Source organism: Haliotis rubra, unplaced genomic scaffold (assembly GCF_003918875.1).
Source record: "Haliotis rubra isolate DU_JTF1 unplaced genomic scaffold, ASM391887v1 Scf742, whole genome shotgun sequence".
Lineage (NCBI taxonomy): Eukaryota > Metazoa > Mollusca > Gastropoda > Lepetellida > Haliotidae > Haliotis > Haliotis rubra.
This window is the reverse complement of record NW_025767460.1, coordinates 148,648-291,545: the sequence shown is the minus strand read 5'-3', so window position 1 is coordinate 291,545 and position 142,898 is coordinate 148,648. Positions and strand designations below refer to the sequence as shown.

At 44.5% G+C, this 142,898-nt stretch overlaps 2 protein-coding genes across 2 annotated transcripts; one reads left to right on the top strand and one right to left on the bottom strand.

The window, feature by feature from the left end:
• Nucleotides 1-33,029: 33,029 nt before the first annotated feature.
• On the bottom strand, nucleotides 33,030-94,940 carry LOC124259923 (fibrinogen-like protein 1). Its single transcript, XM_046694150.1, is given in 5 exon segments — nucleotides 33,030-35,316; nucleotides 35,318-35,544; nucleotides 45,572-45,709; nucleotides 47,145-47,264; nucleotides 94,449-94,940. Coding segments are annotated over 5 exon segments (1,155 nt in total). The 5' UTR covers nucleotides 94,906-94,940; the 3' UTR covers nucleotides 33,030-35,103.
• Nucleotides 36,759-40,944, top strand: LOC124259924 (leucine-rich repeat extensin-like protein 1). Its single transcript, XM_046694151.1, has 2 exons — nucleotides 36,759-37,961; nucleotides 40,769-40,944. Exons 1-2 carry the CDS (start codon nucleotides 37,079-37,081, stop codon nucleotides 40,846-40,848), a joined length of 963 nt encoding a protein of 320 aa, XP_046550107.1. The 5' UTR covers nucleotides 36,759-37,078; the 3' UTR covers nucleotides 40,849-40,944.
• Nucleotides 94,941-142,898: the final 47,958 nt, after the last annotated feature.

Below are 142,898 nucleotides of genomic sequence, written 5' to 3'. Positions count from 1 at the left end.
TAATGCTGCAGGCTACCGCGACCAGGTGCTAGGCCCCGAACGTATTCCATTCATGGCAGCACATGGTCCAGATCTGCACTTTCAACATGACAATGTCATACCCCATACAGCCATGTTGACCAGGAATTACCTGCAGAACGCAGGAATCAACGTTCTTGACTGGTTGTCAAGATCACCTGATCTCAATCGAGCACATCTGGGATGCTCTTGGTAGACGTCTGCGTACTCTCAAGAACCAACCCAAGAATTTGCAGGATCCTGGTGCTGCTTTGCAGGAACAATGGCGCCGACTCCCCAATAATGTGTTTACACGCATCAGAGAGTCCATGAGGAGGTGTGGCTTGGCAGATGTGAACGCACGGGGAGGGTATACACGCTACTGAACGTTTAAAACGTCAGATTTAATTTCTTGTGACTTGACACTTTGTTTACGCTTTTTATTGATAAGTTCTGTAACCGCATGGAATTGATTTTTGACGTTGTGATTATACTCAGTTCTTCCTATCGACCTTAAGAAATAAATGATAACCTCTATGCCACATACTTGTGTCCTTTCTGTTATACGTTATTTTTATATATGATTGTGAAGTTTCTAGTTTGACGCTGTATATACATATATACTGAACCACAAAAGCAACGTCGCTTTGCAAAACCAAATGCAAAATTTTGTTCTTGCAAGTTGGTGTTTTTATTATGTTTGTACCGTTTTCTTAACTTAACATGTTTTTTAATCCAAATTTACAGTTATTACCAACATCAGTGTGTTTTCTGATGAAAACGCATATCGACCAAGCGCACCGAAAAAGGCAGACATGGTAAAGGTTCCGTATGACATTCGTGAAAATGAGAATGCACGTGCATCCCGTGACAACCCTACCAATGAAAGCGGGTCCCAAGCTCGCCTGAAATCATCCTTTTGTTTTGACACAACCACCATGCCACGTCTTACGAGAGATCAGAGGAACCAAGTCATGGGACGGTTGCAAGTTGTCCAGACTGCTCGGAGGGTAGCCAATCATATTAATGTTCATGTTAGGACAGCAGGGGGTGGTATGAGGTCACTAAGAGCATTCAAGACCGTCTACGCAGTGGGCGATCTTCAGTAACATCACAACGTCAAGAATGACAGGCTGTGCGCAACCATCTGCAGGATCGCTTCCCCAAAGCGACGGAAACAGAACGCCAGACCATTTCTGACTTAAAACAGATCGATACAGTGCGTCGACGTTTGCGCGGAAGAAACCTCTGCTGTCACAGATCACATCGTAGTCCTGTCCTCACCGCTCATCACCGCCAAAACCGACCAAACCAAATGGGCAACTCAACATCGAAATTGTGGTTATCGACAATGGAGAACTGTGCTGTTATCTCATGAAAGCCGACATTGTGGTTCGACAGTCGATGGCAGAGTGAGAGTATGGCGAGGGCATGGTGAAATGTTTTCCAATTATTGTATTGTTGAAAGAGATCCGTGGGGTGGTCCAAGCATCATAGTGTGGGGTGCAATCGGTCTGAACAGTTAGTTGACACCGTGGTGTTTCAGAATCTTGGTCCAGGATAAGGAAATGACATGACAGCTGCTCGCTATATTGATTAAATCATAAGACCCCACGTTGTACCACATTTTGGATGTTACAGAAATCACATCTTCCAGCAAGACAACGGCCGTGCCCACATTGCCAGAGTAACATTGGACTTCCTAAGATAGCATGGCATCCAAACGTTACAATAGCTTGCACTCAGTCCGAAATTAAGTCCGGTAGAACACGTACCTTTGGGACAAGATTCAAAGAAGACTGAAAGGCCTCCAGCCAAGGCCGACAACTACGGCTGGCCTCAATCAGGCATTTCGCAGAATATGGACCCAAGTGCCTATGGCCTTCATCGACCGGCTAATTCATTCCACGTACAGACGATGCAACGATTTCATCGATGCCCTTAGAGGCCACACACGATACTGACTTTGGGGTATCTTAATGTTTGTGTGAACTCTAAATGTGATTCCCGAAAATGTGTTAACCATAATTGTCAAGTTTGCCAAATTGCCTATTTGATTGTTAATTAGAGTGGATTAAAGTGTGTGCTTTAAGAAACCCCTATCAGTGCGACATTTCTTTTGTGGTTCAATATATAAATATTTGAGTCTGCTACATACCCATCTCTTCCATTTACCGTAATTTATAGTATATTTGATAAACAATGCCTATATTATCATACGGAATATCCGTCCGATACTTGGACTATCTTTACGGTCACGTATATGCTTTCTCCGTTTGCCACATTGTTACTCTGCAGTAACCAGGTTATTTTCTCAGCACTTGCAAGTAACATTGTTATGTTTTGTATGCATAACAGAAACAATTCGAGAAGACTGTGGCATACACAGGGTAAATGGCATATGTTTATGCATATTGTCGGATCATATGTAGGTTTCCGACTTCTGACGGCAGTGCCTACTAGGGCTACAAGGAAGGGTGTTGAGTCACACGTTCACGTGATTAGAAATGTTTCTGAAAGTGTAAAAAAATCAACAATAGGAGGATATGTACAAGTAAAATGTCCTCATCATTGTAACCTACCTAAAAAATTATCCTCACTAGAGATACAATATCCTGAAAATCGTCACTGCTCTCAGTCTCCTCAACTCCTCGAATTGCTTGGCGTTCTGTGGAGACGAGCTTCTGCGCGAGTTTCTGCATTTTGGAACCGGAAGTATTTACGAACATGTGGACGGAAGTAGCCTGTCTTCCACATGCACTAGGCTGTTATGTTTGGGCGTTTGATTCAAACATGGTGCTGGTGTGTTTCAGCACCCTTGTTTTTCGTTGTTTTTAACAATGTTTCATTTCACTCAAACTCAACGAATATTAAATCAGTTGCTTCACTGCATGTTCCAACATGTCGGTTAAAGTACCCATTAAGCACAAAACAGTTGCATTTACCTTAAAGCATAAATGACCTAACGACGTTTTCAATTCATATATGACTATCAAATTTGAGGGTGTTCCCATATTTTTGTTTGTAGTATATTTGTTGTAAGGCGTACTGTATATGTAAATGCGTAAGATATTATGTCCGAGAGGAGGTTTACACTTGTATAGACGAGTGTATATATTTTATATGATTTAATATCCAAATTCGTTCTTCTGACTCTCAGTTCGTAAGTTGAGATTATTACGGAGTGTGTTTTCGTATCATGAATATCATGTATTAGAATAAAAATTGTATTATGCGAGCCTTTTATTCCTAATATGTGATATTTATGATACGGAAACACACGAGGTTAATAATCTCTTTTATCATATAATGGCATTCTTAAAATTACTCTAAAAAAGCAGCAAATCGTACGTGAATTTATATATGAAGAGAATCGAGCATTCGCGTAAGAATACTTAGCGGTACACCAGAGTGAAGGTGGAGGTTGTGACTAGTCGCTAATACAGTGCAAACATAACTCATGCTTAAAATAATACCTTTCTATTAGGAAAGAACAACAAAATCAGGCAGGGTTTTCTTGGGAGTGTTTCTATTTCATTGCGGGTAATCATCTCATCAATATCAGTTTCTGATACCTGACGGAATCGATTCGTCGTCTGTATTGTGATCGATAGATCGAAATGCTTGGTTGGTACCATTCTTAGGTGACTGCCTTTCAGGCGTGCCTCATAATCCGTGCCTTCAATTTGAACGACGTACTCAGTTTCATGTCAATTGCTGCAGTAACGACTCCAGAACCTCTGTCATCAATTCTTACAGAATCACCAATTTTAAGAATGGGGGCAGCCATGGTTGTTTACAAACAATGTAAACTCGTGACGACGTAATCAATGAAATGTTAACGTTTTAGGATTCGCATGGCGTCTATGCAGTTTTGTGAAAGTAGTTCGTGGATTGACGTAATTTGCAGATTTGGATACCAAGTTTATCAGATAGCTTTATTGAACCGATAACACCTCTATTAGATGATAAAACAGTAATAACAGAGCAAAGAGTGAATATGTCATGACACAATTTGCTCGAATGTATTTATTTCATTATCCACTTTTATTCATGTATATTTGTGCAGTAAAACACTTGCAAGCAAGTGTGACGGCCCTGTTAAGCAAAAGGAGTGAGTGAGTGAATATAGGTTTACGCCGCTTTTAGCAATATTCCATTCCAGCAACATCAATGGCGGGGATACCAAATTCATTTCACACACTGTACCCATCTGGGGAATCGAACACGGCCTTCGGCGTGACGAGCAAACGCTTTAAATCACTAATAGGCTACCCCACCGCCCCTCTGCTAAAAGTGATATGTGCACATACATAACATATGATATATGACACATGCTATAACACCTGCCTCTTATTATATATGGATAATAACGTCTTATCTCACCCAGGCGATATCTCCGGAGAAGGCAAGGTTGAAAGATATTATTCTGCAGAACAAAGAAGCACCCTGTAATTTGGTAACAGTATTTTGATTCCTGAAAAAGGCGATCGGCTGACTCCTTTAGATGTGTATTAGCATACGTACATTAATCACGAAGAGTTTCAAAACGGCATCTTACGGGTTTTGCTTCCGTGAAAATCATCACTACCACGGTTCATTTAATATGTATATCCTTGCATTCTCCAATGACGACGTTCTCTCTTCCTTGTATCACTTTCCCCGTGACAATCCGGGTTAGAATTGGTTTTCAGTAACCATGCTTGTCGTAAGAGGCGACTAACGGGATCAGGTGGTCAGGCTCGCCGACTTGGTTGACAATAAATAATCGCATCCCCAGTTGCGAAGATAGATGCTCATACTGTTGATCACTGGATTATCCGGTCCAGGTCTATTTGCAGACCTGCATATAGCTCAAATATTGCTGAGTGTGGCGTAAAACTAAACTCACTCTTCACATTTGTATCATCACCTGCAAAAATACGAACTGGTATTGCAGGTGCATGATAGTCAGCTGGGGAATCAATAAAATATAATAATTAGGAGCAAATTATTTCTGCTTTAAGGATGGTTTCCATACTTATCGTAGTCTACGGTCCCGTGATCTCTTTTCTCGGCGGGCTGGCTCCCACTCTTTCTGACTCCGCGGATAACAGTATCAGCAAGCGAGGGAGGCATGAAAAACATGCAAGTAGAACGTATAGATGCGACATATCCCAGTCTGGGACACAGACAATCCAGTGGTCACCAGCAAGAGGTATCGATCTACGCGATTGAGATATGACATGTGTCAACCTAGTCAGAGCTCCTGACCAATCTGATCCTGTTAATCGACTTCCATGAGACGCATGGTTTCCATTGAAGATCAATTCTAACCCGGATCTCCTTAAGAATATATCAAAATCTCGAGGGTGTGGAGTGCAAGCCGAGATTATGCCCGATCGGTTGGCGGGGTTGGGTGATATTATAAGTTGTTCACTGGTCACGAGGGGTACGGGCTGATATACCCTCTTTGTTTGTTTATGTTCTCTGAGCTCCGAAGGGTCCCTCGAGGGACGAGGTGAACAACGTCTGTATCTTACCCAACACCTCATTGTTCATTTTGAACTATTTATAGCAAGGGTATCAGAGTTAGGCACTTCAGCCAATACTTCAAGGCAACGGGGACAAGAAAAACAAATTTAGAGTTATCTCCTTCCCATCGATTTGCATTCGAATTCACTAACACGAAGTACCAAAATGAACTTAACCCATGCTTGTCGTAAGAGGCGACTAACGGATCGGGTGGTCAGGGTAGTTGGACTCTGTTGACATTATTACGTCATCGCATCCCAATGGATATCCCATCGTATCCTGAATGGTTTCTGCTGTGCCACCACCTTCAGTTATTCAAAGGACATTTCTGCATTATCGGTTTCTTTATACACTCAAGGCCAAAAGAAAGTGGCCCATTTTATTTTGATATATGAAATTTATTCAAATTGGTGAAATATATCTTCTTTTGTTTCACAATCGCCAAAACACACCAATAATGTTGTCATTAGGAAAAATTGATTTCGAGCTAAAAAATCATGAAATTTGTACAAATGGTGAAATACACGTTTTTGAAGGATAAAAAGCGACACTACGTCAGCCAAACGAGGCATTTAACGACCGTTGGTATAACACAGACGTTATGAAACAGGAAAACACTTTAGGATATGCCTAGACTTACTTCACAGAACAGCGTGAAAGAGCTTATAGGAATGATAAACATGGGAGCTTCCTCATGCCCATGTCGTGCAAGAACGTTTGGTTTTCACAGATATTCTATCAATAGACTTATAAAAACGTTTCCATGAGACTGGCAGGGCTGTTGACCGACCAAGGTCAGGTAGACCAAAGGTCACTACCCCCCAGGAAGATCGATATCTACGAATTCTACATCTGAGGAATCGGTTCCTGATGCCAGTTCTGGAATCGGCATCAACGGCACTCGGCTCGAGTTGTCAGCAGACACACAGCTTAGACGACGACTACAGCACGCCGGAATTCGGTTTCCACAGACCATTCCGTGGAACAATGCTGACATCGTCGTCACCATCGCCTGAATATTGATCTGGGCACGCCGTGCTCGACGATTGCAGGCTTCGTGATTGGCGTAGGGTTCAATTCAGCGATGAGAGGTAGGTCTTGTTTATACCATAACGACGGTAGAGCACGTGCTCTATCGCCGTCGTGGTAAACGTCATGCCCCACGCCAGTGCGTTATGGAGGTTCAGGCTCATGGTGGTGGGAGTGTTATGGTTTGGGAGGTATCTGTGAAGTGAAATGAAGACACAGTTGGTCACAGTTCAAGGCAACCTGACAGACAGCACAACAATACACTTGACTCAGGTTATTCGTCCAGTTGTGAAGCTGTTCGTTAATCAACACCAAGGACATTTATTTTTTAACAAGACAATGCCCCGCACACATAACAGCTGGGATTGTGACAGACTTCATGGGAACCAATAACATCAACGTCTTGCTCTAGGCCGTACGCCGTTCTGACCTCTTCTCACCAATAGAGCATCTCTGGGACTTTCTGGGCAGGAAAATCAGAATGAGACTACACTCTCCAGCAAACCTGAGACAACTGGAACAGGCCATTCATGAGGAATGGAGGAATATCCCAAATGCCTTCATTTAGACGTCTCACAACGTCAATGAGTGACGTCGAGTACTTGCATGTACTCAATGCAGAAGGAGGACTAACTCTAAAAGTAATGCACACAACTAAACGTGGACAAATGTGTTTAATTCAGAGTTCGGCCAGATATTCTTCAAGACAAACTGAAAACATGTAACTTTGCCTTTTGATACACAGTGTCATTACGCCATTAAATGTTGCTTTAAACATTACTTGCATGTTTACATGTAATAACTCCGCATGTTTAGCAAGGTGGCCTTTACTTATCAACATAAATAGATATGAACTCAATTTTTTACTTCAGTTGATTTTATTATTGATTTTTAGCACAGGATTACTTTGGCCTGAGGTATACTCATGCTAATAATGGCTAATAAATTTCTTCAATTTTTTATGTATTGGAGAGGGGGAGGGGGGAGGGGGGAGGGAGGAGGGTGATAAACCATTATTGGTATGAGGCTTAGATAGTATTATCACATTCTCCTCGATATACATGCCTTTAGGAAACGTCGAGTTACTCCTTCAGGGTTACCCCAGAAGCCTATGATCGTGGGTTTTGACCCGGGATTATGTTTCTGTTTGTCAGCCTTGTAGCCCCAAGTGGTAGACGTCGCGTTCAGGCCTGCAGCGCTCCAGAGGTTGTCCTCCTGTACTGGCCGTCAAGCTGATATGACGTCATATTAGCCCACCCTTCTACTCCACAACAACAAATGATGATGGATAGACACGTTCAAGTAAAAAAATCAACAACTTTTATTCCTTTACAGAAAAGAGAACTTATAGAATCTACAATTTCGACAAAATAATATTAGAATATATAAAGTGAGGCACTCTGTCCTAGTAGAATCTTATCAACGATCCACTGAGACAGTACACGACTGACTACACAACAAATGTTCAGGATATTTATGGAAATCAAAGACTGAACTTGTATCAGCTATTTATTCCATCAATCATTTCTGCAACAACGTCGATAGCAGTCTAGTAAATGCACAACTTGTTTCAAAAGCAATGGGTTTTAAATGTGATAGTTAATTAATTCCATGTAAGGAAGATTGCTGAATGCATGTGTACTGGTTTGGTACAAGTTATACATCGTTGTTTCTACTGTTGATGAGCCATTCACTTAAAATGGCAAACATTGTACCTTATTGCATGTGAACACAGAGACTGATAAAACAGTGTAAGTGAAATAGCCACTGGACCGCTAGAAGCCCATGGCGGTAAAATCCAGTCGGGCCAGTAAATCTTCAGAGTCATCAGTCTGATCTGGCTGGTGAATTTTCATGGGGTCATTTTGGTAAATGATATTACTCTCTCCGACTTGTTAGCAGTCAGAAAGCACTTTAAAAATCATGCACGATTTTTGCCTGATAAAATGTTCATCGGTATTAGCAGCTTAATGACGAAACTCCATGCTCTGAGCATCTTGCCAAATTTCTTTGGCCAGCGAAGTTATTACTGTGTAATCTTCTTGGCAGCATATAGTTAGCCCGGACTGGCTAGAAAAATATGAAAACCATTTCCTTTGCACTACTAGTTGAAAATCATGTGTGAAGTAATACGTGAGTCTTGTATTCATGCTTTCTTGGCTTTGTGTTTCATAGCCAGTGTAATCTCTAAGTACATTTAATCACCTCCGTGTCTAGTACATGCGTCACCCTGCAGTAACTACATCAAATCAGCTACACAAAAGATCGTCGTACCAAAGTCGCTGTATTTACAAACTGTAATACTAGCGATGACAAAACCATTTCTAACAAATTTTTCTAAGCATATACCAATGCCGCATTTTGCAAAGTAATCTCAAACGTTTAATAATACAAAAATATAAAATATTAATGTTCATTAGTAAATATGGACTCAAGGTTTCACGTGCCCATCTCTAAAGTTTTGAGCGCAAAGAACATCTACGCTTCCGTTAAGAGCTTGTTTGGATTTGTTCCAAAAATGAAATTAATCATGTCAGCCTACAGAACATAGCACTATTGTCTCCTTCGCAGGCGTGCAAGACGACAATCACAAACAATATCTATCATTGAGATAAGGATAATACTGAGAAAAACATCTTATGTACAAGAAATAACTGTACCCTCGTTCACGGTCGGATCTGTCTCTTAAGTCACAAGCTGTCTGTATTAGACAGACATCCTCTCCTCTGATTGTCTGTCTCTACACGACTTCCGGTAATGCCGCTTATTGAAGTCGGTGAATCTTTGAACTTGAACACATTGCATGTCCGGTTCCACAATGCCCATGAACCGAACGTAGTATTTTGAAAAAGGCACCGCATAATTGCATGCAAAGCTGAAATATGAACAGAATAATATCGAATGATAACAGCTGTTGTATATGATTACACCTTTAGCAACTCTATGCAGAAGGAATCCACAACTCCCGTCATCGTCTAAGGTGCATCCTGTTTCCACACTTGGTTAAACTCACGATCAAAAATCATATTTGACCTTCCATTTAGGACATTTCAGACACCACTTCACATCGAGATGAGAAAATCCACTGTAAAATCCATCAAAAAATTGACTTGAAAAAGTCTTTGTGTTAGTCTTCAGAACAACATACACGAAGGAAATTGCGCAAAATGTATGTATTTGATGTCCGACAAACACTGAAGATATCAAATGGCGACGTGGTTATTGCATCCGGGTACCTCTGTCCCTAACGTCTCAAGTGGCAGTTAAGTAGCATATGCCTACAGTGGACAACAAGCTAGTCACCACCATGTCTTACCACGATCCAAATGTAATATTCCGTCATCTTGCGTCACATATTTTCGTGGATTTCTTTTGATAGAAGAGCCTGTCTGGTGGTGGGTGGTAAGCATAAGGTCTCATACGTCGTTGCTGCTGATCTGGCGGCGGGGCTTTGGTTGTTCTGCTAGTTGGCTTCAGCATCATCTCAACCTGCTTCATGACGAAATACCGATGGATGCTGTTCCACTGAACTTCCATCACGCTGGAAGCAGTTTCTATGGAAACTTTGGTGTAGCATTTGCCGTTGAGGTGGGGAGTCGAAGCAGTTGTTGAACCACCATGCGCCATGGTAGTGGTGTGCACAGCTGTCGTAGTAGCGGCCGTCGTTGTCTTTGTCCTTGGTGCTGAACGCCATGCCAGTCATGCTCTTTCCCAATGCGACGTCGAGTCGCCAGCGTTTCCATGGCAGATTGATTTAGATATGAACTTGGTCTCATTGTCGACACGGAAATGGTCATAGTTACAATATATTTCTTGCCATCCCAGTCCTGCATCTCGACCAGCAGCATTGTGTCACCTGTAAATAATAATACAAAATAAACATATAAAACATACTAGGAGAGAATGTTACTTGTAATATGTAGCGAAAATAATATAGCTATTGAATAAGACCACACATTCAATGGTATTTTGTTGGCATAATTTAATGACGTCAATGCCCATCGGGAGTAATCTCCTCAATGGTAGCCATCTTGTTTCGGGGCCAACATATTTTATTTATCATGCATCCTGTTATCATATACATGCATTCTGTTGCCTGAATGTGATATCATATGTAAATATTTGTCTACTTATAAATGTCATACTGGCAGTTAACTGTGTATGCCCTCGTTCAAACAAAGCGCACATTTTCTGTTTTAAATTCGGTGGTGGTACCCTGTGGAAGATCCTGGGTTAGAACTTGGCTTCAGGCACTCCTATGCTTGTAAAAGGCATCACCCGGGATCGGGTGGTTGTGCCTGCTCACACTTGGTTGACAAATGTAACCGTATCCCAATAGCGTAGATCGATGCTGTTGATCACCAGATTGTCTGTCCAGGCTCGATTATTCGCCATGTTCACCGCCACATAGCTGGAATATTCTGAGTGCGGTATAAAAGTAAACTCACCTTATTCAATGTTTGGGGCATTCCATGCTGGAGTCCACTAACGAAACACTCAGCAACATACATCTGAGGCAGCGTGCGTTGGGCAAGTGGCGTTCACCTTCTCTGTTGCTATCATGGCATCTGGTCGACATTAACCCGTTATAAATAGTTTCCAGGAGTGATAAAGAGAAATTATGTCCCTCCAACAAAGAACCTGCCCCTGAAAACTGACATTGATGTGAACCGTTCATAGCAGGTAATTGATTGCTCCGTATTGAAATAGACAACACAAAGCCTGCTTTTAATAAGCTCTATAAACACACCGTTTCTATGATTAAACGTGCAGCAAGCAGTTTCCTCCTTTGTTGTTTACACTCACAATCTATGAACGAACACGTCACGACTCATGCAAATAATACTCATTATTTGTTGGGTCCAGTCCAATGGTCGGTGTTAACAAAGAGTTACTATGGACAACTTGCGCTGTATAGTAAAGGCACTGTTAGTCGACAATGTTTGTCTGTTTAAACACACGTCTCAACGCTACTACTATATATCACTGCCCCGAATATATCGTAAATGCGCATGCAGGATAATCGGTATTGAAATGAACATTTGAGGCTCGGATACGCTGGTAGGAGTTCAAAGATGTCCTATTACATAACGACTACCAACATTCCACTGGGAGGAATGTAAAACCAGGGCTAAATATCTCAGAGACGTATATAAGATCCCCGTGTATGTGTACTCAAAGAGAATGTGCAGATGTACCCAGGATCGACGCATGGAAACTTCTGGAAAGAAACATTACAGTCTCGGTGATACAGATGTCACAAAGCGACTAATATTTCATCCTAATTTCGAGAAGAGAACATTTCCCGTGGACAAACTGCTGTCAGGCTGCAGTGTGTTATTTGCCCTTCGGGCGTAACGTAATTCCAATCGTCTCCCCAATCATATAGAAGGAACGGCTTCGAGAGCCGGCGGCCGCAGCGGACCGCAGTCTGGAGATGGCGGTCTGGCAGGATCTGATGATATACGGGGCACATGCACATGCCCGCATGACCCCAGTGACCCTTACAGCTGCATCGTGCTACCCTGCCGTCCAGCATCCAGATACCGTCCATGGTGTACGACGAGATCCGCTGCTCCTCACTCCTTGAGTGAAGCACCCACCTCCCAGCCGGGCCTATGGACGGATGCGGTTCTATGGCATCTCATGGACGGTGCGGTGACATATGAGCCTCCAAGGTTTGCCAAAACTCCTCTCAGACCATCGAGCCTTCCACTGGCACATCGATGCCGGCTAAAACCGCCCGCCGTATGTTGGCATGGATGTCAAGAAACCGCAGAGAGTCAAATTCTCCTCCTAACTCAGCGCCTGAAAAGGTCAAGGTCTGAAGCTGAACCTAAATCTCCTTGACCAAAGCCTGATGAGCAAAGGTGGTGACAACGCCGACGTTAACGACTATCGGTGAAGGTCCTGATGACTTCATGGGAGATGAAGGGGAACTACCCATGATCACCCAGTACGACAGCGTCAGCCAGGTCCTCCAGAGACGTTAATTCTCCTATTACCGGAACTCGGGCCCACTCCGCCAGTGTAAGGAAGACCCTGACCCGGCAGTCTATGATGAGGAGGGACCCCGGTGGAGGAGCTCTCTTTGGCGCGGTTGCCCAGACAAGGGAGGTAATCATCGGACCTCCCCACCAGGAAATCAAGTGCGCCTGACTACATGAGAGGTTCGAGTAGCGTGAGTAGCCCCACCCATAGGTACAGGGCAGCCCTGGGAGGAGATCCCACGGCCACTATGGATCCAGTCCTCACCAGGCAGTTCGAGGGACATTACGTGACCCGAGTAAGTGACGTCACGCTGTATTGTGTCAATATTTTTCTGTCTCATGAGTGTGAGTGTGGGTTGGAGGTATGTATTTTATAATAGTGTCATTCGAATGGACCTGTCCTACCACTATAAATCAAAGAGAATGAAAAAAACATAACATATTGGGTAATCCTAATGAAAACTATCAAAAAGGTAAAGTTACACATGCAAGGAATCGTCAGATAAATGTACATGGACGCTATACATTATTAGTAACTCTGAGTGAACCATTCAGCGCCAGGTCAACAAAGCCACGCATAAATGCATATATTACCAATAGTATACTTCATGTTTATGTGGAAATGTAGGTTTGACAACCAACTGTATTCGGCAATGTGGATCGACATATTCCGTGTTAATTAAACCGACTGTTGTAGATAGAGAGGAGGAGGTGTATTGTGGTGTGTAGCACACACAGAGTCTGTACTGTGTATCACCGTGTGTGACCTGGTGTGCCGTCAAGTAGTAATGAGGGTCGGTCACACCAACCACCCGTTACTTGTATGTCAAGTATTCGTCATACAGCAAGAATATTGTTGTATTCAGAGGACCAACTTGATAAGGTCGTGGACCATGTGGTGTAGCATATTTGAATATGTATGACTTTTATTACAACACTAACGATTTTGTATTTGTCTATATCCGTGGTGTAATTTCACAATGTTGGTCATTTGAACAAAACCGCGTCCCCAGGGGCGGGGGTGTCAGAATGGAACATATTGGTCGTTTTCAGTCAAACTCAGCTCGGACAGCTGACAGGAACAGTTATCTGATCAGTACACGTACATCTGACTTCACCAGTAAACGTAGATCTGACTTCGAGAGTAAACGTAGATCGGATCTCACCAGTAAACAAAGATCTGACCTCACCAGTAAACGTAGATCTGACTTCACCAGTACACGTAGATCCTAACCCCACCAGTAAATGTAGATCTGACCCCGCCAGTAAACGTAGATCTGACTTCGCCAGTAAACGTAGATCTGACTTCACCAGACATATGGCTGACTACTCGTGTCCCTTGGCGATCGAACGTTTTGCATCTATCGCTGTTTCAGGCACCAATCCAGCTGGGACATTACTGTGTTCAATGCTACGGGTAGAATGGCTTCCTATCGTTATGGATATACATTTGTGCCAATCAGGATTCACGTTACAATAATAATGTACAGACAGGATTTCGTCAAACCATACCCGTGAAGGTCCGGGTTAGAATGAGCCTTCAGTAATCCATGCTTGTAAGAGGCGACTAATATATCGGGATCGGGTGGTGAGGCTCATGGCTTGGTTGACACATGTCACTGGTTCCCAATTGAATATTGCTGACTGCGGTGTAAAACTAAACTCACTCCTCGCACACTCACTCGTCAAACCACAGTTATATTATCTGTATGTTTGTCATTCCAGGCCTTTGGACGAGGAGTGTTGTACGTGCAGGATGTTAGTCATAGTTAAGGCTTTATGTGCAGTCAGCTTCGAGTTCTATACCGTCAATCTGTAAACCACCCGGTAAACCGGTAACATGATATCACTCACGGTTTATCTACCACACCGCTGAAACAGCATCAACGACATTTAAGGAATCAACGTTGCTCCATTGTTTTGTATAAGCAGGTTCACGTGTAACAGTGAAAATTTGCCACTTCCGGTCATATACTGGGTAAATGCTTGTTCATGCTCATAGGCTTAGGTCAGCGGGTAAATGTTTGTTGGTATATACGTCTTAGGTCATGGATAAATGCTTGTTCATGTCATAGCTTTAGGGTCAGCGGATAAAATGCTTTGGCTGGTATCAAATTCTTTACAGGTCATGGATAAATGCTTGTTCATGTCATAGAAGCTTAGAGTCATGGATACAAATGCTTGTTGGTACGCCATCTCAACGTCTTAGGTCATGGGTAAAGTGCTTATTGATGTCAAAGTCCATTGACTCGTGGGTAAAAGCTTTATTGATGTAAAATCTTAAGGTCATGGGTAACTTTCAGCATTACGTTGATGTCAAATGTCCTTAGGAGTCATAGGCAAATGCTTGGTTGGTACTCAACGTCTTAGGTCATGGGTAAGTTCTTGTTTATGTATGGAAACAGGTCATTGGTAATGCTTGTTGGTGGAGTATCAAGTCTTTAGGTCATGGGTAAATGCTTGTTGATGCCAAAGTCTTAGGTCATGGGTAAAATGCCATGTTGAGTGTATCAAAGTCTTAGGTCATGGTAAATGCTTGTTGATGTCAAAGTCATAGATCATGGGTAAATGCTTGTTGATGTGTCAGTACCTTAGGTCATGGGTAACTGCTTGTTGATGTCAATGCCTTAGGTCATAATGTAAATGCGTGTTGATGTCAAAGTCTTCGGTCATGGGTAACTGCTTGTTGATATCAAAGTCTTCGGTCATGGGTAACCGCTTGTTGATGTCAAAGTCTTCCAGGTCATGGGTAACCGCTTGTTGATTGCAAAGTCTTCGTGCATGCGGGTAACCGTTTGTTGATGCCAAAGTCTTCGGTCAGCGGGTGTAACTTCCGCTGTTGATGTATAAAGAAGTCTTGGAGGTCATGTGTAAATGCTTGTTGGTGTCAACACATGCTATTACCACATATACATAACGGAAAATATCTGCTTGCAGAGGACGGGGAAGGAATTCAAGCATGATCGTCAGATATGGAAAAACGGGACCTTGCAGGGGCAACAGAAGTCTGATCACAGCCCGACCAACTGACCACTGACGATGATTAGTCAACAGCCCGGCAGCATCATCACTTTTCCGGGAGAGAGCTACACACGTTTAGGATGGGCGAGTTAGTAATAGGATAAAGAAGATGGCACATGGCATACCAGCAGGTGGCACTTCCTCCTGTAACACTACAACAGCGTATGGACCCTTCCCGACGGATCCCTGGTGTATGTGACGCTCCCTGGTGTATGTGATGCTCCCCTGCGTATGCGTGACGCCCCCTGGTGTATGCTGACGCCCCCTGGTGTATGTGAGACTCCCTTGGTGGCATGTGACGCTCCCTGGTGTATGTGACGCCCCTGGTGTATGTGACACTTCTTTCTGATGTATGTGAGCACCTGGTGCATGTGATGCTCCTTGGTGTATGTGACACTTCTGCGACACTCCCTGGTGTATGTGACATCCCTGGTGTATGTGACGCTCCCTGGTATGCATGTGACTCCCTGGTGTATGTGACGCCTCCTTTAGCGTATGTGACGCCCCTGGTGTATGTGACGCCCACTGGTGTATGTGATGCTCCCTGGTGTAAGGTGATACTCCCTGGCGTATGGTGACACTCCCCAGACGCTCCCTGGTTGTATGTGATGCTCCCTGGTGTATATGACGCCCCCTGGTGTATGCGACACTCCCAGACACTCCCTGAGGTGTATGTGACGCTCCCAGACGCTCCCTGCGTATGTGACGCTCCCACCAATATGGCTGTGAGGCGCTTCCCCTGGTGTATGCTGACACTCCCCAGACGCTCCCTGGTGTATGTGATGCCCCCTGCGTATGTGATGCTCCCTGGTGTATGTGACACTCCCAGACACCCCTGGTGTATGTGACGCTCCCTGGTGTATGCTTGGTAACTCCCCTGCGTATGTGACAATCTCCAGACACCCCTGAGGTATGCTGACGTTCCCAGACACTCCCCTGGTGTATGCGACAGCCCCCTGGTGCATGTGACGCTCCCTGGTGTATGCGACTCTCCCTGGTGTATGTGACCTCCCTGGTGTATGTGACGCCCCCTGGTGCATGCGGACCTCCTGGTGTATACTGACACTCCCAGACTGCCCCCTGGTGTATGTGACTCTCCCTGCGTAATATGCTGACGCTCCCTGGTGTATGCGTGACGCTCCCTGGTGTATGTGACGCTCCCCTGGTGCATGTGACACCCTTAAAAGCGTGACACTCAGTAAAAGCGTGACGCTCCTGGTGCATGTGACGCTCCCTGGCATGTGACACCTCTGGTGTATGTGACACTCCCTGGTGTATCATGACTCTCCGGTGTATGTGACGCTCCCTGGTGTATGTGACGCTCCCTGTGGTGTATGCTTGACGCTCCCTGAATTGTATGTGATGACTTCCTGGTGTATGACATTCCCTGGTGATATGTGACATTAATTCTCCCTGGTGTATGCGGACGCTCCCAGACGCTCCCTAGCGTATGTGACGCTCCCCTGGTGTATGTGACACTCCCTTGCGTATGCACACCCCATTCTGCGTATGTGACGCTCCCTGCGTATGTGACGCCCCTGGTGGCGACGCCCTGGTGTATGTGACACCGGGTGTATGTGATGCTCCTGCGTATGCGACGCCCCTGGTATGTGACGATCTGCGTATGACACTCCCTGGTGTATGTGATGCTCCTGGTGTATGTGACGCTCCCTGGTGTATGTGACGCCCCTGGTGTATGTGATGCCCTGGTATGTGGACGCCCCTGGTGTATGTGATGCTCCTTATGTATGACGCCCTGCGTATGATGCCCCTGGTGTGGCGTGACGTTCCTGTGTATGTGACGCCCCTGGTGTATGATACCCAGACGCCCCCTGGTGTATGTGACGCTCCCTGCGTATGTGATTCCTGGCGTATGTGACACTCCCTGGTGTATGTGATGCTCCCTGGCGGTGCGGATTGCCTCTGCGTATGTGACGTTCCGGTGTATGTGACACCTAGTATCGCCCCGGTGTATGCGGACACCGGGTGGGTGGATGCCCCTGCGGCGTACGCCCTGGTGTATGTGACGCCCCTGGTGTATGTGTGATTAATCTCCCAGACGCCCCGGTGTATCTGACGCTCCCCTGGTGTATGTGGACGCCCTGGTGTATATGTGACGTTCCCTGGTGCATGTGACACTTCCTGGTGTATGCGCATGCCCCTGGTGTATGTGACGCCCCTGCGTATGTGACTTCCGGTGTATGTGACGCTCCCTGCGCGACGCCCTGCGTGTATATGTGACACTTCCTGGTGTATATGTACGCCTCGGTGGCGTGACGCCCCTGGCAGGTATGTGTGACGCCCCGGTGTATGTGACGCCCTCGGTGTAGCGTAATAATTTGCGTATGCAGATCTGGTGTATGTGACGCCCTGGTGCGTGACGTCTAAACCAGTGCTGTGTTTCGACTTTACTTTGACCAACACATGACTGCACCAGTGTTCATCAACATCCCCATGTGTTCTCACAGCGTGGTCGCTCAAACAATCCGCCAGTTATACGGGGAATCAAGTTCAGCCTATTAGGGCATGCCGCAAAGTATTTAGATAAACATCAAATATCAAAAGTACGCTACATGACGGGCGTAACCGTGAGCCATAAGCCGCCGCAGCGGAGGTTATCACCAAGACTAATGAGGTCAGGAATCAGTACTTTAAGTTTGTCAGACTGGGCCCGTCATAGTGCGCAACCTGGCGGTGTTGGTGCCACTCTTTCCTGAATGAGTACCGAATGAATGCCAAAATACCCGTTCTACCGACGTAATGCGCCAGCTAAGTTGTGAATAACACGATTTGGGTATGGTATGATTTGGGCAATTACATTTCACGGAATCTCCTACATTACTGTGAATGTCAGCTTAGCTTGGTGTAGGTCGTGACGCATCAACAGCAGCGCTGTGCCATCTCTGCCTGGTTCAAGATCAGGTAATCGAAGCCGAAATGGACAAGTACGCAGTAACTCACATAATCCAACAAGTTATATCGCCATCCGCGAGGACAAAGGATTACCAAACTACCTAGTACAGCAAGAAAAACATTTCGCTGCAATAATATAGCAAGCACGAAATTGGCCGTCCCACACTAATCAGTTAGTCACTACATACAATGTGTTTCACTTATACCGTATTTTGTTCATAATGCTGTACATCCATATGTGGCCAAGTGAGGCGCATATGATATCTTCTTAACCGTGTCATATCTTGTCAGCGCATACACAAGTGTGTTATGTCTGCCGGTCTGTCCAAGTAATATCACACACACCGTGTATAATGTACTTTGTCTTAAAATGTATACATATATATGGTAATGTATGTACCTTGTACGCTCTGCAAATGTCATAATAAATTAAACTATATGACAAAGTGCGTGTTCATATTCAGTATAGCGTCAAGCACCAGCTCTTTATCGTTCCACATCCATAACTTTCACATCCACCTAATGAGACAAAACCAGCAACTACGCTGATGAGAAACATTATTGCCGATTTTACACCTTTGCAGTCTCCTAAATCATTCGGCAGCACATACAGAAGTACCCCTATTCAGAATGTTTTGTAATTTTAATTCTATCTGAATCACTACCACACTCTATTGGTTGCTGCAATTGTGCATTTGTAGTTGTTATTAATGGTGCTAGAAGCTGCTGTGCATTGTTGTCGCTGCTGTTCGTGTTAATTATTTGTAGGTGTTGTATGGTAGCCAGTTTGTTGTTGTTATGGGTGCTGTAGCTGTTGTGCGTTGTAGTTGTTGTAGCTTGCTGTGTGGTGTTGTAGCTGTTGTGTGGTGTTGTAGCTGTTGTGTGGTGCTGGTAAATTTGCTGTGTGGTGTTGTAGTTGTTGTGTGGTGGCAGTTGTAGCTGCTGTGTAGTGTTGTGAAGCGCTGTGCGGCGCTGTAGCTGTTCTGGGTAAGTGCTGTAGCCGTTGCGTGGCGCTGCTGTGCGCTGTAGCCGCTGTGCGTGCTGTAGCTGCTGTGTGTGCCGTAGCCGTTGTGTGGTGCTGTAGCTGCTGTGTGGCGTTGCAGTTGTTGCGTTGTGCTGTAGTTGCTGTGTTGTGCTGCTGTGTAGCGTTGTAGCCGTTGCTTGCCGTTGTAGCCGTTGCGTGGCGTTGCAGCTGCTGTGGTGCTGCGCTGCCGTGGTGCGTTGTAGCCGTTGCAGTGTTGCAGTTGCTGTAGCCGTTGTGTGGTGCTGTAGCCGTTGTGTGATGTTGTAGCCGTTGTGTGGTGTTGCAGCTGTTGTGTGGTGTTGGTAGTTGCTGTGTGGTGTTGTAGCCGCTGTGTAGCAGTTGTAGCTGTTGCGTAGTGTTGTACCTGTTGCGTGGCGCTGTGGTATGCTGTGCGGTGCTGTAGTTGCTGTGCGGTGCTGTAGTTGTTGTGCAGTGCTGTATTGCTGTGTGGTGTTGCAGCTGTTGTGTGGTGCTGTGGTTGCCGTGCAGTGCTGGCAGCTGCTGTGCAGTGTTGTAGCTGCTGTGTGTGTTGTATTGCTGTGTGGTGCTGTAGCTGCTTGCGTGGTGTTGTAGTTGTTGTGTAGTGTTGTAGCTGTTGTGGGTGTTGCAGCTGCTGTGCGGTGCTGTATTGTGCGGTGTTGTAGTTAAAAGTTGAAGAGCAGTGGTACAGCTGCTGTGCAGGTTGTAGCTGCTGTGCAGGCGTTGTAGCTGTTGTGCGGTAAGCCAGAAGCTACGTAGTGCAGTCCATACACACCTTTGCAAGCCAGGAGATAATGCAGGCTGTCGCTCCGGAGCCAAAACTCCTTGTGTTTGTCTCCAAACCCGACCTTGTAGTCCGCCCACGACCGGTAGAAGTCCACTGACCATCCCACGCCGCTGGATAACTGTCCACCCTGGAACACACACGTCACCGTGACCAACCACATCGATAAGAATGAAGAGAGCACACGTGTGCTTAACACAAGACTGACACAGGTCAAATAACTCAGCAGGGTGGTCGGCAACCAGGTTACCGCATAGGGTAGTTACCCTGAAATCAGGCTACTGCAGCAGGGTAGTTACCCGGAAATCAGGCTACATTGCAGCAGGTATCGGCCCGGAAATCAGGCTACCGCAGCAGGCGATTACCTGGCAACCAAGCTATCAGCAGGGTGATTACCTGGCAACCAGGCTAATTTCCAGCAGGGTGATTACCCATAACCAAGCCACTTCAGCAGGGTGATTACCATAACCAAGCTACTTCAGCAGTAAGTGATTACCTGGCAACCAAGCTACTTCAGCAGGTGATTACTCCGGCAACCAAGCTATCAGCAGGTAAGGATTACCTGGCAACCAAGCTACTTCAGCAGGGTGATGACCTGGCAACCAAGCTACTTCAGCAGGGTGATTACTCGGCAACCAAGCCACTTCAGCAGGGTGATTACCTGGCAACCAGGCTACCTACAGGGTGATTACCCGGCAACCAGGCTACTTCAGCAGGGTGATTACTCATAACCGCTACTTCAGCAGGGTAAGGGATTACCTGGCAAACTAAGTTCCTTAGTAGGGTGATTACCCGGCAACCAAGCTACTCAGCAGGGTGATTACCCAGCAACCAGGCTACTTCAGCAGGGTGATTATCTCGGCAACCAGGCTACTTCAGCAGCAGGGTGATTACCCGGCAACCAGGCTACTTCAGCAGGCGATTACCCGGCAACCAAGCTACTTCCAGCAGGGTGATTACCTGGCAACTAAGTTACTTCAGCAGGGTGATTACCCGGGGTATCAAGCAACACTTTCTGGGCAATTTCTGCGATTTGATCCGAGATTTCCCGACAGTTCGGCATTCCGAAGTAGCCATTGATGCTGAAGAAAGTGATCAGCGAGTCCATCTCTTTATCATCAAGACTCATTATTTTTTTAAGGAGATGTTGCTCTGCCCTGATACAAATAAAATATCTTCTAAAAGGCATTGTTTGTCCACCTCGGATGCAAAGACAATTGCAATGATAGAGGTTCTCGCGATCATAGGTGGCAGACAACTTGACATTGCCACCGAGTGAGTTTTGATGGAACCGATTGATTCATACTTCCACAACTCCTTCCTAATTCTGTGGACAGGTAGGCTTGGTATGAATCAAATACTCCTGTCCAAAATGCTGTGAACATATCTTAGCTCAACCCTCCAAAATCATCACCCGATTCTCTAGCGAAAGAAACATGGAGTCGTGATTGTAGATGGAAGGATCGTCGGCTAGGCCACATTGGAATGTGAAACTGTCATCTGCCTCTCCCCTTCCAGGTCGAGGAAGGTTTCGAGTGTCTACAATACTGAAAATGCATTTAGGAAAGTTCATTAATACGACTAGAGCTTAGATAGGTTTAGGCCATCTTTCTTATAGATAGATATAAGAGTGATACGTTGTCAAAAGAAGCATCATTAATGAACATTACTTTATAAAAAAAAAAATTCAAAAGTGCGTCTTTTGTAGAATGACACCCAGTGAATGCTACAACTATTCACATATGGCAGCATTCTAGTGAATGCCATAACATTTACATATGGCATAGTGGTACTTCTAGTGAATGTTATCACTATACATAAGGCAGATATATAATTCTAGTGAATGACATAACATTTACATATGGCAAAGTGATACTTCTAGTGAATGCTATAGGCATATATATATGGCAGTGTGATAATTCTAGTGAATGCCATAACATTTACATATGACAGAGTGATAATTCTAGTGAATGCTAAAACTACACTAAACGCCAAAGAAACGTTAGCCTCCTTCCTTTATGACGGAGGTGCCTATCTTCAGCTGGCGTTGTAATGCGTGGAGGTTTACTTCTTGGTCTATCTACGGTGATCCCAGTCTGTCTGAAGCCCCGAATACGTCTTATAACCGTGGTACGGTGGCATCTGTGGGCGTTGTATGTCGACGCCATCTGCACCATCCCAATGGCTCTTTCTCTCCTTCAGCTGTTAAACATGGAATATTTCTCGTACTTGTGTATCAGATCATGTCTTCTAGGCTCTTCTACCCTATAGAATCATTCTGCATCTGAAATGATGTAAATACCTTTGATTATTGCTGTTTTGGCGATTGATATTAAGTGTAAGATGAAATGGAACAATGTTACTTTTGCAAGAAAACATGAACAAAGATAATTGTAGATGTTCTAAACATTTTACATCATCAAAGATTATCGTTTTATTGTTTCTCACTAATGCAACTCGGGCAGAAAATGTTTCAAAAGACTGAAATCATAGGAATGATTATTTTACAATTTACACACCTCTACAACAGTTGTTTCTTGTTTTAATAGCTGGAAAAGGGTGACTTTTAAATTTATTTATCATTGTCCCAAAGCAGAGTACTCTTCAACCTTCTGGAGACATCGAAATCACTATTGGTCGGCTTCGGCATGACACTAATTATCTGATAAGATGCTTAACTCTGAAAAATGCATGCACTTGAGAATTTCCTTTTCGTGAGGTGCGTAAAGCTGTGTTGTTAAGCTTCCTTGTAACCAAAGCCTTCTAAAATATCTTTGATTATGGCAGTGTTAATTAGTGAATGCCATAACATTTACATATGGCATAGTGGTACTCTCTAGTGAATGTTATCACTATATATAAGGGCAGATATATAATTCTAGTGAATGACATAACATTTATGATATGGCAAGAGGTGATACTCTAGTGAATGCTATAAGCATATATAATACGTGTAGTGTGAATGAATTCTAGTGAATGCCATAACGTTTACATATGACAGAGTGATAATTCTAGTGAATGCTAAAACTACACTAAACGCCAAAAGAAAAGTTTGCCTCCTTCCTTTATGACGGAGGTGCCTATCTTCAGCTGGCGTTGTAATGCGTGGAGGTTTACTTCTTGGTCTGTCTACGGTGATCCCAGTCTGTCTGAAGCCCCGAATACGTCTTATAACCGTGGTACGGTGGCATCCGTGGGCGTTGGCAACATCATTGTATGTCGACCCCATCTGCACCATCCCAATGGCTCTTTCTCTCCCTTCAGCTGTTAAACATGGCATATTTCTCGTACTTGTGTATCAGATCATGTCTTCTAGGCTCTTCTACCCTATAGAATCATTCTGCATCTGAAATGGATGTAAATACTGTTTGATTATTGCTGTGTTTTGGCGATTGATATTGCTATGTGTAAGATGGAAATGGAACAATGTTACTTTGCAAAAAAAACATGAACAAAGATAATTGTAGATGTTCCTAAACATTTTTCACAATACCAAAGACACGTTTTATTGTTTTCACTAATGCAACTCGGCAGAAAATGTTTCAAAAAGACTGAAATCATAGGAATGATTATTTTACAATTTTGGCTACACTCTACAACAGTTGTTTCTTGTTTTAATAGTTGAAAAATGGTGACTTTAAATGGTTTATCTTTTGTCCCAAAGCAGAATTTTATTTCAAAATTACTTTTATTGGTTTATTTCGGCATGGACAATTTAACTCTTCTGAAAAGATGCATTTCACTCAAATATGAATGCATTTGATAATTGTTTTTCGTGATGCATAAAGCTGTGTTGTTAAGCTTTCTTGTAAACTAAAACCTTCTAAAATATCTTTGATAGTTTTTCAGTAATTCATAAATGTAGGAGGGTAACGTTTCTTTTGGCGTCTAGTGCATATATACAGTATATATGGGAGTGATAATTCTTGGAATGCCATAAAATTTACATATGGCAGACTGATAACTCCAGTTAAAGCCATAACATTTACATATGACAGAGAGATACTTCTAGTGAATGCTATTACTATATATTAATGGCAGAGTGATAATTCCAGTGAATGCCATAACATTTACATATGACAGAGAGATACTTCTAGTGAATGCTATAGGCATATATATATGGCAGTGTGATAATTCTAGTGAATGCCATAACATTTACATATGGCAGAGGGATAAATCCAGTGAATGCTATAACTAAATATATATGGCAGAGTGATACTTCTAGTGAATGCTATATTAAAGTGGCAAAGTGACAAGGTAACAAAGTGACAAGGTAAAAAAGTGACGAGGTAACAAAGTGACAAGGTAACCAGCTAAGTAACAAGTAACTAACTAACCAAGTGTGCAGCGTGAACGTGCCGTTGGCATGCTGGAAACGGGAACGTCAGTAAGTGACGTTGCAAGGACAATGGGGTGCAGCCGTCGGACTGTTTATGATTTACAGACTCTACTGCAACAAACTGGCACCCTAGGCCAGGTCGACCACATGTGACGTCCCAGGCGGAGGACCGTCTATATAGCATAATTGTGTTACGTCACCTCCGTAACTGTTTTTTGACGACGACGAACCAGAAATGAGCTGTTTAGGGGTCGATTGTCGGCACAAACCATCCGAAACCGGCCGCGAGCTGCTAACCTTCGTGTTCGAAGACCATATCGCGGAACCATTTTGACGTCAGCGTTTGCTGTGGGCCCGACGACACCTCCGATGGACTCAGAGAGACTGGAATCGAGTTGTCTTCAGTGATGAATCAAGATTCACCCTCAGATTCACTGATGGTGGAATGAGGGTGTGGAGGCGTCGCCGTGAACGTTATGCCCAGTGTTGTGAACATGAACATGACAAATTTGGGGGTCAAGGTTTTGGGGTGCTTTCTATGGGATTGCCCGTTCCCGACTTCTGGTTATCTGTGGGAACCTTAATGCTGCAGGCTACCGCGACCAGGTGCTAGGCCCCGAACGTATTCCATTCATGGCAGCACATGGTCCAGATCTGCACTTTCAACATGACAATGTCATACCCCATACAGCCATCTTGACCAGGAATTACCTGCAGAACGCAGGAATCAACGTTCTTGACTGGCTGTCAAGATCACCTGATCTCAATCGAGCACATCTGGGATGCTCTTGGTAGAAGTCTGCGTACTCTCAGGAACCCACCCAAGAATTTGCAGGATCCCGGTGCTGCTTTGCAGGAACAATGGCGCCGATTCCCCAATAATGTGTTTACACGCATCAGAGAGTCCATGAGGAGGTTTGGCTTGGCAGTTGTGAACGCACGGGGAGGGTATACACGCTACTGAACGTTTAAAAACGTCAGATTTAATTTCTTGTGACTTGACACTTTGTTTACGCTTTTTATTGATAAGTTCTGTAACCGCATGGAATTGATTTTTGACGTTGTGATTATACTCAGTTCTTCCTATCGACTTTAAGAAATAAATGATAACCTCTATGCCACATACTTATGTCCTTTCTGTTATACGTTATTTAATATATGATTGTGAAGTTTCTAGTTTGACTCTGTATATACATATATACTGAACCACAAAAGCAACGTCGCTTTGCAAAACCAAATGCAAAATTTTGTTCTTGCAAGTTGGTGTTTTTATTATGTTTGTGCCGTTTTCTTAACTTAACATGTTTTTTAATCCAAATTTACAGTTATTACCAACATCAGTGTGTTTTCTGATGAAAACGCATATCGACCAAGCGCACCGAAAAAGGCAGACATGGTAAAAGGTTCCGTATGACATTCGTGAAAATGAAAATGCACGTGCATCCCGTGACAACCCTACCAATGAAAGCGGGTCCCAAGCTCGCCTGAAATCATTTTTGTTTTAACACAACCACCATGCCACGTCTTACGAGAGATCAGAGGAACCAAGTCGTGGGACGGTTGCAGGTTGTCCAGACTGCACGGAGGGTAGCCAATCATATTAATGTTCATGTTAGGACAGCAGGGGTGGTATGAGGTCACCAAGAGCATTCAAGACCGTCTACGCAGTGGGCGATCTTCAGTAACATCACAACGTCAAGAATGACAGGCTGTGCGCAACCATCTGCAGGATCGCTTCCCCAAAGCGACGGAAACAGCACGCCAGACCATTTCTGACTCAAAACAGACCGATACAGTGCGGCGTCGTTTGCGCGGAAGAAACCTATGCTGTCACAGATCACATCGTAGTCCTGTCCTCACCGCTCATCACCGCCCAAACCGACCAAAATGGGCAACTCAACATCGAAATTGTGGTTATCGACAATGGAGAACTGTGCTGTTATCTCATGAAAGCCGACATTGTGGTTCGACAGTCGATGGCAGAGTGAGAGTATGGCGAGGGCATGGTGAAATGTTTTCCAATGAGTGTATTGTTGAAAGAGATCCGTGGGGTGGTCCAAGCATCATAGTGTGGGGTGCAATCGGTCTGAACAGTTAGTTGACACCGTGGTGTTTCAGAATTTTGGTCCAGGATAAGGAAATGACATGACAGCTGCTCGCTATATTGATTAAATCATAAGACCCCACGTTGTACCACATTTTGGATGTTACAGAAATCACATCTTCCAGCAAGACAACGGCCGTGCCCACACTGCCAGAGTAACATTGGACTTCCTAAGATAGCATGGCATCCAAACCCTACAATAGCTTGCACTCAGTCCGAAATTAAGTCCGGTGGAACACCTTTGGGACAAGATTCAAAGAAGACTGAAAGGCCTCCAGCCAAGGCCGACAACTGCGGCTGGTCTCAATCAGGCATTTCGCAGAATATGGACCCAAGTGCTAATTCATTCCACGTACAGACGATGCAACGATTTCATCGATGCCCATAGAGGCCACACACGATACTGACTTTGGGGTATCTTAATGTTTGTGTGAACTCTAAATGTGATTCCCGAAAATGTGTTAACCATAATTGTCAAGTTTGCCAAATTGCCTATTTGATTGTTAATTAGAGTGGATTAAAGTGTGTGCTTTAAGAAACCCCTATCAGTGCGACATTTCTTTTGTGGTTCAATATATAAATATTTGAGTCTGCTACATACCCATCTCTTCCATTTACCGTAATTTATAGTATATTTGATAAACAATGCCTATATTATCACACGGAATATCCGTCCGATACTTGGACTATCTTTACGGTCACGTATATGCTTTCTCTGTTTGCTACATTGTTACTCTGCAGTAACCAGGTTATTTTCTCAGCACTTGCAAGTAACATTGTTATGTTTTTGTATGCATAACAGAAACAATTCGGAGAAGACTGTGGCATACACAGGGTAAATGGCATATGTTTATGCATATTGTCGGATCATATGTAGGTTTCCGGACTTCGGACGGCAGTGCCTACTAGGGCTACAAGGAAGGGTGTTGAGTCGTCCACGTGATTAGAAATGTTTCTGAAAGTGTAAAAAAAATCAACAATAGGAGGATATGTACAAGTAAAATGTTCTCATCATTGTAACCTACCTAAAGAATTATCCTCACTAGAGATACAATATCCTGAAACTCGTCACTGCTCTCAGTCTCCTCACTTCCTCGAATTGCTTGGCGTTCTGTGGAGACGAGCTTCTGCGCGAGTTTCTACATTTTGGAACAGGAAGTATTTACGGACATGTGGACGGAAGTAGCCTGTCTTCCACATGCACTAGGCTGTTATGTTTGGGCGTTTGATTCAAACATGGTGCTGGTGTGTTTCAGCACCCTTGTTTTTCGTTGTTTTTAACAATGTTTCATTTCACTCAAACTCAACGAATATTGAATCAGTTGCTTCACTGCATGTTCCAACATGTCGGTTAAAGTACCAATTACACACAAACAGTTGCATTTACCTTTAGAGTATAAAATGACCTAACGACGTTTCTCAATTCATATATGACTATCACATTTGAGGGTGTTCCCATATTTTTGTTTGTAGTATATTTGTTGTAAGGCGTACTGTATATGTAAATGCGTAAGATATTATGTCCGAGAGGAGGTTTACACTTGTATAGACGAGTGTATATATTTTATATGATTTAATATCCAAATTCGTTCTTCTGACTCTCAGTTCGTAAGTTGAGATTATTACGGAGTGTGTTTTCGTATCATGTATTAGGAATAAAAATTGTATTATGCGAGCCTTTTATTCCTAATATGTGATATTTATGATACGGAAACACACGAGGTTAATAATCTCTTTATCATATAATGTCATTCTTTAAATAACTCGTAAGCAAATCGTACGTGAATTTATATGAAGAGAATCGAGCATTCGCGTAAGAATACTTAGCGGTACACCAGAGTGAAGGTGGAGGTTGTGACTAGTCGCTAATACAGTGCAAACATAACTCATGCTTAAAATAATACCTTTCTATTAGGAAAGAACAACAAAATCGGGCAGGGTTTTCTTGGGAGTGTTTCTATTTCATTGCTGGTAATCATCTCATCAATATCAGTTTCTGATACCTGACGGAATCGATTCGTCGTCTGTATTGTGATCGATAGATCGAAATGCTTGGTTGGTACCATTCTTAGATCACTGCCTTTCAGGCGTGCCTTATAATCCGTGCCTTCAATTTGAACGACGTACTCAGTTTCATGTTTTCCAAAGTCAATTGCTGCAGTAACGACTCCAGAACCTCTGTCATCAATTCTTACAGAATCACCAATTTTAAGAATGGGGGCAGCCATGGTTGTTTACAAACAATGTAAACTCGTGACGACGTCATCAATGAAATGTTAACGTTTTAGGATTCGCATGTCGTCTATGCAGTTTTGTGAAAGTAGTTCGTGGATTGACGTAATTTGCAGATTTGGATACCAAGTTTATCAGATAGCTTTATTGAACCGATAACACCCTCTATTAGATGATAAACAGTAATAACAGAGCAAAGAGTGTATAAACTACAGCTTCTGCGATTGCTGGATTAGTGATGTTAATTATGACGTCATGATAACCGATGATGTCACAATGGTCTGCAAAGCATTGTGATGCAACTTAATTGAAGCGATATCTCACAGGAGATAAATAGAGATTATTACACGAGCAAGTGTGTCGTCGACTTTCGAATATGTCATGACACACTTGCTCGAATGTATTTATTTCTTTATTATCCACTTTATTCATGTATATTTGTGCAGTAAAACACGGTAAGCAAGTGTGACGGCCCTGTTAAGCAAAAGTGAGTGAGTGAGTGAATATAGGTTTACGCCGCTTTTAGCAATATTCCATTCCAGCAACATCACGGCGGGGGATACCAAAATTGGCTTCACACATTGTACCCATCTGGGGAATCGAACACGGGCCTTCGGCGTGACGAGCAAACGCTTTAACCACTAGGCTACCCCACCGCCCCTCTAAGCAAAAGTGATATGTGCACATGTGCACATATGATATATATGACACAGGTTATATATATAACACCTGCCTATTATATATGGATAATAACGTCTTATCTCACCCAGGCGATATCTCCGGAGAAGGCAAGGTTGGAAAGATATTATTCTGCAGAACAAAGAAGCACCCTGTAATTCTGGTAACAGTATTTTGATTCCTGAAAAAGGCGACGGCTGACTCCTTTAGATGTGTATTAGCATACGTGTACATTAATACGAAGAGTTTCAAAACGGGCATCTTACGTTTTGCTCGTGAAAATCATCACTACCACGGTTCATTTAATATGTATATCCTTGCATTCTCTCCAATGAGACGTCCTTCTCTTCCTTGTATCACTTTCCCCGTGACAATCCGGGTTAGAATTGGTTTTCAGTAACCATGCTTGTCGTAAGAGGCGACTAACGGGATCGGGTGGTCAGGCTCGCTGACTTGGTTGACACAAATAATCGTATCCCAGTTGCGAAGATAGATGCTCATACTGTTGATCACTGGATTGTCCGGTCCAGGTCTATTTGCAGACCTGCATATAGCTCAAATATTGCTGAGTGCGGCGTAAAACTAAACTCACTCACATTTGTATCACCTGCAAAATACGAACTGGTATTGCAGGTGCATGATAGTCAGCTGGGGAATCAATAAAATATAATAATTAGAGCAAATATTTCTGTTTAAGTGATGGTTTCCATACTTATCGTAGTCTACGGTCCCGTGATCCTTTTCTCGGCGGGCTGGCCCCACTCTTCTGACCTCGCGGATAACAGTATCAGCGCGAGGGAGGCATGAAAAACATGCAAGTAGAACGTATAGATGCGACATATCTCAGTCTGGGACAGACAATCCAGTGGTCAACAGCAAGAGCATCGATCTACGCGATTGAGATATGACATGTGTCAACCTAGTCAGCGAGCCTGACCACCCGATCCCGTTAGTCGACTCTTACGAGACGCATGGTTTACTGAAGATCAATTCTAACCCGGATCTCCAAGAATATATCGTACCTCGAGGGTGTGGAGTGCAAGCCGTGAGATTATGCCCGGATCGGTTGGCGGGGTTGGGTGATATTATAAGTTGTTCACTGGTCACGAGGGGGGCATGGGTTGATATACCCTCTTTGTTTGTTTATGTTCTCTGAGCCCGAAGGGTCCCCGAGGGACGAGTGAACAACGTCTGTATCTTACCCAACACCTCATTGTTCATTTTGAACTATTTATAGCAAGGGTATCAGAGTTAGGCAATTAGCCAATACTGGCAACGGGGGACAAGAAAAACAAATTTAGAGTTATCTCCCTTCCATCGATTTGCATTCGAATTACTAACACGAAGTACCAAAATGAACTTAACCCATGCTTGTCGTAAGAGGCGACTAACGGGATCGGGTGGTCAGGCTCGCTGACTTCGTTGACACATGTCATCGTATCCCAATGGATATCCCATCGTATCCCAATGGTTGCTGTGCCACCACCAGTTATTCAAGGGACATTTCTGCATTATCGGTTTCTTATACACTCAAGGCCAAAAGAAAGTGGCCCATTTTATTTTTGATATATGAAATTTATTCAAAATTGGTGAAATATATCTTCTTTTGTTTCACAATCGCCAAAACACACCAATAATGTTGTCATTAGGAAAAATTGATTTCGAGCTAAAAATCATGAAATTTGTACAAATGGTGAAATACACGTTTTTGAAGGATAAAAGCGACACTACGTCAGCCAAACGAGGCATTTAACGACCGTTGGTATAACACAGACGTTATGAAACAGGAAAACACTTTAGATATGCCTAGACTTACTTCAGAACAGCGTGAAAGAGTTATAGGAATGATAAACATGGGAGCTTCTCATGCCCATGTCGCAAGAACGTTTGGTTTTCACAGATATTCTATCAATAGACTTATAAAACGTTTCCATGAGACTGGCAGGGCTGTTGACCGACCAAGGTCAGGTAGACCAAAGGTCACTACCCCCCAGGAAGATCGATATCTACGAATTCTACATCTGAGGAATCGGTTCCTGACAGTTTCGGAATCGGCATCAACGGCACTCGGTCGAGTTGTCAGCAGACACACAGTTAGACGACGACTACAGCACGCCGGAATTCGAGCCCACAGACCATTCCGTGGAACAATGCTGACACGTCAACATCGCCTGAATAGGCTGATCTGGGCACGTCGTGTTCGACGATTGCAGCTTCGTGATTGGCGTAGGGTTCAATTCAGCGATGAGAGTAGGTCTTGTTTATACCATAACGACGGTAGAGCACGTGTCTATCGCCGTCGTGGTAAACGTCATGCCCCGTCATGCGTTATGGAGGTTCAGGCTCATGGTGGTGGGAGTGTTATGGTTTGGGGAGGTATCTGTGGCGAAATGAAGACACAGTTGGTCACAGTTCAAGGCAACCTGACAGCACAACAATACACTGACCAGGTTATTCGTCCAGTTGTGTTTCCGTTCGTTAATCAACACCAAGGGACATTATTTCAACAAGACAATGCTCCTGCACACACAGCTGGGATTGTGACAGACTTCATGGGAACCAATAACATCAACGTCTTGCCTAGGCCGTGTCGTTCCCCTGACCTCTCACCAATAGAGCATCTCTGGGACTTTCTGGGCAGGAAAATCAGAATGAGACTACACTCTCCAGCAAACCTGAGACAACTGGAACAGGCCATTCATGAGGAATGGAGGAATATCCCAAATGCCTTCATCAGACGTCTCACAACGTCAATGAGACGTCGAGTACTTGCATGTATCAATGCAGAAGGAGGACTAACCTAAAGTAATGCACAACTAAACGTGGACAAATGTGTTTTAATCTAGAGTTCACAGATATTCTTCAAGACAACTGAAAACATGTAACTTTGCCTTTTGATACCAGTGTCATTTAATTAAATGTTGCTTAAACATTACTTCATGTTTGATGTTGTAATAACCTCCGTATGTTTAGCAAGTGGCCTTACTATCAACATAAATAGATATGAAATCAATTTTTTTACTGTGTTGATTTTTATTACGATTTTAGCACAGGACACTTTCTTTTGGCCTTGAGTGTATACTCATGCCAATAATGGTTGTCACCCCCTTCAATTTTTTATTGGAGAGGGGAGGGGAGGGGGAGGGAGGAGGGTAACCATTATTGGCATGAGTTTAGATAGTATTATCACATTCTCCTCGATATACATGCCTTTAGGAAACGTCGAGTTACCTCCCTTAGGTTACCCAGAAGCCTATGATCGTGGGTTCGACCCGATTATGTTTCTGTTTGTCAGCCTCAGCCCCAAGTGGTAGACGTCTGCGGCCTGCAGCGCTCCAGGCTGTCCTCCCACGTCAAGCTGATATGACGTCATACAGCTCACCTTCTCACTCCACAACAACAAATGATGGATAGACACGTTCAAGTAAAAAAAAATCAACAACTTTTATTCCTACAGAAAAAGAGAACTTATAGAATCTACAATTGACAAAATACAGAATATAAAGTGAGGCACTTGTCCTAGGGTAACTTATCAACATCCACTGAGACAGTACACGTGACTGTTGTCAAATAAATGTTCAGAACACATGGAAATCAAAGACTGAACTGTATCAGCTATTTATTCATCAATTATTTCTGCAACAACGTCGATAGCAGTCTAGTAAATGCACAACTTGTTTCAAAAGCAATGGGGTTTTTTAAATGATAGTTAATTTACCCATGTAAGGAAGATTGCTGAATGCATGTGTACTGGTTTGTACAAGTTATACATCGTTGTTTCTACTGTTGATGAGCCCAACTTAAAATGGCAAACATTGAAATTTATTGCATGTGAACACAGACTGATAAAACAGTGTGCGAAATAGCCACTGGACCGCTAGCCCATGGCTAGTAAAAATCCAGTCGGGCCAGTAAATCTTCAGAGTCACTGGCCCGACTGGCTGGTGAATTTTCATGGGGTCATTTTGTAAACATATTACTCTCTCCGACTTGTTAAGTCAGAAAGCACTTTAAAATCATGCACGATTTTTTGCCTGATAAAAATGTTCATCATATTAGCAGCTTAATGACGAAACCCATGTCTACATTCAAATTTCGGGCTAGTGAAGTATTGTGTAACTTTCTGGCATAGTTAGCCCGACTGGCTAGAAAAATATGAAAACTATTTTGCACACTGGTTGAAAATCATGTGGAAGTAATACGTGAGTCTTTATTCATGTTTCTTGGGCTTGTGTTTCATAGCCAGTGTAACTTGGCACATTTAATCACTCCGTGTCTAGCATGCGTCACCTGCAGTAACTACATCAAATCAGCTACACAAAAGATCGTCGTGCTCAAAGTCGCTGTATTTACAAACTGTACACAAATATGACAAAACCATTTCAACAAATTCTTTTCTACATACTTAATGCCGCATTTTGCAAAGTAATCTCAAACGTTTAATAATACAAAAAATATAAAATATTAATGTTCATTATGTATGGATCAAGGTTTCATGTTCATTCTAAAGTTTTGAGCGCAAAGAACATCTACGCTTCCGTTACTTGCTCTTTGGATTTGTTCAAAAAATGAAATTAATCATGTCAGCCTAAATAGAACATGTAGCACTATTGTCTCCTTCGGGCAGGGCGTGCTGTGCAAGACGACACAATCACAAACAATATCTATCATTGAGACATAAGGATAATACTGAGAAAACATCTTATGTACAAGAAATAACTGCATCTTTCCTCGTTCACGGTCGGATCTGTCTCTGGGTCACAAGCTGTCTGTATTAGACAGACATCCTCTCCTCTGATTGTCTCTGCACACGGACTTCCGGTAATGCCGCTTATTGAAGTCGGTGAATCTTTTGAACTTGAACACATTGCATGTCCGGTTCCACAATGTCTATGAACTGAACGTAGTATTTTGAAAAAAAGGCACTGCATAATTGCATGCAAAGTTGAAAATATGAACAGAATACACGTACTCGATACAACAGCTGTTGTATATGATTACACCTTAGCAACTCTATGCAGAAGGAATCCACAACTCCTGTCATCGTCTAAGGTGCATCCTGTTTCCACACTTGGTTAAACTCACGATCAAAAATCATATTTGACCTTCTCCATTTAGGACATTTCAGACACCACTTCACATCGAGATGAGAAAAATCCACTGTAAAATCCATCAAAATTGACTTGAAAAGTCTTTGTGCTAGTCTTCAGAACAACATACACGAAGCGGAAATTGCGCAAAAATGTGCGTATTTGGATGTCCGACAACACTGAAGATATCAAAATGGCGACGTGGTTATTATTGCATCCGGGTACCTCTGTCCCCTAACGTCTCAAGTGGCAGTTAAGTAGCATATGCCTACAGTGGACAACAAGCTAGTCACCACCATGTCTTACTAACACGATCCAAATGTAATATTCCGTCATCTTGCGTCACATATTTTCGTGATTTCTTTTGATAGAAGAGCCCGTCTGGTGGTGGGTGGTGTTGCTGGGCGTCTCATACGTCGTTGCTGATCTTGGCGGTGGGCTTTGGTTGTTCTGCTGGCTTCAGCATCATCTCAACCTGCTTCAGTGACGAATACTGATGGATGCTGTTCCACTGAATCCCATCACGCTGGAAGTAGTTTCTATGGAAACCCTTGGTGTAGTATTTGCCGTTGAGGTGGGAGTCGAAGCAGTTGTTGAACCACCATGCGCCATGGTAGTGGTGGTGCACAGCTGTCGTAGTAGCGGCCGTCGTTGTCTTTGTCCTTGGTGCTGAACGCCATGCCGTCATGGTTTTCCCAATGCGACGTCAAGGAGTCGCCAGCGTTTCCATGGTAACCACTGACGTGAAGACGATACAACTTGGTCTCATTGTCGACACGGAAATGGTCATAGTTGGCGACATATTTCTTGCCATCCCAGTCCTGCATCTCGATCAGCAGCATTGTGTCACCTGTAACAATAATACAAATAAACATATAAAACAGTACTAGGAGAGAATGTTACTTGTAATATGTAGCGAAAATAATATAGCTATTGAATAAGACCACACATTCAATGGTATTTTGTTGGCATAATTTAATGACGTCAATGCCCATCGGGAGTAATCTCCCCTAATGGTAGCCATCTTGTTTCGGGGCCAACATATTTGTATTTATCATGCATCCTGTTATCATACATGCATTCTGTTGCCTGAATGTGATATCATAAGTGTAAATATTTGTCTACTTATAAATGTCATACTGGCAGTTAACTGTGTATGCCCTCGTTCAAACAAAGCGTACATTGTCAGTAAATTCTGTATGTGTACCCGTGAAGATCCGGGTTAGAATTGGTCTTCAGTACCCCATGCTTGTAAAAGGCGACTAACGGGATCGGGTGGTCAGGCTCGTCACACTTGGTTGACAAATGTAATCGTATCCCAATAGCGTAGATCGATGCTGTTGATCACTAGATTGTCTGGTCCAGGCTCGATTATTCACAGCCCACCGCCACATAGCTGGAATATTCCTGAGTGCGGCATAAAAGTAAACTCACTCATTCAATGTTTGGGGCATTCCATGCTGGAGTCCACTAACGAAACACTAGCAACATACATCTGAGGCAGCGTGTTGGGCAAGTGGCGTTCACCTTCTCTGTTGGGCATTTCATGGTATCTGGTCGACATTAACCCGTTATAAATAGTTTGCGAGGATAAAGAGAAATTATGTCCCCTCCAACAAAGAACCTGCCCCGAAAACTGACATTGATGTGAACCCTGTTCATAGCAGGTAATTGATTGCCCGTATTGAAATAGACAACACAAAGCCTGCTTTAGACAAGCTCTATAAACACACCGTTTTCTATGATTAAACGTGCAGCAAGTAAAGCCTTTTGTTGTTTACACTACACCCATGAACGAACACGTCACGACTCATGCAAATAACACGCTCTGATATTTGTTGTCCATTCAATGGTCGGTGTTAACAAAGAGTTACTATGGACAACTTGCGCTGTATAGTAAAGGCACTGTTAGTCGACAATGTTTGTCTGTTTTTCTAAACACGTCTCAACGCTACTACTATATATCACTGCCCCGAATATATCGTAACGGCGCATGCGCAGGATAATCGGTATTGGAATGTGAATATTTGGAGGCTTCTGGATACGTTGGTAGGAGTTCAAAGATGTCCTTATTACAGTAACGCTGGGACAAGGACTACCAACATTCCACTGGAGGAATGTAAACCAGGCTAAATATCTCAGAGACGTATATAAGATCCCCGTGTGTATGTGTGTACTCAAAGAGAATGTGCAGATGTACCAGGATCGACGCATGGAAACTTCTGGAAAGAAACATTACAGTCTCGTGATACAGATGTCACAAAGGACTAATATTTCATCCTAATTTCGAGAAGAGAACATTTCCCTGTGGACAAACTGCTGTTTGAAGGTAGTGTGTGTTATTCGTTCTTCAAGTGTAACGTACTCCCAATCGTCTCCCAATCATGTATAGAAGGAACGGCTTCGAGAGCCGGCGGCTGCAGCGGACCCCGCGTCTGGAGATGGCGGTCTGGCAGGATCTGATGAGTGACACGGGGCACATGCACATGCCCGGGTATGACCCCAGTGACCCTTACAGCTGCACGTGCTACCCCAAGCCGTCCAGCATCCAGATACCGTCCATGGTGTACGACGAGATCCGCTGCCCCCACCCCGAGAAGCACCACCTCCAGCCGGCCCAGGACGACGTGTTCGCGTATCCATGGACGGTGCAGACATATGAGCCTCCGTTTGCCAAAAACTCCTTCAGACCAATGAGCCTTCCACCAAGGCCGCCGATGTCGGCTAAAACCGCCCCGCCGTACGTTGGCATGGATGTCAAGAAACCGCAGAGAGTCACCCCTCCTCCTAACTCAGCGCCTGAAAAGGTCAAGGTTCCGAAGCTGAACCTAAATCTCCTTGACCAGCCCGATAGAGCAAAGGTGGTGACAACGCCGACGTTAACGACTATCGGTGAAGGTCCTGATGACTTCGCGGAGACGAAGGGGAACTACCCTACGATCACCCAGTACGACAGCGTCAGCCAGGTCCTCCAGAGACGTTACTCCTCCTATTACCGGAACCCGGGGCCCACTCCGCTCAAGTACAAAGACCCTGACCGCAACATGATGAGGAGGACCCCGGTGCGAGAGCCCCCTTACAAGGGCATGCCGCCCAGGACAAGGGAGGTAATCACACGGGACCTCCCCACCAGGAACAGTGCCTACTACAGCAGGTTCGAGTACAGCCCCCCACCCCAGGTACAGGGCAGCCCCGGGAGGAGATCCTACACGGCCACTATGGATCCAGTCCCCACCAGGCAGTTCGAGGGACATTACGTGGACCCGAGTAAGTGACGTCACGCTGTATTGTGTCCAATATTTTCTGTCTCATGTGAGTGTAGTGGTTGGAGGGTATGTATTTTATAATAGTGTCATTCGAATGGACCTGTCCTACTATAAATCAAGAGAATGAAAAAACATAACATATTGGGTAATCCCACGAAACTATCAAAAAGGTAAAGTTACACATGCAAGGAATCGTCAGATAACGTACATAGACGCTATACATTATTAGTAACTTCCAGTGAACCATTCAGCGCCAGGGTCAACAAAGCCACGCATAAATGCATATATTACCAATAGTATACTTCATGTTTATGTGGAAATGTAGGTTTGACAACCAACTGTATTCGGCAATGTATGGATCGACATATTCCGTGTTAATTAAACCGACTGTTGTAGATAGAGAGGAGGTGTATTGTGGTGTGGCACACACAGAGTCTGTACTGTGTATCACCGTGTGTGACCTGGTGTGCCGTCAAGTAGTAATGAGGTCGGTCACACCAACCACCCGTTACTTGTATGTCAAGTATTCGTCATACAGCAAGAATATTGTTGTATTCAGAGGACCAACTTGATAAGGTCGTGGACCATGGTCGTGGACCATGTGGTGTAGCATATTTGAATATGCTATGAGTAAACGTAGATCGGATCTCACCAGTAGAACAAAGATCTGACCTCACCAGTAAACGTAGATCTGACTTCACCAGTACACGTAGATCTAACCCCACCAGTAAATGTAGATCTGACCCCCGCCAGTTAACGTAGATCTGACTTCGCCAGTAAACGTAGATCTGACTTCACCAGACATATGGCTGACTACTCGTGTCCCTTGGCGATCGAACGTTTTGCATCTATCGCTGTTTCAGGCACCAAACAGTGCATCTGAAATGTAGATGTGGTCTAAACCAGTAAACATAGATCTGAGTAAACTTTTATTACAACACTAACGATTTTGTATTTGTCTATATCCGTGGTGTAATTTCACAATGTTGGTCATTTGAACAAAACCGCGTCCCCAGGGGCGGGGGTGTCAGAATGGAACATATTGGTCGTTTTCAGTCAAACTCAGCTCGGACAGCTGACAGGAACAGTTATCTGATCAGTACACGTACATCTGACTTCACCAGTAAACGTAGATCTGACTTCGAGAGTAAACGTAGATCGGATCTCACCAGTAAACAAAGATCTGACCTCACCAGTAAACGTAGATCTGACTTCACCAGTACACGTAGATCTAACCCCACCAGTAAATGTAGATCTGACCCCGCCAGTAAACGTAGATCTGACTTCGCCAGTAAACGTAGATCTGACTTCACCAGACATATGGCTGACTTCCAGCTGGGACATTACTGTGTTCAATGCTACGGGTAGAATGGCTTCCTATCGTTATGGATATACATTTGTGCCAATCAGGATTCACGTTACAATAATAATGTACAGACAGGATTTCGTCAAACCATACCCGTGAAGGTCCGGGTTAGAATGAGCCTTCAGTAATCCATGCTTGTAAGAGGCGACTAATATATCGGGATCGGGTGGTGAGGCTCGCTGGCTTGGTTGACACATGTCACTGGTTCCCAATTGAATATTGCTGACTGCGGTGTAAAACTAAACTCACTCACTCACTCACTCGTCAAACCAGTTATATTATCTGTATGTTGTCATTCAGGCCTTTGGACGAGGTGTGTACGTGCAGGATGTTAGTCATGTTAGGCTTTATGTGCAGTCAGCTTCAAGTTCTATACCGTCAATCTGTAACCACCCGGTAAACCGGTAACACGATATCACTCACGGTTTATCTACCACACCGCTGAAACAGCATCAACGACATTTAAGGAATCAACGTTGCTCCATTGTTTTGTATAAGCAGGTTCACGTGTAACAGTGAAAAATTGCCACTTCCGGTCATATACTGGGTAAATGCTTGTTCATGTCATAGGCTTAGGTCATGGGTAAATGTTTGTTGGTATATACGTCTTAGGTCATGGATAAATGCTTGTTCATGTCATAGGCTTAGGTCATGGGTAAATGCTTGTTGGTATCAACGTCTTAGGTCATGGATAAATGCTTGTTCATGTCATAGGCTTAGGTCATGGATAAATGCTTGTTGGTATCAACGTCTTAGGTCATGGGTAAGTGCTTATTGATGTCAAAGTCATTGATCATGGGTAAAAGCTTGTTGATGTCAAAATCTTAGGTCATGGGTAACTGCTTGTTGATGTCAATGTCTTAGGTCATGGGTAAATGCTTGTTGGTATCAACGTCTTAGGTCATGGGTAAGTTCTTGTTTATGTTATAGGCTCAGGTCATTGGTAAATGCTTGTTGGTGTCAAAGTCTTAGGTCATGGGTAAATGCTTGTTGATGTCAAAGTCTTAGGTCATGGGTAAATGCTTGTTGGTGTCAAAGTCTTAGGTCATGGGTAAATGCTTGTTGATGTCAAAGTCATAGATCATGGGTAAATGCTTGTTGATGTCAATGCCTTAGGTCATGGGTAACTGCTTGTTGATGTCAATGCCTTAGGTCATGTGTAAATGCGTGTTGATGTCAAAGTCTTCGGTCATGGGTAACTGCTTGTTGATGTCAAAGTCTTCGGTCATGGGTAACTGCTTGTTGATGTCAAAGTCTTCGGTCATGGGTAACTGCTTGTTGATGTCAAAGTCTTCGGTCATGGGTAACTGCTTGTTGATGTCAAAGTCTTCGGTCATGGGTAACTGCTTGTTGATGTCAAAGTCTTAGGTCATGTGTAAATGCTTGTTGGTGTCAACACATGCTATTACCACATATACATAACGGAAAATATCTGCTTGCAGAGACGGGGAAGGAATTCAAGTATGACGTCAGATATGGAAAACGGGACCTTGAGGGCAACAGAAGTCTGATCACAGCCTGACCAACTGACCACTGACGATGACAGGTCAACAGCCTGGCATCATCACTTTTCGGAGAGCTACACGGTTGGGATGGGCAGTGTAATAGGATGAAGATGGCACATGGCATACCAGCAGGTGGTACCTCCTGTAACACTACAACAGCGTATGGACCTTCCCGACGGTCCCTGGTGTATGTGACGCTCCCTGGTGTATGTGATGCTCCCTGGTGTATGTGACGCTCCCTGGTGTATGTGACGCTCCCTGGTGTATGTGACACTCCCTGGTGTATGTGACGCTCCCTGGTGTATGTGACGCTCCCTGGTGTATGTGACACTCCCTGGTGTATGTGACACCCCTGGTGTATGTGATGCTCCTTGGTGTATGTGACACTCCCAGACACTCCCTGGTGTATGTGACACTCCCTGGTGTATGTGACGCTCCCTGGTGTATGTGACTCTCCCTGGTGTATGTGACGCTCCCTGGCGTATGTGACGCTCCCTGGTGTATGTGACGCTCCCTGGTGTATGTGATGCTCCCTGGTGTATGTGATGCTCCCTGGTGTATGTGACCCTCCCAGACGCTCCCTGGTGTATGTGATGCTCCCTGGTGTATGTGACGCTCCCTGGTGTATGTGACACTCCCAGACACTCCCTGGTGTATGTGACGCTCCCAGACGCTCCCTGGTGTATGTGACGCTCCCTGGTGTATGTGACGCTCCCTGGTGTATGTGACACTCCCAGACGCTCCCTGGTGTATGTGATGCTCCCTGGTGTATGTGATGCTCCCTGGTGTATGTGACACTCCCAGACACTCCCTGGTGTATGTGACGCTCCCTGGTGTATGTGACGCTCCCTGGTGTATGTGACACTCCCAGACACTCCCTGGTGTATGTGACGCTCCCAGACACTCCCTGGTGTATGTGACGCTCCCTGGTGTATGTGACGCTCCCTGGTGTATGTGACTCTCCCTGGTGTATGTGACACTCCCTGGTGTATGTGACGCTCCCTGGTGTATGTGACCCTCCCTGGTGTATGTGACACTCCCAGACGCTCCCTGGTGTATGTGACTCTCCCTGGTGTATGTGACGCTCCCTGGTGTATGTGACGCTCCCTGGTGTATGTGACGCTCCCTGGTGTATGTGACACTCCCTGGTGTATGTGACACTCCCTGGTGTATGTGACGCTCCCTGGTGTATGTGACGCTCCTGGTGTATGTGACCTCCCTGGTGTATGTGACACTCCCTGGTGTATGTGACTCTCCCTGGTGTATGTGACGCTCCCTGGTGTATGTGACGCTCCCTGGTGTATGTGACGCTCCCTGGTGTATGTGATGCTCCCTGGTGTATGTGACGCTCCCTGGTGTATGTGACACTCCCTGGTGTATGTGACGCTCCCAGACGCTCCCTGGTGTATGTGACGCTCCCTGGTGTATGTGACACTCCCTGGTGTATGTGACACTCCCAGACGCTCCCTGGTGTATGTGACGCTCCCTGGTGTATGTGACGCTCCCTGGTGTATGTGACGCTCCCTGGTGTATGTGACACTCCCTGGTGTATGTGATGCTCCCTGGTGTATGTGACGCTCCCTGGTGTATGTGACGCTCCCTGGTGTATGTGACACTCCCTGGTGTATGTGATGCTCCCTGGTGTATGTGACGCTCCCTGGTGTATGTGACGCTCCCTGGTGTATGTGATGCTCCCTGGTGTATGTGACGCTCCCTGGTGTATGTGATGCTCCCTGGTGTATGTGACGCTCCCTGGTGTATGTGATGCTCCCTGGTGTATGTGACGCTCCCTTGTGTATGTGACGCTCCCTGGTGTATGTGACACTCCCAGACGCTCCCTGGTGTATGTGACGCTCCCTGGTGTATGTGACGCTCCCTGGTGTATGTGACACTCCCTGGTGTATGTGATGCTCCCTGGTGTATGTGACGCTCCCTGGTGTATGTGACGCTCCCTGGTGTATGTGACACTCCCAGACGCTCCCTGGTGTATGTGACACTCCCTGGTGTATGTGATGCTCCCTGGTGTATGTGACGCTCCCTGGTGTATGTGACGCTCCCTGGTGTATGTGACACTCCCAGACGCTCCCTGGTGTATCTGACGCTCCCTGGTGTATGTGACGCTCCCTGGTGTATGTGACGCTCCCTGGTGTATGTGACACTCCCTGGTGTATGTGACGCTCCCTGGTGTATGTGACGCTCCCTGGTGTATGTGACACTCCCTGGTGTATGTGACGCTCCCTGGTGTATGTGACGCTCCCTGGTGTATGTGACACTCCCTGGTGTATGCGCTCCCTGTGACGCTCCCTGGTGTATGTGACGCTCCCTGGTGTATGTGACGCTCCCTGGTGTATGTGACGCTCCCTGGTGTATGTGACACTCCCTGGTGTATGTGACACTCCCTGGTGTATGTGACGCTCCCTGGTGTATGTGACGCTCCAGTCCAGTGCTAGGGGCATTCCCCGACTTTTGGCCTTGACCAACACATGACTGCACCAGTGTTCATCAACATCCCCACATGTGTTCACAGCGTGGTCGCTCAACAACTGCTGCTGAGACGGGGGGAATCAAGTTCAGCCTATTAGGTATGCCGCAAAGTATTTAGATAAACATCAAATATCAAAAGTACGCCACATGACGTATGTAACTGTGAGCTATAAAAACAGTCATGTAGCGGAGTGTTATCACCAAGACTACGAGGTCAGGAATCAGTACTTTTAAGTTTGTCAGACTGGGCCCGTCAAGGGTATAAACTCAAGGGAAAGTTGGTGCCACCTCTTTCTGAATGAGTACCGAATGAATGCCAAAAATACCCGTTCTACCGACGTAATGCGCCAGCTGTTGTGAATAACACGATTGGGTATGGTGTGATTTGGGCAATTACATTTCACGGAATCTCCTACATATCAGAATGTCAGCTTAGCTTGGTGTAGGTCGTGAACATCAACAGCAGCGGCTGTGTCATCTCTGCCTGGTTCAAGATCAGGTAATCAGCCAATGGACAAGTACAGTAACTCACATAACTACCAAGTTATATCGCCATCCGCGAGGACAAAGGATTACCAAACTACCCAGCGTTAAGAAAACATTTCTGCTGCAATAATATAGCAACATGAAATTGGCCGTCCTACACTAATCAGTTAGTCACTATATACAATGTGTTCACTTATACCGTATTTTGTTCATAATGCTGTACATCCATATGTGGCCAAGTGAGGCATAGTATCTTCTTAACCGTGTCATATCTTGTCAGGCATACACAAGTGTGTTATGTTCGCTATCTGTCAGTAATATCACACACACCGTGTATAATGCACTGTGTAAATGTACATATATATGGTAATGTATGTACCTTGTACGCTCGCAATGTCATAATAATTAAACTATATGACAAAGTGCGTGTTCATATTCAGTATAGCGTCAAGCACCAGCTCTTTATCGTTCACATCCATAACTTTCACATCCACTCCACGACAAAACCAGCAACTACGCTGATGAGAAACATTATTGCCGATTTACACCTTGCAGTCTCCAAATCATTCGGCATAGACAAGTAATTCTATTCAGAATGTTTTGTGTTTAATTCTATCTGAATCACTACACTCTATTGGTTGTTGCAATTGTGTTGTAGTTGTTGTGTGGTGTTGAAGCTGTTGTGTATTGTTGTCGCTGTTGTGTGGTGTTGTAGGTGTTGTATGGTGTTGTAGTTGTTGTGTGGTGTTGTAGCTGTTGTGTAGTGTTGTAGTTGTTGTAGCTGTTGTGTGGTGTTGTAGCTGTTGTGTGGTGTTGTAGCTGTTGTGTGGTGTTGTACTTGTTGTGTGGTGTTGTAGTTGTTGTGTGGTGTTGTAGCTGTTGTGTAGTGTTGTAGTTGTTGTGTGGTGTTGTAGCTGTTCTGTGGTGTTGTAGCTGTTGTGTGGTGTTGTGCTGTTGTGTGTTGTAGCTGTTGTGTGGTGTTGTAGCTGTTGTGTGGTGTTGTAGCTGTTGTGTGGTGTTGTAGCTGTTGTGTGGTGTTGTAGTTGTTGTGTGTTGTAGTTGTTGTTGTGTTGTTGTAGCTGTTGTGTAGTGTTGTAGCTGTTGTTTGCTGTTGTAGCTGTTGTGTGGTGTTGTAGCTGTTGTGTGGTGTTGTAGCTGTTGTGTGGTGTTGTAGCTGTTGTGTAGTGTTGTAGTTGTTGTAGCTGTTGTGTGGTGTTGTAGCTGTTGTGTGATGTTGTAGCTGTTGTGTGGTGTTGTAGCTGTTGTGTGGTGTTGTAGCTGTTGTGTGGTGTTGTAGCTGTTGTGTGGTGTTGTAGCTGTTGTGTGGTGTTGTACCTGTTGTGTGGTGTTGTAGGTGTTGTGTGGTGTTGTAGTTGTTGTGTGGTGTTGTAGCTGTTGTGTGGTGTTGTAGCTGTTGTGTGGTGTTGTAGCTGTTGTGTGGTGTTGTAGTTGTTGTGTAGTGTTGTAGCTGTTGTGTGTGTTGTAGCTGTTGTATGGTGTTGTAGTGTGGTGTTGTAGCTGTTGTGTGGTGTTGTAGCTGTTGTGTGGTGTTGTAGCTGTTGTGTGGTGTTGTAGCTGTTGTGTGGTGTTGTAGCTGTTGTGTGGTGTTGTAGCTGTTGTGTGGTGTTGTAGTTGTTGTGTGGTGTTGTAGTTGTTGTGTGGTGTTCTAGCTGTTGTGTGTGTGTTGTAGCTGTTGTATGGTGTTGTAGTTGTGTGGTGTTGTAGCTGTTTGTGGTGTTGTAGCTGTTGTGTAGTGCAGTCCATACACACCTTGTGTTGTGAGATAATGCAGGTTGTCGTTTCCGAGCCAAAACTCCTTGTGTTTGTCTCCAAACCCGACCTTGTAGTCCGCCCACGACCGGTAGAAGTCCACTGACCCATCCTGTCGCCGCTGGATCACTGTCCACCCTGGAACACACACGTCACCATGACCAACCACATCGATAAGAATGAAGAGAGCACACGTGTGCTTAACACCAGACTGACACAGGTCAAATAACTCAGCAGGGTGGTTACCTGGCAACCAGGCTACTGCAGCAGGTAGTTACCCGGAAATCAGGCTACTGCAGCAGGGTAGTTACCCGGAAATCAGGCTACTGCAGCAGGGTGATTGCCCGGAAATCGGGCTACTGCAGCAGGGTTGATTGCCTGGCAACCAGGCTACTTCAGCAGGGTGATTACCTGGCAACCAGGCTACTTCAGCAGGGTGATTACCTGGCAACCAAGCTACTTCAGCAGGGTGATTACCTGGCAACCAAGCTACTTCAGCAGGGTGATTACCTGGCAACCAAGCTACTTCAGCAGGGTGATTACCTGGCAACCAAGCTACTTCAGCAGGGTGATTACCTGGCAACCAAGCTACTTCAGCAGGGTGATGACCTGGCAACCAAGCTACTTCAGCAGGGTGATTACCTGGCAACCAAGCCACTTCAGCAGGGTGATTACCTGGCAACCAGGCTACTTCAGCAGGGTGATTACCTGGCAACCAGGCTACTTCAGCAGGGTGATTACCTGGCAACCAAGCTACTTCAGCAGGGTGATTACCTGGCAACCAAGTTCCTTAGTAGGGTGATTACCCGGCAACCAAGCTACTTCAGCAGGGTGATTACCCAGCAACCAGGCTACTTCAGCAGGGTGATTACCCGGCAACCAGGCTACTTCAGCAGGGTGATTACCTGGCAACCAGGCTACTTCAGCAGGGTGATTACCTGGCAACCAAGCTACTTCAGCAGGGTGATTACCTGGCAACCAAGCTACTTCAGCAGGGTGATTACCTGGCAACCAAGCTACTTCAGCAGGGTGATTACCTGGCAAACAAGCTACTTCAGCAGGGTGATTACCTGGCAACCAAGCTACTTCAGCAGGGTGATAACCTGGCAACCAGGCTACTTCAGCAGGGTGATTACCTGGCAACCAGGCTGCTGCAGGACGACCTTTCTATGTTGACTGGTTAGAGAGGAACTATATATTCTGGGGCGGGTTAGGGTCGGGTTAGGGACGGGTTAGGGACGGGGAAGGATCTAATGAACTGAAAATAATGTTCCTGTCCTTATCCTTGTTTTATTTTGGATGAGCATCACCCAGGTATTTGTACATTTTAAATCATGACCCTCCCGAGCACTTTATGCTTCATTATAAACGACCTCTTTTAATTACCCTCCCTAAATAGGACCCTCCCCACCCGATGCCTTCTGACCCAACACCCTATAATAAACAACCAGTGTCTAACATTTTCACCCATCTCACCGCATACAAATTGTGATCCTCCGCTAGGCTAACCAGTGTAGGCTGCTACCGCAATATATTTTACGAGCGCTTACAGTGACAAAGGCGTTGTACTCACCCCAGTTGTTGAAGACCCTGCAGACGGCCTTGAAAGGGGCAGGGGCTCCATCCGGCTTGATGAGTATCTGGTAGTCCCCTTCAAACTTGAGCCCTCCTTGCAGGTATACCTCGTGACAGTCTGTAACCAACGTTATGAAGCCATGAGATTCAGCTACACTCCCACCATACACGTTAAAAACACGGCAAGTCCACATGTTCGCTACCAACACAACAACATCTACAACTCGACGTTTTCCCTAGCAACACCAACATTTACTATGACAAGTCGACCTGTTCCTTACCAACACACCAACATCTACTCCGACAAGTCGACGTGTTCCCCAGCAACACTACATCTACTACAAGTCGACCTGTTCCGTACCAACACACCAACATGTACTACGATTAGTAAGCATGCGCACTAAAGTTTCATACGGATAGTCAAATAAGTCTCATTTCGATAAGCATTACACGTGATGCACTGTCAACTCGACACCGTACACATTTATCTTTACAACAATTTAATTTTTAGTTTAAGTTTAAGCAGGTTTCTTGGAATACTTCATATACGACATCCTCACGCTTGCGCGCCAACGGATATCATCTTCATTCGGTCACCAATTAAAGATGAGCTGTCATCAACTACGTGCTTTTGTATAGTGAAGTACTCATAAATAGTGAAATACATATCCTACAGCTACTAAAACCAGTGCACAAAGCTATCACATATAGGTCTGCCGACATGCCAACCGGCGAAGGCGTCCTCCAAAGCATCTAACTCAACAACAACAGCTATCACTCTGCGCCTCTTTTACAGAACATTGCGTAGGTCGATGCTTATGCTGTTGATCACTGGATTGTCTGCTCCAGACTCGATTATGTCAAGACCGCCGCCATATAGCTGGAATATTGCTGAGTGCAGCGTTGAATATAGACTAATGCTTAGTCTCTGAATATATATAATTTTGATAGTAACAAACAAGCCCATTTATATTGAAAAGGAGCAGGGAATCTCTGAGGAAATCTAGACTTGCTTTAGAGCACCAGAGAGGGCTTGGCAGTAGGGGAATTAATGTGGTTCAGGGACTGTGAGACAGACTACGTTGAATAAGCCAACCAAGCAAATCTTTCACGGAACCCTGTATCAGCACTCTTTACAAGAGTTACCTCCCCTTCACTGTTTTGCGACTCGATCGCTCACATTCCTCGCTGGTTTAAGATCATGTTTGCGATGTATTTTTGAAAAGCCCAGAAGTATACAACATATATTAGATAACGTAGACCGGCAGCCAGTGTGGTGGAACTTCCCAGTAACGAGATGTTGTGATAGGACACAGCCGCACCACGATACCATTCAGCATAGCTCGCTTGAAAGGAACATGCTCTTTCAAGAATGTCCGCCGTTTAATCAGATAATGAACAGCGTCTTGATACTGTGTCAGGAGAAACATCGCAGACAGACTGACAGCTGCTGCCAAATGGGGATGGTTCATCGCCACGGTTCTACATACAAACAGGGAGATACGATGGTAGTTGTAATTCGTTGTAATGTTTGATACTAAAGTAACATTACTCTGTCATTTGGACTCCCTTAATGGACATACGTTTACGACAGTGTTGGTTAGTGCAAGATAAGGAATGTAGGGCTATGGTATGGCGTTTCTCCACCGTGCATCAACTGGACGAAAGTGGCCAAGCTACATACCAAACCGATGGAGTGAAAAATATGGCGTGTAATTAGTTGACCCGTCACGCCCCGACTACTGCCTCGACGTGAACCACGTGATGTACTGAGTTCTCGTCACGTCATCTGACGGAGGGCTGTAGAGAGGGCGAAGCGACGTGTTTGGCGGGCCATCAGGTTGGTGTCATGGCTCTCACAATCCGACCCACATCTCAGATTCATATTGAGATTACAAAGTCTATTTTCCTGTTACTTTTCAACCAAATGGGACATCATTGTTTCGTACCCTGTTGTTTGCTTTAACTGTCTACATGTGCGAAAAATGATGAGTAGATTCTGTGTGTATTCACGGATTTTACAATCACTCGTCATATTGTCGTATCAGCGATACCGTCAAATTCAGTCCACAGTATGTAATGATTAGAATATATGAATCATTTCTACAAACAATCCATAATTTACTACAAGCATGATCCACAATTTACTACTCTCTGTAAAAATGAACAACTCTTAACAATGTTTACAAACAGATGTCCAGATATGTCATCATATACTCATGCCAATAATGGTTGTCACCCCTTCATTTGTTTAAACACATTTTGTTCGTATTTGACCTATTATTGTATTTACAATTATAAACACATTTTGTGTATTTCCATATTATCCCCACTCTTCGTATTGTTTCCATGTTATTATACTACATATGTTTTTCCATGTGAAATTGTTCTTATGTACATAATGTGTGTGTATCTGTGTATTTCTGTATCTTGTCGTCGATTATAAAATATTGTCACGGTTCCTTCATGTAATGCTAAACAATAAATATCTTATCTTATCTTATGTTTTTCAATCAAACATAATTAATTCACAGAATTAGTCGGGTTTCGTCAATTACATTTTAAAATAAACCAATAGAACTACATCGCATCAATATCATATACATTATTCAATGTTGTTCCAGGCGACAGTCCCAGTGAATGTGAGCGGTACAAGGCTAGGTCGTGTGAGTGGCACACTGCTACTAGTGGATAATCAATACCTGACGTGGCACTGACATTATCGCAATATCAATACCTGACATGGAGGTACTCGGTGATGCGCTGCCATTATCGGGGTATCGATACCTGACGTGGAGGTACTCAGAGGTGCAATGCCATTATTGGGGTATCAATACCTGACATGGAGGTACTCGGGGATGTGCTGCCATTAGCGGGGTACCATTACATGACACGGAGGTACTCGGTGATGCAATGCCATTATCGGGGTATCGATACCTGGCATGGATGTACTCGGTGATGCGCTGCCATTATCGGGGTATCGATTCCTGACGTGGAGGTACTCAGAGGTGCACTGCCAGTATCGGGGTATCAGTACCTGACATGGAGGTACTCAGTGATGCAATGCCATTATTGGGGTATCAATACCTGACATGGAGGTACTCGGTGATGCAATGACATTATCGGGATGTCAATACCTAACGTGGAGGTACCTAAACACTCGAGCGGAGAAGGTATTTACGACAAATGTCATATATGAAACGGTGCTCTTATCACCCAAATAATAATTTTACAGCCATGTAAGTGTAGAAGGTAAGGAGATACCGCCTTCAAGGGTGCTCCTAACGTGGGATTTACAATTGCCGCGACGGACGATCGAGAGGGCGATATTACAGCATTATTCCTTGAGGGTCATAATGTGTGGGGCAGGGGCGACGGGTTCACGAGAGTGCATTCTTCACAAGTACACCTGATATGATAAGGGAACCTTTGATACATCAGCACCATGTAGTTCACCTAGAGATTGGTCAGGGCAGATTGTTGACTGTACCGATCAAACAGAGATTGTTCAAAACAGATTGTTGACTACATCGATCAAACAGAGATTGTTCGGGGAAGTTTAAACAAAGATTTTCAAAACAGATTGTTGACTATACCGATCAAACAGAGAATGTTCGGGGAAGATTAAACAAAGATTATTCAAAACAGCTATTGTTGACTATACCGATCAAACAGAGGTTGTTCTAAACAGATTGCTGACTGTGCCGATCATATAGAGATTGTTCGGGGCAGATTGTTGCCTGTACCGATCAAACAGAGATTGTTCGAGGCAGACTGTTAACTGTACCGATCAAACAGAGACTGTTCAGGACAGATTGTTGACCATACCGATCAAACAGAGATTGTTCAGGGCAGATTGTTGACCATACCGATCAAACAGAGATTGTTCAGGGCGGATTGTTGACCATACCGATCAAACAGAGATTGTTCAGGGCAGATTGTTGACTGTACCGATCAAACAGAGATTGTTCAGGGCAGATTGTTGACTGTACCGATCAAACAGAGATTGTTCAGGGCAGATTGTTGACTGTACCGATCAAACAGAGATTGTTCAGGGCAGATTGTTGACCATACCGATCAAACAGATTGTTGACCATACCGATCAAGAGATTGTTCAGGGCAGATTGTTGACCATACCGATCAAACAGATCAAACAGAGGACAGATTGTTCAGGACAGATTGTTGACCATACCGATCAAACAGAGATTGTTCAGGGCAGATTGTTGACCATACCGATCAAACAGAGATTGTTCAGGGCAGATTGTTGACCATACCGATCAAACAGAGATTGTTCAGGGCAGATTGTTCAAACAGAGATTGTTCAGGGCAGATTGTTGACCATACCGATCAAACAGAGATTGTTCAGGGCAGATTGTTGACCATACCGATCAAACAGAGATTGTTCAGGGCAGATTGTTGACCATACCGATCAAACAGAGATTGTTCAGGACAGATTGTTGACCATACCGATCAAACAGAGATTGTTCAGGACAGATTGTTGACCATACCAATCAAACAGAGATTGTTCAAAACAGATTGTTGACCATACCGATCAAGCAGAGATTGTTCAGGACAGATTGTTGACTATACCGATCAAACAGAGATTGTTCAGGGCAGATTGTTGACCATACCGATCAAACAGAGATTGTTCAGGGCAGATTGTTGACCATACCAATCAAACAGAGATTGTTCAGGGCAGATTGTTGACTATACCGATCAAGCAGAGATTGTTCAGGGCGGATTGTTGACTAAACCGATCAAACAGAGATTGTTCAGGGCAGATTGTTGACCATACCGATCAAACAGACATTCTTCAGGGCAGATTGTTGACTGTACCGATCAAACAGAGATTGTTCAGGACAGATTGTTGACCATACCGATCAAAGAAGATTGTTCAGGACAGATTGTTTACCATACCAATCAAACAGAGATTGTTCAGGGCAGATTGTTGACTATACCGATCAAACAGAGATTGTTCAGGGCAGATTGTTGACTATACCGATCAAACAGACATTGTTCAGGGCAGATTGTTGACCATACCGATCAAAGAAGATTGTTCAGGGCAGATTGTTGACCATACCAATCAAACAGAGATTGTTCAGGGCAGATTGTTGACCATACCGATCAAAGAAGATTGTTAAGGGCAGATTGTTGACCATACCAATCAAACAGAGATTGTTCAGGGCAGATTGTTGACTATACCGATCAAACAGAGATTGTTCAGGGCAGATTGTTGACTATACCGATCAAGCAGAGATTGTTCAGGGCGGATTGTTGACCATACCGATCAAACAGAGATTGTTCAGGGCAGATTGTTGACTATACCGATCAAACAGAGATTGTTCAGGGCAGATTGTTGACTATACCGATCAAACAGACATTATTCAGGGCAGATTGTTGACCATACCGATCAAACAGAGATTGTTCAGGACAGATTGTTGACCATACCGATCAAAGAAGATTGTTCAGGGCAGATTGTTGACTATACCGATCAAACAGAGATTGTTCAAGGCAGATTGTTGACCATACCGATCAAGCAGAGATTGTTCAGGGCACATTGTTGACCATACCGATCAAACAGAGATTATTCAGGGCAGATTGTTGACTATACCGATCAAGCAGAGATTGTTCAGGGCGGATTGTTGACTATACCGATCAAACAGACATTGTTCAGGGCAGATTGTTGACCATACCGATCAAACAGAGATTATTCAGGACAGATTGTTGACCATACCGATGAAACAGAGATTGTTCAGGGCAGATTCACACATATGTTTGCATATATATGCAGGGATAACCATTGATCACCAATGAATATTGTACATGATATCAGGTATTTCTGGCCTTAATAATTCTGTAATTCAAGATAGAGTGATACTGTGTTTATGAGATATGTATGAGATTAAAATGTTGAATATAATCAATATATCTTGCAGGGGCGGATACAGCGGAGAAAGGGGAGGGAGTGGGGGTGTTCACAGTTCACAGCGTTTCAATGGTCATTTAATAAGTTTTCAGGACAAAATGGGGGCTATTTCTGGAGATCCACCGATTTCAATATTGTTTTGAAATTAATGCAACTAACTCTTAAAAGCACTAATCTTTTAAGTATTGGAATATAACAACATAAATTCTGTATATATTCAACATTGTTAACATGGTGCTACGTGGTTTATTATATAGTGCACGTTTTGATGAATCCTTAACAAATTAGATTATCAGCTACCCTTTGCTTAAGTAATATTAGATATTGTTTCAATTGCTTGTTTCATGTCCGAGCCAAGTATTACCAAATTGTATTGATAAGGGACATTTCTTACAGTTTGACCCCGAGTTGAAGTAACATCATAAAGTGATCTCTACAGTAGGTGTCACCGATGTCAATGCCCGTGTACGTCGATACACTACCCGCCACATGTGTGCAGGTTGTAAATGCTGCCACACAATCCAAACACCATTAAAAGTCGTTGTATTCACATACTGTTTAGAAACTGAACAGTCTCCATGAACCGACATTTAGAGGTTTCAAAAATATCCCAAACTACTGAATAAGTCAAGTGCAATTGATATTACTAACGATGATAATAAGTAGATGTTTCTATAGCGCTAATATCCAGTTCAGCTCAGAAGCGCTTTTTGGAGCCTGCACAAAACTGCAAATAGCTTTGGTGAGACTCCATTATAGCTACATACTTAATAGTTTCAGCATTAAAAGTATTATTTTGTACGTCAGCTATCGTTTATAATGAAGCTAAGTCTAATGTCAAAATGGGCATTTAAAAAGTGTCCTTTGTAATACAATATCCTCCCACACTAATGTGCATAAAGACATGGTCTCTGCAGCCCTCCGTCAGATGACGTGACGAGAACTCAGTACATCATGTGGTCTGTTTTGGACCTACAAAATAAAAGCATTGCTCATTTCTGCACTAATCTCTCCTCAGAAAAGTCCTTTTTACGTTTCCTATCTCCCTACCACTAAGACTGTAGCTAGGCCGTACTTAGTTTAACATATATTTTACACTTTCACATATTAACGACATAAATTGTATATATGAATGTGAAAAACGGCTTTTTTCTATTTCCGACAGTACTTTAACAATATGTTTCAGTGAAAAGTAGGCTTTCAACTTTGACTGAAAAGTCGTGAGTTCTGTGATGGATCTGATCTCCTGTGGAAGGCTGTTCCAGAGAACAGGGGCTGCTCTGGAGAAGCTGCGGTCGCCAAAGCGTGTTTTGCTGGGTGTTGGACCACAGAGATGTTGTCCTCCTGATTTCAGGAATTACAAACATTTTTGTCAAAAACATTTACAGACAAGAATCGCTCTAATTGCTTTTGACCCAAACATGTTTGGGATATACTCCATACGGTTTTGGTAGGGAGGGTGTACGGAACTTTACCCACAGGAACTTTGCCAACAAGGAACTTTGCCCACAAGGAACTTTGCCCACAGGAACTTTGCCCACAGGAACTTTGCCCACAAGGAACTTTGCCCACAGGAACTTTGCCCACAAGGAACTTTGCCCACAGGAACTTTGCCCACAAAGAACTTTGCCCACAGGAACTTTGCCCACAAGGAACTTTGCCCACAGGAACTTTGCCCACAAGGAACTTTGCCCACAATAATAATACAACATGATATAAATGATATTATTTTATTTTATTAAACTACACCGAAATAGCATATAATATAGCACATTGTTAGTTGAAAATGAGATATGTCTTATAATTTCGATCTTGTAATGCTATGTAAATCTGTAAACAACCTTATTTACTTTGTCAAGCTTTGGTGAAGTTCAAAAACAACATATTCGTGAGCAGGGCATTAAGGTGGGTGAGTAGTAAGGTAAGTGTTTATTGTAATTAGAAAAAGAAATGCCAACAAGCAGAGAAGCCATGGTGGAGTGCAATTAATGTTTAATCTCTTTTATAAATAACACATCCTGAGCAGGGTATTAAGGTGGGTGAGTATTAAAATTTATATTGTGGGCAAAGTTCCTCCCCTGTAAAAATTGTTTTGGTCAAAGTTCCTGTGGGGAAAGTTCCTTGTGGACAAAGTTTCTGTGGGCAAAGTTCCTGGATTCAGGAGGAAGAGTCCCAGTCATCTATAGAAGGATGCAGTTTCATTCTAACCAGTTTTCATAAGTACGGGTCATCATTGCTACAAAGAGTATAAATTAAGACTTCTTTAAGTTTAGTTTCATGCCCGTGTCATTACAAAATATATATTCATTGCCATTTTGCCTTGTAACTGTCCGGAGTTGAGGAGAGGTTTATGGACACAACGCCATAAAGCGGACATCTTCAAATGATCCTTGACCATAAATTCTGGACAATTACCCACGTTCACAGACGAGTCTTGTATTGCACTTGGGAGTGTTAACGTGCGCCCGCGACTCCTCGTCAACCAAGATCAAACCGTGGTGAAGAGGGTGGTGAAATGAATACGTGCAAACAGCTGCTATTAAACACGGGCTTGTTTGTCCATTGTCCACACATGTGCCAGACTGACCACCCGTATGCCGGTCAATGCCATAATGAACACCAATAAAAGGTCATACAATAATTGCGGGAAATGATACTGACGTGTGCCCCGTGCCCATAAGAGCGGAAGCTTGGCTGCCAAACTAACCATTCTCTATATTGTGCCCCATCATTCCCTTGTGTTATTTAAAGACTACAGTCCACATAAGTTTTGTTTAGCCATACATCGATGGCTAGTAGTTATACTTATAATACACGTTAGGTGAAAGCAACTCCAGTGTGTAATCACCGTCGACATCAAGCATTTGTCTCATTTACAATACCATTTCGTTAGGGGATTGAAAAACGCAAACCAGGTTGTTTTATTGTTTGTTTGACACCGTGGGTATGAAGGCTGGTTGTAGATATATCATTGGTGTAGATATATGATGGTTGTAGATATATCAGGGTTGTAGATATAACATGGTTGTAGATATATCAGGGTTGTAGATATATCAGGGTTGTAGATATATGATGGTGATAGATATATCATGGCTGTTGATATATGATGGTTGTTGATATATCATGGGTGTAGATATATGATGGTTGTAGATGTATCATGGTTGTTGATGTATGATGGTTGTAGATATATCAGGGTTGTAGATATATCAGGGTTGTAGATATATCAGGGTTTATATCAGGGTTGTAGATATATCAGGGTTGTAGATATATCAGGGTTGTAGATATATCAGGGTTGTAGATATATGATGGTGATAGATATATCATGGCTGTTGATATATGATGGTTGTTGATATATCATGGGTGTAGATATATGATGGTTCTAGATATATGATGGTTGTAGATATATGATGGCTGTTGATATATGATGGTTGTAGATATATGATGGTTGTAGATATATCATGGTTGTAGATATATGATGGTTGTAGATATATGATGGTTGTAGATATATGATGGTTGTAGATATATCATGGGTGTAGATATGTGATGGTTGTAGATATATGATGGTTGTTGATATATGATGGTTGTAGATATATGATGGTTGTAGATATATGATGGTTGTAAATATATTATAGTTGTAGATATATGATGGTTGTAGATATATGATGGTTGTAGATATATGATGGTTGTAGATATATCATGGGTGTACATATGTGATGGTTGTAGATATATGATGGCTGTTGATATATGATGGTTGTAGATATATGATGGTTGTAGATATATGATGGTTGTATATATATGATGGTTGTAGATATATCATTGTTGTATACATATGATGGTTGTAGATATATGATGGTTGTAGATATATGATGGTTGTTGTAGATGTATGATGGTTGTAGATATATGATGGTTGTAGATATATGATGGTTGTAGATATATCATTGTTGTATATATATGATGATTGTAGATATATGATGGTTGTAGATGTATGATGGTTGTAGATATATGATGGTTGTAGATATATCATTGTTGTATATTGTATGATGGTTGTAGATATATGATGGTTGTAGATGTATGATGGTTGTAGATATATGATGGTTGTTGATATATGATGGTTGTAGATATATCACAGATGTTATGCAGGGTATGACAACAGCGGTCAGTAAAGTCCCCCAGCCGATCCTTTAACTCGCCCCTTCCGAGGGGCACCACTCTATCTGGGCAGCTTCAAAAAGTGTCTCGTGTCATTTTGCTGCAAGGTTAAATGATATAAACAGATATCCTGAAAACATTATCTAATTTTATCTACTTTCTCTAGCGCTGTCTTCTACCGTCCTGACTACATCTTGCGTTTCTCGTCACCAGTGCTGCTGGAACTGCCTGGGAGCCACATAGATCTAACACATGCCGCCAGCAGCGTAATGGGGCCATCTAAATACTTCCCTGACAAGATGAACGTTCCACCAACCACTGGAAGTACTTGTGGCCATATTTCTGCGGGTTTGGTCAGATAGTTTGGGTCATCTGAAGACCCTTCCGAGTAACCCTACTTCTCCTTCGTTGGAGGCCCATGGAAGCGCATGAAAACAGACAGCACAGTAGCTTGTGTATACATGCACCACGAGGCAGTGTATACGCCCCATATCTACAGACACGACGCCACGGAATCATTATGGTAAATGTGTATACATACATCCCTCATTGATATGCAGGAAAAGTAACCTTGTAAGTGAGTGAGTGAGTTAATATTTAACGTCACATCGGCAATATCTCAGCCATATCGTGACGAAAACAATTTATACAATAAAAAGTGAAGTAGTAACCTTGTAAGGGAGTCCAGGGTCACTCGTACGTATACAGAGGTAATGTCAACAGTATGTATACAGGGACCACTGTCAGTATACAGAAACAATATCATTTGAACAGTACAACCAGAAATTATTGAGAATTTAAAGATTGTAATTTCTTTTATTTTTGCACTCATTACTCACGTATTAAATGTGAATATTAGTAGAACATAACTCCAGATTCAAAGACAGGTGAACAGTTAGTATTTTGTCAAGTCACCATGGGCAGCAATGCAGGCTTCAATGCGGCGGAGCATACTACTGATCAAAGAAGTTAGAAAGTCGCGATCCCTGCTGTCCGAATATCGGACCACCTCTTCTTTCATTTCAGCAATATTTGTCAGATTTTTCTTATTGACACTTTCCTTCATAAGTCCCCAAACATTTTCTATTGGATTTAGTTCAGGGCTATAGCTTGGCCAATCTAATAATGTCATATTTTTGGACCAAAACCAGGCCTGTGAATGCTTTGAAAGATGTTTTGGGTCGTTGTCCTGCTGAAAAATCCAAAACTTTCCATAGAACACGTGAGCAGATGGAAGTAAATGTCCCTCGAGAATATCTGTGTACCGCTCACTGTTCATATTCCCTTCAAATACACAGAGGGGCGTTGCCCTAACACAGATATGCCACCCCACACGTTCAATTTCGAACTGTACTTTGGGCGCTGATACAAAGGTTTTTGTCCCAGTTAAAATTTCTATCCTGTAAGCACCAGTTCAACCTTCGCTCCTTTTGTTCAGGTTTCATGATCGGTGATGGAATTCCTCGACTTTTCTGCCAACACATTGCATGCAGCTCAGTTCAAATTGTCTCCTTACAGACAGCCACAGCTCCTTTATCAAACCTATCCAGTCCTTCGTTTGTTTTTAGAAACAAGAATACCAATCCGCCTCCTGTCACCAACAGTCAATTTTCTGGGCCTACCTGCGCCTCCCTGGTGCTCAATGCCATATCCATTTGCAATATTTTCCAAAACACGATAAACAGTGGACAAAGGGATGCCTGTTCTACTTGAAATCACTTTAGCTGATCTGATATCCTTGTTATAATACTCTAAAATCAACTTCCTCTTCTCTAAATCATCCATACTGAGGATCACTGAAAATGTCGTCTGCCAGCAAGTAAACAAAGGGGGATAACTCTTCACAAACTAATGAAAAAGGATTAACGGAGTTGTCTCTCTTGAATGAATAAAGCACTTGATGGCTGGTCAAGGTTGTTTATACTAGAAATCCAATAAAACATATTCCTAAAATTCTCAAATATTTCTGGTCATACTATATATATACAGAGACACTGTCAACGGTATGCATCACAAGGCACTGTCACCCGAGTGTATTGACTACATGGTCAGTAGATACCATCAGACATATTTGTTATTTCAATTAGAGATACTTCATTTCTCCAGTCACCCGTTTTTATACAGAGACACTGTCACGTGTATGTACAGAGACACTGTCACCTGTATGTATACAGAGGCACTGTCACCTGTATGTTTACAGATGCACTGTCGCCTGTTTGTATACAGAGGCACTGTCACCTGTTTGTATACAGAGGCACTGTCATCTGTTTTTATACAGAGGCACTGTCACCTGTTTATATACAGAGGCACTGTCACCTGTTTGTATACAGAGGCAATGTCACCTGTATGTATACAGAGGTACTGTCACCTGTATGTTTACAGAGGCACTGTCACCTGTTTGTATATAGAGGCACTGTCACCTGTATGTTTACAGAGGCACTGTCATCTGCATGTATACAGAGGCACTGTCACCTGTTTGTATACAGAGGCACTGTCACCTGTTTGTATACAGAGGCACTGTCACCTGTTTATATACAGAGGCACTGTCACCTGTTTGTATACAGAGGCACTGTCATCTGTTTGTATACAGAGGCACTGTCACCTGTATGTATACAGAGGCACTGTCACCTGTATGTATACAGAGGCACTGTCACCTGTATGTATACAGAGGCACTGTCATCTGTTTGTATACAGAGGCACTGTCACCTGTATGTATACAGAGGCACTGTCACCTGTATGTATACAGAGGCACTGTCACCTGTTTGTATACAGAGACACTGTCACCTGTATGTATACAGAGGCACTGTCACCTGTTTGTATACAGAGGCACTGTCACCTGTTTTGTATACAGAGGCACTGTCACCTGTATGTATACAGAGGCACTGTCACCTGTTTGTATACAGAGGCACTGTCACCTGTTTGTATACAGAGGCACTGTCACCTGTTTGTATACAGAGGCACTGTCACCTGTTTGTATACAGAGGCACTGTCACCTGTATGTATACAGAGGCACTGTCACCTGTTTGTATACAGAGGCACTGTCATCTGTTTTTATACAGAGGCACTGTCACCTGTTTGTATACAGAGGCACTGTCACCTGTTTTGTATACAGAGGCACTGTCACCTGTATGTTTACAGAGGCACTGTCACCTGTGTATACAGAGGCACTGTCACCTGTATACAGAGGCACTGTCACCTGTATGTATACAGAGGCACTGTCACCTGTTTGTATACAGAGGCACTGTCATCTGTTTTTATACAGAGGCACTGTCACCTGTTTTTATACAGAGGCACTGTCATCTGTTTTTATACAGAGGCACTGTCACCTGTATGTTTACAGAGGCACTGTCACCTGTATGTATACAGAGGCACTGTCACCTGTATGTATACAGAGGCACTGTCACCTGTTTTTATACAGAGCACTGTCATCTGTTTACAGAGGCACTGTCACCTGTATGTTTACAGAGGCACTGTCACCTGTATGTATACAGAGGCACTGTCACCTGTATGTTTACAGAGGCACTGTCACCTGTATGTATACAGAGGCACTGTCATCTGTTTTTATACAGAGGCACTGTCATCTGTTTTTATACAGAGGCACTGTCATCTGTTTTTATACAGAGGCACTGTCACCTGTATGTATACAGAGGCACTGTCACCTGTATGTATACAGAGGCACTGTCATTTGTTTTTATACAGAGGCACTGTCACCTGTATGTTTACAGAGGCACTGTCACCTGTTTTTATACAGAGGCACTGTCACCTGCATGTATACAGAGACACTGTTGCCTGTATGTATACAGAGGCACTGTCACCTGTTTGTATACAGAGGCACTGTCACCCGAGTGTATTGACTACATGGCCAGTAGATATCATCAGATATATTTCCTATTTCAATTGTAAATGCTTCTTTTCCCCAGTGTTGCCTCCAAATGTGGACAGCCTGGTGCTGGAGCAACAGACACTTCTAGCACCTATCAATCACACTGCACGATCTGCCTGACGTTTCTCCTTAGTGTGGAAGGAACCGTTTCCCCACCGTCTGTCAGAAGTCCAAGTCCTGACGAAGAAGCTTCCTTCCACTACTACAGCTGGTAAGAACAGGCTATCAACGAGATTTCAAACAATGCTAATTTCGTCACGCTGTTGCGTGAAACAGGCACGGCGCTTCCTAAAATGAATCCCCGGTCTTAACCTCAGTAAACACGGGCGACGAGAGGCAGCAGGGGAATCTGGAGGTCCGCATGATCTACATTCTTGTGTGTAGATTGTAGGTACAGTCGATATCACTCCATCATCTACACACTGGTTTAACGCTGCTTTGAACAGTATTCCAGTTATATTGGGGCAGTTTGATGCCGGAGTCCCAACTGACGCAGACCTTAGATGGCCACACTATGGAACAAACATCTGCTGAACTGCCGTGGTCAAATCTACCATCAAATAGCCTATGGCCACCATATGTAATAAACGCTCAAAGAGAAGACACGTGTCTACTGTGTGAGCTCTTGCGTGTGAACAGTGTTCAAAGTCTGACTTGCAATTGCGCCCTCACGGTTACAACAGTGCCCTGATTGTTACAATAGCGCCCTGACTGTTGTAATAGTGCCTTGATTCTTACAATAGTGTCCTGATTCTTACAATAGTGCCCTGACTGTTACAATAGTGCCCTGACTGCTACAATAGTGCCCTGACAGTTACAATAGTGCCTGGTTGATACAATAGTGCCCTGACGGTTACAACACCGCCCTGACTGATATAACAGCGCCCTGTTTCAATAGTTCCTTGACTGTTACAATAGTGTCCTGACTGTTACAATAGTGCCCTGACTGTGACAACAGTGTCCTGACTGTTGCAATAGTGCCCTGACTGTTACAATAGTGTCCTGACTGTTACAATAGTGCCCTGACTGTTACAATAGTGTCCTGACTGTTATAATAGTGTCCTGACTGTTACAATAGTGTCCTGACTGTTGCAATAGTTCCCTGACTGTTACAATAGTGCCCTGACTGTTACAATAGTGTCCTGACTGTTGCAATAGTGCCCTGACTGTTACAACAACGCCCTGGATGATACAATAGTGCCCGGACTGTTATAACAGCGTCCTGACTGTTACAATAGTGCCCTGACTGTTACAATAGTGCCCTGACTGTCACAATAGTGCCCTGACTGTTACAATAGTGCCCTGACTGTTACAATAGTGCCCTGACTGTTATAACAGCGCCCTGACTGTTACAACAGTGCCCTGTCTGTTACAAAAGTGCCTTGGTTGATACAAAAGTGCCCTGTCTGTTACAACAGCTGTTACAATAGTGCCCTGACTGTTGCAATAGTGTCCTGACTGTTGCACAATAGTGTCCTGACTGTTACAATAGTGTCCTGACTGTTACAATAGTGTCCTGACTGTTGCAATAGTGCCCTGACTGTTATAACAACGCCCTGGATGATACAATAGTGCCCTGACTGTGACAACAGTGCCCTGACTGTTACAATAGTGTCCTGACTGTTACAATAGTGTCCTGACTGTTGCAATAGTGCCCTGACTGTTACAACAACGCCCTGGATGATACAATAGTGCCCGGACTGTTATAACAGCGCCCTGACTGTTACAATAGTGCCCTGACTGTCACAATAGTGCCCTGACTGTTACAATAGTGCCCTGACTGTTACAATAGTGCCCTGACTGTTACAACAGTGCCCTGTCTGTTACAAAAGTGCCTTGGTTGATACAATAGTGCCCTGTCTGTTACAACAGCGCCCTGACTGTTACAATAGTGCCCTGGTTGATACAACAGTGCCCTGTCTGTGACAACAGCGCCCTGACTCCTGCCATGTTACAACAGTGCCCTGGGTGTTGTAACAGTGTCCTCGATGTAGCAATTTAACTGTGCCCTGGCTAAATAAAACCAGCAAGTAGGTGACTGGGCTTGATATATCTGCACAGGAATACACTGATAAGTTGTAAAATCGTATTTTTCCTTACATATAAACACATAATAAAGGCATGAGGCCCCATTTCCAGCAAGGAGAGGGCACTATCTGGATACGTGGTACCCATGGTAAAAAGTGCAGAGTCACCTCTGGCTTGTGCATTTACAAGCATATAAAGATAAGCTTGCGTCATAAAGTAGCGAAGCCGCCCTAACAGTGTCGAGCACACATTCGTGATGACATATACATCATGCGCCTGCACGATTCACGTCGGCTGGAAATGCTGCATATCACAACACGATTATGAAAGATGTTTTGAAAAAAATGTTTCTTTGACAAAACATCTCACTTATAAGGAGCTTACAGTTTCTTTCAGATTCCATAGATGTTTCGGTCATCAGCAAAGTATCAAAAACACAAACACACAAAACGGGTGGCCAACGTAAACAGACGGAGGAGGATCAGCCATATGGCGATGTGACAAGGCCACTCAACATCCAAATAATCTACTGCAGAAGATGTTTAGTTTTCTTTTGACAAGCTGTAGAACTGGATCCTTGTGTATGTTTTAAGAGTGACTTCAGCATCTTCTTCATTCTCATGCAAACTGAGTGTGTAATCACACAACGTGTTATGAATGAGTGTGCAATTCACATACACGTTCTCCTTCTCACAGCGAACTCCATGCATGGGGCAAACGCAACGTTATTAAATCGGACGCGTGGTATCCAGTGACATCAGCTTATTGCCTTAGAAGCAGGATTGTTTGTTGACATTATGACACATATAGCAAAGCTGTAAATGTCAGATATATTTTAAAGTTCTGTATAAAACCAACACGAGCTCGACATGTGTACAGCAGCAGCCACGTTTTGACTTTCTTTTCATAAAACCTATTAATTATAAATAAGGATGTCATTGGCTAATTCTCCCCGTCAGCTAGTATAACATATGTTGTATTATAATATCTAAAAGGTAAATTGTCTCGATGTGGTTCAACTCAATCGCGATGTTATCAAGTAACATGGTCTCCCCTTTAAAGGCTTTGTCAACATATTGTAAGTTAAGCAAAAATACATTCAAATACTTCAAAGATTCCGATTCCTGCTTAATACCCTTTCTGGTAGAAAGGCTGTAGCCGCCAAGATAAATATGACCTTCTTCAAAAACTGGTATTGGGTTTCCGCCAGACTGCTGGCGATAGTCGTCAACACTGCAGCACCTACACGTTGACATCGGTGTTACTTCGCTTGTAAAATCAGTTCAATCACCCGCCAGCATTATAACACAGACTTGAGACGTACAACGGTGTCAGCAGATACACAAGGGAGAGAGCTCCATGGCCAGCAGATACAACAAGCCTATCTAGTGGGTTCCAAATACTGTCTGAGAGCTTAGCGCACAGCAGGACATCTGTGGAGTCACAATGTTTGACGGAGCTGTGTCACGCTGCCCCCGTGCTCATGCTATCAACCTCCGGTTATGTGGCCCTGGCGTCTGTATTTACACACCAACGTGTCATCACTGTAAGGCTGGTATTTATATTGTCTGTCAATAATGTAGTGTATGAAGCTACAAGTGGTCTTGTTGATTCACACAGAGGTGTTATTGTGTATCTGATCAACACGGAATTCTGGGACCAGAGGCAACTGACTGGATCCGGGGATAACGCCAGATTATCTTATCTTTACTGCCAGGCGATCATTTCCAACCTCAGACCCATCCTGAACAGATCCAATGTTTATAACACAACTGAATGGGGCTCACTTCCACACACACTACATTGTCGCCCAACAACCGCCTCCACTTATACCATACCCAGTTAGACCACGCATTTTCATTTCAAACCCCATACATATATTCGTCATTTAAAATAGCGAGAAAAGTCATACATACTCAAATGAGTTTTATTTCAAAAACATATATTCATTTAAAAGCAGAATAAGTCATAGCACCAAATTTAAAGGCAGGAAAGTCGTTATTCACATTTCACAGTTACAATTTATGATACAGATCAACTTCCCTCAGGTACTTGACTATAAGATGAGCGCTCACGCGGGAGAACAGATCTTTCAGGTTTGTTGCATCATAATGTGAGTCCGTTGCAGACGATAAGTCCACGCATTCAAGAAGAATATGCTTGATGGTGAAAACCTCATCGCATGAGACACACATGTCGTGAGTGGTTCAACCCATACCCAGTTAGAACATGTCGTGATTGGTTCACCCCATACCCAGTTAGAACATGTCGTGAGTGGTTCGCCCCATACCCAGTTATCCCACGTCGTGAGTGGTTCACCCCATACCCAGTTAGACCATGTCGTGAGTGGCTCACCTCATCTACAGTTAGACCATGTCGTGAGTGGTTCACCCCATCTACAGTTAGACCATGTCGTGGGTGGTTCAATCCGTACCCAGTTAGACCATGTTGGGAGTGGCTCACACCAGTTAGACCATGTCGTGAGTGATTCACCCCATACCCAGTAAGACAATGTCGTGAGTGATTCACCCCATCTACACTTAGACCATGTCGTGAGTGATTCACCCCATCTACACTTAGACAATGTCGTGAGTGGTTCACCCCATCTACACTTAGACCATGTCGTGAGTGATTCACCCCATCTACACTTAGACAATGTCGTGAGTGGTTCACCCCATCTACACTTAGACCATGTCGTGAGTGATTCACCCCATCTACACTTAGACAATGTCGTGAGTGGTTCACCCCATCTACACTTAGACAATGTCGTGAGTGGTTCACCCCATCTACACTTAGACAATGTCAAAGAGTGGTTCACCCCATCTACACTTAGACCATGTCGTGAGTGATTCACCCCATCTACACTTAGACCATGTCGTGAGTGGTTCACCCCATCTACACTTAGACCATGTCGTGAGTGGTTCACCCCATCTACACTTAGACCATGTCGTGAGTGGTTCACCTCATCTACACTTAGACCATGTCGTGAGTGGTTCACCCCATCTACACTTAGACCATGTCGTGAGTGGTTCACCCCATCTACACTTAGACCATGTCGTGAGTGGTTCACCCCATCTACACTTAGACCATGTCGTGAGTGGTTCACCCCATCTACACTTAGACCATGTCGTGAGTGGTTCACCCATCTACACTTAGACCATGTCGTGAGGTGAGTGGTTCCCATGTCCCATCTACACTTAGTCCATGTCGTGAGTGGTTCCCCCCATCTACACTTAGACCATGTCGTGAGTGGTTCCCCCCATCTACACTTAGACCATGTCGTGAGTGGTTCACCCCATCTACAGTTAGGCCATGTCGTGAGTGGCTCACCCCATCTACATTTAGACCATGTCGTGAGTGGTTCACCTCATCTACACTTAGACCATGTCGTGAGTGGTTCACCTCATCTACACTTAGACCATGTCGTGAGTGGTTCACCCCATCTACACTTAGACCATGTCGTGAGTGGTTCACCCCATCTACACTTAGACCATGTCGTGAGTGGCTCACCCCATCTACACTTAGACCATGTCGTGAGTGGTTCACCTCATCTACACTTAGACCATGTCGTGAGTGGCTCACCCCATCTACACTTAGACCATGTCGTGAGTGGTTCACCCCATCTACAGTTAGACCATGTCGTGAGTGGCTCACCCCATCTACACTTAGACCATGTCGTGAGTGGTTCCCCCCATCTACACTTAGACCATGTCGTGAGTGGTTCACCCCATCTACACTTAGACCATGTCGTGAGTGGTTCACCCCATCTACACTTAGACCATGTCGTGAGTGGTTCACCTCATCTACAGTTAGGCCATGTCGTGAGTGGCTCACCCCATCTACACTTAGACCATGTCGTGAGTGGTTCACCCCATCTACACTTAGACCATGTCGTGAGTGGTTCCCCATCATCTACACTTAGACCATGTCGTGAGTGGTTCCCCCCATCTACACTTAGACCATGTCGTGAGTGGTTCACCCCATCTACACTTAGACCATGTCGTGAGTGGTTCCCCCCATCTACACTTAGACCATGTCGTGAGTGGTTCCCCCATCTACACTTAGACCATGTCGTGAGTGGTTCCCCCCATCTACACTTAGACCATGTCGTGAGTGGTTCCCCCATCTACACTTAGACCATGTCGTGAGTGGTTCACCCCATCTACACTTAGACCATGTCGTGAGTGGTTCCCCCATCTACACTTAGACCATGTCGTGAGTGGTTCCCCCATCTACACTTAGACCATGTCGTGAGTGGTTCCCCCATCTACATCTACACTTAGGCCATGTCGTGAGTGATTCACCCCATCTATACTTAGACCATGTCGTGAGTGGTTCACCTCATCTACACTTAGACCATGTCGTGAGTGGCTCACCCCATCTACAGTTAGACCATGTCGTGAGTGGTTCACCTCATCTACAGTTAGGCCATGTCGTGAGTGGCTCACCCCATCTACACTTAGACCATGTCGTGAGTGGTTCACCCCATCTACACTTAGACCATGTCGTGAGTGGCTCACCCCATCTACACTTAGACCATGTCGTGAGTGGTTCACCTCATCTACAGTTAGGCCATGTCGTGAGTGGCTCACCCCATCTACACTTAGACCATGTCGTGAGTGGTTCACCTCATCTACACTTAGACCATGTCGTGAGTGGCTCACCCCATCTACACTTAGACCATGTTGTGAGTGGCTCACCCCATCTACACTTAGACCATGTCGTGAGTGGTTCACCTCATCTACACTTAGACCATGTCGTGAGTGGTTCACCCCATCTACACTTAGACCATGTCGTGAGTGGCTCACCTCATCTACAGTTAGGCCATGTCGTGAGTGGCTCACCCCATCTACACTTAGACCATGTCGTGAGTGGTTCACCTCATCTACACTTAGACCATGTCGTGAGTGGCTCACCCCATCTACAGTTAGACCATGTCGTGAGTGGCTCACCTCATCTACAGTTAGGCAATGTCGTGAGTGGCTCACCTCATCTACACTTAGACCATGTCGTGAGTGGTTCACCCCATCTACACTTAGACCATGTCGTGAGTGGCTCACCCCATCTACACTTAGACCATGTTGTGAGTGGCTCACCCCATCTACACTTAGACCATGTCGTGAGTGGCTCACCTCATCTACAGTTAGGCCATGTCGTGAGTGGCTCACCCCATCTACACTTAGACCATGTCGTGAGTGGTTCACCTCATCTACACTTAGACCATGTCGTGAGTGGCTCACCCCATCTACAGTTAGACCATGTCGTGAGTGGCTCACCTCATCTACAGTTAGGCAATGTCGTGAGTGGCTCACCCCATCTACACTTAGACCATGTCGTGAGTGGTTCACCCCATCTACACTTAGACCATGTCGTGAGTGGCTCACCCCATCTACACTTAGACCATGTCGTGAGTGGCTCACCTCATCTACAGTTAGGCAATGTCGTGAGTGGCTCACCTCATCTACACTTAGACCATGTCGTGAGTGGTTCCCCCCATCTACACTTAGACCATGTCGTGAGTGGTTCACCCCATCTACAGTTAGACCACACACCCCACCGGTAAGTCAGTGTACTGTTTACCCTGTGATCAGTGGTCAGGTGGTCAGGGCTGAGTGTTCCCCGGGCGGTCAGTGGGAGAGGTCTTGTGTTACACATCATGATACTCCAGTAGTCAGATGAGGTGTCACGTGCTTCAACATATGTTGTGTGTTGGTTGCAGGGAGATTATTATCGTTGTTCTTCCCTGTGACTGCACCGCCCAGCAGGGGGGTAGGGGTGGAAAGTAATTAGATTTTCGTTACGGCTACGGTTCTCACCATCATACGTGTTCTCCGACGTGTAAAGATTATTTAATTCATATTCAGGGAAGGTAATGAAAAAAATGAGAATTTATTTATAAATGTCAAGTGTTTTAAATTTTAGATGTTTAGGGATGAGAAAAATGTTTAGGGATGTGAAAAAATAAACACTTTCAAGGGAAGTGGCCATACAAAATACTAAAAGCATCAGGGGAGGTTCATTAGATTCTGTATATCAGTACACCTAAAATATTTGACCCCCACCCTACTAATACATGACCAGTCCCTAACTTGAAGTCCACCGTACACGTGACAGTGAGGTTTAGCCCTTTTCCTGACACTGCACTAATTAGCAAGCTGAGGTCGGCGCTCACGAGCTAATCACACCGTGGCCGAACAGGTCCAGTCTCCCATGACCAGTGATTAGATTGTCTAAACAAGATGTGGATTCAAGTTGCTGTCAAAAGTTGACGTTTACTGATATCACCATGTCCACTGTAAACCCAGTCACTCGGCCAGTGTCAACTGCCCCACCCTCACACTACAGCTCACTGTAAACCCAGCCACTTGACCAGTGTCAGCTGCCCCACCCTCACACTACAGCCCACTGTAAACCCAGCCACTTGACCAGTGTCAGCTGCCGCACCCTCACACTACAGCCCACTGTAAACCCAGCCGCTCGGCCAGTGTCAGCTGCCCCACCCTCACGCTACAGCCCACTGTAAACCTAACCACTCGACCAGTGTCAACTGCCCCACCCCCACACTACAGCCCACTGTAAACCCAACCACTCTACCAGTGTCAACTGCCCCACCCTCACACTACAGCCCACTGTAAACCTAACTTCACTCTAAAGTGTCAGCCACTCCCTCACCAGCGTCAGCTGCCGCATCTCTCACACTACAGCCCACTGTAAGCCCAACCACTCGGCCAGCGTCAGCTGCCCCACCTCCTCACAGCTAGAGCCCACTGTAAACCTACCACTCGACCAGTGTCAGCTGCCCCACCCTCACACTACAGCCCACTGTAAACCCAACCACTCTACCAGTGTCAGCTGCCCACCCTCACACTACAGCCCACTGTAAACCCAGCCAGCCACTCCTAGTGTCCAGCTGTCAGACTAGCGTCCAGCCTACTGTAAACCCAACTACACCCTTCTGTACTCAGTGTCAGCCCCCCACCCTCACACTACAGCCCACTGTAAACCCAACCACTTGGCCAGCCCCAGCTGCCCCAGCCTCTCACACTACAGCCCACTGTAAACCCAGCCACTCGGCCAGCGTCAGCTGCCCACCCCTCACACTACAGCCCACTGTAAAGCCCAGCCACTCGGCCAGTGTCAGCTGCCCCACCCTCACACTACAGCCCACTGTACTTCAGTGTCAGTAAAGCCTCACCAGCTCTACAGCCCACTGACCAGTGTCACTCGGCCAGCCCTGCCCTCACACTACAGCCCACTGTAAACCCAGCCACTCGGCCAGTGTCAGCTGCCCCACCCTCACACTACAGCCCACTGTAAACCCTAACCACTCGACCAGTGTCAGCTGCCCCACCCTCACACTACAGCCCACTGTAAACCTAACCACTCGACCAGTGTCAGCTGCCCCACCCTCACACTACAGCCCACTGTAAACCCAACCACTCGACCAGTGTCAGCTGCCCCACCCTCACACTACAGCCCACTGTAAACCTAACCACTCGACCAGTGTCAGCTGCCCCGACCTCACACTACAGCCCACTGTAAACCTAACCACTCGACCAGTGTCAGCTGCCCCGACCTCACACTACAGCCCACTGTAAACCCAACCACTCTACCAGTGTCAGCTGCCCCACCCTCACACTACAGCCCACTGTAAACCCAACCACTCGACCAGTGTCAGCTGCCCCACCTCACACTACAGCCCACTGTAAACCCAACCACTCTACCAGTGTCAAGCTGCCCCACCCTCACACTACAGCCCACTATAAACCCAGCCCGCTCGGCCAGTGTCAGCTGCCCCACCCTCACACTACAGCCCACTGTAAACCCAGCCGCTCGGCCAGTGTCAGCTGCCCCACCCTCACACTACAGCCCACTGTAAACCCAACCACTCTACCAGTGTCAGCTGCCCCACCCTCACACTACAGCCCACTGTAAACCCAGCCACTCGGCCAGCGTCAGCTGCCCCACCCTCACACTACAGCCCACTGTAAACCCAGCCACTCGGCCAGTGTCAACTGTCCCACCCTCACACTACAGACAAGAGAACATCGATCAGTTTGATCAACTTTACCTACACGGGATAGCCAAGATATATTTTTTACAGAAATGTACTGCTCATAAAAATAATCATAAAATATAATGAAAAGGAGTGAGTGAGATTGGTTTTACGCCGCTTTTAGCAATATTCCAGCAATATCACGGCGGGGGACACCAGATATGGGCTTCACACATAGTACCCATGTGAGGAATCGAACCCGTGTCTTCAGCGTGACGAGCGAACGCTTTAACAACTAGGCTACCCCACCGCCCCATAATGAAAGGAACCCAGAGACTCTCATCATTTTCAGAAACTGTGGTAATCTAGACTTGTAACATATTCTAGACTTGCATAGGCTTTCTTCAGTATACATTAAGTATATATATTTGTTTTAGGGTCTGTATGACAGACTAGGGACTGCTGTACCTCACACACCTATACTTTCCTTTCATAAAATAGACAAGAGAGAGAACACTGCATGCCTTCGGCTCCTCGTCTTTTATTAACTATATGCTCTTATCAAAACTCACCTCTCTTCTCATCATAATGTTCGGGACTCGCCCTAATCGTGTGTCTACGTTTGTCAACACCCGTGGGTGACACCACAGTGGTAAACGTTTAATGTCTGCAAACACTTCAGGCTTTCCTTCTGCTCATATCCTGCCGCCATATAACTAAAATACTGATGAAAACATCGTCAAACCCATCTCACTCACTCATGTTAATAAGCACCACAAGTACGCAGATACGGCTGAACTAGAGACGGTTGCCGATGTCGCCCAGACACCATCACAGCCGCGTCAATGATTAACACTACGTCGTCTTTTCAACACTTTATGTTCGGTTACCAACATTTCAGCTTTTGGACTTAAATCAACTCATCTATAAAATGTTCTTAGATCTTTCCCATTAATATAGGAAGGAGTTCCCCAGCACGACCTGGTCAAATGAGTGGATCTCCAAGACCGACGGTTATATTTGGATAGGTAACAGTAGCTGTTTTAAAAGCCTACAATCACCAAAGTTGCATCATGGACGATGCATCAAATGAAAATCTTGCCTATATGACATCAAAAGGAAAGTAATTCAATAGATTCCCTTCGGGCAAGGGCGAGTCGGGGAATTTGGACGCAACATAAACACATGGCATGGTTAATATCATCAAAACATCAACGCGCTGACTCCAATGCCCCAGCTTTTGTGCTTTCCACCGAACATGAAGGATCTTGGTCGTTGATTATTTGTAGAATATTATAATAATAACTGCAGAAACTGCGAACTTTTAACAAAGCGATGATAATTGTGTGTGTGTGCCCCTTGCTAAGTCGGTAAACACGGTTCTCTGGAGGAGGGTGTGAGAGGGGTGTGTGTGTAGACAAGACGTGTACGCCTACAGTAATTAATTACACAGGTCTTCCCCTATACTACTTCACCACTACACTAGGTAACATCTGGTAACCCGCCATGTAAACTCTCCTATACTACTTCACCACTACACTAGGTAACATCTGGTAACCCGTCATGAAACCTCTCCTATACTACTTCACCACTACACTAGGTAACATCTGGTAACCCGTCATGTAAACCTCTCCTATACTACTTCACCACTACACTAGGTAACATCTGGTAACCCGTCATGTAACCTCTCCTATACTACTTCACCACTACACTAGGTAACATCTGGTAACCCGTCATGTAACCTCCTAACTGGTAACCCGTCATGTAACCTCTCCTATACTACTTCACCACTACACTAGGTAACACTGGTAACCCGTAACCTCTCCTATACTACTTCACCACTACACTAGGTAACCTGTCCCGTCATGTAACCTCTCCTATACTACTTCACCACTACACTAGGTAACATCTGGTAACCCGTCATGTAACCTCTCCTATACTACTTCACCACTACACTAGGTAACATCTGGTAACCCGTCATGTAACCTCTCCTATACTACTTCACCACTACACTAGGTAACATCTGGTAACCCGTCATGTAACCTCTCCTATACTACTTCACCACTCACTATAACATCTGGTACCCGTCACCTCTCTATACTACTTCACACACTAGGTAACATCTGGTAACCCGTCATGTAAACTCTCCTATACTACCTCACCACTACACTAGGTAACATCTGGTAACCCGTCATGTAACCTCTCCTATACTACTTCACCACTACACTAGGTAACATCTGGTAACCCGCCATGTAAACTCTCCTATCAACACAACGGAAGTCAACACAACTGCGCAATATCATTGTTTACCGGCGGGAGAACATCTATGTGACCAACAATTATCTAGAATTGCGTTTTACGGGAAGACAGGCATTTTATGGATTCGACTTCCCTAAAATAAAACATATTAAGACGCTCACTTCCGCGAAATGGCGTGCATGAAATGAATCCGAAGTGAAAATATAGGGCTTAATACCAGTTCCATGGAGTGTCCATGACAGTTGTGCTAGAAAGCAGACATTACAAGCTGACTCTCAATGTCACGTCTGCTCCGATATCAATGTATAAACTTCCCTTTATGAATTGAAGCTGAAGTTTTAAGTAGTAGCTTTTACGGAAATATCTTTATAGTCAATTATCTGGATATGAAATAAGAACTTTTCTGACAGCAATAGTTGATACAAGAGCAATGTACATAGTAGGATTACTGTCGGGACTTGAATGTACCGAGCCTGTCAAACTGTGTGCAAAGTGAAATTGACAAGCTATGAGTATAGTTCTCGCATCTCGAGATGCAGCTAATCCTTCCCCTGTCTTAGACGTTCCACGTGGAATTACTGACCAGATATCAGCCATTCCATCTTTACTGAAATATGCATGGTTATTGTAACGATCGTCCGTGCACCAGACACACGGGCTGGCTGGCAACCAATCTCGGGTACTGGTATTGTGAGATATGATAAATTACTCTACAGTCACCACTACACTGGAATTTTTAATCACAAATCGATAAACTCTTTTTTTTAAATCATTGAAACAGGTTTTCCTCGGAAAAAAATCTTCCGATTTAGCTCTACTCCTTTTAGGTCCAATCGGACAGATATCAAGCTGCAAAATGTTAATGTACATAACAAGAAAGAAACCAAGGCAAGATGACAATGTCATGTATAATTATATTGTGTGAGAAACCTGTATCGGTGTCGGAGTCCCCCATGTATCGGTGTCGGAGTCCCCCATGTATCGGTGTCTGAGTCCCCCATGTATCGGTGTCGGAGTCCCCCATGTATCGGTGTCGGAGTCCCCCATGTATCGGTGTCGGAGTCCCCCATGTATCGGTGTCGGAGTCCCCCATGTATCGGTGTCGGAGTCCCCCATGTATCGGTGTCGGAGTCCCCATGTTTCTATGTGTTCAGCATTCGTCACAGAAACTTTCTACACAAATCCCTGTCCTGATAGTCCTGTGTGCGAAATGTGCACACTAAAATTGACTAATGTAATATTGCTCTCCAAGCACTGATTTACTTTCTACAGTGTATATCTGAGTACACCTGAACACCGAGTCAGTGTGCAGATACATACGTAGCCTTGCACCAAGGCTGTACTGAATGCTAAGCTCATAGATATAAAGTAATTCTATCCTTACAGTGGCACGTCTAGATTAACGGACAGTAAAGAAGCCAGTCTGTTACGGACATGCGAACATTTCAGCTGGTCTTATTAAGGTTCATATTTGTAAATAGATGTAGACGATGATGCAGTTAAGCGAGATACCGGCTTCTTACCAAGCAACATTATATTAACTGAGCGTGACCAGCCTCAGTTTACCTTGTCCATCCCTGGCCTTTGAACTTACTGGGGGCCTAAAGTTAACATAGTGTTAGAACCTTAGAGACGTGAAATGTTCTGCTCGTTAATTATATGTTTTATTACTCAAATCTTGAGCAATACCCCCTGAAACTGTCGCCACTGATGCTTTTCAAACTTTTCACCAAGCCCTGAATGCAAGTGGGACCACACAACTAGCTACAACAGTCCAGCTCTTCAGTTGGAAATTTCAATGTTTTAGCTGCAAAATTCACCGCAACTATTCAGCTATATAAAAGAAGAGGGGTTCCACTGATGTAAGCTAATATTCCATGGTTGACAAGGTTTTAGCAGGCACGAGTTTGCGGTTCACTGGCTGCTTAGTGCGGTTTACATAATGCCGAGAATGAAGCTGTTTAGTCAAGGCAATATGGCGGCTCTGAATGCGATCATCTCGAGCAAATGTGACCACATTTCCGTGAAATTGAAACATGGAAGCAATAGAGAGCGTTTACAGCTTTGACTGCCACACAGTGTCCCTCACATTGTCAGTGACAGTGGACCAGGTGTGGAACTGTGTCTCGTGGTTTCTTCAACTCGTGGTGGTGCGACCGCCTGCACCTGTGTACAAGGCAGGGTGATATGATGAAGGGAGCTGGTGTGTGGTGATGAGGTTTGAGGTGCCCCAGAGGTTGACCTGACGCAACAGTGCATATGTGCAACTGTACAACTGTAGATCTGAGTCTACTCCACAGACGACACAACACACACAGGCATAGGCGTGACTGATTATTAATAACCTTGCTCTGTCGTATATGTTCTCGACACACGACGTACTGGTACTTCTTCATGCGCTGGATCTAACTACCCCCGTGTTAACCGCTTCCTATGTTCCTCCCTGCAGAACTTAGCTGTCATATGTTCGCTGATTGGTACGGGTACATTCCGTGAATACCTCCACCCTGAATGGTGAACTAGTTATACACAGACGTGTACTCAACCCATTATATATACATATGCATCCAGCACATTATATATATATACAAATGCATTCAGCACATTATATACACATGCATCCGGCACATTATATATACACATGCATTCAGCACATTATATATACACATGCATTCAGCACATTATATATAACGTGTATTCAATAAATAATACACAAACGTATATTCAACCCATTATATAACGTATATTCAACCCATTATATAACGTATATTCAACGTATATTCAACCCATTATATAAACGTACATTCAACCCATTATATATACACATGCATCCAGCACATTATATATAACGTGTATTCAATAAATAATACACAAACGTATATTCAACCCATTATATAAACGTATATTCAACCCATTATATAACGTACATTCAACCCATTATATATACACATGCATTCAGCACATTATATATAACGTGTATTCAATAAATAATACACAAACGTATATTCAACCCATTATATAAACGTATATTCAACCCATTATATAAACGTACATTCAACCCATTATATATACACATGCATCCAGCACATTATATATAACGTGTATTCAATAAATAATACACAAACGTATATTCAACCCATTATATAACGTATATTCAACCCATTATATAAACGTACATTCAACCCATTATATATACACATGCATCCAGCACATTATATATAACGTGTATTCAATAAATAATACACAAACGTATATTCAACCCATTATATAAACTACATTCAACTCAATATACTTAAACGAGCATTCAGGTCATTATACATTAACGTGTATTCAACATATTGTATATATACGTACATCCTTCACATTATACACAAACGAAAATTCAACCCAATATATAAACGTATATTCAAGGCATTTTACACAAACCTTTAATCGACTCATTATACATGTATATGAGCGCGTACAAAACATGCAACGCCAAAGCTTGAGAACTGCATGTCATAGCGACAAGTAGGTGTCCAGTTATGACACAATGGTTGGATATGCAGCTCCTAAACACACTGGAGAGACCTGCCCCAGTGCAAGCGACATTTCCATATGCACCGACGTCTCGCAATACAAGAAACGACTACTACAATATGTTGTGGATATCAATTAGAGCGTAAACGATAACTTTCTGTGTCTCTTGGGCGAGAATAGATTTTAAGCCGCTCGGCTCAACGATAGTGTTTTTATTTCCCTTGGGAAGTGAACAAACGGCTGCCCTGGTCTACAATTAACTTTAAAGAGAGGAGTTTTTCTCGTGCGTCAAACACTCTCTTTTCTCCAGCCAGTGTTTGATCTGTTCGGTGTACTGGTAACTGTAAACCTCTTCAGACAATGTTTTGTTACTATTAGATCTCTGATTTTATTGAAGGAATCGAGTGGTCATCGGTTATAACTTGGAGTTAATTATGTCATGAATGCTATCTGTCGAGTTAATGTACTTTGTAGTCTGTGGATGGTTGCCGATGAGGACCTTATTTGTCATGATAATACACACAAGGCCACTCTTCTGTAGGTCCCCATCTGACGGGGTTACAGGGCACAGCTCTCTCTGTAGGTCCCCAGCTGACGGGAGTACAGGGCACACCTCTCTCTCTGTAGGTCCCCATCTGACGGGGTTACAGGGCACAGTCTCCCTCTCTGACGGGGTTGACAGGGCACACCTCTCTCAGTAGGTCCCCAGCTGACGGGAGTACAGGGCACAGCTCTCTCTGTAGGTCCCCAGCTGACGGGGTACAGGGCACAGCTCTCTCTGTAGGTCCCCATCTGACAGGGGTACAGGACACAGCTCTCTCTGTAGGTCCCCATCTGAAGGGGTTACAGGGCACACCTCTCTCTTGGTCCCCATCTGACGGGAGTACAGGACACAGCTCTCTCTGTAGGTCCCCATCTGACGGGGTTACAGGGCACACCTCTCTCTGTAGGTCCCCAGCTGACGGGAGTACAGGGCACAGCTCTCTCTCTTGGTCCCCATCTGACGGGGTTACAGGGAACAGCTCTCTCTGTAGGTCCCGATCTGAAGGGGTTACAGGGCACACCTCTCTCTTGGTCCCCATCTGACGGGAGTACAGGACACAGCTCTCTCTGTAGGTCCCCAGCTGACGGGAGTACAGGGCACACCTCTCTCTCTTGGTCCCCATCTGACGGGGTTACAGGGCACAGCTCTCTCTGTAGGTCCCCATCTGACGGGGTTACAGGGCACAGCTCTCTCTGTAGGTCCCCATCTGACGGGGTACAGGGCACAGCTCTCTCTGTAGGTCCCCATCTGACAGGGTTACAGGGCACAGCTCTCTCTGTAGGTCCCCATCTGACGGGGTTACAGGGCACAGCTCTCTCTGTTGGTCCCCATCTGACGGGGTTACAGGGCACAGCTCTCTCTGTAGGTCCCCAGCTGACGGGGGTACAGGGCACAGCTCTCTCTGTAAGTCCCCATCTGACGAGGGTACAGGGCACAGCTCTCTCTGTAGGTCCCTATCTGACGGGAGTACAGGGCACAGCTCTCTCTCTAGGTCCCCATCTGACGGGGTTACAGGGCACACCTCTCTCTGTAGGTCCCCATCTGACGGGGTTACAGGACACAGCTCTCTCTGTAGGTCCCTATCTGACGGGAGTACAGGGCACAGCTCTCTCTGTAGGTCCCCATCTGACGGGGTTACAGGGCACACCTCTCTCTGTAGGTCCCCATCTGACAGGGGGTACAGGGCACAGCTCTCTCTGTAGGTCCCCATCTGACGGGGGTACAGGGCACAGCTCTCTCTGTAGGTCCCCAGCTGACGGGGGTACAGGGCACACCTCTCTCTGTAGGTCCCCATCTGACGGGGGTACAGGGCAAAGCTCTCTTGGTCCCCGATCTGACGGGGGTTACAGGGCACACCTCTCTCTGTAGGTCCCCATCTGACGGGGGTACAGGGCACAGCTCTCTCTCTGTAGGTCCCCATCTGACGGGGTTACAGGGCACAGCTCTCTCTGTAGGTCCCCATCTGACGGGGGTACAGGGCACAGCTCTCTGTAGGTCCCCATCTGACGGGGTTACAGGGCACAGCTCTCTCTGTAGGTCCCCATCTGACGGGGGTACAGGGCACAGCTCTCTCTCTTGGTCCCCATCTGACGGGGTTACAGGGCACAGCTCTCTGTAGGTCCCCATCTGACGGGGGTACAGGGCACAGCTCTCTCTGTGGTCCCCATCTGACGGGGTTACAGGGCACAGCTCTCTCTGTAAGTCCCCCATCTGACGGGGGGTACAGGGCACAGCTCTCTCTTGGTCCCCATCTGACGGGGTTACAGGGCACAGCTCTCTCTGTAGGTCCCCATCTGACAGGGTCACAGGGCACAGCTCTCTCTCTGTAGGTCCCCATCTGACAGGGTTACAGGGCACAGCTCTCTCTGTAGGTCCCCATCTGACGGGGAGTACAGGGTCTCTCAGGGTCCCCATCTGACGGGGTTACAGGGCACAGCTCTCTCTGTTGGTCCCCATCTGACGGGGTTACAGGGCACAGCTCTCTGTGGTCCCCATCTGACGGGGTTCCCCATCTTCTCTGTAGGTCCCCATCTGACAGGGTTTACAGGGCACAGGTAAAGTCCCCATCTGACGGGGGCACAGGGCACAGCATCTCTGTAGGTCCCCATCTGACACGGGTTACAGGGCACAGCTCTCTCTGTAGGTCCCCATCTGACGGGGTACAGGGCACAGCTCTCTCTGTAGGTCTACAGGGCACACCCTCTCTGTGGTCCCCATCTGACGGGGGTACAGGGCACAGCTCTCTCTTGGTCCCCATCTGACGTGGGTACAGGGCACACCTCTCTCTGTAGGTCCCCAGCTGACAGGGGGTACAGGGCACACCTCTCTCTCTGTAGGTCCCCATCTGACAGGGTTACATGGCACAGCTCTCTCTGTAGGTCCCCATCTGACGAGGTTACAGGGCACAGCTCTCTCTGTAGGTCCCCATCTGACGGGGGTACAGGGCACAGCTCTCTCTGTAGGTCCCCAGCTGACGGGGGTACAGGGCACAGCTCTCTCTGTAGGTCCCCATCTGACGGGGGTACAGGGCACAGCTCTCTCTGTAGGTCCCCATCTGACGGGGGTTACAGGGGCACACCTCTCTCTCTGTAGGTCCCCATCTGACGGGGGTACAGGGCACAGCTCTCTCTGTAGGTCCCCATCTGACGGGGGTACAGGGCACACCTCTCTCTGTAGGTCCCCATCTGACGGGAGTACAGGGCACAGCTCTCTCTCTTGGTCCCCATCTGACGGGGTTACAGGGCACACCTCTCTCTGTAGGTCCCTATCTGACGGGAGTACAGGGCACAGCTCTCTCTCTTGGTCCCCATCTGACGGGGGTACAGGGCACAGCTCTCTCTGTAGGTCCCCATCTGACGGGAGTACAGGGCACAGCTCTCTCTCTTGGTCCCCATCTGACGGGGTTACAGGGCACACCTCTCTCTGTAGGTCCCCATCTGACGGGGGTACAGGGAACAGCTCTCTCTGTAGGTCCCCATCTGACGGGGGTACAGGGCACAGCTCTCTCTGTAGGTCCCCATCTGACGGGGGTACAGGGCACACCTCTCTCTGTATGTCCCCATCTGACAGGGGTACAGGGTTCACCTCTCTCTGTAGGTCCCCATTTGACAGGGGTACAGGACACAGTTCAGGCTCTGTAGGTCCCCAACTGACGGTGTTACAGGACACACCTCTCTCTGTAGGTCCCCATCTGACGGGGGTACAGGACACAGTTCAGGCTCTGTAGGTCCCCAACTGACGGGGGTATAGGGTACACCTCTCTCTCTCTCTCCGTAGCTTTCTGCAGATCAAAATCTGACGGTTGTCCAGTTGGCCGCCCACTGAACACAAGCCCTCTTATATTGCGTCGAACCTCTCCTTGTTAGGCACGCACATGCACGGTGTGTAGCGTCTGTGGTTTGACGTAAGGAGTGTTAGCGGATTTACCCCGCATGCTATACGAAAAGAAACAAACCCTCTTCACTTCTTGATTCAAGTGTTTTTAGCTCACTTTCTGTGACTGCATACGTGTAATTGGTCACAGGGTGAAGCTACTTAGCGGAAATACCTGAGTCGACCTTGTCGGCCAGAGTTAAACTACTAGCATATGAACCAAGGTCATATTCTGACCAGTGGGCACCTGTGGGATCCCAAACAGCAATCTCAGTTTGTCATATTTATTGTTCTGTAAACATTTTAGCGGGATCATGGGAAATATTATTTTCTGCGCATGTCCGTTGCCCTTTAGACTCGGCTTCATCATGGCAGAGAAATGTGTTTGTTTAACTGGGCCGCGAAGGAATATTTATTTTCACAATAGAATATTGACATTCCGCGAAGGTAAGAAGGCCAGCTAACTGCTGCCTGGCCTCGCCATGCTCCCCTCTCCACTCCTGGTGGAGGCTGGGAAGCTGGCCCAACACACCTGGACACCGTCCAGCACAACATTGAGGAACTACCACATGGTCACCGCAACCAGCATCAGTCCGCCCCTGTGCATTATTCCTTGATGTGTCTGGAGACAGATACTCCGCACTGGATACCCCACTTGCAGAGTTACGCGTTGGTACATCGTGGCGTACGATACATCTCAGTCCGGAGTACAGTGTTGCAGGGTCCAGCGTAGACTAACGCTTAGTCTCTGAATATATATAATCTTGATAGTAACAAACGAACCCATATAACTTGAAAAGGAGCCCCAGGGAGACAAGAGGTTCTGAACCTGAGGAAATATACACTTGCTACATTTAGGGCTTTAGCATTGCAAAAAGAGCTGGGACAATAATGTGGTTCAGGGACTGTGAGACGAACTAAGTCCAGTGATATGAGTGACCAGTTTCACTGTGTGGACACGACGTCGGTCCGACATAGGGGTAGTGACACGTGACACGTTAAGAGTGATAATAAAGCTTACAATATACCAAACATACTGTGTCTGGCCTGTTGACTGTGTATCCTCTGTTTCGGTTCTGTCTGCTGCAGATGAATTGCATGTCACATGAACATAGAGTAATGAACTTTTCCTCGCTACAATTAACGCTAGCGAGCGAGCACGTGGTTTCAATTACTGGCCAGTAATGAGCGCCAAAGCTTTATTTGGGGGTCTTTTATGTGGGGAATTAAGCATGAATCAGCGCCTTCTGAGTCTCGTGGTTCCTGGAGCTACGTAGGACTCAAGTATTTGACCATATGTCGGTGTATGGCCTATGACGCTCTGCTGCCCCCAACACTGTTCCGCCCTAGCTGCAGTCGGCAGATAAACACCTCGACAGCAAGTGGTTTACCTACTGCAACATACACGCAGTCGCGATGGCAAACACATCAAGCACGCTCTTGATTAACTATGAAATATGGAGGGAAATAAAAAGGGTGTCTTGGGTTAAAAGATAACAGGTAATGTGTGTAATAATGTATGTTGATTGGCCCTGACACCAGTGTTATCCGTATGCCCCCTCGTCATCTTTAAACCTTCACAAGATAGGGAGCAGTATCGACAATCACAGCCCCGTCACTTCACCTTCACCTGGTAGGGAGCGGTAGAGACAATCACAGCCCCGTCACTACACCTTCACCTGGTAGGGAGCGGTAGAGACAATCACAGCCCCGTCACTACACCTTCACCTGGTAGGGAGCGGTAGAGACAATCACAGCCCCGTCACTTCACCTTCACCTGGTAGGGTGCGGTAGAGACAATCACAGCCCCGTCACTACACCTTCACCTGGTAGGGAGCGGTAGAGACAATCACAGCCCCGTCACTACACCTTCACCTGATAGGGAGCAGTATAGACAATCACAGCCCCGTCACTACACCTTCACCTGATAGGGAGCGGTAGACACAATCACAGCCCCGTCACTACACCTTCGCCTGGTAGGGAGCGGTAGAGACAATCACAGCCCCGTCACTACACCTTCACCTGATAGGGAGCGGTAGAAACAATCACAGCCCCGTCACTACACCTTCACCTGATAGGGAGCAGTATAGACAATCACAGCCCCGTCACTACACCTTCGCCTGGTAGGGAGCGGTAGAGACAATCACAGCCCCGTCACTACACCTTCACCTGATAGGGAGCGGTAGAGACAATCACAGCCCCGTCACTACACCTTCACCTGATAGGGGCGGTAGAGACAATCACAGCCCCGTCACTACACCTTCACCTGATAGGAGCGGTAGAGACAATCACAGCCCCGTCACTACACCTTCACCTGGTAGGGAGCGGTAGAGACAATCACAGCCCCGTCACTACACCTTCACCTGATAGGGAGCGGTAGAGACAATCACAGCCCCGTCACTACACCTTCACCTGATAGGGAGCGGTAGAGACAATCACAGCCCCGTCACTACACCTTCACCTGATAGGGAGCGGTAGAGACAATCACAGCCCCGTCACTATACCTTCACCTGGTAGGGAGCAGTATAGACAATCACAGCCCCGTCACTACACCTTCACCTGGTAGGGAGCGGTAGAGGCAATCACAGCCCCGTCACTACACCTTCACCTGGTAGGGAGCAGTAGAGACAATCACAGCCCCGTCACTTCACCTTCACCTGATTGGGAGCGGTGTGGACCTCGTTGAGTGCAGGAACAAACTAGGTTGTAATTATGTATCCTCCTTCCGTCAAATATTCCCATAACAAAATATTCTTATCGAATCCGTTCACTGGCTTTGCTTTAATTTGTTTGAATCGTTTTAACACGAAAACTTCAATCAACTTTTGAAAAAGTGTACGCATAATAGACCATTGCGACATCAGTAAAAGATCAAAGGTCAACGATGCCATTAAGGTGTCGTAGCCAATCAAAACAAAGATTAGATGACCTTTAGCAAAGGGCAACAATATCGGCAGGGGGACTATACTAACAGCAGCAAAGGGCTGATACACAAATCTTCCGTCTACAGATGGTCCCCAGGTTCTAAAGATCCATGTAGACTGAGGCCTTATCCTGGCGCGGTTTCTCAACCCCGTCTTCTTGACCCTTATCAACACGTTCCTAAACGTCCATGTCATCGTTCCCTAGCAGTGTGCGAAATAGACACTGGCCCGCTACCCTGTGGCTAGTAAAAATCCAATCGGGCAAGTAAAGATCTCCACAGGCACTGGCCCGACTGACTAATGAATTTTCATGGCGTCATTGTGTAAATAAATCTCTCCGATTTGTTTAAGTTATAATGCACTTTGAAATCATGCAAGATTATGGCCTGATTAAAATGTTCATCATATTAGCAGCTTGACGATGAAACCTGCGTCGACATTCAACTTTCAGGTTAGTGGACTATTTTGTGGGCTAGTAACTTTCAGGCATAGCTAGCCCGACTGGCTAGCAAACTTTGGAAACTATTTCGCACACTGTTTGCACAGTGATTGCGATTGCTTCGTTGATCATTTGTTTTTATCATTATTTAACTTTGGTTTATTCCCCTCCTCTGAATTACGCGTTCGCGGATCTAACCACCATATTTACTGACGGGGCTTGCAGTACGGGCGTACACGCATGACGATAATTTTACACCAGAACAGCGTAGCGTCTACCATTTAGTTGTGTGGTCACGCCTGAGTTGTGATGGGGTCAGGGAGTTACTTCATCCAGACATTAAGCTCAATAAATGAGGAATATATATCTCAAGGGAACAAATTGTTGCATTTTCCAAATGAGTGACTTCCATAGGACGCCAAGACCCCAAATCCTCTTCATGTGGTGTGCGTCTGTCACCTACATTGTGGGGTTGCCAGACAGGGGTTGGAGATTGTGGGTATAAAGCCCCCCAAATACCTGTGCTAGGTGTGTAATAACAGCTCTACAGGTGAGGTAAGACGTGGGCATCACTGCCAGTGCTGTGTAGTCACTACAACTGTTTACGTCGGGATCAGTATGTCAGACTTCACCAGGTGTTCCAAAATGAAGAATTAACGCTATTGTGACTTGCTTAATGTTTCGTTCTAACGTATTCCAAACTGCAAGAGAGCGGAAATAAAAGGATATGAGTTAATACGTCAACAGATGAGTTGATGTGCTACCCAATGACAGAATCACCATGTATAGTGCCGGTATTTGGGGTGTGCAGTTACGACAGTGGGGTGGTGATACCTGACATGACATGTTGATCTCTGCTGGTTAGTGCCCCGTGTAGTTAAGAGCTGTAACTAGTCGGATACTAGTAGTATACACCAGTAGCCAGGCGGAATGTGACGATAGAGCTTCACAATTACAATACTTTACGTATGCCTGTTTATAAGGGAGACACGTGTGCCTCCTGTGCTAGTTATGTGGAGGATCCGCAAGTCATGCTTACACGGACCTGCAGGGTACATGTATTATACTTATAAATAGTTGTGGGATTATTACCTTACAGAAGCTACATAGCAATGCCCGAAATAATTGCAGTGAAACTTGGGTGCGGTATAAGTATCAAACTTAGGACGGCTGTTAAACGTATTAATGAGACGGAGAGAATTTAAACTTTTCATTTGAAAGAGAGAGAATCCAAACCTCCCATCTGACGGACATAACCAAAGTTTCGTTACTTCAAATATTGCAACAGAGACAACTTAGGACAGGTGCTAAAACGATATATTCAACAAACTACACGAAAAACTGATTTTACACTTTTGGAATGGTAAGTGATACGAATGACATGATTCAATTCGCTCGGTGATATGTTCGTCATATCAGTATTTTGCAAACTGATAAATATGAATGATTTATTAATAGTTATCAAAGAGCATGTATGAAGTTCGGGAGATAACCGCGAGCCAGTTCAGACATCCATTATGCACGCAGTCTCACGAAGTGCAGTAGAACAGTCGAGCAATCCAACCTCAACACATTACTATCATTATAGCTCCAGAATCATCCAGGTAATCCTGATAACAATTAGCATCCCATTCTGTCCTCAGACACAGCCATTCAAAACAGCTATCGCCATTTACGACCCTTGCAAAGATCACTGGAATTTGTCATGTGCACTAACTGCCTTCTCGGTCTCATATACTGAAGGCTGAATGCAAAGCCAACACCTTTAACGGTCTTTAAATTGACCAATTTCAAGCTTTGTCACAAGCCGAGCACGTTATTAAGTTCTTACAGGTAAGAGAGCTGAACGGAGACTTGAGCGCACGAGGAATCGAATCTCTGGGAAACTCTCCCACAGGGAGATGTAAGGTCTTTGATAGAGTGGTCAAATAGTAATTAAGATAGCGGCGACTGGCCAGGGGCTACTAGATGAGGAAACTGCGCTGATCACTTCAATGCGATAGATTAGGCTTTTAGGATTTACAGGCCGATACAACGCGGCTGTGAGCAAATGCTTGGCTTTATCAATGTTAAACATAGTATCACATTCCATGTCTGGCCAGAGCACACAGAGCAGAAGGACCCGCTATACAAACAGGCGGAACAGGTCGGCCTCACGGAACATGGCTATTGTATACAGTGACCAAGGTACACTTGTACAAGTTTCAGTAACAATCATTAGTTAGGTCATCACAAATCCTAGATCAGATATATAATAAGAAAAAGTCATCCCGATAAAACACCCGTACTGTCCCTCTATCTCGACCTGCCTATTGTAAGGACAGAATACTATCCACATGTGGAACTATCATCCAGTACGGCCTTGGAGCGAGGCTATGGTCAAGCCGGCCTTCATCAATAAGGCCAAGCTTTCTCTGTTTGGAAAACACTTATTATCAGTGCCAATATAAAGATACAAGGACGGCCAAAATATATGAACATGACCTTCGGTAACTCCGAATGTCACACAAACAGAGCTTTGCCAACTATTGTGTTACAACTCGTGCACCTTAAAGCCGTGAAAGAGCCTGCAACACTAACGTCAGATGAATCAGATCCAACACCCAGTCTGGTATCAGCGGTGTACAACTTCCCAGTACCGGGGGAATCAGTCACTCTGTTGTAATGCTACTCTTTAAACGTTTGAAAATGTGTAGAAACGAATAAGCTAGGTGTGGTGCTGAGAAACCAAGGACCATGTCATCGACTTGAATTCAAGATCATAAGGAGCTTTAACACCCAGGGGACGCAACTCTGGTCATCGAACTGCTGACCGAAGGCGACGGGTGGTTTTGAAGATCAAATGCGGGGTGGACAAAGACCGGTGCAGGCGTGTAGATAGTACGTGTTTACTGCACAGGTCAGGAGATAAGAGGGTCACTATATAACACTGGTCAAGTGGACATGACAGCCGGAATGGCTGGAGTAGGCTCGCAGTAGATTGAGTAGGAAAACACTCCTCAGATGTATATGGGATAAACCGTGGATAACGTGGCCCGTCTATCGGTATGCCTCCTGTAGATTACCCTGGACGATAGAGGGGAGGGTGTCGTATCAACATGCGTAGTCACCAGAGATATAACCACTTCATGTCTTACATGCCTCTTTCACGCTCGTAACATGCTTCTATTTGTTTCCATGTTGGCGATTACTAACTCAAATACCTTTAAACTGGAATACACATATACACCATGTACGACGTCAGCTGCAAGAGCTTGGGAAGATGCTACTGGTTTACATCGCTCCTGTAACATGTGCTTTAAAGTAAATCCTGCAGACGTAATGATTATGTATGGGTGCACAACTCGCAGCTACAGTTGCATAATATTTCACTTGCAGTTATGTACGATTTCTGCAAGCTAATGATAATAATGTATTTCTCCCTCACGGGCGAGGTAAGCTCTCTGGGGGTTACACGACCTCACAACGGCAGGTGCGCACCAGGGTGAGGCAGTCCGACTTCAGCACACTAGGTGCTAATTCACGAGGGTTGGCGGTGGGGGAGGTGAGCGGTTTTTATTTAGACAGTGTGCTTTCCTAGAATTGCTCACTCAGTCCTCGAGATCTATGATAAATGAGAGTTGCAACTGTTTCAAATGTATCGCATGATTTCAGCGATAACTATTACATCTGAGACTATCTTTAATAGTATTTTTACCGCCGATTACACGATATGATCAGTTGAACACTTGTCAGGAGAACAGACCGCAGTTGATGATTCTGACGAGAGGGGTTTAATCTTACACAAAATGATTGATGAGTGGTAACTTCGCTTGACTCTCATCTCCAGTAAGCGGTATCACACCGGTAATGATGTAATCACAATTTGCTACTTTCAACAACTAATTATTTCTGTTCAACCAATCCTAAACATGCGCACAATCGGTATTGAAATATCGGTCCATTTAACTAGAAACACAGACAAACCGAATTCCATGGGAAATATTAGCAGCGACGACAGAGTTCAAATGTACAGGTACTGCGCTGTTCAACTGCTAATGCAAGCAACTGGTATGTATGTCTTGAGATGGAGAACAGAGAGGAATGCATGGCGTTCCCATGTACAGGTGTAACCATCACTGGGATACTCAGTCCGATGACAAAGCTGAATTATCCATTGTTTCCATCGTCGATACATTTAATCACTTAATATCACTAATACTCAGCGGCTATTTGACGTTATTTGAACTCCACCTTGTTTAACGACTCCCAACCATCTACTGAAAAGGCTTTGATATTCTGCCGAATAAGACCAAGAAATGCCCATTGACACTGCTGTAATCCAGCCGTCATAATCCAGGATTAAACCGATACTGACCGTTGTGTGCCCATGGGAAATGTTTCCATAACAAGAAAACGCAACAGTGAAAATAGACCACGGGTGCTCGCGAAACGTTTGAGCTCAGGGGCCAGGACATATCCAAATAAAACAAATGGCTACCGGAGGCGTTAGGCAGCCAGGCCTTCAAGGACCAAAGAAAAGACAAAACAGTATTCTGCTCCGTCACAATATTGAAGCCGTTACCAGCAACAATATTCATCAAAACTATGTGTATCTACTTAGCAGTGAAAGCTGTGCCTCGAATTTACCACATGTTTGTACTATCGCCAACTCCTTCAGGCTGACGAGATCTGACGACACATCAACAAATATTTTTACACCTGCTTAAAATTTAGAGATTCTTGGTGTTGTTGTTAAAAAACACATAATTCCTTATTAACCAATTCCACCCCGCACACCTTACCGCAACAAATACCAGTATTTTGATTGTCGGAAAACATCGACGAGTTTACCAAGGTCGTGATCTGCTTTCAGCAAGTTAGAGTTGTTTCCCTTGGCCGTCATCCAACACAATCAGAATGTTCCCGCCAGGGGAGTCGGCGTGTAGACCGGTGCGCGCCGCGTGTGACGCCTTTGAGTGTGCGCGTATCTGATGCTTCAATGTTTACACCATATGTAGAACTTATTTCACTATGTGTCATTACAGCTCGCTATGGTTCGAGTGTATACTCACGCTGCGCCAAAGGTCTTGTTCGAGTAAAGATACGCAAAATATACTGACGAGTTCGACAGAACGCCTGGGTGTCAGTGTAGCGAGTCCCGGACCTCACTCACCCACTCTGTGCTGCTGTGTTCTGGAGGAACTGTCACCTATCGTAAGCTAGCGGCTTCTCAAAAGGCCGTATCTATCATTATACAAGACCACAAGGATGTTACGAATGTACGGCCTCGATAGCCACAGACACGGTAATCTTGTCATCGTCTCTTGTTTAACTTGTATCAGGGGTAACTTTAGCGTCTCGTCATCATCAACATATCTTTGAAACCAAGCTGACAACGACAATGCGTTCCCACGGCAATTCAGTGTCTATGCTTCAGGACACTATCTATATTTCCACCTACGTCCTTTAAGTGACTATGTTTCAGGACACTGCCTACATTTCCACCGACGTCCTTTAAGTGACTATGTTTCAGGACACTGCCTACATTTCCACCTACGTCCTTTAAGTGACTATGTTTCAGGACACTACCAACACTTCACCCACGTCCTTTAAGTGACTATGTTTCAGGACACTACCAACACTTCACCCACGTCCTTTAAGTGACTATGTTTCAGGACACTACCAACACTTCACCCACGTCCTTTAAGTGACTATGTTTCAGGACACTACCAACACTTCACCCACGTCCTATAAGTGACTATGTTTCAGGACACTACCAACACTTCACCCACGTCCTATAAGTGACTATGTTTCAGGACACTACCAACCACCCACGTCCTTCAAGTTTCAGGACACTACCAACACTTCACCCACGTCCACTACCAACACTTCACCCAGTGACTATGTTTCAGGACACTACCAACACTTCACCCACGTCCTATAAGTGACTATGTTTCAGGACACTACCAACACTTCACCCACGTCCTATAAGTGACTATGTTTCAGGACACTACCATACATGTCACCCACGTCCTATAAGTGACTATGTTTCAGGACACTACCAACACTTCACCCACGTCCTTTAAGTGACTATGTTTCAGGACACTACATATATGTCCACCCACGTCCTATAAGTGACTATGTTTCAGGACACTACCAACACTTCACCCACGTCCTATAAGTGACTATGTTTCAGGACACTACCAACACTTCACCCACGTCCAATAAGTGACTATGTTTCAGGACACTACCAACACTTCACCCACGTCCTTTAAGTGACTATGTTTCAGGACACTACCAACACTTCACCCACGTCCTTTAAGTGACTATGTTTCAGGACACTGCCTACATTTCCACCTACGTCCTATAAGTGACTATGTTTCAGGACACTACCAACACTTCACCCACGTCCTATAAGTGACTATGTTTCAGGACACTACCAACACTTCACCCACGTCCTATAAGTGACTATGTTTCAGGACACTACCAACACTTCACCCACGTCCTATAAGTGACTATGTTTCAGGACACTACCAACACTTCACCCACGTCCTTTAAGTGACTATGTTTCAGGACACTACCAACACTTCACCCACGTCCTATAAGTGACTATGTTTCAGGACACTACCAACACTTCACCCACGTCCTTTAAGTGACTATGTTTCAGGACACTACCAACACTTCACCCACGTCCTATAAGTGACTATGTTTCAGGACACTACCAACACTTCACCCACGTCCTTTAAGTGACTATGTTTCAGGACACTACCAACACTTCACCCACGTCCTATAAGTGACTATGTTTCAGGACACTGCCTACATTTCACCCACGTCCTTTAAGTGACTATGTTTCAGGACACTGCCTACATTTCACCTACGTCCTTTAAGTGACTATGTTTCAGGACACTACCAACACTTCACCCACGTCCTTTAAGTGACTATGTTTCAGGACACTACCAACACTTCACCCACGTCCTATAAGTGACTATGTTTCAGGACACTACCAACACTTCACCCACGTCCTTTAAGTGACTATGTTTCAGGACACTGCCTACATTTCCACCTACGTCCTTTAAGTGACTATGTTTCAGGACACTGCCTACATTTCACCCACGTCCTTTAAGTGACTATGTTTCAGGACACTGCCTACATTTCACCTACGTCCTTTAAGTGACTATGTTTCAGGACACTACCAACACTTCACCCACGTCCTATAAGTGACTATGTTTCAGGACACTACCAACACTTCACCCACGTCCTTTAAGTGACTATGTTTCAGGACACTACCAACACTTCACCCACGTCCTATAAGTGACTATGTTTCAGGACACTACCAACACTTCACCCACGTCCTATAAGTGACTATGTTTCAGGACACTACCAACACTTCACCCACGTCCTATAAGTGACTATGTTTCAGGACACTACCAACACTTCACCCACGTCCTTTTAGTGACTATGTTGAGTGACAATGTTTCAGAACGGACCTGGACAGGCGGACAGGGCAGCTTCAGGTAACACACTGGAACTACAAGGTGCCGGCTATGACAGATCACCTCCACAGTGGAGGCCGTGTTATCAGCCCCACGTACATCCTCCTACTGATCTCGGCGCTCACATCGACGGATGTATTTACCTGTAGTGGAGTCCCGGAGGGACATAGATACATAATATAAACTATGATTATACAAGGGCGGATGTAGGGGGACAAGTGTGTACCACATGAAGAGCCGTGTAGACGTTTTGAGATTAAAACATGGCTATGAATGCCTTGTCGGTTGAGCAATCCTACTTAAATTTGTTTCTCTTCACTTTGACATTCAACATGGCAAATTACGTTATTACTGGCGCAACTGTTGGGGGATATCCGACACAGACGGGTGGTGGGGAAGGTAGGGGGTGTCACAGATCAAAGCTTGTCTTCCCAGTGAAGATCATGCCTGGCTGATTGTATACTCACACTAACAGTTCACCCACGAGAGACAACATGTACATGACGTATATGTGTTGTGTAATCTTTAACTTACCATCCGATATTAACAAGAGGGTACTAATGAACATACAAGTCATGTCATGTCGGTCCTTGTCTACACTTAACGTTACTATGGAAACCAGTAAATGCTACTAACTGTGGACACTGATTCTACACTAGTTACCTCATACATCAGAAGATGCCTGCTCGGTCATCTCGGTTTTATCACACAAACAGCTACAGATCGAGAGCGTGTATTCACCACACAGAACCGCTGTATGAGAGAAAACAGCTATACAGTCACCATCATCGCCATCTTCTATGCAAACTTGGCATTTACTTTTCTCTAACGTCATCTCGAACAAAGAAGTGAATTAAACCGTTTGTGTAAATAATTTATTCGTTTACTGTATTATCAGTGGTGCTAAAATAACAATGGGAGTCTATTTAGGTGAGATAGTGTTAGTTTTTTCCACACCTCTGTTAACTATTTCCTATTTCAGATCACTTGCATTCACTACGATCACAATAGCTGGATCGTTAACACCATCTACTCAACGCCGGCTCTGGGGCGGGCTGGATGTAGGGTCGTCCTCGTGGACAGTTTAATGAAGTTAAGTGGTTTCCAAACTTGGCGGGGAATTATGATAATTTTCAAAATAAATTTTCATTATTGTAGTGCTTTAAATCTTCCTTCGACGTGACAGCATATACAACGTTCTACCAGCTACAGTACAACTTCCGACCGGGCCCAACAATAGCTATGTAGCTATCCGCATCGACTTCCGCCAATTACAATATGATACATGTGACAATGCATTGTGAAATATTTTCAAAGGGACGTGAGAACTAGCAGGACACGTGCATGTTCTCGTAAAATGGCTACGCTGTTATTTTAAATAATACTGATCAAACGTTGTTGTTTTTTATCTTTAACATGTTTCAAAGTGAGCCCCAAAGATGTGTGGTTCCCGGACTGACGTCGTGAAGACATTCCTAACGCGTTCTTGTGTGATCATCAAAACCTCCCGTAGATATAAGTTTTATTTTTGTACATTTTATTTTATACGATTAAATGTTGCAGAGCGTATATGTATTCATACGCTTGCAATAATATTATCAGTCATGTGGCAACACGCGAGAAGCGTCACAACTACATAAAGGATATGAATATACTCCATGAAATGGACTGTGAGAAGCCTGCAGCTCACACAAGTGTGTTGACTCAGTTCCGACCAAAGTCTCGGTGGCGCCAGGCTCCAGTCTGCTGATCAGTAATGTCGACTATGACGGGGCTATAATGACCCTTCCTGGTCGCGAGTGTCAATAGGGAGTCACAGACAACCCGTATCCGCGGGATCAACATACAAATAGGACATAACAGAGTTGGCCACCTGGAATCTAGATTTTGTTAGAACTGCATAAATTCTGCCTAAGTTTTGAAATTACATTGTCCATTTATCAAATCACAACACTTGACCTGGCGAAATCTGCACGAGCATGAAAGTGGACAAACTGAAATGCATAGAACTGCTTTCCAAGGTCAAAACAGTTTCACTTTTGACAAGATGGACATCAAGTTCCCTTCGTCAGCATGGAACCAGACATCAATATCAACGATCCTCGAGCCTTATCTTGCATACGTGAAAGATGTCTGTCGACATCAGAGGCCACGGTCTACCCGTACGTGCAGTGGCTGGAGGGGTGGTGTGGGGGCACCTGTCTGTTTGGGTGGGAGGGGGATGTAATTATGTGTTATCCAGACGCAATGGTAAAGAGGATGAGAGGTGGCAGAAACCACACCTCGCGGCAACCTTATCCTTCATTGATTACGAGGCAGTGAGGAACAGGTACAAACTCATTCATTAACTCCGCCAAGTCCTCAATAAGGTTAACGACTATCTAGGAAGGTTGCATCTGGAGTCGGAGGAAATGGAGTGAGGACATCATTTGTGGACGAAAACTGTTTTTTGTTCATTAATGTGTTAGCCTTGGGTTACCAGCTACAGATGATGTCCTTTCGAATACTAGCCACAATAGGAGACATCGAAACAGAGACGGGGAACGCTCGTATTACAAAGTCAAACACAGACATGTACACAGCACATATCCAATGCAACAACACTTGACGACCACGTGTGCCACTGGTACCTGCGTGGCCTACAGCGGGCATGCATAACCAATACTTTGGACGGGAATACATCTGACTGCATCCGCACCAACCACATTGGGAGTCTAAAGGGCACATGCTAATAGATTGCAGACAGACTGTGCGTGTAAGCACTAAGTGTAATAATATTACATGATACCTCTAGGAATGTCTTTCTTCACCGATTCTGTCCTGTTCCTTTTCTTACTACGATGTCGTCGTTTTGTAATGTTCTCCAGTTTCTCAAGCCTTTCTTCAATTTCGCCCATCCATGTTTCGATTTTATCATCGCGTAACTCTCTAGCCGTCCCTAGCGAAGTAATCCTCTTGTCCACACTGGACGCAAATCTCACCAGGTAAATCAGCCAGCCATCTATAATCTTGTTATTTAACCCCCTAGAACTCTTCTGTCTCCGAGACATTTTATATTGTAACATATCCTTTGCCAATTGGGTGGTTACATTTTTCATCTCCTGTCGTAATAAGTCCGCCTCAGAACGGAAGTCTGACCTGAGAATGTCTACTTCATTTTTGAACGTCCGAAAGTGTCCACTGTGTGCTGCAAGTTGACCAGCAGACAATACTGCCGCAAGGACGCACACTACACCCGTCATCATTATAGCCTGGTGCGCAAAGAACGAAACTCCAGTGACTGTGTGACCAGCAGAACTAAAGTCCCCTTGTCATTTGTGGGGGTCGTTTCCTGATAACTCTTGTAGGAGATGGTAACATAATACTCGACATTAACTCTATACATGCTAGTACAACAATGAATATTTAATAATTAACGCACATTGATCACAGCCCGAGACCTTGCTTTTGTGTGCGTAGTAATACCATCTGCAAACAGCAGCGTGGAGAAAATTGCTAGTTCAGATTACGGCGCTGCTGTTGTTGGACACTGATGAAGTCGTTGATGACGTGGGGTGGGGTTAACGTCCAGCGTCATTAAGGTCACGATGAACTTGAAACATTGCGTCCCATTTAGGCGACCGTGCTTAGATGGACTGATAGCAGGGGAGGATACCTGACCCCATGTAGGTCACGATGGTGTAAGTGTTGTAACAAAAAACAAAATTACCACAACTAAACACTCCATGGCATAACTTTGTTATGTCTATAGGGTAAATGTGGCTTCTAAATTAGATCACAGATAATACGAGCATGCATGGCCTCTAGATACGATCCCAGATCATACTTATATTTATTGCCTCTAGATGAGATCACAGATATCAGTGCCATACCTCAAGATGAGATGACAGATATCAGTGCCAGCATGGCCTCTAGATGAGATGACAGATATCAGTGCTTGCATGGCCTCTAGATGTGATGACAGATATCAGTGCCAGCATGGCCTCTAGATGAGATGAAGGATATCAGTGCCTGTATGGCCTCTAGATGAGATGACAGATATCAGTGCCAGCATGGCCTCTAGATGAGATGACAGATACCAGTGCCTGAATGACCACTAGATCAGATGACAGATATCAGTGCCTGTATGACCATTAGATCAGATGACAGATATCAGTGCCTGTATGACCACTAGATCAGATGACAGATATCAGTGCCTGTATGACCACTGGATCAGATGACAGATATCAGTGCCTGTATGGCCACTGGATCAGATGACAGATATCAGTGCCTGTATGACCACAAGATCAGATGACAGATATCAGTGCCTGTATGACCACTGATCAGATGACAGATATCAGTGCCTGTATGACCACTAGATCAGATGACAGATATCAGTGCCTGTATGACCACTAGATCAGATGACAGATATCAGTGCCTGTATGGCCACTGGATCAGATGACAGATATCAGTGCCTGTATGACCACTAGATCAGATGACAGATATCAGTGCCTGTATGACCACAAGATCAGATGACAGATATCAGTGCCAGCATGGCCTCTAGATGAGATCACAGATATCAGTGCTTGCATGGCCTCTAGATGAGATCACAGATATCAGTGCTTGCATGGCCTCTAGATGAGATCACAGATATCAGTGCCAGCATGGCCTCTAGATGAGATCACAGATATCAGTGCTTGCATGACCTCTAGATGAGATCACAGATATCAGTGCTTGCATGGCCTCTAGATGAGATCACAGATATCAGTGCTTGCATGACCTCTAGATGAGATCACAGATATCAGTGCTTGCATGGCCTCTAGATGAGATCACAGATATCAGTGCTTGCATGGCCTCTAGACCGCGGCGACAGCTAGGCCCACCAGGAAGTAGTTAGATATGGGTAAACGTGCACCAGCAGACACTAGTACTTCATGTGTAATGACTGCCTCTTGACAACATAAAGTATTGGGCATCGTGTCCAACTTTTTGTTAAACTGTTACTGTCACAGACCCTGAAACAAATTTATCCAAGAATGCCCATGCAAGTCAAGCAGTTTCTGAAAATGAAGCAAGTCTCTGGGCTCCTTTTCATTATATCATATTATTGTAATTTAGGAACTGTTGTTTCTGTTAAATATGTACATTTCAGAGACTAGATGTTAGTCTATACTTATATAACCAGTACTGAATCATCAAGTACGATCCAGCATCAACTCAACCTACCTCCACCTCCTCCTCATCCCAAGCGAATGAATGCATGGCCTACAGCTACAACAGTAACCCCACCCCTTCCTCCCCACAAACCAAGCCCCCACCCCACAGCTAACACTAACCTCTCCACGTACCTACTACCGACCATGCTGTGGCCGACTCTCATGGCTAACAGTAACCTTGTCAATGTTTGTACGATGATGTTTACAGATAAGATCGCGGTTACTTTAAACTTAGACCAACCAAACTAACAAACTGCCATAACGCCGTCTTATCGTCCAGCTTGCGTCTATTCTGGAACTTCTCACAGGATGCCCGTCAACATTTTGAAAACATCTTTCGGGATCGCCGGGAAATTATATTAATTGCGGCGGGGGTCAGGGCAATTATGTGACCCTGGGGCAGGGTGTCGACAGAGGGGGTACAGGCGGCTGTCGAGTGCACCCACGCACTGACGGCTTCTGTGTGTCGTCATACTGACCTCTCCCCATCAGTGGCCTTTATATTCTCTGTGACACATAAATAACCATTCCTAGCTGCCGCCATGTGCAACCTTCAACCTTCCTCTCCGTCTTCACAAAGATGTTCACTTGACGATGCGCTAAGCGTTGTTGTTCTGTGACCTGCTAGCCTAAATCACGGCGGTCTGTAAATAGACTGGACAAGGCAGACCAAACAGTGACCGTGTTAAGTTTTCTATGTGTCTTCACACTGCCCCAAGTTGTGGGGAGACGTACGGCTTGGTCGTAACTACAGGGCAGGTTCACCATGTCGGTAACAGTGTTCACCGTGATTCTTGTGAGAGTCTGTCCGTAACCAATTCCATCAACTTCCCACATTGTTAATAAACGCATATAACATAATGATATGTAAAAGGGACCAGAATATTCACTTTCCATTTGCAGACATTCCTCGAATTAATCAACTTCGTCGGACTTTACATCACTGGGCTTATTAAGTAGGCCTTGGGAAACTTGAAGGCAAGGATATACTGGTGGAAAGTGACTCACAGACGCGCAATCGTCACTCACACACAAACAGACACGTCAAATTAGCATCCTGTCGCTGCTTGTAATGATGTAGTAGCACTCCACAGAATACCGGGGTGCTGGTGGGAGTCGATGACCAGTCAGGTGTCAGTGATGTTATAGCGACACTGTATTGAGTACTACAGGTTGTGGCGGTTGGAGTTGATGATGTTGCGGGCTGCCGTGGACTACACATCACACACATGTATACCACCTTCTACACATCACACACAACATGTATACCACCTTCTACACATCACACACATGTATACCACCTTCTACACATCACACACAACATGTATACCACCTTCTACACATCACACACAACATGTATACCACCTTCCACACATCACACACAACATGTATACCACCTTCAACACATCACACACAACATGTATACCACCTTCTACACATCACACACAACATGTATACCACCTTCTACACATCACACACATGTATACCACCTTCTACACATCACACACAACATGTATACCACCTTCCACACATCACACACAACATGTATACCACCTTCTACACATCACACACAACATGTATACCACCTTCTACACATCACACACAATATGTATACCACCTTCTACACATCACACACAACATGTATACCACCTTCTACAGATCACACACAACATGTATACCACCTTCTACACATCACACACAACATGTATACCACCTTCTACACATAACACAAGCAGGCCTGATTCCGCCAGGGAGCTGGAGGAATATCCTGAAATCATTATGCGGTTGAAGTGACATTGTAGGTAGCAACTTGCGCGTGTACATTTCGTGGATGATTGCAAACCTTAATTAACTTGGAAACAAAAGTGAAGTTAGTTGCAATCACCAGTCTGCCCACCAACCCGGATCTCGTTGTGGATGCCCACTTGTCCCGACTGACATCCTGGTATCCGGGTGGCGCCCGTGTCAGTACCACCATTCCAGCTCTTCCTGCTGCACGGCATCATTCCCATTCACCATGCTTCCTCTCTTCCCTGCCCCGGAAATGACGTAATCTACAATGTAGGTCAGACTCGCGGTGCATGAGTGCACGGTTAAACCTCAGGAACGTGAGATTTAACGTACTACATTCCCCCTGGTGGTACAGACACTTATCTCACCACTTTGATTAACATACATTGCTTTTGTACAGAGACCTTTCTCGTGAAATTAACAAACTATGAACGGAAAGAAGGACACGTCTCTCATGCGGGTGATGGCATTCATACGGTGTTAACAAGTCACGTAGGGATTCTGTTCATCATAGCTATTTACAATGTACAAAAGGTCAATAGCGCTGTAGTAGGTTAAAGTCAAACATTGATCCCAAATTCGCCCTGATTATGACCCTCGATAAACGTTTGATAAACCCTTGTTTACTGACACCTTACATGTGAGAAATGAAGCGGCTTTTAAGCCCCACTTAGCAAGATGAATATGTAACCATCCCTGTCTGGACCAGACAATGCGGTGACTGATATCATGAGCATCGAATTAGAGACACGATGACATGCACCAGCCTAGTCAGCGAGCCTGACCACCTTAGTTCGTTGGTTGCCAAATTTTAAACCGGAATTTCACGGGCTTCATTTGCTTGCTATCAATGAAGTGAATTTAATTGGCAGTCTGTGCACAAGTCTCACCAAGGCTGATATAGATAAAAGGATCTCGCACTGACGTCACAGCGCCCGATAACTAAGTACCCGACGTGTTACAGGTTATATACATGACTGACAGCGCCCGATATGTTACAGGTTATATACACGACTGACAGCACCCGATATGTTACAGGTTATGTACATGACTGACAGCGCCCGATATGTTACAGGTTACGTACACGACTGACAGCGCCCGATATGTTACAGGTTATATACACGACTGACAGCACCCGATATGTTACAGGTTATATACACGACTGACACGACAACCGATATGTTACAGGTTGTCGTCGGTTTCCAACACGCCCTGATGGACGTACAACAGCGACCCTACTGATGGACCAACAATTCTTCTCTTAGTTTACACTACACAGACAGACACCAGCTGGCATTATGCAAGATGGCACTACATCCGATACCCATTTCTGTACAAACCTTCTCTCTCCAGACGCGGACATGCTAAGTCAATGATTCGGCCCAAACAACAGCCAAACTGGGGTAATCTGGCCTTTATTTAGATTCGGCCACTTTCCCCCGGAAATATGACGTTTTGACAACAAATACCATGTGGAGATCAACATTTAACACCATCGAAGAATTCCCTCCGAACTAGTTGCAGTGTGGACACGAGAAAATTTCAAATATTTGTAAAAGTCGAAAAACGCGGATTTCTTAAGAAATGACTGACCGTGTTGCCGAGTTTTTACGGAATGTTTGGTTATGAGGTTCTGGGAGAGATTATCGTGTTCATGCCAATTGGCACAGGTAATGGGTAAAGAAAACGGACGGGTTTTAGAGGAGTGGGACAGTTTTCTTTCGGTGAGTTTGCACACGGGCCAACAACCTTGACCGTCACAGGTGGGCTCAGACCGTATTCCGCTCACATCACCTCAGTCAAGACCGGCACTGGCATCCCTAATAGACCCTTACCTAAGACTGACGCTGGGTTCTCAACAGACCCTCGGTTAGACATTGGTCTCCATTAACTAAGCTTCAACTAAGACCCACGTCTCTACCAGCCCTAAATAACAAAACCTGAAGGCATATCTCCTGGCGAGGTTCCGCTTAAGACATATGTTTAAGCAATATTTTGGAGTCGATATAAATCTTTTCTTTACTCTCATATTATGAGCGAGTGGCAGTGATTATATCTCCAGAAATAAGACAGAACTCATACATGTGTGTTATCTATAGTAAACTGCATATACTCACGTCTCGGGTACGACGGCTCAGGCGATGGTGACTCGTGGAGACTTGTGGAGGACGTGGTCATCTCCATACTGCCTCTGGTCAGCATCATCTTCTCAAGTCGATCCACCACGCCTGTCAGGTTGGCCACATACCCGTTCAGCTGGTTAAAGTGCTCGTTCAGAGACTCCGTGTCCTGGCTCTGCGAGTTCACCTGGTCTGTAACGAACTGGAGGTTCCGGCTCAGCGTTTGCAACGCCTCCTTGGTAAAGTGAACATCTTCGTTGAGTTTCAACCATCGCCTGTTCTGTTTTGATATGGAACTGGAGTTGTCTTTGTTACTGATCGCAGAACGGAAATATTTTTCTTCCAATTTTTGCATTTTTCTGTCAATCATTTTGTCCACATCTTTGAGAAATCTCTGCATACATTTACACCTTCCCGTTTTTCTTGGGTTCTTTTGCAGCGAAAACTGTCCAACACAAGCAGGCCACAATGAGGCCCAGGAACAGGCCACTCGATTTCATCTTGATCTCCTTGTAAAGGGTAATCTCCTTGTCAGTTTGAAAGGGTGAGTGATATGGTCACGCGCCACACAAGTTACACACGGCAATAATCCCAAGCTGCCAGTGATACTCACCGACCAGACAGAAACACCAGCGGGGTCAGCACATACCCCTGTATAACACCGCGCTGATAAAACTGTCACTGAAATTCATGAAAGCAGAGACATTGTAATTTCCATGGGTGGACCACCCGAAAAACGTGTCGTCTCTAAACACTAAAACTCTGGACAAGTAATCCCTGGTAATCCGACAGCGACCTGACCTCGTCTCTTTTAATCCGCATTAATCCTCATAATAATCCTGGAAACGATGCTATCTCTTAATCTGTGCCCTCCCGTTTTCCGTTTCTCACATCTTCTTTCCTCCGCGACCTGTGGACAAACAGATAACAGCTGTATACAAGAAAAAGCAACAGGCAACCAACGTGTTTCGTTGAAGGCATTAGTGTGACAGTACATCATCGTTTCAACATGTTGTTGCACCGGCTCCCTTTGACACACGCTACTCGCAACAATCGCGTATCTTATAAAATGCAACATTATTCAGCGAGTAGATAGCGAAGAGAGCATGCCGGGGAACACGTCCATCTATCCGCATATAGTGAAAAGACGGAAGCTGTTACACCTACTACTACTACTACTACTACTACTACTAATACTACTACTACTACTACTACTACTGCTGCTGCTGCTGCTGCTGCTGCTGTTAGTGCACAAGGTGAGTGGCTATGTCGTTCATGCCGCTGCAGGGAGTCACTACACGGCATACGGCGACCGAGGGTATCGCCAACCCCGCAACACTTACCCCAAATACACGGCCAATGTCTTCTCCAAACCCGTATGCCAGAACATTAACTATTAAAGGTTCGGCCGACAGGTCTTGACGATTTTCAAGTGAGTGCCAAATGGCAACCTCTCGCACTGGATTGCTAATGTTTGTCGTGTACTGCTACTGTCTTATTAATAACATCGGTAATTGTAGAACAACTGGATTGGGTGGAACACGAGTCTGTCTACCGGCAGCTAACCAACTGCTCACTACATACTACCCGCAGATGGAGGAAACAGGCAGGGGATCAATACCTACGTTCAGGGTACATGAGTCCAACTCGTCGGCTATCACGAGTTGCATATTCTTGACCATCTCTATGCAGTGACAGGGCTGTACATGGTTGTAACAATGCTAATACATCTGATGAAGTTATTAGTCCAGTCTACGGGAAATACCCAGGCGAGTGTACATACATGACCAGGATATGTTACGGTATTTTCCCTTAATATTCAACACTAAATCTACCTATTGTGACAGCGGCAAACTGTAGCAGTGGATGCTCAAGACACAAAGGCCAGGTGACCGCCAGTGGATCTCATTTCATCTGTCTGCTTGTCTATATCAGTGTGAAATATACACCCCTCGCGGGAGGTACGCGGCACAGGCCCTGCCATAAAGACTTGTCATAACGCCCTGCCACAGTCGTAAAAACGCCATGATTAGCAACTGACAAGCTTTGAAATGAACAAGCAATTTATGAAATCAACATCAATCTTTATTGAACAAACACAAGCATACCAAGGGATATTTACGACCTCAGACAAACACTAGCTGAAAACAGTTTGTCAATGACAAGAGCGGTATATTGACACGCTGCTCCATCCTCACCCACACCAAACAATGAGGGTTTATTAACGTAAATAAACCTTATTGTCAAAGAGGTTCACCGTGTGGTTTATGGAAGCCGTCAAACATTCACGAAACCTATAAAATCGTCTTACAGTTTCAGAATTTCAAATTTCGAATTAGTATCATAAATGCCTTGACGTATACCCCAATACGATTTTATCAAACGCCCCTTTATATCACGAGTATGGACGACTAAATCTAAAGATCAAACGTTTCAGATAAGAGAATCAACGTGTAACCGTGAAATTGAAATTCCGCCCATCTATGAGACTACATCTATACATAAGCGTTCCTACATCAAGATCTGTAGTTTTTCCTAAATCAATACATTTTATCATTAAAGTCTTACGACGTCGTGTATGGAGGCATGTAGAATGTTTTACCGACATCGTGTACGGTGGAATTATATGGTATGGGGTTAGGGCACTATAAGTCTTACAGACTCTTCCTTATTATCAGAAACAAACAAACACATAGAAATGTTGTGAAAGTCTCAATTAAGGCTTGTTATGCTAATTACCCCGTGGGTTGCTTACATTAACTGTCTAATTATGTCGTAATTGTGTACTCCCGGGGAGTCAGGCTATCTGACACGACAGCAATTACACATGGCGGGGTGGGTCTGGCAGGGCGTTAGGAGGTCCCCCACTTGTACCCATATACACACGCCGCCGACTCTCTCCGTGATGTATGTTGCCTTCACAGTTTTATTGCTGGCTAGTGTTTGAAGTAAGGTTGCCCTAATGTGCAACATATGTCCCAGTTGGGCGAGGTTATCCGGTGGGTGACACTGATGGATGGGGCATTGGGGCTGGCTCCGTACGGTCAGGCGGGTGGGTGATGTACAAATATATGATGCAGAGGGTAGGGGGTCACGTGTGTGGTGAAACATGGGGTAGGGGATCACGTGTGTGGTGAAACACGGGGTAGCAGGTCACGTGTGTGGTGAAACACGGGGTAGGGGGTCAAGTGTGGGGTGAAAAACACGGGGTAGGGGTCACGTGTGAGGCAGAAACGAGGGTAGGGGTCACGTGTGTCTAGAAACACGGGGAAGGGGTCACGTGTGTGGTGAAACACAGGGTAGGGGTCACGTGTGTGGTGAAACACGGGGAAGAGGTCACGTGTGTGGTGAAACACCGGGTAGGGGTCACGTGTGTGGTGATACATCGGGTAGGGGGTCACGTGTGTGTGGTAAAACACCGGGTAGGGGTCACGTGTGTGGTGAAACACGGGGTAGGGGTCAAGTGTGTGGTGAAACACGGGGTAGCAGGTCACGTGTGTGGTGAAACACGGGGTAGGGGGTCAAGTGTGTGGTGAAACACGGGGTAGGGGTCACGTGTGTGGTGAGACATGGGGTAGGGGGTCACGTGTGTCTAGAAACACGGGGAAGGGGGTCACGTGTGTGGTGAAACACAGGGTAGGGGTCACGTGTGTGGTGAAACAAGGGGTAGAGGTCACGTGTGTGGTGAAACACGGGGTAGGGGTCACGTGTGTGGTGATACATCGGGTAGGGTGTCACATGTGTGTGGTAAAACACCGAGTAGGGGTCACGTGTGTGGTGAAACACGGGGAAGGGGGTCCAGTGTTTGGTGAAACACGGGGAAGGGGGTCCAGTGTGTGGTGAAACATGGGGTAGGGGTCATGTGTGTGGTGTAACACGGGGTAGAGGTCACGTGTGTGGAGAAACACGGGGTAGGGGGTCACGTGTGTGGTGAAACACAGGGTAGGGGTCACGTGTGTGGTGAAACACGGGGTGGGGTTCATGTGTGTGGTGAAACATGGGGTAGGGGTCACGTGTGTGGTGAAACACGGGGTGGGGGTCATGTGTGTGGAAAAACACTGGCTAGGGGTCAAGTGTGTGGAGAAACACCGGGTAGGGGTCACGTGTGTGGTGAAACACGGGGTGGGGGTCATGTGTGTGGAAAAACACTGGCTAGGGGTCAAGTGTGTGGAGAAACACCGGGTAGGGGTCACGTGTGTGGTGAAACACGGGGTGGGGGTCACGTGTGTGGTGAAACACGGGGTAGGGGGTCACGTGTGTGGTGAAACACGGGGTAGGGGTCACGTGTGTGGAGAAACACAGGGTAGCCGTCAGGTGTGTGGAGAAACACGGGGTAGCCGTCACGTGTGTGGTGAAACACGGGGTAGGGGGTCACGTGTGTGGTGAGACAGTGGGAAGCATAGGTTTGATCACACGATAGATTCGGTTAGGTCGAACAAGGTACGTGAGATGGATCAGACACAACAGGGGAAGGGCGGGAATCACTGCGGGGTGGGTGAGACCAGGGTGAGATGGATCAGACACAACAGGGGAAGGGCGGGAATCACTGCGGGGTGGGTGAGAGCTGGGTGAGATGGATCAGACACAAGACGGGGAAGGGCGGGGATCACTGTGCGGTGGGTGAGAGCAGGGTGAGATGGATCAGACACAACAGGGGAAGGACGGGGATCACTGTGCAGTGGGTGAGAGCAGGGTGAGATGGATCAGACACAAGACGGGGAAGGGCAGGGATCACTGGGAATGAGATGGATCAGACTGACAGGGAAGTGGGTGACTGAGCGGTGGGTGAGATGGATGAATCAGACACAAGACGGGGAAGGGCAGGGAATCACTGCAGGGTGGGTGAGAGCTGGGTGAGATGGATCCAGACACAAGACGGGGAAGGGGCGGCAATCACTGCGGGTGGGTGAGAGAAAGGGTGAGATGGATCAGAGGGGAAGGACGGCAATGGGGATGAGATGGATCAGACACAAGACGGGGAAGGGCAGGGATCACTGTGCGGTGGGTGAGAGCAGGGTGAGATGGTGAAGGGTGAGAAGTAGGACTGGTGAAAGGATGGGTTAAAATGTCAAGCACTTCATTGTACAAACAATCTCCACGTGCACATATACACTGTGTCCGCCACTGGGATACGTGGTACGGACGGTGTACTACACTGCTGACAGGAATACCACGGACTGTGTCTACACGTTACCTCAATGTTGTGGACAAATTAGAATATCACGGACGACTACACACTGACATATACACTGTGTAACTGTCCGGACGGTGTGCTACACACTGACATATACACGTGTAACTGTCCGGACGGTGTGCTACACACTGACATATACACTGTGTAACTGTCCGGACGGTGTGCTACACACTGACATATACACGTTTAACTGTGAGGATGGTGTACTACACACTGACATATACACGTGTAACTGTGAGGACGGTGTACTACACACTGACATATGCACGTGTAACTGTGGGGACGGTGTACTACACACTGACATATACACTGTGTAACCACGAGGACGGTGTAGTACACACTGACATATACACGTGTAACTGTGAGGACGGTGTACTACACACTGACATATACACTGTGTAACTGCGAGGACGGTGTACTACACACTGACAGATACACTGTGATGACGGTGTACTACACACTGACATATACACTGTGTAACTGTGAGGACGGTGTACTACACACTGACAGATACACTGTGATGACGGTGTACTACACACTGACATATACACTGTGTAACTGTGAGGACGGTGTACTACACACTGACAGATACACTGTGTAACTGTGAGGACGGTGTACTACACACTGACAGATACACTGTGAGGACGGTGTACTACACACTGACATATACACTGTGTAACTGCGAGGACGGTGTACTACACACTGACAGGTACACTGTGTAACTGTGAGAGAGGGATGACTCACAGACTAGACAATGGCCTTCGGCTGAATCCCTACATACATTTAATGTGGTCTGACATTGATAAACTTGCTGACATAATCATTTGAATATTCCTCACCGCATGAATAAGCTCAGTAAGTAAATGTATTGACAGAAAGAGTAGACGTAACTGTCTGTTATGGTGTGAAGTCAAACGTACAGTACCTTCAGCAACACATCCTCGCACAACCGACTCAGCCGACAACCACATTCACAAGTCCAAACAAACACGTCCAGTTTTCTGCACATCTGTTAATTATCTCCATCCAACACAAACATTGACTTAACACAGTGTTAGGTTTACTGTAATTCCCTTCCGCGAGTGAAAACCTGTACGATAACTCCTGCGTCTAAATCTCCGGTAATCTCCGCCAATTGTGTTACAGCTACTTACAGAGACAGTCACAAGTGCGTTACGCACTTAGGCCACAACCACAAATGTAATGAGGTAACGTTATGTCACAGGCCACGTTGGCCACAGTTCTCATTCTGACAGTCAGCCTCAGTGTGCCTGTGTAAATCTCTCGGTAAACATTTCACGTGTCGTGCCAAACAACAAGGCTTTCACTGCCTGTTGACTCTGATATTAGTGCACAAATTTGGAGCTCGGGCCAGAATTTTGATCTTGCGTCTTACGAATCATTACTGCTGCCTTCCGCTTGGCTCGGGAGAAGCTAGGTGCACTTGAGGCAGATTACAGGCAATTGTTACACATAGGAATTAACGGTAATCGCGACTTCCATACTTCAAAAGAATACTTAATATGATAATAGTGACGGAACGCAAGTGTTTCATTTCTGTTGCTGTCTCGCCAAGATCTTCGTTACTGGGAGCAGCAGGCACGTCTAGGACATGACTGTTCCATCTGCCAACATACTACAAACATTCCATTACACATCGTTGATGGTTGGTTAACTCTACAAACTCATTTACTGAACTTGTATGATTAAACATAGCCAAAAAGACGGACATGTAACGTTCGTAGTGGCCGTAGAAACCACTGAAGACCTTGACGGGTATTCACTAGGTGAAGATAGGTGTCCGGCACTGCTGACCAGTTGGGTGGAAGCAGCTTCATCATGTCTGACCTGGTGCTACCCTAGCTCTACTGAAGCCCACTGTGACCAACATACAGCCAGATAAGCCCATACACTGTTAACATGGTAGACACAAGCACCGCGGTCATGGTCTGTAAACTCGAGACTGTTTGGGATGATATGTACTGTCACAGATCTCAATAAACTCCATATTTAAATGTGTCTTCATATACAATATGTCTCTAAACAGAAACTTGTCGGCATTGCGTTGCGTCAGACCACGCGTGTCCCATGTAATCGTAGCAAACCATCTACAATCCAACAATGCCTGCAACGTCTCGTCACTTGAGTTTCTCCAGCAGACTGGTAACCTACACACTCGACTTCTTATCTTGTGCCAAAATACTCCCAGAAAACATTCTTACTTCAAAAGAGTGAGTAAGGAGGTTGACGTAATTAAATATGCTAAAAATATTTATCTGGGTAACTCTAACGTATATAACTCAATTAGGCGGTCAAAATAAGGCTTCCATTTCTCAGGGGCGTTCTTGGTTTTACGCTGTGGACCACACAAGTACGAGCTCGGAGATTATCGACATTGATCACGATTTAACCCTTCTTACCACGCTAATCTACCTGGCATAATTGACCATTATTACCACCATTCTGCACTGAAATAAACCATTGCTTGAATAAGTATTTATTAAGTGTTATCACAAAGCACACAAATACCCGTGTGCTTTAGATGCTGAGTCTGCGAGGTAGAGAAAACTGAGCCGTGTACAGTGTCAGTGAGCCGATCCCAGAGATAGCACTAACCGGTGTTCTCCGTACTTGTTCCCCCAGCATATCTGATGCCCTCAATAGACTATGAAGATGAACTGAGATAATGTTGTTTACAGGACTCGCCCCCTCTGTTGTGAAATGGAGCTACAAAGGAGAGTGAAGCCGTGTGACAAATGTTGTCGGAGAACGAGATGGAGATACCTAGAACCACCAACTACACCCGCCACGTGGTCAACAGAGGGACCACAGGCCTCACGGAGATACAAAACCGCTGAGCCTGAAGAAACTAACAGACGAAACAGTAATCGGGGAAACAACAAAACACAACCCTGACAACACTGGTGAAAGTGTTGTAGATCTGATCACTGCACACCTTCAACAGGTTCTCATCATTGTATTTCTTTCTAAACTAATGCACGAATTACTTCCAGCTGATTAATTCTCATCTTTCTTTGACTTTGTCATTTAACGCTCTCTGGAAAACTAATCACGCAACTAAATTATTCATATTAACGTTCACTTGAAACATTTAGGTTGAAACTTTCCAAGTCTGTATTGAAAGCATATTCGTCCGGGCGCCTGGCGTTAATGTGGATAGTATGGTAAGCGGTGTACACATGGATAGTGAGGTGAACTGGTGTGTATATGGATAGTGTGGTCGACTGAAGTGTTTGTGGATAGTCTGCTGGTGCTAGTGGATAGTGAGTGACATGGCGTCTTCAGGCTGCAGTGTGTGTCCAGGTGAACAAGTCTCATTAGACCAGCCGATAACATCACACACCGAGAGAAGTATGTCCAGCTGTCGGCGTTTAATTAACTATCTTTGTTAGCTTAATTTGTCCCATTAAGTTCATGGGGGATGAAGATTAGGATTTGTGGCTCGTCACCCACTGAGATAAAGAAGGTCCTGACTGCGATAAGAGACTTACTGGAGGCGGGGCCCATGGTATGATTATGACATCACATGTTATTCCGAGTTACACATCAGTGGAAGGGTACCACACGGATATTAACAGATGCAAACATCTATGCGAGGTTTCTTTGACGTACGGCCAACCATTCATATGACTTGCCTTCAGCGCGAGAATCCGTCCGTGTGAACGTCATGTCCCATAAGGAAACAGCCCACTGCAGATGCTGGCTGTGTAGCGATGTAATCAGTACTCAGACACGAGGTATTTACTGATGAAGGCCTCTTAGTCAGTATTCAGTACTCAGACACGAGGTATTTACTGATGAAGGCCTCTTAGTCAGTATCCAGTATTCAGACACGAGGTATTTACTGATGAAGGCCTCTTAGTCAGTATTCAGTACTCAGACATGAGGTATTTACTGATGAAGGCCTCTTAGTCAGTATTCAGTATTCAGACACTAGGTATTTACTGATGAAGGCCTCTTAGTCAGTATTCAGTACTCAGACACGAGGTATGTACTGATGAAGGCCTCTTAGTCAGTATTCAGTACTCAGACACGAGGTATTTACTGATGAAGGCCTCTTAGTCAGTATTCAGTACTCAGACACGAGGTATTTACTGATGAAGGCCTCTTAGTCAGTATTCAGTATGACACATGTTATTTACTGATAAAGGCCTCTTAGTCAGTATTCAGTATAACACATGATATTTGCTGATGAAGACCTCGGAGTCAGTATTCAGTATGACACATGTTATTTGTTGATGAAGGGATCGGAGTCAGTATTCAGTATGACACATGTTATTTGTTGATGAAGAACTTTTAGTCAGTATTCAGTGTGACATGTGTTATTTGTTGATGAAGAACTTTTAGTCAGTATTCAGTATGACACGTGTTATTTGCTGAAAAAGACCTCGGAGTCAGTATTCAGTATTTGCAGATGAAGACCCCCTAGTCAGTAATCAGTACGACACCTGATATTTGCTGATGAAAACGTTAGAGTCAGTAATCAGTATGACACGCGTTAATGCTGCTGACATCACTTTGAATGTAACAATCATGTAACCGACGTCCACTTGTTCAACATCTACTTCCCCGAGGCCAGTAGTGACCTCGCCCACAAGGCCATCGAAGAGGCCGTCGGCTGTGTGGGAATCTAAAATATTTAGCTGAAGAAATGGCTCATGTCATGTAAGCAAGCATTTAAGAATTGAATTTTAAGGCCACGTGTGTAAACACTTGAGACCATGCTGCAAGTCGATCATGTGAACATTAAGTGTAGTCCCGGATCTGTATCGGCCATTCATAACACAGGCAAGTCGTTCGTCACTCAACATTTCATCTCCGAAAATTCAACTCACCATCTTAGATGATGCGGAACAGGCAATCCATGTCTTTATTTAGGCATCTGGGGATTGCAGCGGCAGAGTAAAGCGGTGATATTAGTGCGATTGCGTATGTGTTTATAGACCACTCACAAGAGTCGTGTCCTGTTTATCGACTGATGCTGATGGGGAATAGCTCCAGGGTGTGCTTTAACACCGAGTGTAAAATTATGAATAGTGTACTTACTGAGAAAGTGTAATCCCAAATATAGCATATGTTATGCTTCTAATATTCGTAATAGGCCTAAGAAGATACAGACGAGTGAAAGGTACAAGTTTAACAACGACACGCTCGCACAAATCTGCAGGGCCGCGGCTATACATACTGAGCAAGGATAGGAACACGTGTTTACAAGGTGCGAGATTTATCAAGGGACGTGTTCACCAGTGTCCAAGGAATCTTTCAACTTCAAAGTTTGCGAGGTGTCTTCTTGGTTGAAGGCACGACAGATATCATTTGGGATTCTCTCACGACGAAAATACATGTCATGCAACGATTCACCTTCGTACTTCATCTGTGAGTGTGTCTGTTTCGGTCGTAGGTTTGAGGAAGGTTTACATCATTGTTTTCACAGTTGAGCATCGCATGGTGGTATAGCAAAGTAATATTTACCTACAACACATTTCTACCCGCAGCGCATGGTGGTATAGCAATGTAATATTTACCTACAACACATTTCTACCCGCAGCGCATGGGGGTATAGCAATGTAATATTTACCTACAACACATTTCTACCCGCAGCGCATGGTGGTATAGCAACCCGCAGCGCATGTAATATTAACCTACCTACACACATTTCTACCCGCAGCGCATGGTGGTATAGCAAAGTAATATTAACCTACAACACATTTCTACCCGCAGCGCATGGTGGTATAGCAAAGTAATATTTACCTACAACACATTTCTACCCGCAGCGCATGGTGGTATAGCAAAGTAATATTTACCTACAACACATTTCTACCCGCAGCGCATGGTGGTATAGCAAAGTAATATTTACCTACAACACATTTCTATCCGCAGCGCATGGTGGTATAGCAATGTAATATTTACCTACAACACATTTCTACCCGCAGCGCATGGTGGTATAGCAATGTAATATTTACCTACAACACATTTCTACCCGCAGCGCATGATGGTATAGCAAAGCAATATTTACCTACAACACATTTCTACCCGCAGCGCATGGTGGTATAGCAATGTAATATTTACCTACAACACATTTCTACCCGCAGCGCATGGTGGTATAGCAAAGGTAATATTTACCTACAACACATTTCTACCCGCAGCGCATGGTGACTGGTAATCAAGAGCGGGTTTTTCCCATAGAAAGGTGAACATGTATTAAGGATGAAACCTGTAGTTTTACAGCGAATTTACAGAGTCGACTACTCTCGACATTCATGTAAATTTTAATCGACCATACTATGATTGATATCGACTTCATAAAAGAATAATGTTTTAATGCTGACTTATTCATGCAGTCTTTCCCAAATAACGTAAAAATCGAAGGTGAAATATCAGTGTCTTCTTGAAGCAGCGATCAGCTGCATGAGCAGCAGCCGGTGATGTTGGTGCAGCAGGAACACAAATCCCGCACTCACTGAGTACTTGTACAGCTGACACTGTCGCTCTTGTCTTGTGCTGTTCACCAATATAACCGTTATCAATACTACCGTATGAATAATTCACCACCGACGAAAGCCATAGTTTGAGGTTTCCACATCGGAATGTCAAAAATGGGATACCCTTTGACACAATCATCCCTCCGCTGCCGTTCGGCGACCACGATCGCCTTCAGTACCTTGAGCATTATTATTCACAACAGTTACTGTTTCATCTGTACATTGCATAATAATACTGGAAATTATTTAGTATGTTTTACATTAGTATAACGTACAAACGTCACTAGGTCTGAAAATGTGTTTCTACAAGAGCAGTTAGTTATATACACACGGTGTATAAGTGACTCGACTCCAAGTGTTGGGTGACAGACGAGTCCTGTTGTTGGAGCTTGATATGCAGGAATCATTTACAACAGTAAGCTGGAATCAGCGCTAATGTAATGCACTGAGCAAAACCCTAGAATCAAATGTGTATACCGTTTAAGCAGAAATCAAAAACGTGTGTTTCGCTGAAGGACAAGCCCGCAGTGAACTCACTGTGCTACGTATCTTGCCAGGCACAGTACTGAATGTTTCAAATAATACAATTCATCTGCGAATGTAGTTAGTTAGAGAGGGACTCCTCAACCTCAGGCGTTTTAAGCAAAATACTAAGTCATCATTGTCTGCCTGTACTGGTGCTTTTTATAAGAGCGACAAGTACAACTTCATCATCCATGTCCCCACACATGCTCAGTCAGTCTCTCTCTCTCTCTCTCTCTCTCTCTCTCTCTCTCTCTCTCGCACACACCTCAATCTCTCACCCCTCCCCACCCCAATCCACCCCACCCACGCACACATCATAGGCGGATCCAGAGGGGGGTACAGGAGTGCGTACCCCATTTTGTCCTGAAATTGTATTAAATGACCATTGAAACGCTCGTGAAAAGGAAGTGTGCACCCTCCTTTCTAAGTAGTGTGTACCCCCACCCCTCTTTCTCAAAAGCTGTATCCGCCCCTGCACATCCCCTCTCAAATCCAAACTACTACCCCACTACTACCGTCGTCCCTCTTCCTCACGCATCCACTTGTCTGTTTCACTAATCCTTGTGGTAATCATTAACCTCAGGCGCCTCTAGAGGGTCATCTCAACTTATCATTCACTTTCCCGCTAGTCTGTCTCACAGTCTGAACCACATTTTTCCCTACTAATCCTTCTCTGCAGTGCTAAAGTAATCAAAGCAAGTCTAACCTCAGATTCTGAATCTCTGGTCTCCCCTAGAGTGGAGAATATACATGGGCTTGTCGCCTATCTCAACTTATATATTCAGAGACTAAGCCTTAGTCTAGTTTCCCGACTACTCTGGTCAAACTCTGGAAGTATTTCCTTGATTCCCGGACGATGTTTTACCCCCGTGTAGTGGGAGCCCAATAATCGTGCTAATCACACATATAAACCGCGCAGAGCAAGACTTGTCGTTCCATCACATAACCTGGCTTATCTACACCGCGGCTCTCATATTTCGCCGTCACACAAGTTTGTGTAATAATTCTTATGTGCATCAGGTGACGATTTCATTCATCTCTCCCCTGTCACACTCACACATAGCCGACCCTAGATACGTCAATTGCCGCACTGTCAAACTCAGTTTACTGTCCTCGTCAATAAATCTTCATTTCCCCTTACGGCAGTGCTGCAGATGTGCAGGACGCTTCCCGTCTGCAGGATGTCGTCACGAGGCCCACGTTTGATGTGTACAGCCATGCATGTCTGCCCTCACCCCAAGTACACCATCACATAACTGTGTGTAGATTTCACGTGTGTGCCTCGACACATAGATTACACGCATCTGTTAAAAGGGTGGGATGCACGGATGAATATTATTCTTTCAACAGTTGGTTGTGCTTAGTTGGCGACTTAACGTTAATTTATACCTGTGAAATTAACAGGTTGTCGTCATGTGTGGATTACAGGAGACACGTGCGCGTCTAATTTAGAACCTGAAAACACAAAAAGACTTCTGGTGTCGACCACTAGTTCGCACCCCAAAATTAAGGTATCCGATGCGAGTGTGTGTGCGTGTCCGTGCGTGCCTACGAGCGTGTGAGAGAGAGTGTGTTTGTGTGCGTGCGTGCCTACGTGCATGTGAGAGTTAGAGGGGAGAGAAAGTGTGTGTGTGTGCGTGTGTGTGTGTGTGTGTGTGTGTGTGTGTGTGTGTGTGTGTGTGTGTGTGTGTGTGTGTGTGTGTGTGTGTGTTGAAAACAAACAAACCGTCCCGATAAGGGAGTACACGCTACACAGATCCACATCTAAATTTTCTACCAGGTTCTAACATACAACTTAATGCGACAACTGATGTTGGAATTATCCATGTACATAGTTTCAAAGTGCGAGTGTAGCAGACAAGAGTATCGGTAAAATAAGTGGCGGTTCTATAGCAAGACTCGCCGGGACTGCAGACTCCAAATGTGCTCCACCGACAACTTAAATTTATGACAAACTAAATTTTACGGAGCCCCAAAAGTATACCTATATAAAGTTTTCATATCATAGAACTGCTGGTAAAACTTCACGGGCCCGTGACAAATTATTCCTATGGAGTCCGAATTTCTTACTAACCTTAAGAGAACTTGTCGGTTACAGTAAATTAATTCGCGATACAGGTATCTATCAGCCTATGGCAACATCAGAAGAGATTCAAGCAATGTTCCTCGTGTATTAGCGTGCCTTACTAAAGGATGTATGTAACAACTCACCTGAAGCAAAGATATATATCCGTTTCGAATGTGCACAAAAAATTGAAAATGATCCTTGGGTGTTGATAAAAGTAATCAAATCCTCCAAACTTTGCCAAGTGTCGGCTCCCGTTGTAGAACTATACACGCTCCGCTCTTCCCAGTTGTCTACACACATCTGACAACCAGGCCACTCACTCGATCTCTCTTCCAACTCCGCAGCTAAAAATAGTTCCTCGCGGATGACGATTTGCTGTTGTAGGAGTGTGCAGTGATCAGCTGGTTCTGGGACGCAGCACTGTCTGCCGCGGCAACTTACACGGGTACAGCAAGTACCGCAGTGAGCGAGCCAGTAGGCGACTGATTGAGTGACAGCTATGTACACCAGCGGAAGGAAGCAGACAGATAGCGATGTCGGAAGCGCTGACGGGCCGAGACGCGTCTGACGGGATGTTTACCTTATTATCTTGTTGCAGGACATTTATTTCTTGTAATTTCACTGATAGGCTACCTTGTGTATTAAGATGCAGGTGATGCTGATATTGCCATGTCGATGTGTTATGATGTAATTTCTCAATAAACAGGACTAACAACTCCGTGATAAATTGTTGATAAACCTCTTTCACAAGAAAATCAATCTTCAAAAGAGCTGGAATATCGTTCTCACTATACTTTACTTTGTTATACGGAATGAACGCTACTACCTGCCGAGACCGTATCTTTTGTCCCTCGCGACTGATGCCTGATAGGGCGCTCTACCGCCACACATATCAGCCCTTCATCGTGGATACCCTCGATGCGTCTTGTACAGTGACGGAGATGGGTGTTTAAACTATAGCAGTGGCGATTGCAGTATGAAGTTTTGGTAAAAAAGAATACCAGTGAGTGCATAATTTGGATGAAACACATTTCGGTGTAGGAAAGGCTAAAGAAATCCATCAATTCTACTTGATTTCTGAATGTCCTTTGAGAATTGAGTTATATATAGACACTTTTTTGTTTATGTTCTGCTATATGTTGTTATTTCCCCCTCCACCTCTCCACCCCCACCCCCCTCCCCGTCTCACGCACTCGCACAAGAGGCCGTTGTTGCCGTCCTTCCCGGAACCGAGTTTACGACATCCTTCTTGAACCAATCCCTGTAGTGATGAGCTACCCCTTTGATGTTGACTGCAGGGGTTTGTGTGGTGTGACGTGTTCCCCATTACGAGGTCGTGGAATCTTAATCGGACATCCCTTTGTCTCACATATCTTCACTCTCATAATGTGAGAATACAGGAAGTCACATTACATGTGGTGTACAGCCCAGCCACACTTTGGAGCCATTGCCTGTGTAGATGTTACTCTCTAGATGTAGCTGGCTACCATTGCCCGTGTAGATGTTACTCTCTAGATGTAGCTGGCTACCATTGCCCGTGTAGATGTTACTCTCTAGATGTAGCTGGCTACCATTGTCCGTGTAGATGTTACTCTCTAGATGTAGCTGGCTACCATTGCCCGTGTAGATGTTACTCTCTAGATGTAGCTGGCTACCATTGCCCGTGAAGATGTTACTCTCTAGATGTACCTGGCTACCACAACCCGTGTAGATGTAGCTAACTACCACTGCTCGTGTAGATGCAGCTTACTACCACTGCCCGTGTAGATGTTACTCTCTAGATGTAGCTGGCTACCATTCCCCGTGTAGATGTTACTCTCTAGATGTAGCACTCTACCATTGTCCGTGTAGATGTAGCTCTCTACCATTGTCCGTGTAGATGTAGCTCTCTACCATTGTCCGTGTAGATGTAGCTCTCTACCATTGTCCGTGTAGATGTAGCTCTCTACCATTGTCCGTGTAGATGTAGCTCTCTACCATTGTCCGTGTAGATGTAGCTCTCTACCATTGTCCGTGTAGATGTAGCTCTACACACCCTGTCATCTACACACTTTACCCAAGTCTACATCTACACTGACTGTAGAATGTGATATCGTCTAGATGACAGTAACCATCGCTACACACCCTGTCATCTACACACTTTACCCACGTCTACATCTACACTGACTGTAGAATGTGATATCGTCTAGATGACAGTAACCATCGCTACACACCCTGTCATCTACACACTTTACCCACGTCTACATCTACACTGACTGTAGAATGTGATATCGTCTAGATGACAGTTACCATGTCTACATCCCTGTCATCTACACACTTTACCCAAGTCTACATCTACACTGACTGTAGAATGTGATATCGTCTAGATGACAGTTACCATGTCTACACCCCTGTCATCTACACACTTTACCCAAGTCTACATCTACACTGACTGTAGAATGTGATATCGTCTAGATGACAGTAACCATGGCTACATCCCTGTCATCTACACACTTTACCCAAGTCTACATCTACACTGACTGTAGAATGTGATATCGTCTAGATGACAGTAACCATGGCTACACACCCTGTCATCTACACACTTTACCCACGTCTACATCTACACTGACTGTAGAATGTGATATCGTCTAGATGACAGTAACCATGTCTACACCCCTGTCATCTACACACTTTACCCAAGTCTACATCTACACTGACTGTAGAATGTGATATCGTCTAGATGACAGTAACCATCGCTACATACCCCTGTCATCTACACACTTTACCCACGTCTACATCTACACTGACTGTAGAATGTGATATCGTCTAGATGACAGTAACCATGTCTACACACCCTGTCATCTACACACTTTACCCAAGTCTACATCTACACTGACTGTAGAATGTGATATCGTCTAGATGACACTAACCATGGCTACACACCCTGTCATCTACACACTTTACCCAAGTCTACATCTACACTGACTGTAGAATGTGATATCGTCTAGATGACACTAACCATCGCTACACACCCTGTCATCTACACACTTTACCCACGTCTACATCTACACTGACTGTAGAATGTGATATCGTCTAGATGACAGTTACCATGTCTACACACCCTGTCATCTACACACTTTACCCAAGTCTACATCTACACTGACTGTAGAATGTGATATCGTCTAGATGACAGTAACCATGTCTACACACCCTGTCATCTACACACTTTACCCACGTCTACATCTACACTGACTGTAGAATGTGATATCGTCTAGATGACAGTTACCATGTCTACACCCCTGTCATCTACACACTTTACCCAAGTCTACATCTACACTGACTGTAGAATGTGATATCGTCTAGATGACAGTTACCATGTCTACATACCTGTCATCTACACACTTTACCCACGTCTACATCTACACTGACTGTAGAATGTGATATCGTCTAGATGACAGTAACCATCGCTACACACCCCTGTCATCTACACACTTTACCCAAGTCTACATCTACACTGACTGTAGAATGTGATATCGTCTAGATGACAGTAACCATGTCTACACACCCTGTCATCTACACACTTTACCCAAGTCTACATCTACACTGACTGTAGAATGTGATATCGTCTAGATGACAGTAACCATCGCTACACCCCTGTCATCTACACACTTTACCCAAGTCTACATCTACACTGACTGTAGAATGTGATATCGTCTAGATGACAGTTACCATGTCTACACCCCCTGTCATCTACACACTTTACCCAAGTCTACATCTACACTGACTGTAGAATGTGATATCGTCTAGATGACAGTAACCATGTCTACACACCCTGTCATCTACACACTTTACCCAAGTCTACATCTACACTGACTGTAGAATGTGATATCGTCTAGATGACAGTAACCATGTCTACACACACCCTGTCATCTACACACTTTACCCACGTCTACATCTACACTGACTGTAGAATGTGATATCGTCTAGATGACAGTAACCATGTCTACACCCCCCTGTCATCTACACTTTACCCCAAGTCTACATCTACACTGACTGTAGAATGTGATATCGTCTAGATGACAGTAACCATGTCTACACACCCTGTCATCTACACACTTTACCCACGTCTACATCTACACTGACTGTAGAATGTGATATCGTCTAGATGACAGTAACCATGTCTACACCCTGTCATCTACACTTTACCCACGTCTACATCTACACTGACTGTAGAATGTGATATCGTCTAGATGACAGTAACCATGTCTACACACCCTGTCATCTACACACTTTACCCACGTCTACATCTACACTGACTGTAGAATGTGATATCGTCTAGATGACAGTAACCATGTCTACATCCCTGTCATCTACACACTTTACCCACGTCTACATCTACACTGACTGTAGAATGTGATATCGTCTAGATGACAGTAACCATGTCTACACCCCTGTCATCTACACACTTTTACCCAAGTCTACATCTACACTGACTGTAGAATGTGATATCGTCTAGATGACAGTAACCATGTCTACACACCCTGTCATCTACACACTTTTACCCACGTCTACATCTACACTGACTGTAGAATGTGATATCGTCTAGATGACAGTAACCATGTCTACACACCCTGTCATCTACACACTTTACCCACGTCTACATCTACACTGACTGTAGAATGTGATATCGTCTAGATGACAGTTAACCATGTCTACACCCCTGTCATCTACACACTTTACCCAAGTCTACATCTACACTGACTGTAGAATGTGATATCGTCTAGATGACAGTTACCATGTCTACATCCCTGTCATCTACACACTTTACCCAAGTCTACATCTACACTGACTGTAGAATGTGATATCGTCTAGATGACAGTTACCATGTCTACACACCCTGTCATCTACACACTTTACCCAAGTCTACATCTACACTGACTGTAGAATGTGATATCGTCTAGATGACAGTAACCATGTCTACACACCCTGTCATCTACACACTTTACCCACGTCTACATCTACACTGACTGTAGAGATGTGATATCGTCTAGATGACAGTAACCATGTCTACACACCCTGTCATCTACACACTTTACCCACGTCTACATCTACACTGACTGTAGAATGTGATATCGTCTAGATGACAGTAACCATGTCTACACACCCTGTCATCTACACACTTTACCCACGTCTACATCTACACTGACTGTAGAATGTGATATCGTCTAGATGACAGTAACCATGTCTACACACCCTGTCATCTACACACTTTACCCAAGTCTACATCTACACTGACTGTAGAATGTGATATCGTCTAGATGACAGTAACCATGTCTACATCCCTGTCATCTACACACTTTACCCACGTCTACATCTACACTGACTGTAGAATGTGATATCGTCTAGATGACAGTAACCATGTCTACACACCCTGTCATCTACACACTTTACCCACGTCTACATCTACACTGACTGTAGAATGTGATATCGTCTAGATGACAGTAACCATGTCTACACACCCTGTCATCTACACACTTTACCCACGTCTACATCTACACTGACTGTAGAATGTGATATCGTCTAGATGACAGTAACCATGTCTACACACCCTGTCATCTACACACTTTACCCACGTCTACATCTACACTGACTGTAGAATGTGATATCGTCTAGATGACAGTAACCATGTCTACACACTGTCATCTACACACTTTACCCAAGTCTACATCTACACTGACTGTAGAATGTGATATCGTCTAGATGACAGTAACCATGTCTACACACCCTGTCATCTACACACTTTACCCACGTCTACATCTACACTGACTGTAGAATGTGATATCGTCTAGATGACAGTAACCATGTCTACACACCCTGTCATCTACACACTTTACCCACGTCTACATCTACACTGACTGTAGAATGTGATATCGTCTAGATGACAGTAACCATGTCTACACACCCTGTCATCTACACACTTTACCCAAGTCTACATCTACACTGACTGTAGAATGTGATATCGTCTAGATGACAGTTACCATGTCTACACACCCCTGTCATCTACACACTTTACCCAAGTCTACATCTACACTGACTGTAGAATGTGATATCGTCTGACAGATGACAGTGACACTACCATGTCTACACACCCTGTCATCTACACACTTTACCCACGTCTACATCTACACTGACTGTAGAATGTGATATCGTCTAGATGACAGTAACCATGTCTACATCCCTGTCATCTACACACTTTACCCACGTCTACATCTACACTGACTGTAGAATGTGATATCGTCTAGATGACAGTAACCATGTCTACACACCCTGTCATCTACACACTTTACCCACGTCTACATCTACACTGACTGTAGAATGTGATATCGTCTAGATGACAGTAACCATGTCTACACACCCTGTCATCTACACACTTTACCCACGTCTACATCTACACTGACTGTAGAATGTGATATCGTCTAGATGACAGTAACCATGTCTACACACCCTGTCATCTACACACTTTTTACCCACGTCTACATCTACACTGACTGTAGAATGTGATATCGTCTAGATGACAGTAACCATGTCTACACACCCTGTCATCTACACACTTTACCCACGTCTACATCTACACTGACTGTAGAATGTGATATCGTCTAGATGACAGTAACCATGTCTACACACCCTGTCATCTACACACTTTTACCCAAGTCTACATCTACACTGACTGTAGAATGTGATATCGTCTAGATGACAGTAACCATGCTACACACCCTGTCATCTACACACTTTACCCACGTCTACATCTACACTGACTGTAGAATGTGATATCGTCTAGATGACAGTAACCATGTCTACACACCCTGTCATCTACACACTTTACCCACGTCTACATCTACACTGACTGTAGAATGTGATATCGTCTAGATGACAGTTATATCGTCTAGATGACATGTCTACACACCCTGTCATCTACACACTTTACCCACGTCTACATCTACACTGACTGTAGAATGTGATATCGTCTAGATGACAGTTACCATGTCTACATCCCTGTCATCTACACACTTTACCCAAGTCTACATCTACACTGACTGTAGAATGTGATATCGTCTAGATGACAGTAACCATGTCTACACACCCTGTCATCTACACACTTTACCCACGTCTACATCTACACTGACTGTAGAATGTGATATCGTCTAGATGACAGTAACCATGTCTACACACCCTGTCATCTACACACTTTACCCAAGTCTACATCTACACTGACTGTAGAATGTGATATCGTCTAGATGACAGTAACCATGTCTACACACCCTGTCATCTACACACTTTACCCACGTCTACATCTACACTGACTGTAGAATGTGATATCGTCTAGATGACAGTAACCATGTCTACACACCCTGTCATCTACACACTTTACCCACGTCTACATCTACACTGACTGTAGAATGTGATATCGTCTAGATGACAGTAACCATGTCTACACACCCTGTCATCTACACACTTTACCCACGTCTACATCTACACTGACTGTAGAATGTGATATCGTCTAGATGACAGTAACCATGTCTACACACCCTGTCATCTACACACTTTACCCACGTCTACATCTACACTGACTGTAGAATGTGATATCGTCTAGATGACAGTAACCATGTCTACACACCCTGTCATCTACACACTTTTACCCAAGTCTACATCTACACTGACTGTAGAATGTGATATCGTCTAGATGACAGTAACCATGTCTACACACCCTGTCATCTACACACTTTACCCACGTCTACATCTACACTGACTGTAGAATGTGATATCGTCTAGATGACAGTAACCATGTCTACACCCCCTGTCATCTACACACTTTACCCAAGTCTACATCTACACTGACTGTAGAATGTGATATCGTCTAGATGACAGTAACCATGTCTACACACCCTGTCATCTACACACTTTACCCAAGTCTACATCTACACTGACTGTAGAATGTGATATCGTCTAGATGACAGTAACCATGTCTACATCCCTGTCATCTACACACTTTACCCACGTCTACATCTACACTGACTGTAGAATGTGATATCGTCTAGATGACAGTAACCATGTCTACACACCCTGTCATCTACACACTTTACCCACGTCTACATCTACACTGACTGTAGAATGTGATATCGTCTAGATGACAGTAACCATGTCTACACCCCTGTCATCTACACACTTTACCCACGTCTACATCTACACTGACTGTAGAATGTGATATCGTCTAGATGACAGTAACCATGTCTACACACCCTGTCATCTACACACTTTACCCACGTCTACATCTACACTGACTGTAGAATGTGATATCGTCTAGATGACAGTAACCATGTCTACACACCCTGTCATCTACACACTTTACCCAAGTCTACATCTACACTGACTGTAGAATGTGATATCGTCTAGATGACAGTAACCATGTCTACACACCCTGTCATCTACACACTTTACCCAAGTCTACATCTACACTGACTGTAGAATGTGATATCGTCTAGATGACAGTAACCATCGCTACACACCCTGTCATCTACACACTTTACCCACGTCTACATCTACACTGACTGTAGAATGTGATATCGTCTAGATGACAGTAACCATGTCTACACACCCTGTCATCTACACACTTTACCCACGTCTACATCTACACTGACTGTAGAATGTGATATCGTCTAGATGACAGTAACCATGTCTACACACCCTGTCATCTACACACTTTACCCACGTCTACATCTACACTGACTGTAGAATGTGATATCGTCTAGATGACAGTAACCATGTCTACACACCCTGTCATCTACACACTTTACCCACGTCTACATCTACACTGACTGTAGAATGTGATATCGTCTAGATGACAGTAACCATGTCTACACACCCTGTCATCTACACACTTTACCCACGTCTACATCTACACTGACTGTAGAATGTGATATCGTCTAGATGACAGTAACCATGTCTACATCCCTGTCATCTACACACTTTACCCAAGTCTACATCTACACTGACTGTAGAATGTGATATCGTCTAGATGACAGTAACCATGTCTACACACCCCCTGTCATCTACACACTTTACCCACGTCTACATCTACACTGACTGTAGAATGTGATATCGTCTAGATGACAGTAACCATGTCTACACACCCTGTCATCTACACACTTTACCCACGTCTACATCTACACTGACTGTAGAATGTGATATCGTCTAGATGACAGTAACCATGTCTACACACCCTGTCATCTACACACTTTACCCAAGTCTACATCTACACTGACTGTAGAATGTGATATCGTCTAGATGACAGTAACCATGTCTACACACCCTGTCATCTACACACTTTACCCAAGTCTACATCTACACTGACTGTAGAATGTGATATCGTCTAGATGACAGTAACCATGTCTACACCCCTGTCATCTACACACTTTACCCACGTCTACATCTACACTGACTGTAGAATGTGATATCGTCTAGATGACAGTAACCATGTCTACACACCCTGTCATCTACACACTTTACCCAAGTCTACATCTACACTGACTGTAGAATGTGATATCGTCTAGATGACAGTAACCATGTCTACACCCCCTGTCATCTACACACTTTACCCACGTCTACATCTACACTGACTGTAGAATGTGATATCGTCTAGATGACAGTAACCATGTCTACACCCCCTGTCATCTACACACTTTACCCACGTCTACATCTACACTGACTGTAGAATGTGATATCGTCTAGATGACAGTAACCATGTCTACACACCCTGTCATCTACACACTTTACCCAAGTCTACATCTACACTGACTGTAGAATGTGATATCGTCTAGATGACAGTAACCATGTCTACACACCCTGTCATCTACACACTTTACCCACGTCTACATCTACACTGACTGTAGAATGTGATATCGTCTAGATGACAGTAACCATGTCTACACACCCTGTCATCTACACACTTTACCCAAGTCTACATCTACACTGACTGTAGAATGTGATATCGTCTAGATGACAGTAACCATGTCTACACACCCTGTCATCTACACACTTTACCCACGTCTACATCTACACTGACTGTAGAATGTGATATCGTCTAGATGACAGTAACCATGTCTACACCCCCTGTCATCTACACACTTTACCCACCCAAGTCTACATCTACACTGACTGTAGAATGTGATATCGTCTAGATGACAGTAACCATGTCTACACCCCCTGTCATCTACACACTTTACCCAAGTCTACATCTACACTGACTGTAGAATGTGATATCGTCTAGATGACAGTTACCATGTCTACACACCCTGTCATCTACACACTTTACCCACGTCTACATCTACACTGACTGTAGAATGTGATATCGTCTAGATGACAGTAACCATGTCTACACACCCTGTCATCTACACACTTTACCCACGTCTACATCTACACTGACTGTAGAATGTGATATCGTCTAGATGACAGTAACCATGTCTACACACCCTGTCATCTACACACTTTACCCACGTCTACATCTACACTGACTGTAGAATGTGATATCGTCTAGATGACAGTAACCATGTCTACACACCCTGTCATCTACACACTTTACCCAAGTCTACATCTACACTGACTGTAGAATGTGATATCGTCTAGATGACAGTAACCATGTCTACACACCCTGTCATCTACACACTTTACCCACGTCTACATCTACACTGACTGTAGAATGTGATATCGTCTAGATGACAGTAACCATGTCTACACACCCCTGTCATCTACACACTTTACCCAAGTCTACATCTACACTGACTGTAGAATGTGATATCGTCTAGATGACAGTAACCATGTCTACACACCCTGTCATCTACACACTTTACCCACGTCTACATCTACACTGACTGTAGAATGTGATATCGTCTAGATGACAGTAACCATCGCTACACACCCTGTCATCTACACACTTTACCCACGTCTACATCTACACTGACTGTAGAATGTGATATCGTCTAGATGACAGTAACCATGTCTACACACCCTGTCATCTACACACTTTACCCACGTCTACATCTACACTGACTGTAGAATGTGATATCGTCTAGATGACAGTAACCATGTCTACACACCCTGTCATCTACACACTTTACCCAAGTCTACATCTACACTGACTGTAGAATGTGATATCGTCTAGATGACAGTAACCATGTCTACACACCCTGTCATCTACACACTTTACCCACGTCTACATCTACACTGACTGTAGAATGTGATATCGTCTAGATGACAGTAACCATGTCTACACCCCCTGTCATCTACACACTTTACCCAAGTCTACATCTACACTGACTGTAGAATGTGATATCGTCTAGATGACAGTAACCATGTCTACACACCCTGTCATCTACACACTTTACCCAAGTCTACATCTACACTGACTGTAGAATGTGATATCGTCTAGATGACAGTTACCATGTCTACACCCCCTGTCATCTACACACTTTACCCACGTCTACATCTACACTGACTGTAGAATGTGATATCGTCTAGATGACAGTAACCATGTCTACACACCCTGTCATCTACACACTTTACCCACGTCTACATCTACACTGACTGTAGAATGTGATATCGTCTAGATGACAGTAACCATGTCTACACCCCTGTCATCTACACACTTTACCCACGTCTACATCTACACTGACTGTAGAATGTGATATCGTCTAGATGACAGTAACCATGTCTACACACCTGTCATCTACACACTTTACCCAAGTCTACATCTACACTGACTGTAGAATGTGATATCGTCTAGATGACAGTAACCATGTCTACACACCCTGTCATCTACACACTTTACCCACGTCTACATCTACACTGACTGTAGAATGTGATATCGTCTAGATGACAGTAACCATGTCTACACACCCTGTCATCTACACACTTTACCCACGTCTACATCTACACTGACTGTAGAATGTGATATCGTCTAGATGACAGTAACCATGTCTACACACCCTGTCATCTACACACTTTACCCACGTCTACATCTACACTGACTGTAGAATGTGATATCGTCTAGATGACAGTAACCATGTCTACACACCCTGTCATCTACACACTTTACCCACGTCTACATCTACACTGACTGTAGAATGTGATATCGTCTAGATGACAGTAACCATGTCTACACACCCTGTCATCTACACACTTTACCCACGTCTACATCTACACTGACTGTAGAATGTGATATCGTCTAGATGACAGTAACCATGTCTACACACCCCCTGTCATCTACACACTTTACCCACGTCTACATCTACACTGACTGTAGAATGTGATATCGTCTAGATGACAGTTACCATGTCTACACACCCTGTCATCTACACACTTTACCCACGTCTACATCTACACTGACTGTAGAATGTGATATCGTCTAGATGACAGTAACCATGTCTACACCCCTGTCATCTACACACTTTACCCACGTCTACATCTACACTGACTGTAGAATGTGATATCGTCTAGATGACAGTAACCATGTCTACACACCCTGTCATCTACACACTTTACCCACGTCTACATCTACACTGACTGTAGAATGTGATATCGTCTAGATGACAGTAACCATGTCTACACACCCTGTCATCTACACACTTTACCCACGTCTACATCTACACTGACTGTAGAATGTGATATCGTCTAGATGACAGTAACCATGTCTACACACCCTGTCATCTACACACTTTACCCACGTCTACATCTACACTGACTGTAGAATGTGATATCGTCTAGATGACAGTAACCATGTCTACACACCCTGTCATCTACACACTTTACCCACGTCTACATCTACACTGACTGTAGAATGTGATATCGTCTAGATGACAGTAACCATGTCTACACACCCTGTCATCTACACACTTTACCCAAGTCTACATCTACACTGACTGTAGAATGTGATATCGTCTAGATGACAGTAACCATGTCTACACACCCTGTCATCTACACACTTTACCCAAGTCTACATCTACACTGACTGTAGAATGTGATATCGTCTAGATGACAGTAACCATGTCTACACACCCTGTCATCTACACACTTTACCCAAGTCTACATCTACACTGACTGTAGAATGTGATATCGTCTAGATGACAGTAACCATGTCTACACACCCTGTCATCTACACACTTTACCCACGTCTACATCTACACTGACTGTAGAATGTGATATCGTCTAGATGACAGTAACCATGTCTACACACCCTGTCATCTACACACTTTACCCACGTCTACATCTACACTGACTGTAGAATGTGATATCGTCTAGATGACAGTAACCATGTCTACACACCCTGTCATCTACACACTTTACCCACGTCTACATCTACACTGACTGTAGAATGTGATATCGTCTAGATGACAGTAACCATGTCTACACCCCCTGTCATCTACACACTTTACCCACGTCTACATCTACACTGACTGTAGAATGTGATATCGTCTAGATGACAGTAACCATGTCTACACACCCTGTCATCTACACACTTTACCCAAGTCTACATCTACACTGACTGTAGAATGTGATATCGTCTAGATGACAGTAACCATGTCTACACACCCTGTCATCTACACACTTTACCCACGTCTACATCTACACTGACTGTAGAATGTGATATCGTCTAGATGACAGTAACCATGTCTACACACCCCTGTCATCTACACACTTTACCCAAGTCTACATCTACACTGACTGTAGAATGTGATATCGTCTAGATGACAGTAACCATGTCTACACCCCCTGTCATCTACACACTTTACCCACGTCTACATCTACACTGACTGTAGAATGTGATATCGTCTAGATGACAGTAACCATGTCTACACACCCTGTCATCTACACACTTTACCCACGTCTACATCTACACTGACTGTAGAATGTGATATCGTCTAGATGACAGTAACCATGTCTACACACCCTGTCATCTACACACTTTACCCACGTCTACATCTACACTGACTGTAGAATGTGATATCGTCTAGATGACAGTAACCATGTCTACACACCCTGTCATCTACACACTTTACCCACGTCTACATCTACACTGACTGTAGAATGTGATATCGTCTAGATGACAGTAACCATGTCTACACACCCTGTCATCTACACACTTTACCCAAGTCTACATCTACACTGACTGTAGAATGTGATATCGTCTAGATGACAGTAACCATGTCTACACACCCTGTCATCTACACACTTTTTACCCACGTCTACATCTACACTGACTGTAGAATGTGATATCGTCTAGATGACAGTAACCATGTCTACACACCCTGTCATCTACACACTTTACCCAAGTCTACATCTACACTGACTGTAGAATGTGATATCGTCTAGATGACAGTAACCATCGCTACACACCCTGTCATCTACACACTTTACCCACGTCTACATCTACACTGACTGTAGAATGTGATATCGTCTAGATGACAGTAACCATGTCTACACACCCTGTCATCTACACACTTTACCCACGTCTACATCTACACTGACTGTAGAATGTGATATCGTCTAGATGACAGTAACCATGTCTACACACCCTGTCATCTACACACTTTACCCACGTCTACATCTACACTGACTGTAGAATGTGATATCGTCTAGATGACAGTTACCATGTCTACACACCCTGTCATCTACACACTTTACCCAAGTCTACATCTACACTGACTGTAGAATGTGATATCGTCTAGATGACAGTAACCATGTCTACACCCCCTGTCATCTACACACTTTACCCACGTCTACATCTACACTGACTGTAGAATGTGATATCGTCTAGATGACAGTAACCATGTCTACACACCCTGTCATCTACACACTTTTCCCAAGTCTACATCTACACTGACTGTAGAATGTGATATCGTCTAGATGACAGTAACCATGTCTACACCCCTGTCATCTACACACTTTACCCAAGTCTACATCTACACTGACTGTAGAATGTGATATCGTCTAGATGACAGTTACCATGTCTACACACCCTGTCATCTACACACTTTACCCAAGTCTACATCTACACTGACTGTAGAATGTGATATCGTCTAGATGACAGTAACCATGTCTACACACCCTGTCATCTACACACTTTACCCACGTCTACATCTACACTGACTGTAGAATGTGATATCGTCTAGATGACAGTAACCATGTCTACACACCCTGTCATCTACACACTTTACCCACGTCTACATCTACACTGACTGTAGAATGTGATATCGTCTAGATGACAGTAACCATGTCTACACACCCTGTCATCTACACACTTTACCCAAGTCTACATCTACACTGACTGTAGAATGTGATATCGTCTAGATGACAGTAACCATGTCTACACACCCTGTCATCTACACACTTTACCCACGTCTACATCTACACTGACTGTAGAATGTGATATCGTCTAGATGACAGTAACCATGTCTACACACCCTGTCATCTACACACTTTACCCAAGTCTACATCTACACTGACTGTAGAATGTGATATCGTCTAGATGACAGTAACCATGTCTACACACCCTGTCATCTACACACTTTACCCACGTCTACATCTACACTGACTGTAGAATGTGATATCGTCTAGATGACAGTAACCATGTCTACACACCCTGTCATCTACACACTTTACCCACGTCTACATCTACACTGACTGTAGAATGTGATATCGTCTAGATGACAGTAACCATGTCTACACACCCTGTCATCTACACACTTTACCCACGTCTACATCTACACTGACTGTAGAATGTGATATCGTCTAGATGACAGTTACCATGTCTACATCCCTGTCATCTACACACTTTACCCACGTCTACATCTACACTGACTGTAGAATGTGATATCGTCTAGATGACAGTAACCATGTCTACACACCCTGTCATCTACACACTTTACCCACGTCTACATCTACACTGACTGTAGAATGTGATATCGTCTAGATGACAGTAACCATGTCTACACACCCTGTCATCTACACACTTTACCCACGTCTACATCTACACTGACTGTAGAATGTGATATCGTCTAGATGACAGTAACCATGTCTACACACCCTGTCATCTACACACTTTACCCACGTCTACATCTACACTGACTGTAGAATGTGATATCGTCTAGATGACAGTAACCATGTCTACACACCCTGTCATCTACACACTTTACCCACGTCTACATCTACACTGACTGTAGAATGTGATATCGTCTAGATGACAGTAACCATGTCTACACACCCTGTCATCTACACACTTTACCCACGTCTACATCTACACTGACTGTAGAATGTGATATCGTCTAGATGACAGTTACCATGTCTACACACCCTGTCATCTACACACTTTACCCACGTCTACATCTACACTGACTGTAGAATGTGATATCGTCTAGATGACAGTAACCATGTCTACACACCCTGTCATCTACACACTTTACCCACGTCTACATCTACACTGACTGTAGAATGTGATATCGTCTAGATGACAGTAACCATGTCTACACACCCTGTCATCTACACACTTTACCCACGTCTACATCTACACTGACTGTAGAATGTGATATCGTCTAGATGACAGTAACCATGTCTACACACCCTGTCATCTACACACTTTACCCAAGTCTACATCTACACTGACTGTAGAATGTGATATCGTCTAGATGACAGTAACCATGTCTACACACCCTGTCATCTACACACTTTACCCAAGTCTACATCTACACTGACTGTAGAATGTGATATCGTCTAGATGACAGTAACCATGTCTACACACCCTGTCATCTACACACTTTACCCAGTCTACATCTACACTGACTGTAGAATGTGATATCGTCTAGATGACAGTAACCATGTCTACACACCCTGTCATCTACACACTTTTTACCCACGTCTACATCTACACTGACTGTAGAATGTGATATCGTCTAGATGACAGTAACCATGTCTACACCCCCTGTCATCTACACACTTTACCCACGTCTACATCTACACTGACTGTAGAATGTGATATCGTCTAGATGACAGTTACCATGTCTACATCCCTGTCATCTACACACTTTACCCACGTCTACATCTACACTGACTGTAGAATGTGATATCGTCTAGATGACAGTAACCATGTCTACACACCCTGTCATCTACACACTTTTACCCAAGTCTACATCTACACTGACTGTAGAATGTGATATCGTCTAGATGACAGTAACCATGTCTACACACCCTGTCATCTACACACTTTACCCACGTCTACATCTACACTGACTGTAGAATGTGATATCGTCTAGATGACAGTAACCATGTCTACACCCCTGTCATCTACACACTTTACCCAAGTCTACATCTACACTGACTGTAGAATGTGATATCGTCTAGATGACAGTAACCATGTCTACACACCCTGTCATCTACACACTTTACCCAAGTCTACATCTACACTGACTGTAGAATGTGATATCGTCTAGATGACAGTAACCATGTCTACACACCCTGTCATCTACACACTTTACCCACGTCTACATCTACACTGACTGTAGAATGTGATATCGTCTAGATGACAGTAACCATGTCTACACACCCTGTCATCTACACACTTTACCCACGTCTACATCTACACTGACTGTAGAATGTGATATCGTCTAGATGACAGTTACCATGTCTACACCCCCTGTCATCTACACACTTTACCCACGTCTACATCTACACTGACTGTAGAATGTGATATCGTCTAGATGACAGTTACCATGTCTACACACCCTGTCATCTACACACTTTACCCACGTCTACATCTACACTGACTGTAGAATGTGATATCGTCTAGATGACAGTAACCATGTCTACACACCCTGTCATCTACACACTTTACCCACGTCTACATCTACACTGACTGTAGAATGTGATATCGTCTAGATGACAGTTACCATGTCTACATCCCTGTCATCTACACACTTTACCCACGTCTACATCTACACTGACTGTAGAATGTGATATCGTCTAGATGACAGTAACCATGTCTACACACCCTGTCATCTACACACTTTACCCAAGTCTCTACATCTACACTGACTGTAGAATGTGATATCGTCTAGATGACAGTAACCATGTCTACTACACCCCTGTCATCTACACACTTTACCCACGTCTACATCTACACTGACTGTAGAATGTGATATCGTCTAGATGACAGTAACCATGTCTACATCCCTGTCATCTACACACTTTACCCACGTCTACATCTACACTGACTGTAGAATGTGATATCGTCTAGATGACAGTAACCATGTCTACACACCCTGTCATCTACACACTTTACCCACGTCTACATCTACACTGACTGTAGAATGTGATATCGTCTAGATGACAGTAACCATGTCTACACACCCCTGTCATCTACACACTTTACCCACGTCTACATCTACACTGACTGTAGAATGTGATATCGTCTAGATGACAGTAACCATGTCTACACACCCTGTCATCTACACACTTTACCCACGTCTACATCTACACTGACTGTAGAATGTGATATCGTCTAGATGACAGTAACCATGTCTACATCCCTGTCATCTACACACTTTACCCACGTCTACATCTACACTGACTGTAGAATGTGATATCGTCTAGATGACAGTAACCATGTCTACACACCCTGTCATCTACACACTTTACCCAAGTCTACATCTACACTGACTGTAGAATGTGATATCGTCTAGATGACAGTAACCATGTCTACACACCCTGTCATCTACACACTTTACCCACGTCTACATCTACACTGACTGTAGAATGTGATATCGTCTAGATGACAGTAACCATGTCTACACACCCTGTCATCTACACACTTTACCCAAGTCTACATCTACACTGACTGTAGAATGTGATATCGTCTAGATGACAGTAACCATGTCTACACACCCTGTCATCTACACACTTTACCCACGTCTACATCTACACTGACTGTAGAATGTGATATCGTCTAGATGACAGTAACCATGTCTACATCCCTGTCATCTACACACTTTACCCACGTCTACATCTACACTGACTGTAGAATGTGATATCGTCTAGATGACAGTAACCATGTCTACACACCCTGTCATCTACACACTTTACCCACGTCTACATCTACACTGACTGTAGAATGTGATATCGTCTAGATGACAGTTACCATGTCTACACACCCTGTCATCTACACACTTTACCCACGTCTACATCTACACTGACTGTAGAATGTGATATCGTCTAGATGACAGTTACCATGTCTACACCCCCTGTCATCTACACACTTTACCCACGTCTACATCTACACTGACTGTAGAATGTGATATCGTCTAGATGACAGTAACCATGTCTACACACCCTGTCATCTACACACTTTACCCAAGTCTACATCTACACTGACTGTAGAATGTGATATCGTCTAGATGACAGTAACCATGTCTACACACCCTGTCATCTACACACTTTACCCACGTCTACATCTACACTGACTGTAGAATGTGATATCGTCTAGATGACAGTAACCATGTCTACACACCCTGTCATCTACACACTTTACCCAAGTCTACATCTACACTGACTGTAGAATGTGATATCGTCTAGATGACAGTAACCATGTCTACACACCCTGTCATCTACACACTTTACCCACGTCTACATCTACACTGACTGTAGAATGTGATATCGTCTAGATGACAGTTACCATGTCTACACACCCTGTCATCTACACACTTTACCCACGTCTACATCTACACTGACTGTAGAATGTGATATCGTCTAGATGACAGTAACCATGTCTACACACCCTGTCATCTACACACTTTACCCAAGTCTACATCTACACTGACTGTAGAATGTGATATCGTCTAGATGACAGTAACCATGTCTACACACCCTGTCATCTACACACTTTACCCACGTCTACATCTACACTGACTGTAGAATGTGATATCGTCTAGATGACAGTTACCATGTCTACACACCCTGTCATCTACACACTTTACCCACGTCTACATCTACACTGACTGTAGAATGTGATATCGTCTAGATGACAGTAACCATGTCTACACACCCTGTCATCTACACACTTTACCCAAGTCTACATCTACACTGACTGTAGAATGTGATATCGTCTAGATGACAGTAACCATGTCTACACCCCCTGTCATCTACACACTTTACCCACGTCTACATCTACACTGACTGTAGAATGTGATATCGTCTAGATGACAGTTACCATGTCTACACACCCTGTCATCTACACACTTTTTACCCAAGTCTACATCTACACTGACTGTAGAATGTGATATCGTCTAGATGACAGTAACCATGTCTACACACCCCTGTCATCTACACACTTTACCCACGTCTACATCTACACTGACTGTAGAATGTGATATCGTCTAGATGACAGTAACCATGTCTACACACCCTGTCATCTACACACTTTACCCGACGTCTACATCTACACTGACTGTAGAATGTGATATCGTCTAGATGACAGTAACCATGTCTACACACCCTGTCATCTACACACTTTACCCACGTCTACATCTACACTGACTGTAGAATGTGATATCGTCTAGATGACAGTAACCATGTCTACACCCCCTGTCATCTACACACTTTACCCACGTCTACATCTACACTGACTGTAGAATGTGATATCGTCTAGATGACAGTAACCATGTCTACACACCCTGTCATCTACACACTTTACCCACGTCTACATCTACACTGACTGTAGAATGTGATATCGTCTAGATGACAGTAACCATGTCTACACCCTGTCATCTACACACTTTACCCACGTCTACATCTACACTGACTGTAGAATGTGATATCGTCTAGATGACAGTAACCATGTCTACACACCCTGTCATCTACACACTTTACCCACGTCTACATCTACACTGACTGTAGAATGTGATATCGTCTAGATGACAGTAACCATGTCTACACACCCTGTCATCTACACACTTTACCCACGTCTACATCTACACTGACTGTAGAATGTGATATCGTCTAGATGACAGTAACCATGGCTACACACCCTGTCATCTACACACTTTACCCAAGTCTACATCTACACTGACTGTAGAATGTGATATCGTCTAGATGACAGTAACCATGTCTACACACCCTGTCATCTACACACTTTACCCACGTCTACATCTACACTGACTGTAGAATGTGATATCGTCTAGATGACAGTAACCATGTCTACACCCCCTGTCATCTACACACTTTACCCACGTCTACATCTACACTGACTGTAGAATGTGATATCGTCTAGATGACAGTAACCATGTCTACACACCCTGTCATCTACACACTTTACCCACGTCTACATCTACACTGACTGTAGAATGTGATATCGTCTAGATGACAGTTACCATGTCTACACCCCCTGTCATCTACACACTTTACCCAAGTCTACATCTACACTGACTGTAGAATGTGATATCGTCTAGATGACAGTAACCATGTCTACACACCCTGTCATCTACACACTTTACCCACGTCTACATCTACACTGACTGTAGAATGTGATATCGTCTAGATGACAGTAACCATGTCTACACACCCTGTCATCTACACACTTTTTACCCAAGTCTACATCTACACTGACTGTAGAATGTGATATCGTCTAGATGACAGTAACCATGTCTACACCCCTGTCATCTACACACTTTACCCACGTCTACATCTACACTGACTGTAGAATGTGATATCGTCTAGATGACAGTAACCATGTCTACACCCCCTGTCATCTACACACTTTACCCAAGTCTACATCTACACTGACTGTAGAATGTGATATCGTCTAGATGACAGTAACCATGTCTACACCCCTGTCATCTACACACTTTACCCACGTCTACATCTACACTGACTGTAGAATGTGATATCGTCTAGATGACAGTAACCATGTCTACACCCCTGTCATCTACACACTTTACCCACGTCTACATCTACACTGACTGTAGAATGTGATATCGTCTAGATGACAGTTACCATGTCTACACCCCCTGTCATCTACACACTTTACCCAAGTCTACATCTACACTGACTGTAGAATGTGATATCGTCTAGATGACAGTAACCATGTCTACACACCCTGTCATCTACACACTTTACCCACGTCTACATCTACACTGACTGTAGAATGTGATATCGTCTAGATGACAGTTACCATGTCTACATCCCTGTCATCTACACACTTTACCCACGTCTACATCTACACTGACTGTAGAATGTGATATCGTCTAGATGACAGTTACCATGTCTACACACCCTGTCATCTACACACTTTACCCACGTCTACATCTACACTGACTGTAGAATGTGATATCGTCTAGATGACAGTAACCATGTCTACACACCCTGTCATCTACACACTTTACCCAAGTCTACATCTACACTGACTGTAGAATGTGATATCGTCTAGATGACAGTTACCATGTCTACACCCCCTGTCATCTACACACTTTACCCACGTCTACATCTACACTGACTGTAGAATGTGATATCGTCTAGATGACAGTAACCATGTCTACACACCCTGTCATCTACACACTTTACCCACGTCTACATCTACACTGACTGTAGAATGTGATATCGTCTAGATGACAGTAACCATGTCTACACACCCTGTCATCTACACACTTTACCCACGTCTACATCTACACTGACTGTAGAATGTGATATCGTCTAGATGACAGTAACCATGTCTACACCCCCTGTCATCTACACACTTTACCCAAGTCTACATCTACACTGACTGTAGAATGTGATATCGTCTAGATGACAGTTACCATGTCTACATCCCTGTCATCTACACACTTTACCCACGTCTACATCTACACTGACTGTAGAATGTGATATCGTCTAGATGACAGTAACCATGTCTACACACCCTGTCATCTACACACTTTACCCAAGTCTACATCTACACTGACTGTAGAATGTGATATCGTCTAGATGACAGTTACCATGTCTACACCCCTGTCATCTACACACTTTACCCAAGTCTACATCTACACTGACTGTAGAATGTGATATCGTCTAGATGACAGTTACCATGTCTACACACCCTGTCATCTACACACTTTACCCAAGTCTACATCTACACTGACTGTAGAATGTGATATCGTCTAGATGACAGTTACCATGTCTACACCCCTGTCATCTACACACTTTACCCAAGTCTACATCTACACTGACTGTAGAATGTGATATCGTCTAGATGACAGTAACCATGTCTACACACCCTGTCATCTACACACTTTACCCACGTCTACATCTACACTGACTGTAGAATGTGATATCGTCTAGATGACAGTTACCATGTCTACACACCCTGTCATCTACACACTTTACCCACGTCTACATCTACACTGACTGTAGAATGTGATATCGTCTAGATGACAGTTACCATGTCTACACACCCTGTCATCTACACACTTTACCCACGTCTACATCTACACTGACTGTAGAATGTGATATCGTCTAGATGACAGTTACCATGGCTACACCCCCTGTCATCTACACACTTTACCCAAGTCTACATCTACACTGACTGTAGAATGTGATATCGTCTAGATGACAGTAACCATGGCTACACACCCTGTCATCTACACACTTTACCCACGTCTACATCTACACTGACTGTAGAATGTGATATCGTCTAGATGACAGTAACCATGTCTACACACCCTGTCATCTACACACTTTACCCACGTCTACATCTACACTGACTGTAGAATGTGATATCGTCTAGATGACAGTAACCATGGCTACACCCCCTGTCATCTACACACTTTACCCACGTCTACATCTACACTGACTGTAGAATGTGATATCGTCTAGATGACAGTAACCATGGCTACACCCCCTGTCATCTACACACTTTACCCAAGTCTACATCTACACTGACTGTAGAATGTGATATCGTCTAGATGACAGTTAACCATGTCTACACACCCTGTCATCTACACACTTTACCCAAGTCTACATCTACACTGACTGTAGAATGTGATATCGTCTAGATGACAGTTACCATGTATACACACCCTGTCATCTACACACTTTACCCACGTCTACATCTACACTGACTGTAGAATGTGATATCGTCTAGATGACAGTAACCATGTCTACACACCCTGTCATCTACACACTTTACCCACGTCTACATCTACACTGACTGTAGAATGTGATATCGTCTAGATGACAGTTACCATGTCTACACACCCTGTCATCTACACACTTTACCCACGTCTACATCTACACTGACTGTAGAATGTGATATCGTCTAGATGACAGTTACCATGTCTACACACCCTGTCATCTACACACTTTACCCAAGTCTACATCTACACTGACTGTAGAATGTGATATCGTCTAGATGACAGTTACCATGGCTACACCCCCTGTCATCTACACACTTTACCCAAGTCTACATCTACACTGACTGTAGAATGTGATATCGTCTAGATGACAGTTACCATGGCTACACACCCTGTCATCTACACACTTTACCCAAGTCTACATCTACACTGACTGTAGAATGTGATATCGTCTAGATGACAGTAACCATGTCTACACACCCTGTCATCTACACACTTTACCCACGTCTACATCCACACTGACTGTAGAATGTGATATCGTCTAGATGACAGTAACCATCGCTACACACCCTGTCATCTACACACTTTACCCACGTCTACATCTACACTGACTGTAGAATGTGATATCGTCTAGATGACACTAACCATCGCTACACACTCTGTCATCTTCACACTTTACCCACGTCTACATCTACACTGACTGTAGAATGTGATATCGTCTAGATGACAGTAACCATGTCTACACACCCTGTCATCTACACACTTTACCCAAGTCTACATCTACACTGACTGTAGAATGTGATATCGTCTAGATGACAGTTACCATGTCTACACACCCTGTCATCTGCACACTTTACCCACGTCTCCATCTACACTGACTGTAGAATGTGATATCCTCTGGATGACAGTAACTATTAGTGTGCAGTATGGTCTTGTATGGTGCGTGAACCACCGCCCCACACGTAAAGATGCGTGTTATCAATACCTGGTGGTACATACGTTCACGACATGGTTCATCCGTGGTTCAGTGCCTTCAGCGTAGAGTGGGTGTTTCTCTGGTACGAGGAATCGTTAAACGTTATCTGTTTACAATTGTTCAACTTGTACACATACCGAACTAGCAGCTCCCGTAGGTCTCAACATGTTGCCTGTTGGAAACTGAGCCGTTCTGATGCAGTAAACATCTTGACCAATATGTCAGACGTTACTGTTTGTTTGCAACGGCCAGTCACTTTTTGACCAAACAATAGGGTAAACTAACACGACCTCACACGTGCAGGACTCTACAGGTAATTACTAGTGGGTGGTGGTTCCTGCAGATGGGAGTAAAGCAGGTAGTTTGCTGCCATACTGGGTGGACATGTGGTCAGTCGTAGGTGCCCACTTACTGGACATCCTGCAGACTAGGGGCTGGACGAACCTGCACATGAGCCGTCTAGGCAATGACACTCTACAACACAAGAGGAGCGGCTGAAACGTTAGCTGCCTGCCCATGTCGTAAGCGAAGGGCATATGTAAGCATACCTTTGATGTGGTCTCATGTCACCATTGTTTCCACAGAAAAGCTTATAATCATACGCGTTGAAAATTAATTCGAGTTATATTTTCCTTTGTGACGTAAGTGTTCGATGTTTACCGCTTTGGTGAAAACCCACGAGTATATGTATGGTGCCTAGAACAACATAGTAATCAATACTCCCGCCAAAGTCTTTCCAGTTCTGACAGGAATGCGATGTCATCATCCCTTAACAGGGAATCAACGGGCTGTCTGCTAATTTGATGATGGGGGCGTGTCAATAAATAATTCAACAAGAAAAACTTGGGAAATGAAATGGTTGAGAAATAGTCCCCGAGTCAGTCACAATGCAGCAGCCAATGAATGATGGTGTTGCGCTACAGTTAGACCAAGTCTCACAGCTGGAGAAGCATCTCGCACACAGTAACAGAAGATCGAACTGGATACATGCTCATGTATCTTGCCACATAATCTTAATTTCCTATCATATTCGTTTTCAGAACCTGTTAACCGTCAGTTGCCATGTACACTTTAATCTTATTTTACGTGCTCAAGCAAGGCCCATTATGTTTTAGAAATGTATCTGTGTGTTTGTCCCCAAACGATAAATTCAAAATTCTATCCTCATACATCCCCAAAAAACTGGTCCCTCCCTGAATTCAGACGGACGGGCGGAGCCCAGACCCATACACCCCGGGTAAGTGGGAACCAAACATTTACTGACTCGCAAAGGGTCTTGGGTCTTGATGGAAAGCTGCTCTTCGTAAACGAGACTTTCCAACAGCGGGGAATAAGACTGTTGCACATCCAAGTTACATGTGTTCATTTTAAGGACAAGATGAACTTTTCACCATAGATCCATGGCCACATTATCTGTATTCGTTATTTGTTGTTTTACGCCACCTATATGGTGGCGGTCTGTAAATAATCGAGTCTGGACCAGACAATCCAATGATCAACAACTTGAGCATCAATCTACGTAACTGGGATAAGATGACATGTATCAACCAAGTCAGTGCGCCTGATCACCCGATCCCGTGAGTCGCCTGTTACGACAAGCATGGGTTGCTGAAGACCAGTTGTAACAGGGATCTTCACGGGTACCACGTTATCTAGAAATAGCATTGGACAACTGAAATAGGTCTTTGAATGACGAAGCCTGTTCTTGATTGTGGGTAAGCACTGAGTCGGAGGAGTATGTCGCATGTCGAAGTTTGATGTTCACACACTGATGCCTCAACATCCATTCAACTAATCTAAACTGTTTCAGCTGATAAGAGGCTTGAGGAAAGTATATCATTGCACGAAGAAACCAAACGGAGGAAATTGATGATGTTTGTGTGAACTAATTCTGTAGGCAATTGAGAGATCACTTATATAATGTTACTTTACAATGTCTACAAATTACATACTTTGTAATTTTCAATGACAAACACATACAAAGTTCATGGGAGGTGGAGAGGTACATGTTTTGAAGCAAATGCGTTGGCAACGTCCTGTTGTACTTATTATTATTGTCTGGTACAGACTATTCTACTTCTACTATTTCTATTCTAAAGCAGCGCAACAACACACGGTAAAAGTGTTGGAATAACTGATACACCTGCCAACCCGAGAACGATACACTGTACATGACTTGGTTCTGACCAAGGTGAGACTTGTAACCTACACGTTTTATGTTAAACACAAGTCTATGTAATATAACAACGTCAGACATTTGAACATCTAGGAGTTAAGGGACAAGGGGCATGTTTCGCGTTTAGTATCCAAACATATTCTTTACACTGTAGTTCAGCAATGTCTGTGACGATGAATGAAGTGACATTGTTTATTTAACAGCCCTATTTTCACTTCCCAACACCACGCAGACCTTGCTGTATGGTAATAAAGCAGGGACGTGCAGTGTATGCTGCAGCAAAGCGCCTCCAACTGAGGCCGAACAAGCATCCCCACAAACGCCTGCAAAGCTACATGAAATGTAGCTCAAATTAATTTAACGCCTGTATGAAAGGTTTACCTTATCGTGAAAGTGTACATTATATTGACAGTGTAATTGGCAGTTAAGCACTTCCTCGAAACCAGTTATCTAAGATGGTGCACTTCAGTGAAGTTATATGTTTCTTATAAGATGCATCTTCGTGAAAGTTTTA

Coding starts and splice junctions, on each gene's coding strand:
- LOC124259924 (XM_046694151.1), top strand. CDS start 37,079: ATGTATAGAAGGAACGGCTTCGAGAGCCGGCGGCTGCAGCGGACCCCG. Junction 37,962..40,768: donor GGGACATTACGTGGACCCGA/GTAAGTGACGTC, acceptor ATCTGCTTGCAG/AGACGGGGAAGGAATTCAAG.